The sequence below is a fragment of the Pleurodeles waltl genome, chromosome 9 (genome assembly GCF_031143425.1).
Source record: "Pleurodeles waltl isolate 20211129_DDA chromosome 9, aPleWal1.hap1.20221129, whole genome shotgun sequence".
NCBI lineage: Eukaryota > Metazoa > Chordata > Amphibia > Caudata > Salamandridae > Pleurodeles > Pleurodeles waltl.
Window position 1 is genome coordinate 1,065,652,103 of NC_090448.1, and position 144,179 is coordinate 1,065,796,281.

Below are 144,179 nucleotides of genomic sequence, written 5' to 3' on the forward strand. Positions count from 1 at the left end.
TGGGTGAAGTTATTGATTTCATTAATTTTACCATGAGATAAGGTAGAATATTTGGCCATTAAATGTGGTCAGATAGATAATGTAAAAAAGATTGGCCAATGTATTGAGCAGTTTTTGCTAATAAAAGACATATATTCTGCTGCAACAGTTTCCAATCTAGTATATGCTGTAACCATCCATAAACCCCATAATTTAGGTGTAGATGCAGCTTTAGAAACATTGTCCTGTTTCTTTTTGATTGACTTTGATGAGATGAAAGTTTGTGCTGATGCAAGCTGTGTAAGGGACTACAATCTCTTAAAAAGTCTATATGTTGCACATCTAGGCCAGGACCCTGTTTATGAGAAATGTATAATCTGTCCAAAGCGAAGATCACAAACCAGTTTACAGTTCATCAAGAAAAGAAAACACAGAAGGAGAACACAGACAGTGCTAAGAAGAGAAAATTGGAAAATGAAGATGAAACTGTAGGTTACCACTTGTAAACAGTACAAGTATCAACTGCTGTGCAAATGTTGTTCTTAATGTATTGTTCCATTTACCACTTGAGGTAAATCAAATTGAACAAAATTCAGATAAGAGAATGTGTTCTATACTATATAGTTTGTTGCAGCGTGTAATAGGTGACAGAAGTGTAATACATTCCGTTCAGGAATTCAACAACTTTTGAATACATGTACCGGATCAATAACATTTACTCTCAACACAGAACAAGATTCATAAGGATTTATTATGGTCATCCTTGTGGTCTTGAAAGAAGAAGAAATAAATATTGATGATTTATTCAGAGTCAGTTATAAATGAAACTATAACTGCAAAGATTGCTCTTTCGCGTCTAAAACTGAAATCAATTCTGAACGATTTATCTACTACTATCATTACCGGATTCCAAAATTGGTGCTTTTGACAGATTGTACAGAAACGCTAACCAAAGTATGAATTGCCCAAATTGCGGATCAGATGATTCTTCAAACAACTGGAAAGTACCTTATACTAATGCTATAATGATGCAGAGCAGATGGTTCCAAATTGGAAACCCAAATTACAAACTTCAAAGCTGAACAAATAGTACTTTCAGGAAGAACATTTACTACTATCATCTTTCATGAAGAAGGTAATACAACCTCCAGACACTACACTGTCTGTTTAAGGAGTGAAACTGGATGGACAGAATGCAATGACATCAACCTAAAATACAAATTAAAACTTCCATTCAAACTATCAAACTCATATCTTTTATTTTTTCAACTGAAGTTCTAAGGAAGAATTCTTGTTAACAAAATAGCATGCAATGTTTCTTTCATGTGGTTTGTCTCTTTTTTTAGACATTATTCAGCCTATTGAGGGTGATGTATTTTAAAAAAGGTCTAAAAAAATCAGCAGTCCTTTTATGTTCCAGGAAGGAATGAATATATCAACGAAGTACAACTCTCTCTAATTAAAGTCTGAATGTGGATGGACATACTCCAATTACAACAGCCCTTTGCTCAAAACAAAAACCCATTCCCACATGCATCCATGCATGTATACATACATTCACACACACATCTGCACTCACTTGCATACATACACGCAGACACACATTCACAGAACAGCTGATGATCAGGTAGTCACACAATAAATCAATCAATCAGTCAGACACCTATTTATACAGACACTCACAACCAATCAATTACCTATGCAGTGTTTCACAGAAGTCAGTCAGTCATAGTCATTTACATGCCTACTATTTCACTCATACAGTAAATTACATCCCCACTCATTCATTGAAACAGGCACTGACACACCCACTTACTCACTCATATCTCACTGACACACTCTCAGTTAATGATACAGCCCCTTAAACATCTACTCACTCACATATGCAGTCACTCTCATACCAATTCACTCACCCATACACCCAATGACAAACCAATTTACTCACCAATGTGCCAAGTCACACAGACACTTACTGACCAGTTCACCTACCGACACATCCACACACAAAACCATACTATCACTTACACAGTCACTAATTTACCCTTACAGACATCTACACTAGCACTCCCTCATCCGTTAGCCACTCACAGAAGCAATCACTCACCCATACACACAATAACACTCATAGTCACTGTGTCACTCACACTCATGCACTCATTAACCCATTCCCCACTCATGCACTCTCACTCACACATACAGGCGCTCATAACACTGTCAATCACCCATATACACATTCATGCACTTAGTCAATCACCCATACACCACTTATACACTCAGTCACTCATCCATACATGCACTCATGCATTTACTCACTCATACATGTATTCTAATACTCAATCACCCATACACCACTCATACACTCAGTCACTGATCCATACAACTATCAAGCACTCACGTGCCCATACATGCACTCATGCACTCACACACTCTGTCAATTACTCATATACCACTTATACACTCAGTCCTCACCCATACATGCACTCATGCATTCACTCACCCATACATGTATGCATACTCTTAATCACCCTTGCACCACTCATACACTCAGTCACTCATCCATACAACTATCAATCAATCACTTGCCGATATATGCACTCATGCACTCACACACTCAATCACCCATACACCACCCATGCACTCACTCACCCACACATGCACTCAATTACTCATACACCAATGATGGGCTCAATCACTTGCTCATGCATTTACTCATATACTCACTTAACCACCCATACATTCACTGATGCACTCAGTCAATCACCCATACACAACTCCTAGATTCACCCAAATATGCATTCATGCACTCACTCACTCACTCACTCACCCATACACACAATCATGCACTCAGTCAATCACCCATACATTCACTGATGCACTCAGTCTATCACCCATACAGCACTCCTAGGCTCGCCCATATATGCATTCATGCACTCACTCACTAACCCATACACACACTCATGAACTCAGTCAAACACCCATACATACACTGTTGCACTCAGATAATCACCCATACACCATTCATGCACTCTCACTCACCCATACCTGCACTCATACACTCAGTCAATCACCCATACACCACTCATGCATTCATTCCCTCACCCATACAGGCACTCATTGATATATGCACTAATACACTCAATCACCCATACACTCAATCACCAATACATGCACTCATAGACCCAATCAACCATACATACAGACTTATGCACTTACTCACCCATACATGCATTCATGCTCTCAGTCAGTCACCCATACACCACTCATGCACTCAGTGACCCACCCATACATGCAGTCATGGACTCAGTCAATCACCCATCACTCCTCTTTCTATAGAAACACAGACATGCAGTTTTTAATTTTGTACTTGTTTTTAATTTTGTACTTTTTTGTATTTTTCTTTAAACAAAATGGCGACAAGAGGAGAAAAAAACTGTAACAACAAACTTAAAAAAGGGTAGAAAACTGGAGTAAATTTAAACAAAAAAAATTTGCAAGTGTGTTTCCCTGCGGCTTCCAGAATTACTTCAAAAGACTGTTCTCCAGTTGTTAGAGTAGTGCTGCAGTCTAAACAATATGTCCCAACATGTTGCACTTCTTGGCGTGTCTCTGGGCGTCATCTTTCCACTTTTCTAGAAACTCTTTCTCCAGGAACAGCTAGTGGATGGATGGAGGTAGATGGTCCTTCTCCAACTTTGTTCCTCTATGCTATTTTAAAATGCCTCCTATTATACGTTTTCAAATGATACAACATGCTAGTTGTTTTGCATGAGTATTTTTTTAGGTCCCTCTTGAAAGGGTTTTATCACACAATGTGCATTTTTCATATTTTGCAATAGTTTTTGGTTCCCCAGATCAAATCACAAAAAAATCCCAGGCAAGACTCTGTTTTTTAAGTGTCAGTAATTCATCATCAAAATCTTCATGAAATACGTCTGCCTGCTGGCCTTCTCCTTGCTGTGGATGCACTTGTGCCTGTTGATCTTCTCCTTCTTGTGGCACCTAATCTTGCTGAAATCCTCCTGTTTGTGAGAAAAGATCTGTTTTGACCTGGTAGCCACCAACTTTTTGCCTGGAAAATGATGTGGTTTCAAACCATAAGTGCCCTGGGCCCCTTTTTAAGAGATTCCCAGGGCCAGATCTCCTTCCCTAAATCTTTACTATGTATTGGCACTTCAGCCACCCTTGTAAGTCTCTAATAAATGGTACCCTTGGTGCTTAGGGCATGGCTACTGAAGAGGGGCCCCCTCCAGAACAGCAGCACCATTTGTGCCACTCTGGGAGGCCCACACCAGCCTCATGCAGACTGCCATTGCACTTGCATGACAAGGTGCATTTAAAAGTTTCAACCTCGACATGGCACTTACCAAGAGTGCCCTGTCCACTAACACTGCATGCACTATAGGTAAGTCATCCTTCTGGCAGTTCTTAAAGCCCTAAAGAAGGGTGCACTATAATGCATGTGAGGCGATATGTTTGTATGAGCAAATATGTCACTACTGTGTCTTTGCAAAACCTTAGGATACAGTAAGTGTACAGGGAAGCCATAGCAAATACATGTTTCTGGACACTGGTCATTACAAGTTCCCCAGCTACATTATCCCTCTCAGAATACTGGGTTGTTAGGTATTAAGCAACTCAGAATAATAAACCTACACTGATGACAGTGGTGGGTTTCTTATAACATGTATCCAGAGGGTAGCTTAGAGGTGCCCCCCTGCAAAACCTAACAGCCCCGGCATGGTTGCTGACTGGTTTCTACCAGCCTGCCACCACCAGCACAAACCTGGGGTGAGAGCCTCTGCTCTCAGGAGCCAGAACCCAAAGCCTTACCTGTGTGGAGGTGTTGCATCTCCTCCCCCAGGCAAGCACCCAGGCCCAGCAGTCAGTTTCAAGGCCTTACCACCTTTGAAATCTGACCTCTGACCCTGCCGCTAGCAGCAGATTGTTGACCAATGGTTTTCCCCCACTTTAAGCAGGAAACCTTAGCCAGAGTAGTGACCATGTGTGGCAGGCAAAGTGACCACTTAATGTCATTTTTCTCCATCTTGGAACATAGGAAAATAGGCAATTAGGGTTAGGGATGTGGCCTCTACCCACAGGAAGTGGCCACATAGTGGATGTAGTAATTGCATTACTTAGTGGCCATCCCTAGACCTGCAGATCGGATTTGATGGACTCAAGAAGACCAGTGACAAAGAAAACCAGAGGCTCGAGAACAGAAGTCCTGCTGCATGAAGAAAAAGGCACATAACCCCGCCTGCTGCTCTGAAGACTCGAGTCATCACTGAGGGGTCGACTGGACATCAGACAGGTTCTATGAAACCCCAGAGGACCTCCAGACTTCTGAAAATTGGCAAAACCTCCCTCTGAGTGAAGGCATCACCCCCTGCACCCTGCAGGCAAGAAACCAGTGAAGTCCAGTTTACTGACTGGGCGCTGACTAACAAAACAGACACAGCACCCTGATCAAATTCCTCCGAACAGATCTGAAGGACAAACTGTGCCAGTTTGCCAAGTTTGGTGGCACTGCGAACTCCATTAGCTGAGACATGCCATATCCTGGGGTACTGGACGCCCAATATCAGACACCCAGAAGAAAAGTCCAAGGACCAGAAGCAAGCACCAGTTGAGGGACTTCAGGACATCCAAGAACCACCCCCAGAGTGGCCCTGCTGCCCTGTAATCCACCATCAAAGTGACCAGCACCTGTCTCCAAAGGCTCCTTGACACATGACCCTTGGCTTACTTTTCTGCACTCCACATTACCTCCCTGTTCCCTGCATTGGAAAACCAGCTGTGCTCTAGGGGTCCCTAATCACTTGTGACCTCAACACTCCAAGGGGACCCACTGAAGTTACCTTTATGTACACCTGTGCAGTGTGTTTCCAAGTGGTCCCCTTCTCCGTTCTGCACCAGCTACAAGACTTTCAGCTGCTGCTCCTGCTTGAACTGGGAACTGCAAGAACTTCTCTGGCTGGCCTACAGGTCATCTCAATGACCTCAACCTAAAAACAGAAGGTGACACTTGTGAGAGCATTGCCTGATTTTATATGGATTTTTAAAGACTTCTCCCATCGATTCCTAAGGTGCGTACTTACGCACAAAAAGACAATTTTTGCTAAACTTTGAAAAATCATAACTTAAAAAGTACTTACCTGGTTTTGATGATCTTGGTCTTTAAAATTTTACAACAATCGGAAGCATTTTTTGTAACTTAATCTTGAGTTATTCTTTTGAGTGTAGGTCCACATTCAGTGCTACTGTGAGAACAACAAATGCTTAGCGCATCTCCAAGATAAGCCTAATTGCTCACCCACATTACCACAAAAACAGAGCATTACAAGGTCTGCTTTTTACCTCTGGATACAAAGGTAGAGTTGCTTGGACTCTCTGCACAGTACATTTGTTTTTCCTACACTATGTAGAAAGTCAGCCTCCTACACTGTTGCCAGTCTGTTTTGGAAATATTTTTTTTTAAAAATGTTTCCTGTACAAACTCTGTACAAAAACAGTACAGCACACCTCAAAGAAACAACTGAAATGCTTTTGTACCTTCAAGAAAAATGAAACAGGTGGGAACTTCCTATTGAGGTTCATGAGAAGCTACTCCTCCAGTCATATCACTTTGTTTCTAAGTCATATGATCTTCGCGGATACTGATATTGTCACAACGATCAGCGGCGTTGTAAACACGGGAAACACAATTTAATAGTGGATCCCACTAAAAATAATTACAGAAAGACAAGTTTAAACACTACATTACTAAACAGCTATTCTCAAAATCATTTACAATGTGTATATATATATATATATATATATATATATATGTTTTTTAAACTTTTCCATAAACATCCAGTCTTTGCGACGTATTTGCGAGACCAGAATATACGTATCGCAATAATTAAGGACGATCTAAACTTTAAAAAAATAGTTATATATTCACTGAAACAAATGACAAAGAGGTGAGGAGTTTTTTTATGCTGAAGAATATGAGAACATTTCCACTGAGAAAAGAGGCATATATTAAAGAGGAAGTTTCTCCTTTCATAGCGATTTCTGTCTTCAAACTCCTGCTGTCTTCCCTATAGGAGCATTCATGTTAGCACATTTTTCTGAATAAACATGCACTAGGAACAATTGTATTGCCAAAATACACACAAGGACGCGGGTGTCCTTTCCTTGTGCTCCATTACAACGCTGTAGTGTAGAATACATACTGGACATTTACCCAAGGACACAGAAAGAACTTCACGGGTATAAATTTTGTGCAAAACTGTGGACTCTTGGATAACAGAACAGGTGAGGTTGCTTTGTGGCAAATGGCTCACACAGGTACTCACACACCCACACAGACACTCACACACCCACTCACTGGTGCACCAAGACTCTCATTCAGACACTCATGTACCCACTCACTGACCCACTTAGAGATTCATGTACTCACTTCCAGACCCACTGACACACTCACACCCTTCTCACAGACACATGTGTACACACACTCATAGACCCACTAAAGGTGGCATACCCACTCAAAACCCACTCTGACACTCCCACACCAACTCACACAAACACTCATGTACCCATTCAGAGTCTGTCAGTGAGACTCATGCACTCACTGACAGACCTACTCAGACACTCTCGCACCCATGCAAACACCCACTCAGACACCTATGGAATCACTCACACACTCACTGTCAAAGGTTAATGTTTATAGTTAGAAAATAAAATATAGAAAACCATAGAAATTCACTGAAAAAACAAAGGTTACAGGGAAGATATAGTTAGGGAACATTAATAAAAAAAGCTTTAGACTTTAACTGAAAAAAAACAAAGATTACAGGGAATTTATAGTTAGGTTCACATTTCACAGGTACAAAACCATAAAAATGCAGAAGTTATAGTGACCTCAGCTAACTATAACATGTGCCCCATAATGCACTGCTTTTGCCCCCACATATTATATCACTCATGACATGGTCAGTAACATCACAGTTGCTCTATGGGAGAGTGAGTGGATCTGTAAGTAGCTGTATGGTCTAGCTAGTGGCTGTGTGAGTTGCTGAATTGGGTGAAGGGGTGGGTGTGTGAGTGCTTGTATGGACAGTCACTACAGGTGTGTTAGTGACTGTATCAGTATATGAGTCAAAACCCTCTGTAGAACATACTGAGCAGAATTCATCAACTGTCATCTGCACAATGAGTCACTCTTCAATACAAAGATTTATAACATGATCAGTACTTCTGCACACCCATGATATATTAGAAGGACATCTGTTCTGCAAAACATATACACAGTACCTGTACACAGGCTGTACAAAATTCAGAAGAAAAGTAATATGCTAGCTAACCACCACTATGCTAACTATAAAGTTAAGATTGTCACTGACATTCACCTAACTATATATACAACAATGATTATGTATATATTCAATGAAAAAAGCAAAGGGTGATACTATGTTATAGTTAGGAAAACTTCATTTATTCTTCCTATACAAACCCAACCTAAACTATTCAAACATTTTAAACCTTCATTTATAGCTATGAGACAAATATAGATTTTACACACCACTTTCAAATCACTCAAAGTCGCGCACCCTTGTACACAGTCGTCACATCACTTGTCACACTATATTATCTATAACTCATCTCTTTTACCCTTGCACATTACATGACTTGTACCATGTGAAGTGATAGCATTCATAACAACACTTATGGCATCTCAAATGCCATGATTTGTGAGAACAGTGCATTGTAGATTGGCGAGATATAGTTAACGTAGTGTGACAAGTGAAGCAACAAGAATGTGTATTTGTATTGAGTAGAGTAGAGTGTTGTAGAAGGGAGAAGCATAGAGTGGAGTGTTGCACAGTGGCAGAGAGAGGGCTAAAATGTCATACAGTCAAGCGTAGTGGTGTAGCATAAGCTAGATTAAAATATCCCAGAGTGCACTTGCATGTCATACACTCCAGTGCCATGGAGGGGAGTGGCTTGGGGTACTGTAGCATACACTGGATTGAAGTGGCATAGGAACGAGTGGAGTGTCGTACAGTAGAGTGCTATGGCATGTTTTAGAGTGTGACAAACTATTGTAGAGGTGAGTTGAGTGAAATATGATAGAGTAGAGTACAGTGTTATAGATTAGAGTGAGTTAGAGTACAGTAAGTGTTGTGGAGTAGCATACAGTGTCATTGAGTGGAGTGGCAAAAAGTAGAGTAGATTGGGATAAAGTAGAATAGTATGTCATAGTGTGGAGTAGAGTAGATTCTGGTGAAATGTTAAAGAGAGCTACATCGAGTGTCATAGAGTGGAGTACAGTGTGGTCGAGTGACATATAGTGGACTACAATGGGATACAGTCACATGGACTGGAGTACAGTGCTGTATAATGGATTAACAGAGTGGAGTAAAGTTTGGCTGAGTAGAGGTACATAGAGTTTGTATAGGAGAGGGTGATAGAGCAGAGTAGACTGGAATGGCATAGACTGGAGTGGTGTAGAGTTCAGTGTCTTATAGTGTTGTCTCGTACTATGGTTTATCATAGCTTATCGTGTTGTAGAGTGCCATGGTGTACAGTGGAGTGGCATGCAGTATAGTAGAGTAGGGTGGAATAGCATAGAGTTGAGTAGCATTGAGTAGTGTGGTATACAGTGTATCCGCCTTAACTGAAGTGACATACAGTGTAGTGGGTTAGTATGGAATATCAAACAGAGGAATGGCATAGAGTGAAGTAGCATAGAGTGGAGTGGCATACAGTAGAATAGCATAGTTTGAAGTGGAGTAGAGTGGACTAGTTTACAGTAAAATAGCATAGAGTGGTGTACAGTGGAGTGGCATAGAGTGAAATAGCACAGACTGGAGTATCGTACAGTGGAGTGGCTTACAGTGGAGTGGTGTAGACTGGAGTGTCATACAGGGAGAGAGGTAGAGTGGAAAAGCATAGAGTGAATTGGCGTAGAGTTGAGTACAGAGGCACAACTTAGAGTGGAATGGCTTAGAGTGGAGTTATGTTAAGTGGAGTGGAATAGAGTGGAGCGGCATAGAGTGGAGTCATGTACAAAAGAATGGCATATAATATAGTGTTGTAGACTGGAGGGGAGTAACTGTCCGCATTATATTGAACTAAATTACTTCCTCATAAAGCTATATCCCAGGAGCAAAATGCCCAAAGGGATAGCTTTTTTGGTTCTATAAGCACATACACTACATTTGTTAGTAACCCAACTACAGAAAGACACCAAGCATGATTCACATTACTTTGCTATTAAATGATGCTAAATATTCTTGTAGTGCTCATGGTTTACTCTTGATTTCTAGAAGTACTCCTGTCTTTCTCCTGCCTTAGCCCTAGAAATACTGAATAAGCCAAGAGATCTGTATGAGTATATGATTCCAAAGCCTTCGAGAATTGGACCCAGACTTTGCAGGTCTCAATGGCATCTCCACATGATGTATCTATTTATGAGCAAAGCAGAGAGAAACATGCCTATATTATTTTACAATACTAGTTTCTTATTGACAATTATTGTAAATAATCTTGTATTCCTTTATGAGTCCCAGATGACTTAAAACAAATTATGTTTCTCAAATTTCACAGGCAAGCTCCATTTTTAGTAACTTTACAACTTTAAGCTATTCAGCATTTACAAGTGTAAAGTTGCACAAAAGTGTAAACTTATATGCTACTCCTTGAATTCAGAGGGTCAGCCTAATTTAAAAGTATAAAGTTACTACCTGTATCTTTATATACGTAGGTAGAGATCTTCAACACTAGGTCGGAGATCTCCCTATGGTAAAGTATGGGAAATAGATTAAAAGTTTATGACAGTTTTTAAACAAATAGAAAAATGTGTTTGTTTTAAATGTGAATTAATTGTATGTATACTTTTAAATAAATGTAGAATAAAATAAGAAAATACTAAATTGTCACCTAATTTTCAATTAAAAATATTATTTTGTATATATTACAGTCAGAATAAAATTATTTTTCGGAAGCTAAAAATCCCACCAAAAGTAAAATATATTATATTTTTATTATTTATTTACAATTATCAAAAGAGGTGTATAGAACTGATTAACAGTAACTCAATTATTTTATTAATAAATATTAGTGTTACATCAATATGTTTGTTTAAATAAGGTTGATAAAACATTTCAAAAATAATAATTATGATTCATTTTTAGAATATGCTTCAACATTTAATAAAATAAACTAGTTTTTCTGAACAGGTAAAATATTTTAATTTATTTTAACATTAGTTCTTATGGGATTTTATTTCCAGCCCATACTTACAAAATCTTCGCTTGAGAGGGTGTTGCAGTACCTATGAGCAGCCATAGGTAGTATTGGACTTACTCTAGTTCTAAGCTATGGGATAGTTATGACTGTTTTGTATCCTTTTTGAGTGTAGTCATTGTAGGAAGGCTATTAAAAATGAATAGGAAGAGGCTTACTGAAAAGAACTGAGGCATTAGTTGAAGTGGTTAATGTTAGGCCTGACATCCTTAGTGAGTATTCCCTCAAACATTTTGCCTTCACTCCTTGATTTTTTTCTGAGCTCATTTTTGTTTGTACTAGGTCTGAAGTGGCAGAAGGGTTAGATCGGATAGAACTAGAATAGGAGGACTTAGCATTTATTCCTTAGTGGGCCATGATAAAACCAACACTTGCAAAATAAGTAGACATGTTTAAATAATGGAAGAAAAAAATAAAAAGAGTTTGAGAAAATGGAGAAAGGACTCTGTTTAAAACAGGGAAAAGAGGTTTACGTTGAAACAGAAGAGAGACTACAAAAGGAGGAGGCGGGACAAGGGATTCAAAGTGACATATTTATATAGTAGACTTCATTGGAAGAGCTCCAGATGCCAAAGACAGGCCAAGAGCAGGACCATACCACTTGGCATAAGGCCAGAGTCGCCAAATTCCCACAGAGACGTCCCTGGCCCAGCCTTGCTCCTGAGAAGCACGGCTAACCCAGTACTTCGGCACAAGGGTGGCAGACTGGACTAACGAAGCTGAAACCATAAACCACTTTTACAGGGAAAGGATAGTGATCATAACTCAACTTAAATTCTCTTTATCAGGGAAATGAGTAGCGTCAAGTGGGAAGCCTAATGATAAAAATTCTGTTTAAACTGAAAATGATGACGAGACAAGTTTATGTAGTATATCAAGTTCAAACATTCCTTCCAAGTTCAGAAGTTAAGTTCAGAATTTTTGTTGTTTTTGTTTCTCCCCTAACTTTTTTACTGAGGCACAAACACTCTAGTATGTGAAAGTAAAGCCTTGAGGAATAATCCACAAAAGATGTGGATAAACTATTGAGCTATAGGGAGGGGCCGGAGAAACACAATAAGAAAAGCATACTAGTGACAAAAAATAGAAAAGAAAATGAAAAAATGAAACAACCAAATAAAACCACAGATGTAAATTAACTACCGATAGATAGGAAGAAAAGAGAAGACAGAGTTGCAGAGTAGGAAAAGTAAAAAGGCAGAGATAGTTAGGTTTCTACTCTGTACAAAGTACTTACCTGTGAGACATTTTGTCCTCTCTGAGGGAATGTCGATGGGAACTCTTGCTGCCTATAAAGGGGAAGAAGAAATACAATGAGGAGTAGACGTATGTATGCCTGCATACTACAATGCAGAAGGCCATCTTAGAGTTCAAGGAAAACTTCAATTGAGAAGGTGGTCTTATAAAACTCAATAAAAAAAAAAACTGGAATAACACTCACTCCTGATCCATGGGATTCTTCCTTCCCACCATCAGTGAACATTTAACACAGTGCCTACATTGCTGGGATCTCTCCTTAAAACAATTGTCCTAGAACTTATTGGCATGATTAATTTACTTGTAAGTAGCTAGTATATGATACTAAATGTGCCCAGGACCTGTACCTTAATTGCTACTAGTGGGCAGCACCACTCATTGTGCTAATCATTAAGTAGCACTGCAAAACATGTTTCAGGCTTGACATTGTGGGCTGTTGTCCTGTTTTATTTTGCCGTTTTGACCTGGCCCAATAAACCAGACCTAAACATTCCTTTTTAAAACTTATAAGTTACTCCTAAAGTAGGGCTTAACCACAACTAAGGCAGGGTGCATGTTATTTAAAGGGTAGGACATGTGTGTTTAGGTTTTATATTGCCTGACAGTGAAAAACTCCTAAAGTCATTTCACTATTGTAAGGCCTATTGCTCCTATAGGCTAACACTGGGTTACCATATTACACTTAATATGTGCTAACCTGAGATTGAGAGCAGATAGAAATATACTGTTTACACTCAAATTAATTGTAATTTAAAATCCTCTTTAATGATGAAATTGGGTTACGGTTTTGAAAATGCCACTTTTAGACAGCTGGCGTTTTTATTACCCCAACCAATTGTGCCTTTCTGCCAATGTCCTGGGTCACATGACTATGATGCCTCTGCTGGTGGGGTTTGTGTATTGCTTCTAAACAGAGAAGGGAAACCTGGTTTGAAGGGAAACAGACTTCATTTCAGGGTGGCTGGGGAGTAACTGCTCCCTGCCCTGATTACATTTCAGTGGGACCTCACTGCAGAGCACACAATGGTACCTCACACCAGACCTTCCCTGCCTTTTGTCACCCTAAATAGCTTAGAGGCAGAACCGGAGGAACAACTGACTAGAACCAGTTTTGGACTTAGGTCAGGGAGTTCCCCACACAAAGGCTGCACAAGGTATAAAAGTGAGACATTCTGAACCTACCATTAAAACATTCCTGGACCTGTGGAAAATTCAAAAAGATTCCAGAAGAAGTGTCTAGCTGCCTGAGGGACTGCCTTGCTGTCTGAAGAAGAAAGATTGGATTGCCCTGCCCTGATCCCAGGCTACCCAAAGTGACTTCAGTGGTCTGTTGGCTAATCTCCAGTTGCTACATAGCCACAACAAGCTTCCAGAGGCCTTCTGGCACCTGCCCAGCTTATCAGTTATTGCTGAAGATCATTACTTCTGTCTTGTCAGTGCTGAGGGTGTTACAGTTGTCTCTCATCCAATAACATCATTGGTCTTACATGTGGTTAACTTGTTTCTTCTGTTGCTGGTCTTGTCCATGAGGGAGAGCATGAGTTGTGTGTTGTGGGTGTAGGAAAGGATGCTGATGTTGTCTGTGCAGAATACTTTGGCAAGTGGGATCACATATATGTTGAAGAGAGGGGGGTTGAGTGATAAGCCTCAAGTCACTTCTCAATAGAGTTTGCTGGCTTCCAAGAACTAAGATGCTAGGCTGAGTTATTTTGTTCTATTCATTAACAAGGAGCAGATTCATTAAGAAGGAGCAGATCCAGTGTTCTTGGGTTTCATGCAGGTGCCTGACGAAGATAGGGTGTGAGTCTCTGCCAAATGCCGCCGAGAGGTCCAGGGAAATGAGCGCTGCTGTGTTTCCCTTGTCAAGAATCATGCAGATGTCATCTGTGGCAGTGATGAGTGTTTTTTTCTGTACTGTGGTTGGGCCTGAGTCAGGACTGTTTGTCATTGTAGAGCTGGTGGTTGCTGAGCATTGGTTGACTAGTTTCTATAAGACCTTTGCCAGGGATGGTAGGAGGAAGATGGGTTAGCATTTGGAAAGAGTGGCTTGGTGAGCAGATGATTCCTTGAACAGGTGCATGGCTTTTGAATGTTTCCAGACATCTGGGAATGTCAAAGGAAGCATTGAGGATGAGTATTTTTATTTAACTGATTAGTAGGATTACATTGGTGAAGGTGAGGTGGGGAACGGGTCAGTGGGAGCCCCAAATAGATGGTCTTCCTGGTATGAGTAATTTCAACAGTGATGACAGCAGGCCACATAGTCACGGTTCGTTCATAGGCTGTGATGGAAAGTTGAGTTACAATAGCAATGGGCTCCATTTGGGGCACACAATTGCTGTGTAGACAGATGATTTTGCTACAGGAAGGGGTGATGTTGCTGGAAGTGGCAGGGAGCATGCAGAAGTCTTTAATGATGGCTACACTTTCCTTGCTTTTGTTAGTGCTGGTGTGAATGTGATCTGCAAGAGGTGTGTGCTTGGTGTATGTATATATGCTGTGTCGTAGGGCTGATTTGAAGAGATCCTTATCTGCAGTATCTTGATTTGCTCTCCATTTGCCCTTCGATTACTTCCAGTGGTGTTTCATCAGCTTGAGTTCCAAGTGGCCTATCTTGCCATTAGGTTGTACTTGTGGGGAGCCAGGGTATCAGTGCATGCACTGATATACCTGTTAGATTTTTTGATGGCTTTCCACAAGATGCTGGTGTGATATGCCCAGTGCTCAGAGAGGGCACTGGACAGGCAGTTCAAGCAGCGGTGGGTCTGTTTTGGTGCAGGATGAGTATGTTAAAACTGACAAAGGTGTGGTCTGTCCAGGTCATAGTTGCTGACTTGTCCACTCTGATTATGCTAATTGAGGAAGCAATCATTTCCAATATGTGTCTGGTGTTGGTGGTTGGTTCTTGTGAGAAATTGGGTTGCTGGTTGACTGGAGTATGAACTCTAATCAAGAAACAGTGTCAATCTCTTGCAGGTATAGCAACAATAACTCACTAAATTAGCATGTGTTTAAACCTGGGCAGCTTCGCATGAAAGGCAGCCAGGCTTAACTTAGAGGCAATATGAAATTACTTATGCAACATACAAACAGTAATAAAGTGAAAACACAGGACAAGAATAATGCTGCACAAATTTAGAAACTTAGAGTGAATTTGAATAAATTATTTGACATCAAAACAAGAAAAATCCAGTCAGTAGAACTGAAGTTAAGAATTTCTAATATTTACAGTGAAAACTAGTGTCTCAAAGATGGAGGCGCCAAACCCAGACATCTAGTTGTGCATAACCTGGTCAAAACGAAAAAAATATGGCCAACTGAAATAGAGAGCAGGTGAGGTACAAGAAGTGGTTTGGGCCCAGTCATCACTTCCCATCGGACTTAAAAAAAAAAGAGAAAATGTCCTGAGAAGGTAAACTTCAGTGAGCTGCAGGTGGTGTCCGAGGAGGATGCGTCATCGATGGGAAGCCTTGGGTCTGAGCCGCTGGGAAGGAGTAGCATTTTGGTGCATTCACATATCTGCCTTTTGATAAATTTGGACATGTGTCAAAATCCATGGGTATTGCATGGGAACATTCACAGAAGAGACATGAAATGACTCCCTGGGATTTGTGCTATGTTGAATTACTCCAGCCACATGGCTTGATGAATCACATTTTGGGCTTCTGTCGCACATGCACCATATTGTGTGGTGCAAGAGCGACATAAGCCCTCTCAAAATATGCCCCTGAAGTCAATAATCTCCAGCAGGGTGAGGTAGGCAGCTGCAACAAAAGACAGTTTCAGGGGTTGGGGTTTCGCTTTGGTGAATAGCCGCTGAACAGGATTTGTTTCTGCAGAGATTAACGTAGCGGGAGCAGTCATGAAGTCAGGTCAGCTTTGAGGCACCTTAGGGGGAATAGAAGAGAGAATTGGCCCTTTTTCCTCCTAGTTCTTAGAGCAGTCTTTAGCCACAAATTTACTTTGTCGTCAGATTTTGGATTTTGCCATCTGGACACGGTTATCACCACAATCAAGGCTCCAGGCCTTGTGGGATGGTACTAGGGTGCTCAGGGATCACTTAGACTGGGTCTAGGAATGAGTTAAAGATGATAACAGCCTTTCCTGTCCATGTGGCTATGAACAGGAGCAAAAAACTAGCCTTGGGAATCACTATGGTAGTCAGGAGTTCAGGTGGAGATGTAGGACTCAAACAGCAAGATTAGTTTCTGAGGGTTCAAAGCAAGCTCCAGGCAGCAACGTGGTCCATCCAGGTACAGTAAAACAGTCTGGCAGAGTACAAAGCAGTTCACAGCAGAGGGCGGTCCTCTGAGAGTCCTTATGCAGATCCAGAAAGTGAACAGAAGAATAGGTCTGTGTACTCTTTTTTAAAACCGATTTTTGACATTGAAGTTGGGAGAAGTTTCTAGGAGTTTCTACTTTGAAGTGCATGGAAGTTTCCTGAACTGAAGAGTTGGTGTGAGGACTCTTTTTTAATACCCAGTTCTGCCTTTGAAGTTGGGAGAAGTTTCTAGAGGTTTCTACCCCTGTCTCCAAGCTGGATGCAGTAACAATGTGGAGATGATAGGTCTTATGTGTGAATGCTGATCACAGCCTATTTTGTTGCAAGTCGGGCTGTGTTCAGCTCTGCCCCCAATCCTGCCAGATTATGGCTCATTTGGACACCCCAAACTAGTATTGATATTGTGTGACTGTATGGGAGTTATTCAAAAAATTTGACTGTCAATTACACCTAGTTATGTGACCCAGGAGAGATTGCAGGTATCAAAAGGCTGAATACAGGAAAATGACAACAACCTAAAAGTGGCATTTTCAAAATTGTAATTTAAATCCAAATTTACCGTTAAAGAGGATTTTTAATTAGAATTTCATAGATACTAAACATATAGGGCCTCATTCCAACATTGGCGGGCCAAACCAAGTTTCCGCCCGCCGGCCCAGCGGGGATGTGGGCCGCAACATGGGAGCCTGCTCCAAATGGAGCCGGCGGTGTTGCGGCCGTGCGATGGGTGCAGTTGCACCCAGGGGGCCCCACTACTCCCCGTACTGCCAGCCTTTTCCTGGCGGTTCAGACCGCTAGAAAAAGGCTGGCGGTCGGGGACTCGTAATCCCCTGGGCAGCGCTGCAAGCAGCGCTGCCCTGGCGGATTACATCCGCCGGGTCCATTGTGGCGGAAAACCGCCGGCCCCGGCGGTGCGACCGCGGCGCTATCGCCGCGGTCAAAATACGCCGGGAGGCACCGCCAGCCTGTTGGCGGTGTTCCCGACATTTTGGCCCTGCGGTTGTAATACCGCCAGGGTCATAATGATCACCATAATGCTTATCTGTCCCCAATCAAAAGTTAGCACTTACTGAATGTAATAAGGGAACCCAATGTTCTCCTATGGGACAGGTAGGCCTCACAGTAGTGAAAAACAATATAGGAACCACCAGGGAATGTAAAACCTAAATTACCTGCTCAACCTTTTAATTACAATGGACCTTGCCTTAAGGGCTTCCTAGGGCCTACCTGAGGTGGTGCTTTGTATGCAAGAAAAAGGGAGTTTAAGGCTAGGCAAAAAAGTTATATTGCCAAGTCAAATTTACAGAACTGCTTTTAGGCTGCAAAGGCAGACCTGGTACATGTCTTATGGGGCCACTTAGTGGTGGCGCAATAGGAGATGTAGGCCCACTAGTAGCATTAAATATAGTCCCTGGTTATATGATATACCACACTACAAATTACTTATAAGTAAATCAAAAATGTCATTCAGGTGTATGCCAATTAAACCATGCTTAGGAGAGTGAGCACAAGTACTTTAGTACTGGTTAGCAGTGGTTAAATGCGCAAAAAGTTGAGAGAAAAAGGTAAACCCTAAGGCTGACAGATCCAACAGTTCTGTAACTGTGTGGTCTTCAAGGTGAAAGTTAAGGTCTCAGAGCAAGATGAATGTGTTGGTGTTGATGATGAAGGTGCAATGAAGTCTGTGATGTCACTGAAATTGGTGCAGGGTTCTGACTGTCTATATATTAGGATTCCACCTAGGAAGAAGATGACTGTGGTGCATGTCTTAAATCTGAGATGTTCCATACAGCTTGTGGGGGTGTTCGTATGGGTGGTGTCGCTCATAGTATCTTTGAATAAGATGGTGACTCAGCTTCTCGGCCTATACTGACAGTCTTGCTTGGTGATCTTGTAGATGGTGGGGATAGCTGTAGTGATGTCTAGTGCCAAGATGGGGTTTAGCCATGTTTCCAGGAGGAAGAGTGGGTCAGAAACATGGTTGTGCAGGAGTTCCTATATCTCTGGCATTTTTGGTGAGCGAGCAGGTTTCGAGGAGTATACATGTGAGTATGGCATGTCCTTTGGGTGATGTTTTGTCAGTGTGTGAGCATGAGGGGGTGGCTGGCTTGCATATGTGTGAGTGAATGGGCTGCTGGGTTCTGTTGGTGTGGGAGTAGTGGGTGTGGTGTGTGGGAGAGTGCATGAGAAATTGCACACAACAATGGAAAGCATGACTGCTTGAAGCAGACTTTGCAAATAGCCTTGCAATTGTTTCAAATACAGCAATGTTCTTCCCATGGCTTCCTCCCAACACAAGCTCTGTAGCCTCAATGGATATAAATAAAAGTGTGTCATGCACAGTTTGAGTCTGTAACGCACAGAAGGCGTGATTAAAGCTGATGCCACCGCTATCATAGTTTATTGCTGTGAGAGGTGCACTGGAGTACAGCAATAGAGGCTAACCAAGGGAGAAACAATAATCACATAATAGTCTTCATTCTAGCAGCACTGCTTTCATTACAGAAAAAGGGCCTACTTACCATTTTGTGTGAGGGAGTGTGACTACCAGTCTGCGCTTCTACATTCACTCTGCTCTCTTCCCTGGGCCCATTAGATGCGGTGACCCTCTGCACTAGTTCCTGCCTGACACACCAGCTGGTATGGCAAATACCGTCATAACAATGGGTGGCTGGGAAGGACAAAGTTAGTGTTCTTCTGACAGCTAGCAAATAGTAGGAGGGAGACGAGCAAAAGGGAAGGGGAGCCAATTTGCACTGAAAAGGGACTGCATGAAGGTTTACAGCAAAACAGAAGGTGCAAGCTCGCTAGCCAGTCACGCCCGAGGGGTGGAAATGACCAACAACAGTGCATTTAGCATGTGTCGGCCTAAGCATACATAAGTAATAGATGAAGTCATTATTGTAGCTAGTGGTATTATTGCAAGCAGTGTTGCCTCAGATGGGTGGTGACTGCTAGATGCCTGGCCATAACAATATGGCCTGAGCGAGATGATTTATGCTTTAGGAGGGTCTAGAAGAATTGAATGAGAAAGGGGTAGGGGGTTAGTTTGTCTATGAGCAATAGTGACCGTGAGGTAAAATGGGTGAGTAGAAGGCCCGCCTCTAACTCCACTCCACTGGTGGTAGGTGAAGTTTTTTTTCCTTGGAGCGCAGAGTAGTAAGACTCTATGAACTCCGCCGGTGAAGCGGAGATTGCTGTCCACCCTTAATTAATATATTTCAGCTCAACAAATAAACAGTACTACAAAATGAATTCTATTTTACTTTTTTTTTTTAACCCCTTCCCCGCCATGGGCGTAATGGTTACGTCCTGTGACCAGCCCTCGGTGGAAGTGCTAGCGCTCTGTCCGAGGGCCGGAAGTCAGGGTTGGAAGGTTGAATCGCTTCCCCTTTCTCATCCAAAAATGACGTCGCACGCTGACACCATCGAAGGGTGCTAGACGCGCTGGAAGCCTTTAGCTTCCAGCACATCAAAGAAGATGGAGGTGAGTTTTTCCTCTGGGCTGGGGGGCAGTGGCAAAAAAAGAGGCATTGGGGGAAAGGAAAGGGTTTTCCTTTCCCTCGATGTCTCTTTCAGCATTCCTGCTGCCCTATCATGATGCAATTGGGTAGCAGAAATGCCCACTAGACACCAGGGAATTTGTTTAGGTTTGTGTTTATATACAGTGTGTGGGATTGACCCCTTGGGCAAGGGTCGTTCCCCTTGGGGTGCCAATATATTTATCAACTGGTGTGACCCCAACAGGGGCAGAAGCCACTAAAAACCAGGGATTGCTTTTTTTCAGTTTTTTTGTGTTGGGGGGCAGCCACTTGGGCAAGGGTTGCTCCCTAAAGGGGGCAAAGCACTGTTGGGTAGTTCTGCCCCCCATGGGGGTAGATCGGCCTATTATTTTTAGGCCCAGAATCCACATAGCGCCAGGGATCATGTGTGTGTGCTTTGTGTGGGGGGTGGCCCTTTGGGCAACGGTCGCCCCCAAAGGGGCAATATATTCTATGCCATTTCGGCCCCCCTTGGGAGCAGATTGGTCTATTTGTTTTAGGCCCACAGTTGCCTGCCTTTACTGGTTTCCCAGGGTGTAGAGTACATACGGAAAACTTTTTACCTGTCAACTTCTTTGAGTTGTTTATGGCCGATTTATTTTTGGAAGAGCAGACTAATTTGTGTGCAGAGCAGTATTTGAGGGACAACACTGCCAGGCTTAGGCCACACTCTAGAGCTAGCCGGTGGATTCCCACAAATCTGGAAGAGTTGAAAAAGTTCTTGGGTTTAACTTTTTTGATGGGGCTGATAAGGAAGCCATAACTGTCTTCATATTGGTCTACTAGACCCTTGATGGCAACTGCTATATTTCATGAAATCATGAGTCAGAAACGGTATGAGCTTCTTCTTCGGATGTTGCATTTTGTAGATAATGTTTTAGCCTTGCCACAAGATCACCCTGATTCTGACCGTCTTTTTAAAATTAGACCTGTCCTTGATCATTTGGTAGATCGCTTTTCAGAGATCTATGTTCCAGGCAAAGAAATATCTGTAGATGAGTCTTTGGTCCTGTTCAAGGGTCGTTTGTTTTTTTGGCAGTACATTTCTAGCAAGAAGGCATGGTATGGAATTAAATTGTATATGGTATCTGAAAGTAGTACAGGATATGTTTATAATTTCTGGGTCTACACTGGGAGGGATTCCATTATTGACCCCCTTGGTTGTCCGCCCACTTTTGGAGTTAGTGAGAAAATAGTTTGAGACCTTGGTATACGACTGTTCAACAAAGGTCACCATTTATATGTAGATAACTGCTACACTGGAGTTCAGTTATTCAAGGAATTGTTCAGAGTGGACACTGTTGCTTGTGGCACAATCTGTTCCAATCGGAGAGGTTATCCAAGAGAGCTTGTCTGTAAAAAACTTGAGTAGGGACAGTGCAGTGTCTTGCGGGATGAGCTGCTAGCTCTGAAATATGTAGACAGGAGGGAGGTGTACATGCTAACCTGCCATCCATGATGAGAGTACTTGACCTGTGGCTGTTTGGGGTCAAGTTGCTGAAGTGTGCAAACCTGTATGCATTTTAGACTACAATAAGCACATGGGTGATGTTGATAGAGTAGATTAGAGATTGGAACCTTACACTGCTGCTCGTAAGGCTTATGTTTGGTATAAGAAATTAGCGGTTCACCTGTTCCACTTGGCAACTTTTAATGCTTTTTTTGGGTTCAAGTATAGGTCTCCAGAGTCAAGGATGACATTTGTGAAATTTCAGGAGTCTACAACAGCGAGCCTTGTTGTGCTGGAACAGCCAAGAGTTCATAGAGAAGCAGTGGTGGAGTATGTGGCTAGACTGAAAGATCGTCACTTTGCTGAGCACATTCCTCCCGCTGCCAAAAAAGCCTTTCCTGCCAAGAGATGTAGAATCTCTGTTAGAAGAGGTATCAGGAAGGAGACTAGGATGTACTGCTCTGATTGTCCTTTAACCCTGGGCTGTGTTGGGTGGCTGTTTCAGGAGCTACCACACACAGAAGAATTATTGGGAAATACAGTGAGCGTAAATTGCTGTTTTATATTTTCATATGTTCAGTTTCGCGGTTGGCATTACTGTCATGTATTCAGTTAGAGCTTTTTGTTTGTAGTTTTGTACTTATTTATAATTAGTGCTTTCTTTGTTGTTTAAAAACAAAAAAAAGTGATGGCTGTGTGCATAGACTGGCGCTTGGTCTGCAGTGTGTGTGGGGTGGCGCTTGGCTGGTGGTGTGTGTGGGGTGGCACTTGGCTGGCGGTGTGCATGGGGTGGCGCTTCGCTGACGGTGTGTGTAGGTTGGCACTTGACTGGCGGTGTGCGTGGGGTGGCTCTTGGCTGGCGGTATGTGTATGGTGGCGCTTGGCTGGCTGTATTCGTTGGGTGGCGCGTGGCTGGCAGTGTTTGCAGGGGGGTGCTTGGCTGGTGGTGTGTGTGGCATGGCACTTGGCTGGCAGTGTGTGTGGGGTGGTGCTTGGCTGGCAGTGTGCGTGGGGTGGCGCTTGGCTGGCGGTGCCAGCCAAACGCCAGTCCACACAATCCCATCTGCTGGTGTGATTGCTGTATCAGGCATGTGGGCATATGAAAGAATGGGCCTTTGAATGGCACTGTCTGTTGATGCGAGTGTTGTAATGTGCTGGGCCAGCGGCTGGCGGCGTGAATGGTCTTGTGCATGTCATGTATGAAAGGTGTGTGAATGGACTGTAAAGCGGTTGGTGCCTTGACGCTGCTTTACAGCTCACGAGCAGTGAGTCAGTGGTTCAGTTTTTGGCCTTTTAGTTATTAACAGTGCATTTCACTTTTGTGAAATCTCTTGTTATTAAAATTTGATCTACTGAAGCATCACTCACCCTTGTGCCAAATCCAACCAGTATGTGTGGTAAAAATGACAAAACCTGCTCCACTGTAATCAGGCGTCTCAGCACACTTGTGACATTCTAGGTGTCTCGTATTGGATCCCGATTATGAAGCATACCACCAACTTGGTTGGTGGGTGAGGGGTCTTTTTAACATAACCTAAGCGCATTTCTTTTCACAATTTTAGTGTTTGGAACATCACAGGAGTACGTGGGCACATCAAAATGACCTATTGCAAAACTACCTGTGTCTGGGGGGCACCTATATTTTTGGTCCCGGGTGCGGCCTTCAACTAGGGAAACCTACCAAACCCAGACATTTTTTTAAACTATACACCCCCAAGGAGTCTAGGAAGGTGTGGCTTGCCTGGATCCACCAACATTTTCTTACCCAGACTCCTCTGCAACCTAGAAATTTGCGTAAAAAAGTATATTTTTCTCACTTTTCTTTGTAGGATCACAGCTCCGGCACAAATTTCCTTCCACCCAGGGTTCCCCTCAGACTCTCAAGTAAAATGATACCTCACTTGTGTGGGTCCCCAAAACAGAGTCAGCCTAAAGATGTATAAAAGAAAAATATGCGCTTATCAACTCTCTGTGCTATCCCCTCAATCTCTACAGGTTTTTGGCCTTTTTCCTGTTGCAGGAACCTGGGCCATCCACACATTTAGGTATCATTTTTATCGGGAGACTTGGGGGAACGCTGAGTGGAAGGAAACTTGTGGCTCCTCTCAGGTTCCAGAACTTTCTGTCACCGAAGTGTGATGAAAAAGTGTTTTTTTAGCCATATTTTGAGGTTTGCAAAGAATTCTGGGTAACAGAACCTGGTGAGAGCCCCGCAAGTCACCTCATCTTGGATTCCCCTAGGTGTCTAACTTTAAACAATGCACAGGTTTGGTAGTTTCCCAAATTGCTGGCTGAGCTAGAGGCCAAAATCCACAGGTAGGCGCTTTGCAAAAAAGAGCTGTGTTTTCTTTGGGAAAATGTGATGTGTCCATGTTGTGTTTTGGGGCATTTCCTGTTGTGGGCGCTAGGCCTAACCACACAAGCGAGGTACTATTTTTATTGCGAGACTTGGGAGAATGCTGGTTACAAGGACATTTGTGGCTCCTCTCAGATTCCAGAACTTTGTGTCACCGAAATGTGAGGAAAAAGTGTTTTTTGGGCCAAATTTTGAGGTTTGCAAATGGATTTCCCTAGATGTCTAGTTTTAAAAAATGCACAGGTTTGGAAGGTTTCCTTAGGTCCTGGCTGAGCTAGAGGCCAAAATCTACAGTTAGGTACTTTCCAAAAAACAGCTCTGTTTTCTTTGGGGAAATGTGATGTATCCATGTTGTGTTTTGGGGCATTTCCTTTTGTGGGCACTAGGCTTACCCACACAAGTGATGTACCATTTTGATCAGAAGGCCTGGGGGAACGCTGGATGTAAGGAAATTAGTGGCTTCTCTCAGATTCCAGAACTTTCTATCATCAAAATGTGAGGAAAAGGTGTTTTGTTTGCCAAGTTTTGAGGTTTGCAAAGGATTTTGGGTAAGAGAACCTGGAGAACCCCACAAGTCACCCCATCCTGAGTCCCCCTAGGTGTCTAGTTTTCAATAATGCACAGGTTTGGGAGGTTTTCTTAGGTGCTGGCTGCGCTAGAGGCTAAAATCTACAGCTATGTACTTTGCAAAAACACATCAGATTTCAATGTAAAAATGTGATGTGTCCATGTTGCGTTTCCTGTCGCAAGCATTAGGCCTACCCATGCAAGTGAGGTACCATTTTTATCGGGAGACTTAGGGGAACACACAATAGCAAAACAAGTGTTATTGCCCCTTGTCCTTCCAAATGTAAGGCAATGTGTAAAAAAGACGTCTATTTGAGAAATGCCCTGTAATTCACATGCTAGTATGGGCACCCCGGAATATACAGATGTGCAACTAACCACTGCTTCTCAACACCTTAGCTTGTGCCCATTTTGGAAATACAAAGGTTTATATTTCAGCAAATGAATGGCTGTATAACTGGTACAGAATGAAAACCCATTGCAAGGTGTAGATCATTTATTGGCTCTGGGTACCTAGGGTTCTTGATGACCCTACAAGCTCTATATATCCCCCCAACCAGAGGAGTCCAGCAGACATAACAGTATATTGCTTTCCGAAATCTGACATTGCAGGGAAAATGTATAGAGTAAAATGTGGAGAAAATGGCTGTTTTTTCAGCTCAATTTCAATATGTATTTATTTCAACTGTTATTTTCTGTAGGAAAACCATGTAGGATCTACACAAATTACCCATTGCTGAATTCAACATTTTGTCTACCTTTCAAAAATGTTTAGCTTTCCGGGATCTAGCATTGGTTGCACACCCATTTCTGTCACTAACTGGAAGGAGACTGAAAGCACAAAAAATAGTAAAATGGGGTATGTCCCAGTAAAATGCCAAAATTGTGTTGAAAAATGTGGTTTTCTGATTCATGTCTGCCTGTTCCTGCAAGCTGGGAAAATGGTGATTTTAGCACTGCAAACCCTTTGTTGATGCCATTTTCTGGGAAAAAAACACAAGCCGCCATCTGCAGCCCTTCTTTCCCATTTGTTGGGAAAAAACAACATTTTCACTTTATTTTGGCTAATTTCTTGGTCTCCTTAAGGGGAACCCACAAAATCTACTAGGATGTTGGGAAAAAAGGATGCAAATTTGGCATTGGTAGCTTATGTGTACAAAAAGTTATGAGGGCTAACCACAAACTGCCCCAAATAGCCAAAAAAAGGCTTGGCACCTGAGGGGCAAAAGGCCTGGCAGCGAAGGGGTTAAATGGAAAGACACAAAGAAAAATATGCATGTATGAAACTAGTTCATATAATGTAAAAGCAAATTTTCCTGCCACAGCAAAATGACTATGAATGCAGGCTGGGTTTGGCACAGTCATGACCACAGAAGACTGGGTTTGCATGCATCTTGACATCTCCAATAGGTTTGCATTTGGCAACAAAACCCTTCCATTTGTTAATGTCCCAAAATCATCTTGGTCATAATACCATCCTGCATTTTCCTATCTTTCCCCCTATGACTTCTACATCTCACTCTGCATATCTTTCAACTCTTCAATTATTTGAACTGAAATTGAGAAAAGATTTTATTTTATTATATTTTGTTTCAGAATTTTCATTCAACTTTAACACACCAGATGGAAGAGCACAGCACTTTGCAACAACATCTGGAAAGTTGTTGTTCAATGAAACCATGACAGCACCAGGTTTGTGTGTGGCACATTTCACAACAGCAATTTTCTTCAACTGTCACAGGGCAGCAAGTAAATCTAATGATTGCAGTCTATTTTCAATGGGAGTTCCAGATGATGTTATAAAACTCCTTTGCTATCACAGCCGCCCAAAGTCGTGGACCACTTTGAAACTATGTTGGCTATCTGTGTAGATTGCAACACTCAATTCACTGGCCTTGCAACATTCTCTTGTAATTGTAATTAATTCTGCTACTTGTGCCAAAGTTACATTACATAAGTATGGTACCTCAACAATTTGTTTCACAGTACAATCAATCAATCAATCAAAGCATTTGTAAAGCACACTAGTCACACTTGAGGGTCCCAAGGCCCGGGGGGCTGCTATTGCTCGAACAGCCAAGTCTTGAGGTGTCTTCTGAAGGTTAGTAGGTCCTGTGTCTGTTGCAGGTGGATAGGAAGAGTGTTCCATGTCTTGGTGGCGAGGTGGGAGATCGATCTGCCACCGGTGTTCGTTCTGTGGATGCGTGGGACTGTGGCAAGGGCAAGTTCAGTGGAGCAAAGCTGTCAGGTTGGGGTGTAGAAGGAGACCCGTCTGTTGAGGTATTCTGGTCTGGTGTCGTGCAGTGCCTTGTGATAGTGGGTGAAGAGCTTAAACATGATTCTCTTGTTGACAGTGCAGGTCTCTCAGGTGGGCTGTGATGTGGCTGTGGCAGGGGATGCCCAGGATGAGGCATGCAGAGGTGTTCTGCATGCGCTGCAGTCTTTTCTGGAGCATGGCCGTGGTTCCTGCTTAGAGGGCAATGCTGTGGTCCAGTGTGCTGCTTACGAAGGCTTGGATGAACTTCCTTCTGGTTCTGGTGGGGATCCATTTGTAGATCTTCTGAAGCATGCAGAGGGTGTTGAAGCAGGAGGAAGGGACGGCGTTTACTTGCTGGATCATTGATAACGATGAGTCCAGTTGAATCCCAGTCTGTGTGCATGATCGGTGGGTGTTGGTGCGGTTCCCAGTGTGGCAGGCCACCAGGAGTCATCCCAGGTGGATGGGGTGGAGCTGAGGATGAGGACCCCAGTTTTGTCAGAATTCAGTTTCAGGCAGCTGTTATTTATCCATTCGGCAATGGCCTTCATTTCTTTGTGGAGGTTGGTTTTGGCGATGGCGGGGTCCTTGGTAAGGGAGAGGATCAGCTGGGTGTCATCGGTGTATGAGACAATGTTGAGGTTGTGAGATCGGATGATGTTTGCGAGTAGAACCATATAAATATTAAAGAGGGTCAAGCTGGGGGGCAATCCCTGGGGTACACCGGAGATGATGCCGCTGCAGTAGGGGGGCGAGAACCAGGAGTTCCGACGCTGGGTGCGGTCCAGGTGCGGGTGCAGACGTGCTTGCCTTAGGCGTGCCAGCGGCACAGTGGACGCCATTAATGGGGGGAGGAGAGGACAGCTGGGAGGTGGCAGAGGGGGCAGAAAATGGCATGAAAAAAGGGGGCAGGCTACGAGGGCAGCAGCAGCGGGAATGCAGCGCAAGAGAGAGGAGGGTCCGGTGCCACAGGGGCAGCAGTGGCAGGGGAGAGAGAGAGAGGGAGGAGAGCAAGAGTGAGAGAGAGAGAGAGCAAAGTGAGAGGAGAGAAACACGAGGAAAGAGTGTAACACAGAAGCGAAAGGCAAAGCAAAAAGGAGCACAAAAGGGACAGACGCTGAAAAAAAGCACACAAAGAGAAAAGCAGGAAAATGGAGGAGAGAGGCAGAGGACAGCCTAGTAGAAGAGCAGAGCTCTCTCTCTAGACACCAGGGATGTGGCACAGGCAGAAGCCTGCAGGTGGAGGAGGGCCTCGAACTCCTGACAGAGGTCGGGAGTTCAGAGGAAGGAGGGCTCTACTTACTGGTGGAGCTATGTGAAGCATAGCAGTTCACTGACCCGGTACAGACCAGTACAGACTGCCGACCAGTACAGACTGTATATGCTGCTCGAAGGGTACCAAGATCATCTCTCGATCAAGAACCATTCATAAATAAAATAAACTAGCCAAGTCAAGTGGTACATCTTGGTTGGATTGCCTTGGTTTGGTTCACAAGTCTATTCCATCAATACAATCATGGTCACCGTCACCTGCTTCGTCTCTACCAACCACCTTTGACAAAGGGAAGAGTGTGGTTGGATTTAGGGTATTACAAAGTCTGATTGAAAGTTTCCCTGCTGCCAAAAATGATCAGAGAATGTCCCAAGGATACTCCAGGAACCAAGGGAGGAATCCCAGGTATCCAAAGAGGAGATCTCTTGAAAACAAACCAGGCATACGAAAAAACATAAAAATATTTCAAATACACAATGATATATTTCTTTAATTATTATATATATTCTCAAAATAATGCCCAACAGATAAATTGCAATCTAATGAGAACCCATAATGTGAACCCTGGGAAGCAAAACAGAAGCTAAAACTCAATAAACACATTCGTACTACTTCACTCATGCCTTATTAAAAAATTTGAAAAACATGGACTCATCTAGATACATAAGACCAGCAAATATTTAGTTTGTAAGATTGAACATTATAACTATACTTAGCGGGTCAATCGGTCTAGCCAGGAGTAACACAACAATATAATTCTCCAAAAATGTCGATAAGGTGTATCTTTTGATCCCCCCTCATATTAGATGAATAATTTAATTATACTTTGAGAAAATGTCCATGTTGATTCCAACAAATGTCCTTTTCATTTGTAGTAGTGCCGACGTACGTTTCGGTGACCAGTGGCCCAACACGTGTCGCTCACCTTCTTCAGGGCACAAGACCTTAGTATATATAAAGTAGTTCCAAGTAACAGTTTATTAGATACATAATTCTCACTGAGTATCAAGAAGGACTGATACAGAAGATGGCAATGGTCTCCACCCGACCGGGTTACTCTTCTCATGGATAAATTGCCTAGAGGTACCTTAAGCTCCTAACCGTGCACGGGCCTAGAAGCCATATATTACACAACGTGATGGGCCAGAGCAGCCATATCCAACCATTTTGTGCGTGCGGGAAACAGACCGGCAGCGCAGCCGGCTGCATGTACTCTCTGGAAGGGAGCTCCCTGCGCTCCTCAATGTGGACAATTTTCTGAACGGAGAAAATCCCGTCCGTTCTGAAACCGCGGGCCAAGATTATCTACTTATACTTAATCAAACATCTATTTGTAAGATGCTGAGTATGAGTTAGCAATGCCTCTACTGTATGTGGAACACACACAATGAGTGTGCACTGTGTCATAACTGCTTCACTCTGTACAATTGTCAATGAAATCAGTGTAATATTTTTCATGCAACCAGACAAAGCAATGGGCCACTTAACCTCTTCTGTTGCTTGGTAAAAACAGAAATTGTACACCCTTCACTTTCATGACAGAATACATTTTTCTCATAATTGGCCATTCCAAGTGAAGGTGCACTACACATGCTGTTTTTTAGCACAAAGTTTTGCCTGAGTTCTTCATCCTCGAAAACTTGGCCTCCCACATCATTGTGAAACAACCTCTGCAGAGGCCTAGCAATCATGGAAAAGTTCAGAATTTACTGATGACAGTAGCCAAACATTCCATAAAAGTCCTCACTTCTCTCTGTAAAACTGGTGAGTTTTTTCTCAAAATGGTAGAAATGTGTTTTTTGGACACCATTCTCATTCCCTTTTCAATGTGGTGTCCCAAATAAATGACTTATTTTTGACAACATTGCAAGTTGGTAGAGCCAAATTATGTATTAGTGGACACTTATCAAGTCTACGCCCCTCTCTCTCTCTGGCTTCTGTCATCAGGTCATCATATTTTATACCAGCACAAATTTAAACTCTTGTGGAATCTTTTACCAAATGAGGACTATATTTTGTAATCTGAACAAAAGAAGATACTGGCTATCCTCATGAAGACAAATGAAGAATAATGCATTACACATGATAACAAACCATTCAGCTTTTGTGACAATAAGAAATAAAATTACTGCAGCGTTTGAAACCATGGGACTACATGAGATCATTATGAAATTCATGTTGTGTATGTCTTGCACTATGCGTCATTTTCCACTTTTTTTTCACTTGTTTTGTTTTTATTCCCTTGACCGGGAAGCTACATGTACTACCTATAACATCTTTTAAAATGCCTGTTTAGTCATTTTTCCAATGACAGGTAAAACAACCCTCCTTTGCTTTACATCTGAACATATATTGAGGAGAACATGGATTAACTCCATTTGGTTTTACAGTAATCTGCACTGAGTCTGCACTTTTAATCAACCCAATTTTTTTCCTTCCAAATCCAAACTTCTTTATTGACAGTTTGTCTTAAATCTGGAGGTAGTGAGATGTGGAAACATTTTAACCTGTGTGGGAATGAAATTCTGCACAATTTTGTGAAGTGGTTAATTGCATAATTTTCAGTACTTTTGAGTCACTAAAACAAAATTACCAAAACTACTCTGATTACCCCAGCCCAATACATTTTTTGCTCAGGACTATTTTTAATCTCTGTCCTTTATTTTGAACTCTAAGTCCTCATCTTGTGTTTGATTGCTGACACCATCCAGTGTGCAGTAAATCTCACAGTTAAGTCTACACAAATGATTGTGACCCAAAAAATTAAGTGGAGTGATTCACGGATTTTAAATTCATGTTTTTTTATAGTTGAACCAATTTTCACTGGGGCATTAGTTGACAAATTATTAGTCACCTGTTTATTTGAAATGCCTAAAACTTGTATTTTTTATTGTGAGAGGTAGGTTAAAAGTCTCCACTGACCGAACCATGGAGACAGTAGCCATTATTGTGCTTGACTCAGTCCTGTAGGAACTCCAAGTGGAGCTGCAAATTGTGGGAATTTGTCATTAGTCACTAAATGGAATGTGAATGAAATCCCTGTGTGTTGTCTTTACATGTGACTGTGCATGTCCTGACCTGAATGAAAATTCCAGTTGAAATGTTTTGGAATCTGCATGTTCTGCACAGAGGCCGGTAGGCTCAGATCATTGACTGTCATCCCATTCTGTGATAACTGATTCATATTCTGCTGCATTTGGGGAACCACTTGTATCTCATGTTAAATATGTTTGAACTAAATGTACATTCCTATTTCCATTGTCCATTTTATCACAGGTGTAACACTGAACATTTCCCATTTGTTCATTGTTAAAACTATTGCTTACATTAGAATTGCTATTATATCCTTCACTTCTAACACAAGGAACACCATTTCCCCTTTGCACAGATTGCCTGTTGCAGTCACACCTTGCATCCCAACACCAAAATCAGTTGCATGAAAACCACCCTGATCACCTATCTGAAGGAACTTTGTTTGAGTCACTATAAACTTGTCCTTCATCATTTTCTTTTTAGCATAAGAATAGTGACCACAGTACTTTGCATAGGCAAGGATTTTATCTAAAGATGTTGCTTGCCAATTCATCATACTTTTCTGAATATGATAACGAATCTCCAAACACAATGTTGAGACAAATCTTGAATCTTTTGCAGGTTCATCAACGCTACTACACTGTCTATACATTTGCATCAATCTTTCATAAAATGAATGTACTGACTCAACTGGATTTTGCATTTGCCACATAATTTCGACAAATCAACATGTTTATGGGGAACATTTGTTTTCAAATTTCCAATAACCCAATTATATTCCTCCATAACAATTGGTGAAGGCTTATTAAGAGGGGCTTCTCTCTATTTTTATTCTTCAGGACACACTACTATAGGCACACGTGGTGAGGCACAACAATTGAAAATGAAGTATCAAAATCTGCCAAAAGTACCTTTGAAATGGTCCAAATTTTGTAGACTTCTGTACACCACTTCAGAGGTTCCTCTTTGAGCTTTGTGGAGTTATTTGTAAATGTGTAAAGAACAATTCTTCCCTAGGGTATATGCACATATGCTCCTCCATGCACTTCTGTCAATGGAAACCCCTTTTCAAAAAATATTTCACATTCAGAATCACTCACACATTTTTGTTTGCTATACTCTTTGTTGACTTAGACTTATCAGGAGCTTCCTTACATTAATCTCCATATCTTGTCACATCTTTCCATTCTGTACCCTTGTAAAAATACTCTCTTGGACTTTCCCACAGCGGTTTTTAGGATCTTGATTTTGTAAAGAACTTTCTGTCTGTTTCAATCTAAAATGAAATCCTTTTTTTGTTCTAATATGCATTTAAATGTGTAGCCAGGTGTTCAAGCGTCTCAAATGAATTTTCTTTTTTTTTTTATTGTTTGTTGCAGTTTTATCATTATAAATTCCTGTTTCTACAATCATTTTTAAATCCCAATTAAGTTTCAAAGTATTACTGTCCACTAAGTTTGTCTCACTTTGTGCTCCACCTCATCTCTCCTCACACTTGGCTCTCTTGCTCTTATCAGTTCCAACTGCTATTGCACTTGATCCTCGGTATACAGAGCTAGTCTCACTTTACATTAAATTGCCCATAAAATCATCCTCTCCCTCAGTCATTCTCATTCTTTTCTGTCCCATACTTTGTCTCATTTTTGTTTTTAGTTTTGTCATCTTTTGTTTTCTTTTTACCTGATGTATCAATACTCATTCAACACTTCAAACTGCACAGGTCTGGGATGTGTCTTCATTTGAAACATGACAAGCCTCAAATTCTCGATCTTTTTCACTTCAGATTTACCAGTTAAAAGAATCTCATTTTTGTTTTTAGTTTTGTCATCTTTTGTTTTCTTGTGGCCTGATTTGTCAATTTATTTGTAGAAATAGTACCCTTAGCCACTAGCATCTCCAGAAAACTAAAAAACAAAATTGACATACTCTGTGACATGCACACAAAGCAAATGATTTCACTCCACATCACTTATGGCAAAAAAAACACAGTCTGAGCATGACAACTAATCACTCAAGGCCCTATTAACACTCATGTAATTCAACGTCCGACAACATCAATTGGTACACTAGCGTTAATTTATACAATTCTAGGATTCTCTAAACTGTGACAATTTATGCGGTCAAATATCTTCACAAACTAAAAGTTTGTTAATTATGTAAATTAAAAGGGATTAGTTGCAGGGTTGTGTGATGTTCTTAGGAGAATGGTCTTGGGCAAAAAAGAAACCATTACATTAAACAATTCAATATGAAGAGTTTTACAGAAGGCAAAAAACTAACAATTTCAAATAAGCCTCAATAAAGCTTCAAGTAATGCAAATGTAAGAGAAATCAACCTACTTTCAATTCAAAGCAAGTAAATTGCTTAGTGAACTCTCAGTTAAAAAGCAGAAATGGGTGGCCTGTGAAATAAGCCTGCTCTTATTCATACAGAGGCTAAGGACAAACAGAGACATGCAGAACCTTCACCATCCCAATGAAATAATAATGAACTCTGCTCCAGGGTGGAACTAATGATAAAACTTCTGAAACCTTTGCAGAACCGGCTGGATTGTATTGAGGCTAAAATGTTCAAGCTAATTGCTCAGTTTACAGTTAGTCCCACACCAAAAACTCTGGGGGCCCCTGAACATCATATTAGTGATTCAAGTGGGCAGGATAAAAGGGACAGTACCATTATTGCTCACAAATAACAAATGCACATGTACCTGTGTTAGATGGGGATGCAGCAACATCAGGGGGTATTATGTTATCACAACATTGTGTTGCCAGGGCCTCCAATTCATCTAATGCCTCAATACTACCCCACCTCCCCCAGCATAACCTGCAATTCAGCAAAGTATCACTCATCTGACCAGGGAGTTTTTGGGAAGAAGATAAATTATCCCAATAGAAAGGGCCATGGTGGTACATCTGTCCCACAGTGGAACACAGGTGGGGATTTACAAAGACTACATCTTTCCATGGCTTTGTGCCTGTATATATTGATCCTTCAAAAAGTATCACGTTTTAGGTTAGTCCAGTCTAAATCCACTGAGCAGCTGATTTCCAAGGTTTTACACTGGCTAAATACCTCTCTAGGCTTGGATTATCCGCTGTCAACATAAATTCTTATAGCCAGATGGGTAGGCTGGGTGGGGTCATGTCCTATGTCAATTTATGGAGATTGTGTAGTCGTCAATTTTAAAAATCCAGGTGTTGTGGCTAAACTCCTGAGCCTGATAGAGACTTCTCACCCGTGGCCTTCACCTATTACTGTTCTCATATTAGGTGAGTTTTATAAACCTTGCAATTTTCCTTCCCAATCTTATGGTACGAGTGTAGGGGCCCCCATTGTGACCAATACTGGAGTTTATAATGATAGCTCTTCTAGGTTCCCACATAGTAGCAGATTTGTGCCGTTAGAGGATGTGGAGAGTTGTTATTGACTGGCTAATCCCTCCGACAAAGAGTCCCCCAGAATGGGAGCGGGCACATGCACCAGGACATTTCGATAGTAAATTCTCCTGATCCCAATACAGTTAAAATCTTATCGTGGAACATTACGGGGTTAAGAAATAAGATGGGCGAACCGTAGTGGTTAGAGTGAGTGGCAAACTGCCATGTTGTATGTCTCCAAGGAACATGGGATTGAGACTCATGTCACACAAACAGGTACCACATATTCTTTTCACCAGCCTGTCCCTCAAAGGCTGCTAGGGCCAGAGGGGGTTTGGTCACGTTTATCATGAAATCCTTCCCCTGGAAAGCTATTAAGTTTTATAACAATTTGGTACACTTTCAATGTGTCCTATGTGATTTAGAAAGAGATTGGGAGCTTTTGATAATTACCTTTTATGATAATTGCTTTGACAGGACATCTCCTCATGTGGTGCCAGTGGTAGAGGCTGCTATTCAGGTGATTAATAATGATCATCAGAAATCAATGGAGCTTCGTTGTGTAAGGGATTTTAATGCCCACCATTGCTCAATATTTACAAAAACGGTGTGTGGCACAGTAGATAGTTAGAATGAACCACTGGTGCTGGGAGCAGGTAGAGGCCTTTTTGGTTAACTTTAAGGCCACATTTACTGTTTTTAGAGACCATATGAAATTGTGCTGCAGTCTGAAAGAGGAGGGAGCTAAAAAGACCCACATTAGTTGAGGGCAAAGGCTGATTCTAGAAAGGAAAAATGTGTTTAGTATTAAGATGGATAAGGAAGATAAGGTTCACCTTCTGTCCACTTTCGTTCATGACAAACAGTCAGCAATCTCCATATGTTTAGACCTGGCAGCCAAACCTTATGTGATTTTGGAGGCTTTCAAGGAGATTCTGTTAGACAAGCTCTGACAGGAGTATCTGATCCACCAAAGTCATATTCTGAGGGTTGGTTTAACATGGATTGTGCCAAAGCCCTTGCTAAGCTTCTTGCCGCCCTTCGTGCCGAGCAGAGAGATAGAGCTTTAATTAAAAGGGCAACAGGGAAGGTCAGGATCAGGGAGATTAAGGAGAAAGCATGGAATAAACTTGGGATAGCTAGCCAAACAAAAGACAGCACCACCTTTTGGAGGGTGCTGAACTGCTCTTACTTTAGGGATCAGTCAGACCCCTCTACAGATGTCCATGTCCAGGACTCACAATGGATTGAGCACTTCTCTAATATCTATTCAAGCAATCTGGGGTTTCTGAGGGAGTGGGTCAAATGGAAAGATGTGTTGATACCACTCCTCTGGTGTTTGAGCTAGAGGAGGTGATGATGGCCCTAAGGGGAAGCTGCAGCGGTAAGGCTCCGGGCCAGATGGGGTTCCTGGCGATTTGTACTTGGAATATCAGAATTTGTGGGAGCCACTAATCACAAATGGTTTTAATGCTATTGCAAGAGTTGGGCCCCAGATGTCATGGAAAATATCAGTTATAGAAAAGCTGATAGGACCCGACCAAAGAACCCTAGACAGATATCTGCTTTTGGATGCTACAGTTAAGGCGATGGGATATATCTTGCTTCATAGACTAGAGGAGTTGGCAAACAGCAAAAATATATTTGTAGATACCCAATATGGTTTTAAGAAGGGGATGGGCACTATAGACCAGTGCATGAAGTTGAGCCTGGTAATAGCTAAGTATGATGTTGTAAAAAAGGTTCTTTGTCTATGGCTTTTATGGACTTAGCAGTATTCAACTGTGTCTCTCATTCTAAACTCTGGGTAGTCATGGGCAAGATGGGTATCGGGGAAGATATTATAACCTTTATAAGACAATTATATTTGAAGTCCAAAGCGAGTGGAAGGCATGGCAAGTGTCCGGACCTCTTTGTTAGGAAGTGAGGAGTGAGGCAGGGCAGCGGTCTTGCCTACTTCCTCTTCTCTCTCTATAAAAATAGAATTGAGGTAGTTCTCACCGTTATATCCGGAGATACTTCTTATGTGAGAACCTGTCCCCTCTTGATTGTTCTCTAGCGGATGGGCAGTTTTAGGTACAAGAACTGGGGGAGCTCTGCAACGGTTAATTGATGACTACATTAGTTTCATGAGTTACCTGGATCTACAGGTCAATGAAAGCAAAACATTTATCATGACATGTGGGAATAGACATACGAAAAGACTGGCATTCCACATGAATAACATCAGAGTTGTGGGGACAGCTTCCTGTTATTACCTAGGCATCCTCTTTGATAGTAAATACAAGTGGGAACCGAGGGTATCTAATACAATTGCTTTGTCCAAAAAGAAAATAGTAGGGATACAGAGCTTTTGTAAAAACAAAAACTGGGTATTAAACCTGGAAATGACCTGTTGACTACTTATACAGCTAAAACAGTGCTGACTGCTTCCCCTGGGGTGAGTAAATGGGACATGATGGATACCTATGTGATTCAGCGGGTCACAAACTCTTCTCTCCAAACACTTTTAGCAGTCCACTTTTGCCTGGTGGTCCATTTGGGCTATGGAGTCCAACCTGTTAAATCATCTTGTCTTTGAGGATTGTTTTAAATTGTCTGCAGCCTGTGAGATACCTTTGCTGGAGTATGTTAAAGTGCATCTTGAGGAGATTGGGTTATATGAGGTATTTACCTGTTCTATCTCCTGTAGAAGCTGCCCAAAGGTAAGGCTGATAAAGAGGTTTCTTGGAAAGGGTTTGACAAACAGACTAGTTACTGATTGGAACAAGCCCACAGTACCTATTTACAAATAGTTACTCCCACTGGAAGGTATCCAACTGTATTTATCTACAATTCAGAACCAACAACATCAATTTATTTTAACAAGATTTCGTTGTAACTGCCTTCCTCTGGAGGTAGGATATCCAGCAAATTGTTATTCTCTATTGGAGCTTGCTCCCTGCCCTTTTGATTGAGAATCTATCCTATCAAATATGCACATTTTATTTTTTGCACCTTTTATAATATACACAGTAAAAATATGCCTTTGCCACTTTTTAAATTATTCAATTTGTTTCAGTGTAGACCAGCACTTCAGTTATTTCATCAACTGCAGTGTCCTTTTGTATGTCACTCTGTGGAAAACTTTATATAGCAAATACTGAAACTAAGGACTGCTGCAATATGCAGTTAGGCAATTTATTAGGGCTGTAGAATTTGATTGTTTTTTTAAAGTGTATTTTTATCAAGGCTTGTGCCGTTTTACTATTTAACTGACACATTATTAATATTAAGAATTGTTAGATGTATGGGGTGAAGGTGGGGGGTAATGTAAATTGCATATGTGTTGTTTGTCCCTATATCTTATGAAGGAATTCCCATTGCTATTTTTTCATAATTTTTTTGACGATTGCTGATTGTATTTCTATGTATTCTTATTATTTATCCTGTGCTTTTATGCTGCTGAAATGCAGCAAAGAAAGATAATGCAATGAACTGAATATGTAGAACCAAGTTATTGCTCAGCAAAAGCATTAGCATAAATCTGCTCAGTTCAATAGTCAAGAAAAGCCTAAGCAAAAATCAAAAGACAGACTAACAGGGAGCTTGAACAGTTCGAAAAGCAGGGAAGGTCTGGAACTATCCCAAAAAGGGCACATTTCATAGGTTTCAGGCATTGAAAACTGCACTTGACATGGTAAAATCTAATATAACAGGGATATACTAAAAGTGGTATTTACACATAATCCCATAGTTTTTTCAAGAAAATACAGCAGGTCACATAAGAAACATTTTGGACCGCCTACTTTCCGGCATAGAAGAAAATGGGGTATTAGTTAAGGGGGTTGAGTATCTACCTCAAATAATAACCACAACCCTTTTCTGGGTGAACCATTATAGTCAAGAAACAAATCTGAGTTCAATGCCCTGGTAGCTACAGCACATATCAGACATGCTTAGTTTAGAGGCAATATGTAAAGTATTTATGCAGGACCAAAATAGTAAATAATTCATAACACAATACAAGCAAAATCTCAAACTGAGTTAGAAACAATGATTTTAATTAATAGAATAACACCAAAATATAAAATAATGCAACAAGAGACATATTTACCTGTGATGGGGTACACTTCTTTGAAGTTGATAAAGACTCTGGGCACAGACCACAGGCCATACTGTCAAGGGAACAGCATCATCTCCTTACACTGCTCTGAGATAACATTCACACCTTATCAAGGAGGCTATTTAGCTGCCACCTAACAGTTAGAGATCATGCAAATGAGTTTCCAGGGCTTATAGGCAGGGAAAATGTAACTTTCTAGAAGTAGCTTTTCAAAAATATTTCTTATAAATCCAACTTTATCAGTTAATTGGGTTTGTAATAAATATTTTATAAAGTACAAGGGGCATTCTTATAGGCCCCTAGCACCACCTTGCACCACATTAACGTCATTTATTTTGACTTTAATGTGGCCCAAAGAGGCCAAAATCCCTGCGTCCTATTTACAGAGTGTCGCAATATATGCATTGTGCCACTCTGTAACCCTTTTTGTTACATTATGCCTGTGCCAGGCATAATGTAAGCAAAGGGGGTGTTCCCCCATTAGGCAAGCCGGAGAAATGACACAAAGAAATCTATGAGATTTGCTTGCGCCATTTATTACGGCACATATAACACCTACTCAAGAGCTGGCTTTAAAAGGATGCCTCCATTCTTTAGAATGGGCCCCTATGTTCTCTGCAGTAGTACCAATAATTTGGTGCTACTCCTGCAGAGTACATCAGTAGCGTCATAAAAAATGACACCATTGCCCCCTACCCTGCGCCATGGTGTGCAGTATTTTAAATACAGCGCACACATGGAGGCAGTAGGGGGTGCTAAGTGGCACAGGGAAAGTGGCGCTGCACTCGGTGCAGTGCCACTTTCCATAAATCTGCCCCCAAGAATGAAATGTATAGGTGTTTTTTTAGTTGGAGACAGCATCATTAAATGTAATAACACACCCCAATATCCTGCTACAGTGAAAATATGTGTTGGGGTCTTTTGATTGTAAGGTCATGTTTAACATTAAACGCTTGCATTTGCTACTTTTAAATACCATGCACCACGCCTTATGGGCAGCTAAGGCCTAATCATGGGTGACTTATTAATGTTTAAAATTCTGATTTAGGCCTCTCAAAAGAGGTTATTTCGATGAGTCACATTTGCAGTTTTAAAACTGTACTACCAAGCTACAATGATAGGCCTGCAGTCTTGTTTGCACTATTACTGCAGCAGGGTGGCAAAATGAGATGTGCGTCCCACATTTGACTTACAGGCCCTGGTACTCCTGTACCACATTCAATTGACTAATAAATTAGTTAAATATGCCAATTAGAGGTAGCCAATTTCATCATGTTGAACGGGGAAGCACAGGCACATTACCTCTGGTTAGGAGGAACAAGACATTCAAGCCAAATGTATGGGGTCACAGAATGCAAAGGATGGTAATTTCCAACAATGCATAGTTATTGTTAGATCTGGCAGGTCTTGGTGTGGTTTCCCTGTACTTTTTGCTTCTGACCTCCTGTTTTTGGATCTGATGTTGTAATTAATTTTTGCTAGTTTTGATACTCTAGACACTTTACCACTGCTAACCAGTGCTAAAGTGCAAGTGTTCTTTGTCAAAATTATATTGGTAATTGGTTTATTCATGATTGGCATATTTGATTTAACAGTAAGTCCTAGTAAAATGGGCTAGAGATACCCATGGCCTGTAAATCAAATGCTACTAGTGTGCGTGCAGCTCTGATTGTGCCCGCCCACATGAGTAGCCCTGTAAACATGTCTCAGACCTGCCATTGCAGTGTCTGTGTGTGCAGTTTTTACCTGCCAGTTTGACCTGGCAAGAGTACACACTTGCCAGGCCGAAACCTTCCCTTTTAATACATGTAAGTCACCCCTAAGGTAGTCCCACGGTAGCCCCATGAGCAGGGTGCAGTGCATTTAAAGGGTCGGATATGTAGTGGTGTGTTTTACATGTCCTAATAGTGAAATATTGCTAAATTAGTTTTTTCACTGTTGTAAGGCCTATCTTTCTTACAGGTTGACATGGAGATTGCCTAGAAATACCTTCTAAGTGTAATTTCCCCTCGGAGGCAGCTAGAGATATAGGGGGTCATTCTGACTTTGGCGGGTGGCGGAGGCCGCCCGCCAAAGTATCGCCGTCAGAATACCGCTGCGCGGTCAAAAGACCGCCGCGGTAATTCTGAGTTTCCTGCTGGGCTGGCGGGTGACCGCCAGAAGGCCGCCCGCCAGCCCAGCGGGAAACCCCCTTCCATGAGGATGCCGGCTCCGAATGGAGCCGGCGGAGTGGAAGGGGTGCAACGGGTGCAGTTGCACCCGTCGCGATTTTCAGTGTCTGCTTGGCAGACACTGAAAATCTTGGTGGGGCCCTGTTAGGGGGCCCCTGCAGTGCCCATGCCATTGGCATCGGCACTGCAGGGGCCCCCAGGGCCCCCACGACACCCGTTACCGCCAGCCAGGTTCTGGCGGTCAAAACCGCCAGAACCAGGCTGGCGGTAAGGGGGTCGGAATCCCCATGGCGGCATTTCCTAGGGCAGCGGGAAACCGGCGGGACACCGCAGGTTTCCCGTTTCTGACCGCGGCTGTACCGCCGTGGTCAGAATGCCCATGGATGCACCGCCAGCCTGTTGGCGTTGCATCCGCGGTCCCCGGTCCTGGCGGTAGTCAACCGCCAGGGTCGGAATGACCCCCATAGTGTTTCGGGTCTCTGATCTCACAATTTAAAAAAACATCTTTCAGTGAAGTGAAGTTGGTTTTTTGATTGTAAGCTTGAAAATCCCACTTTTCGAAAGTGCAAAAACAACAGATGATGTACAGAATGCAGAATGAATCATACATTCACCCCAGTCACTGATCTGGGTTTAATCCATCCGTTTTTTTTGTTTGCCATGCCATTCCAGTTTGGACCCAGCCATATGCAAACCAGTCTTAATTCTGTTCCCCATGGGAGCAGTCCAGCCTAAAACTGCCAGGGCAGGTCCTCCCTGGACCAGAAACAAGCATCCCGAGACCGGTTTAAGTGTATCACCCTTCATCTGCAAGGCTAGCTTGAATCTGGTGGCATAGCTAGCACGGGACCCACATCTGGCATTCCCTTCCCACTTGGGGCAATAAATGTAAAAACAACAGATGATGGACAGAATGCAGAACAAACCAAACATTCACCCCAGTCACAGATCTGGGTTTAATCCATCAGTTTTTTTGCTTGCTGTGCCATTCCAGTTTGGACCCAGCCATATGCAAATCAGTTTTGACCCTGCTCCCCATGGGAGCAGTCCAGCCCAAACTGCCAGGCCAGGTTTCAGAAGGTGGGCATTTCATTGCTTAACCATTGTGAGCTTCTGCCTGGCTAGTGAATGCATGTCTGGGTCATACTGACAGTTCCCTCTACACAGTGACACTAAGGGAGCCGAGGTGTGTCCTGCATTTCCTGATGAGCCTTCCTGGGCTAGAGTTGGAGGTAACAGCTGACACCGGCACTTGAAAGGGTGGTTCCTGTCCTCTCACAATACAGTCTCCAACACCCTAGTATGTGTCTGGGACAGGGCAAGGAAGAGGCAGGGTCTTGAGCAATACAAAAACCTTCCTTTGAAGATTGCCTACTTCAAAGGCAGAAAGAGGTATACGTATTGGACCCAAAACCCCAGACTTTTAGATTTGTACTGGATCAAGAGGAACCTCTGCAAAGGAGAAGAGCTCAATGCTTGAGGAGGACCTGCCACTCTGCCTGTTGCCTTGCTGTGCTGGCCTGCTGCTGCTGCTTCTGCATTGGAAGTAAAAGGACTAGACTTTGCTTTCTGAAATCCTGCTTGTGAAGTTTCTCCAAGGGCTTGGACTGAGCTTGGCCCCTGTTCTGAGTCTCAGGGCAATCAAAGACTTCATCTGCCAGCACATGAGCTCTCTTGCTGAGACCCCTGACCTACCAAGTGATGCCACATCCAGTCCCTGGGCCCTTGATAGGAGGAGTTGATAAACCTAAGTTGGAAATCAACTCACCGAAGCTGAGCGGCAGAAAACTGACACAGCATCCGCCCTGCAGCTATAAAATCGACATAGCACCTGCATGGCTCAAATGCAGTACTTAATTTCACTGCTGCATAAAATGATGTCAAAATAGAGGCGGTAGTCTCCACATGTTCACTTCTCGTCAGTCAGAAAATATCAACGCCACTATGAATGGCCTAAAAAAATACATTTCTAATAAACCTCTCGTCATTCTAGTTCATTCCACAAACTTTGAAACATTTTGTGTAAATATATCAATGAAGACTCTTTCAACGAGGGTTGCTCAAAATTTTTTTAGTACTGTTTCACTTTCTAGCTCAAATAGTACTGAGATGCTCATGTATAAGGAACTGGGGAGAACATGAATTAGCTAAGTCAATTAAATCATGATTAATTTATTTTAGATCTTGTTCTCTCGAGTCTATGAAAACAAATCTTTAGCTGGCTGACAGCATTTAGCTAAAGAGAAATAATGTCTTTGGAGAATCAATAAGCAGCATGACTTTTGTTTACTTTATGTCAGAGGAAGTTAGAATATATTTAAGGCATTTTCTCAGAAGTGAGTGTTAGCTTCACTTGAAAACTCCTATCTCCAGCTCATGAACAGGTTGATACTTTTTATAGTTTATACCTTATGTGGAATAAGAAGGAAATGAACTGTTGCTGTCTTATGTATTGTTCCTATGTTTAAACTATCTAATAATGTTTTCAGAAATTTAGATTTAGTTATGGAAGAAGTTGAAATGGCTATGTGATGCTCTTGATTTTGAAAGGCAAGGAATTCAAATAGGGATTTGGACTTCAAAATGAAAATGAATATGTAGCTCTGTTTTCACTCTCCTTGCTAGATTTTGTGTCCGTGTTGCATCACTTTTGTGGTGCAGCTTCAAAGCATAATCCTTTTTGGGATTTTTATTAAGCCAAGCAAAGTTGATTTGTGTGCCTTTGCGTGGGTAGGGGTTACAAGATGGAAAATGGACATTCTCATGCATCTACCCATGTATTTTTACACAATTCCAGATTTACAAAGACTTGGTGAGCCTGCCCAACAGAGGCATAATGAGGAGAAATATCTCCTAGTCACTTCCTCTTCCCATGTGTGCTGCAATATTCAACCCACATAGAAAAAGGAATATGCTTCTAAGGATTGTTTTTGTACAGGAAGGTATCCTTTCCTGCAAAAAAACAATCCTGTCCCTAACGCCGCAACCATGGTGCAAGGGTGCCAACGTTAGAACTAGGAAGGCTGAAGTGCACTAGCACAGAGAGCTGAAGAGCCTCATATCTTAGTAGATATGGTGATTTTCAGATCTCTCCTGTACATTCAACACAGAGCAGCAACTTTGTTTGCCACCCTGTGTTGCATGAACATTTTGTAAATAGGCACCAAAGTGGGAAGAGCGTTCCCATTTTACATAATGGTGCTATAAAGTGACAACAGGAGATGGAATCTCACTTGTTAATCTGAACTCCTTTAAACCATGTGCTAACCAATGTACAATGCTTTCTCTGAAACACTGCAGGATCACAGAAACCCCTAAAAAAACTAATTTCTTTAAATTTGGTACCAGGGTGACCCCTCTGATATGCTCCAAGGGTTGGGGGTCCCTATCTTGCCCCTTTAGACTTTTTTGTTCATTGTCAGGACACGGGAACTCGATCTAGCCCCCCCCCGTCCTGAAATAGTGGCTGAAGCATTTCTCTTCATGTTGTAGCCTACTGATTATAGGGCGAGCTCCTGTTGGACTCCTGACTAGCAAAAAGCCCTTTTGACCAATCGGATGACCTCATTTTTTAGCTTGCATGACTGTTGAACTTTCCTAAGAGTTTTGCAAACCTAACTGAATCGATTTATACGAAATCACAAAAAGCACGCTCTGTGGACCAAGAGCTAGCTTCCTGCCAAATTTGGTGTATTTACCCCCGCTCTCACAGGCATTCCTGTTGCTGTAAGAAAAATTTATTCCAGATTGGCTCTCCCCATTATGTTTCAGCCATAGCCTTTCTCATGTGTCAAGGATTGACGCTTCCACCTAAAGTGATACAGTATACAATGTAAACAGTGAAGAAGGACCAATCCACACATCACCGCTGATAAACACATAAACTGAACCTCGTATTGAAATGCACAAATCTTACTAGCAGATTAATTATATAATGCAAATAATCCAAGTAATATGAACACAAGATGCGCATTCTATTACCCCTAATCACAACTAACTAAAAAAGTATTATTTTAAGCATGGTCAATATGCATGGATCTAGTCTGATTCCCCTTCTAATCTGAATGACAGTGTATTAAAAAAATATGCAAACCATTTCAATATATAATCCATGGTTCTTTTAAAAAAGCACATGGTATCTGACCTACTCACACCCATAGTTGGTAAGTGAGAAGTATAACGATTATGCCCTCCCAAAAGCAGCCCAATATACAATGCTTAACATAAGCAGCAGCCATATTGGGTGTGAATTGGAGAAGAACACCACATAATACCTCCCATGTGCAAATGGCCCAGATTCTGGGTTAGGGGTGGACGTATGTCAGATACCATGCACCTTATAAAGTGATCCTAGTCCTGCGGACAACCCTTGCCACAGATGGCTGAATACCGAACACGGGGGGGTTAGATTAACATAGGTAATTAAAAAATACCTAATGTTAAAAAAACTCTCGAAATTCATTGAAAAAAACAAAGTTTAGGGGGAAGTTATAGTTAGGTTTTGATTTTACACACACAGAACCATAGAAATTGAGCAGCTATGCTTTCACTTATCTCAAGAAACTATATCTTGTGTCCTAAGGTAACTATAACCTGCTTCCTCACCATGCAGCTTGCTCCCTTACCATGCACTGCTACTTACCCCACATATTGCATCAGTAATTACATCTTCTATGACATAATTTATAATATAACTGCATTACTTGCAATAAAGTCATTGATGAGAAAACTGTGCATGGGGGGTGCAAAAATTAGTTATAGTTACCTTAGGGCATGAGTTATACTTTTGTGAGATAAGTATAACATAAACTGTTAAATTTATATGGTTTGTGCATGTAAAATCTGAACTATAACTTCCCTCTCACCTTTGGTTTTTTAGTGTAAGGTTTATTTCAATTCCATTTTCTAACTATAATGTCCCTGTAACTTTTTCTTCTCAGTGAAATATATATCTTTCCTGCTCGATAAAGTCAGTGAAATTAATAAGGAAAGCGGGAGCAACAGGAACCGTGAGTACTTACGAGATGTAATTGACATTTAGTGAAAGTGGCAGTGAGTCGGCAGCGCTTTTTTCCTAAGTACACAAACAAACATAATATTGGCTGAACAACGAAAGGAAGTAAATGTACTTTGGTTTTCCAATTAGTGTTTTGTGGGTATCACTCCCTGAAGAAAGAACGGTACAGTCAACATCTCTTGAATGATTTTGATGGGAAAAAGAATAATAAGACAATAAGTGGATAGAAATATTTTTGCCACACTATTGGGGGTGTCCCGCTGTGTAGACGGTAACGGCTTTGTGAAGTAATTTTGGATAAGTGGAGAATTTGTGGAGGGGAGTGGATCAGACGTAGAAGGTGGCCACATATGTGATCATAATATAAAATAGAGAGTTTCAATATTGTGGAACACAATCTGAGCGATGGCATTTGCATCAGAGGTTCGACGCAAGGAAAAATCAAGTAAATTATTTTTTGTGCAATCTGTGGATACCAGTGGGGAAAACCCAGGTACATCTAATATGAATATCACACTCAAGTTACAGTTACTCTATGATAAAACAGAGAGACTCTCCAGGAAGGAACTTTTGAAATGGTGGGAGATAGAATCATTGCAACAATATATTGATGTGGATAGGGTGACGAGGGGTCTGCGGATCTACACCATTCCTACTTATGAAGACCCGGACCCAGACATGTTGGAAGAATGGGCTGAAAATTCGAAGCAAAGCTCAATAAATATGATGAAAATTTTAATCAAATATGCATCCAAAGATAGAAAAAAGATAGTGGAGGAAATAGAGAAGTTATCCACTGAGGTACTGTCATTGGTATCGGTTGAGGTCTTAGAAGAATTTAAAATCAATCTAGAAAAAAGATTGGTAAAACTCGAAGAAGACATTACAGCGAAAAAACAACGTAAATTCATTTGGGACTTCAAAGATTACCAGTCAGGAAGGATTCTAACTTTTCATCGAAAGTATGACCACATGTATGGGGAGAATCAAAAGGGTATATCAGAGAACCAGAGTGATGTTAATACCAGTGATCATGTAGGAGAATTGGAAGAGAGTGATGTTTCAGATAGCAATCAATCAGTTATATCTGACTCCGTCTCTGGAAAACGTTTGGGGGCAGAAAAAAGTGCCAATAAATCAAATTTTTTGAAATAATTCCGCCTCCTAAACCAAGGAAGGACAGACACAAGGAAATAGCCTCTTCCTCAGAGGAACAGAGGTCGAGGAATGAGAGGCAAAGGAAGAGGAACCATGCAGCGAAAACACGAGGAAGGAAAGGAACATCTCAGGCCAGGAGGGGTATTGACAAGAGCTCGGAAGTGAATGTAATGACTGTAGTGAATCTATCTAGGAGAATACTAACTGAGGAAGAAAAGTGTCTTCTAACATTGGGGCTTTCATTCTGCCCAATGAATAATCTAGACTATGTACAAACTAGGATTCACCTCTTCTATTTTTTGAGAAAATTGAAGATAAAGAAGTGGTATCAGACTACGGTGACAGAAGATTCAAAATTTACTGAGAGAGAATCAGTTAATAAACTCTGTATTTCGGATATAGAATTGCTACACACAGTATCAAGTTTAGATGAGGATGTAGAATCACATGAATATCCGACACTTAATTTGGATGGTTTCGGATTTGAGTTAGATGCATCATGCCCTACCCCTTTCAAACCAAAATCTATGTTTGTAGCGCAAATTCAATGTGAAGCTATTGAAGTATTTGAGAGGGATATTATTAAGGAGTTGAAAAGAATTAGATACCAGCCTAAAAATCAGAAATATGACAACCTTTCTGTGTCACAAAAAGTGTCTTTATGAAGCTTGAAAGAAGATCCAGATATTGTGATAAGGCAATCAGATAAAGGAGGGAACATAGTGGTTTGGGACAAAGATGCATATATAACAGAGGGTGTAAGACAATTGAAAGATCACAACTGCTATACACGGGTGCAGCTAACTGATGTGAAGGCAGCAAATATAATGTATTATGAAAGATTATGTGATTGGAGAGACAGAGATTTGTTGAGGTGGGAAGAATTTTGTTTTTTGAAATGTGACAATCCTATCATTCCCATTATGTATCTTTTACCAAAGTTACACAAACACAAGAAATCTCCCCCTGGCAGACCTATAGTATCTGCTATGGGTTCTCTATTAGAAAATACCTCAAGGTATATAGACTATTTTCAAAGGCCTTTTGTGGAAAGCCTTCCGTCATATGTGAAGGACACAACACACTTCTTGAAATTGATAGATGATATCCAATGGGAGGATGGTTATTTACTCCTGAACATAGATGTGACAAGTCTTTATCCAAGCATTTAACTTGATGCAGGCATAAGGGCTGTCACACATTATATGAGGGCTAGATCGATATCATATTTGTTACATACTGAAATGATTTGTGATATGATTAATTATTGCCTTAAAAATAGCTTCTTCCTGGTAATCAAATGTACCGACAACTTCAAGGGACAGCAATGGGTACGTGCTTTGCACCGAGTTATGCAAATTTGATGATGGGTTGGTGGGAGGAGCAGGCATCAATGGGTATACCAGATTTTGAAGACAAAGTAATATTATGGTATTGTTTTATCAATGACATCTTTGTAATTTGGAAGGGTGAAGAAGAGTCGGCACGAAGATTTGTGGCGGCTCTGAATTTAAATGAATTGAATTTACAGCTATGTGAAAAGATGAATAAGAAACAGATCCAATTTTTAGATGTAGATGTTATAGTGCAAGATCACCATTTGACTACAAGGATACACAGAAAAGTAACAGCTGGGAACAGTTTGTTAAGTGCTAAGAGTGCACATCCATCAAAGCTGATACAGAGTATCCCATATGGAGAACTTGTGAGAGCTCGAAGAGTGTATAGTATATGGGATGAATATCAAAAAGAAAGTCAGCGCATGTGCACCAGATTTCGAGAGAGGGGATATAGCACTAAAATTATACAACAAGCGAAAAATAAGGTAGATGCTATTAAGAGAGAAGAGCTACTATACAGCAGAGAGGAGGAGCGAAAGTCAAAAGATTGCCTGAGATTCATTACTACCTTTTCAAATCAGGCGTGTGCAGTGAGGCAGATCCTGTCTAAAAGTTGGCATATTTTGCAAACAGATCCTATTTTAAACAAACATATTTCTGAGAGACCTTTAGTGACATTTCGAAGGGGTCGGTCTCTGAGAGATGATTTGAGTCGAAATATGGTTATAAGTAACCAGACAGAAAGAGCATCATCTGGTAGCCCTTCTGGTTTTTTACTGCTGTAAAAGATGCAAAATCTTGCAAATATAGCAGCAACTGTGAGGAAGTGAAGGGTGATAATGGCAATTGGACTTATCAAATTAAAGGTTATGACAGTTGTAACACAGATTGTTGTGTATATGGTCTCAAATGCCCATGTATGAAATGGTATGTGGGTAGCACTATACATAAGGCCAAAAAAAGAGTATTAGAACATTTAAGGGCTATCCGAAATCATGACCGCAGTTATCCCGTGGCAAGACATTTTTATGCATTACACAAAGGGGATGAGAAGCTGCTTAGTTTTGTGGTGATAGATCAGGTTAAACCTAACATATGGGGTGGCAACAGAGAGAAGCAACTGCGGATTCTGGAATCCAAATTAATCATCAGACTTAATACATTGAACCTGGTTGGGTTAAACTCCAGTGAAGAAATGAATGTACATTTGGGTTGAAGATTGCTTAATGATATAGGGAATTGCATTTTGAAACCTCTAGGAAGTATGTATAATAGATAAGTTCTCTTATATTTGTGCTGATTTGAATTCTGTGGGTATGGTTTGTTTTGATTGGATGTAAGTATTTGTTGGGCTATTTTTAGGTAAATTATGTGTATTATTTGGGGGAGTAGCATAGGTGATGGGCAGGGTGACATTACGAATTGATAGTTAAATAGCATGTTCACTGGAATGGTTGGTAGATATTATAGGGCTGGTATTACCCAAAGTTGTATATATTTGCACTAGCATTTAACACATGAGTGGATTGGAAAAATTGGGTAAAATGTCCTACAACCTTGATATTCTAGGATATATTGTCTGGTCAGTTTTTTTAATTTTGAATTGGGCACTGGCTCAATATGTAAACGGTATAATGTGAAATTTAGTTTAGAGCAATGAAAGATAGGAACAAGATTAATGAAAATGAATGAACTGACACAGATGAGATTGTTAAAAATATAAAGTAGTGGATGAGATTAGGATGTAAGGAGATCTAAATGCCCTAAAAACTCCTACACTCCAAAATGGCGCCTGGGCGCCATAGGGATTATAATAGGTTTTGTATTGTATTGTGGTGTTAGTCCTTTATCTATTTTTGTGACTATGTTTGTATGTAAAGGTGAATTGAACAAGCCGTCTCACAAGGCTACGACTGAAACACGTTGTGAAGTGGCATTCGCTTAGTAAAGATATTTTTTTTTCACATATTGGTGTCCGACGTTGTTCGTGATATTCGGAGGAAGTGTGGGATTATATATATATATATATATATATATATACTCACTGAAGAAACCAAAAGGTTAGAGGGACGTTATGGTTTTAAAATAGAGTTTAAAAAAACATAGAAATTCACTGAAATAACCCAAGATTACAGGGATATTATGGTTAAGAAATAGAACTTAAAAAAACCCATAGAAATTCACTGAAAAAACTAAGGTTACAGAGACATTATAGTTAGGAAATAGAATTAAAGAAACCTTAGAAATTCACTGAAAAAAAATAAAGATTACAGGAATGTTATAGTTCAGGCTCATATTTCACATGTACAAAACCATAGAAATTACCTGAGCTAACTATAACTTGTGCCCCCATAATACACTTCTTATGACCTCACATATTACATCACTGATGACATGGGCAGTGACATCACTGATGACATCACTCATGACATTGCAAATGACATTGCTGATGACCTCACTGATTACATCAACCAGTGAGTGTAAGTGATTGCATTAATGTGTGAGTGGGAGTGTGAGTAGCTGTATGGGTGAGTCAGTGTTTGAGTAAATTCTTTATGGGAGAGTGACTGCATGTGTAAGTAGTTGTAGGGGTAAATGAGTGGGTTTGTGAGTGGCTGAATTGGTTGAGTGAGTGGGTGTGTGAATGGCTGTACAGGTGAGTGGGTGTGTGAGTGCCTTTATGAGTGAGTGATGGGCTTTGCTAGTGACTGTATCAGTGAGTGAGTTTATGAGTGTATGGGTGAATGACTGGGTGTATGAGTGGCTGCATGCATACGTTTGTGGCTGTGTCAGTGACTGTATGAGAGAGTGAGTGGATGCATGACTAGCTGTATCAGTGAGGGAGTCAGTGTATGAGTTGCTGCATGGGTGAAAGAGTGGGTGTGTGAGTGGCTGTGCAGGTCAGTCAATGGGTCTGTGAGTGCTTGTGTGGTCGAGTGACTGAGTGTGTCAATGAGTGTATCAGTGAGTGAGTGGCTGAGTTGGTGACTGTATCAGTGAGTGAGTAGGTGCATGAGTGACTATGCATCAGTGAGTGGCTGTATCAGTGACTATATGGAAGAGTAGGCAGACGTGTGAGTAGCTGTATCGTATGTGAGTGGGGGTGTGACTGGCTGCATGGGTGAGTGAGTGGGTGTATGAGTGATTGTACAGCTGAGTGACTGGGTGCATCAGTGGTTGAATGGGTGACTGAGTTTGTGTGTAAGGGTCTGTATGGGTGAGTGAGTGGCTGTGTCAGTGACTACATGACTGAGTGTGCAACTGGTTTTATGTGTGAGTCAGTGGGCATATTGGTGGCTGTGTGGGTCTGTTAATGGTTTATGTGAGTAGTTGTACAGGTGTATGAGTGGATGTGTGAGTATCTGTATGGGTGTGAGAGTGGGTGTGTAAATAGCTTTATAACTGTGGGAATAGCTGAGTTATGACTGTATGGGTGAGTGAGTGTTTGTGTTAGTGGGTGCGTGAAAGATTGAGTGTGTGTTAGTAGTGTTATGGGTCTGTCATTTTTTACCGTACTGTGCCAACTAACTGATTTATTTTCTGGTTCTTTCTATGGTTTTTCCATCTAGATAATACAACAAATACCATTACACGTAGAAGAAGTCATTTCTGTTGGCTTTGCAATGATTGTCAGTTGGGTAAAATAAATAAGTAACACTAGTTTTGTTCTAATTAATTTTGAAAATACTTCAGTGGTGAAATAATGAGACTGAAGTAAATATAATGAGCATCTTTGAAATTATGTTTTAAGCAGCAGCGGGTGGTATTACTGCCAAGATAAGAATTTGTTCTCTGAGTTAGGGTGAGGGCAAAAATGGAGAGCCAGAGAGGCAGCTATTTGTGTATCCCCATTTTAGATTTGTTACTGCTAAGCATTGGCAGGACCCAACCTTCTTACAGCCCTAATTGTGAGCAGTATAAACTGCTATTATTATGTTTTATTTTTAAATATTAGGGATCGCGCACCTATCGCATACTTTCGTGCAGAGTACACGACTACAACATAGTTTCATTTGTACAAAAATACATACATAGAGAGTTTAAAAAATGCCTTTTTGGCAAGAGGTTTAGTACAGAAAATGGTGTAAAACAAATTAAAAGTATTTTTATGATAGTTTTATTATATTTTGTAGAGTCACCGGGCTGTCACACAACTTGCTAGAAAGTATTTTCTGGAATCGAGACGCCAGCAGGGTTTTTTTCCATTTCAAAATACATTGATAGACACTTTTAATGTTCAGTTTATGGAAAGATGTTTACTGATACTAAAAATAAAATACTATAGGTAGAGAGAAAATTTATTTTAAAGCTGTTTTAATATATTTAACAGAGTTGCGACATATGCTCGACGGAGCTGTGCAGGGGTCGCACATCCCATGTGACACAGAAACAAATGGATCTGATAGGTGTAACACATTTATATCATTAATAAACGAAGGTCCCACCCCTCTTCCCCATAATTTTGGGTGTGGCTGTATATGTTCCAATCTTGTTTCAGGGAGTTGCACTTGAATTTCTTTTGGTGTTTTTTTTTTAGACTTCATTGTGTGAAACATGGCTTCTTTACCAGAACATGTACAAGATGAAGAGGAGAACATTCTGGAGGAAGAGTCCCCAAAGATGAAAAAAGAGACTATTGTCTGGGAGATCTTCAGCATTCCTGAATGGCAAAAGAAGGTTAATGTGCGGAAGGTTGCATGCACTTTGTGGCAAAAAGTGTTTACTCGTGGCAGTGAGAAAAATACTTGTGTGGTCCATCTAGTATGTACAAGCACCTGCGCACCATCCGTTTCACATGTTTGGCACAAACTGAAATTAAGAGACTGGAGCAAGTGCAACACAGAATGTCATCTTCCAAAAATGAAGCAGAACTTATTTTGCTACAGCTCACGTTTCCCAATTAAATTACCTACTGGGATTCCAGAGTTTTGATACGTTTTTTTTTTTTGTACTGAGTGCATTGCCAAGCATTGTAGGAGTGCAGTGTGTCAACACTTGTGCATGTTATTTGTGCATGCACTTTTTATTTATTTTTTCAACTGAAACACAATTGCTGCTTTTTTCAGCTTCTTGTTTATAAGGACGTTGCATTTTTTTTGAAGAAACAAAAAACCTCAAAATAGTTAGAAAAAACAAAAATTATATATATTTTTAAAAAGGTTCTTTTGAGAACCACTTACTCTTGTTTAAGAAAGAATTGTTAAATGTTTAATCTATGTTTGTAATAGTGTCAATGTAGTAAATATGTGTTTTGGTGAGTGTAAGAGTGGTATATAGGTGAGGGAGTAAGTACATCAGCAGTGTGTGAGTGACTGAGTGTATCACCATTATAAATATCTGACTGAATGGGTGCATGAGTGGGTGTATGGGTGAGTGTGAGGCTGCATGAGTGGTTTTATGGGTGAGTGAGTAGGTGCATGAGTGAGTGTATGTGCAACTCACTACATGACTTTCTGTCTGCCTGAGCGATAGGGTATGTGAGTAGCTGCATTGGTGAGCGAGTGGGTGCATGAGTGGCTGTATGGGTGAATTAGAGAGTGCATAAGTAGCGCAATGAGTGACTGAGTGGGTGCATGACTGGCAGTATGGGTCAGTAAGAGGGTATGTGACTGATTGCATGGGTGAGTGAGTGAGTGGTTTATGAGTGGGTGTATGGGTGAATGAGTGCATGGGTGACTGTATGGGTGGGTGGGTGCATGAGTGACTGTATGGGCGAGTGAATGAGTGCATGAGTGACTGTATGGGTCAGTGAGCACATGCATGAGTTACTGTATGGGTGAGTGACTGGGAGCATGATTGGCTGTATTAGTGAGTTAGAAGATGTGTGCATGGTTTTATGGATGAGTGAGTTTGTGCATCATTGGCTGAGTGGGTCACTGACAAGGTGAATGAGTGGCTGTATTTGTGAGTGAGAGGGTACACAAGTGGCTGCATGTTTGAGTAAAAGGGTGCATGAGTGGTTCTATTTGTGAGAGATTGGGTACATGAGTGGCTGTATTAGTGACTGAGACGGTGAGTGGGTGGTTTTATGTGTGAGTAAGTGGATGTATCAGTGACTGTATGGGTGACTGACAAGGTGCATGAGTGGGTGTAGGTGTGAGTGAGAGGGTGCATAAGTGGTTGTATGCATGATTGAGTAAGTGAGGGCATGTGTGGGTGTATGGGTGAGTAAGAGGGCACATGAGTGGTTTGGTGGGTGAATGAGTCAGTGTGTAAGTGGGTGTATGAGTAACCAAGTGCATGAGTGGCTATATGGGTGACTGACTGGGTGCATGATTGGCTGTATGGGTGAATGACAGGGTGCATGAGTGGCTGTTTGGGTGAGTGAGTGGGTATATGAGTGATTGTATGGGTGAGTAAGAGGGTATATGAGTAGGTGCAAATGCGGATCTATGTGTGAGTGAGTGAGTGAGTGCAGGGGTGTAAGGATTAGTGAGTGTACCAGTAATGTATAGATGACTTAATTACTTTAGTTTTGTATATGTCAGTGGGTGAGAGAATATCTGTGTGAATGATTTAGTAAATGAGTGAATGCACAAATGGTGTATGTACCGCTGTGTGAATGCTTACATGGGAGAGAGATTGGTTGTGTGTGTCAGTTACTCTATAGGTTAGTGACAAGAAAACCAACTGGTAGTAACACATATGAAATACTGTCTATGGAAGAATAATTTTCTCTATAATTTTCTGAAAGAAATATTCTCTGGCACTACTGATATCTTCACAGAATTTATGACATATGTCTCCAAACACTGTTGAAAAAAAAGAAAAACATTAATTATGCTGTAGCAGTACATGACATTTTAGTAAAACATGTTATTTTCCCTCTCTCCTATTCTCTGCCTTCATACTAGTTCAAATAAACAGAGTATTGTATAATCATCTTCGAACAGTGGGAAAAAACAATCATGTAGATTGTAGAAATAATCCATAACTCCACAGGTTTTACTACAAATAAGCGGCACTGTGAATTGCACTGACTACAATTTGTAATTATTTAATTAAGCCGTACGTACTACAATAACTAAAAGACTGTATGTTAAAAAACATGTTCCTTACTTTTATACCTTGTACAAAACTATGAACAGATATAATCCACACTTGAATTTTCCACATGGGTTTGTAGACACCACCCCCGATAGACAGAACTATACCATAACAATGATAATCCTCATAGTGAGAAGACAATATACAGTATTCATTTTCTTCCAGACATTCTATGAAGATATTTCATCCACACTTCATTTTTGGAAATGCTTTTGTTGACATCACTGCTGATAAGCCGAATGATGCCCTAAACAGTGATGATCCACGTAGAAAAAAGACTGTGTAGTAATTTTCTTCAAGAAATCCTATAAAGATATTTCATGTGCAGTACACTTTTGTACTGTACATTAAAGATCCTTTAATTGAGATCACCCCAGATAGGCAGAATGCTGTCTTAAACAGTGATGATCCATGTGGAGAGACATCTGTATATTTGTTTTTTTACCAGAAATCCTTTGAACACATTTCATCCACACTTCATTTGTTTACATGTTTTTCAAAACATGACCCTTGATAGGCTGAGTGATATATTAAGCAGTAATGATACACATAGGCATAAGATTGTACCTCATATTTTTTCCACAAATCTTTCTTAGAACTTTGGCTGAAGAAATAATAGGCAAGAATTAGGAAGTTTGAAAGGTAGTTTTTGTTTGGCTTACAGACTGCTGTCATTACACTCCATCCATCCAGTTTGTCTTTAAATATACAATATAATGTCCAGATGTAAAACAAGGCCTTTATGGAAGATGATAGCTGAAGTACAGTATGTTCTCCCAGAATTTGATATTTGTCCAGGTTTAAAGTTTGTAATCTTGGTATTTAATTTTGATTCATCTGATTTGCATAATTGAAACATTGCTCTAATGTATTACCTCACTCTGCATACGTAATATAGACAATACATTTATTTACAACTTGGACAGGTCATATTTTATTCAATGTTTTTGTTAGTTTATCAAAGGGCACACTTTTGGAATCTGACAAAGTTAAGTAGAGAAACCACTCAGATTGGATTTCAGTGGAAGATTAGAAAGAGCAATCTTAACACTAATGGTTCCATGTATAACTCAGTCCAAATATGTCATCAATATTTACGTGTTCTTCTTTAAAAACTCCAAAAATCACCATAATAAACTCCTGTGCATCCTGTTGAGCGTTTAGAGTAAATGCTACAGATTCACTATATTTGTCTAGTAGTTCTCAAATGCCTGAAGCCTGAAGATAAGCATTGAGGGCTATGAAACAGTGCTGTGCACAATCACAATGTGTTCTGTGTTTTTTCTTGAATTGCTTTTACAACATGTAATAGATGGAAGAGAAAATTGAGAACAACATCAGTATAGCAGTGTACACCATTAGTGTTATCCAACTGGTAACCTACAACATCTCTATAATTTCCAATTTTCTTTTCTTGACACCTTTTTCTTTAGCCTTGCTTTCTGTCTTTTATGTAATTTTTGTAATTCTGTTCTCAGTTTCCGCTTAGGACATAATACTAATTTTTCATAAATAGGATACTGTCCTAAAGGCTAAATGAGGAGCATATTTACTTCTTGATCTGTTGTAGTCTCTCAAACAATTAACATCTGCACTAAGCTTCTTCTCATCAAAATTAACCAGAAACAAACCAGACAATGTTCGAACACAGGAAAATGCTACACACGGCATTCCTTCTGTAAATACAGTACTTCCAATAGTAATAAACGCAGCATCAACACTTAAGCCTTGAGACTTGTAGGTAGTTAAAGCATCCGCAAGACAGAGTGGGAACTGCTATCGCCAGACATCTGAGCCTTTTACAAGCAAAAAGTGTACAACACATCATCCAATTTGCTTCACTCCTTCAGCCTGATCATACTATATAGCTAAGAATTTAACCTTATCATGGTCAGGGAAATTAATGAAGTCAGTACCTTAACCCGTTGCACCATTTACTAAACCTTCTTCAGCACTTAAAGTACATCTTACAATTTCTCAATGACTTTTGTAGACATCTAAACACTTCTCTATTTCAGCAGTCCTAGATACAAATTTCTCCAAAGAGTTCAATTTGTTTTGTCATTTTCTACTGAGCAGCACAGTTACTCCTTGGTGTTCCATTTTGTCAATAGCAGTAATCTTCAAAGTGTCTTCTTTCTCTAGTTTTAGTACTTGCTCATTAAATTCAACAAACTCTTAAAGTGTAGACACTAAAGAAACTATGGGTTTCCCTTCTTTACAAAAATTATACAGTAGCTCTACTGCTATGTTCTTACAGGAGAACAGTTTCTTAATAAGTCGACTATTCAGCATATGTTTCCCTCCTCTGTCAGAGCTACTTTAGAATGTTTCCTTATTCTATATGAAAGGCTTGATGCATATTTTTTTCAAGTTTCTTGTATTTGAGATATTGTCAAATGTTTACATTGCCAATACTTCCCAATGAGTTCCCAGTTTCCTCATGTGAAAGAATTTGGAAAACAGGCTGTCCTTTACAGGAGTAAGTTATAGTAGATGAGCCAAAAAAATGCTTTCCTCCAAACAACACATTGCATTCAGTTTTTAAAATACTTTGCATTCTTAGGCAAATAAAGGCAAGCATTAGTTTTGAAACCATGCATATCCCATCAATAAATACAACTTCAATTTATTCAAGACTCTTGTACCTCACGACAAGCTTAACCAGATAACTTCTGGTATTCAGTTTATTATCATGCTCTACTGGTAGCATACGCAATCTATGTAAAGTTATTCCTTTGATTTTGTGTTCAGATAATCCAGTTGGTAATGTTACTACACATGATAAATCTGAATCTGCAGTCTTGTGTAGGCAAGAGGAGAGCACTTTAAATAGAAGCTTTTGCCAGTATCAGCTTGGCCACTGATTTGTAAAATTATTGGCTTGAATGATGAGCAATAGCATTATTTCTTCCTGTGAAGAAATCCATGATATATCTTGTATTTTACCTGTGTAAATGTCCTTCTGTTCATTGTTAAGTTGTGCAAATAACTCTTCTGAATCTACAGATTCCTATCTCAGTTGTTCCATTGCAGGTTCCGCTTAATTCATAGCTATTGCAGCTTTGTTTTTAATAATCGGTTATCCAAGAGGATCCTGACTTAGTGGTGATGATCTTTGGCTGTTTTGGGAACAATCTTTAGGTACCTCAGCCACAATAATTTCTTCTTCTTGTATCTCATCATGTGACATTTGTACATAGTTTGTGAAAATGTAACACTGAATGCTATCTTTAAGAGCATTAAAAGATCTTTCATAGCAGCCATCATCTCCAAGTGATTCCAATTCACTACATCAAGGCTAGAACAGTTGAAAAAGAGCTAAATAGAAAAACTCTCTTTTGTCAGGATTTTGGCAACTGCATTTTTGATAGTTAATTAGGTATTCTTTTGCATGTTTGACTAAATAACCACCACATCCATGTACTGCATATTTTTCTTCTTTTCATTTACATTGCTTCTATATCTGTAGTTTTGAAGAATTTCATAAAGGCACTTCTCTTTTAGATGTGGACTTCTTCTTGATGGTATGTATCCAACATATTTGATTCACAATGTGTGGACTTTGTGGTTCAAACTCTGCTAGGTTCTGAATTTGTGGAAAATACTTTAACACTCTGTTTCATGTACTAGCTAGACCAAGACTTACTCAGACAATTCCTTTTGACTTTGAGAACAAACTTGCTGAACTCAACCTGTCACAGTCTTCATAGGATCCCATTTCTCTATAGGAAAGCATTTTCAAGCTGAAGGAATACAATGTCTTGCTAAGTGTCTTCTCTGCATAAATTTCATCCCATATCTCCTTCATCTCTGTCTTTTCAGATTTTGTAATGTATGATGTGACAAACTGAGCCACAGCAATGGAGTTGTCTGCAACAAATTGTACATCCATAGTAACATTCAACATTTTTAAAATCACAAGCTTATTGTCATTAATATATTTGGAATCCTCTGTTCTTTTTAGGTTATATGTGTTCTTTCTGTGTCAGTCTATGTCTGACTGAAGACAAGAAGCTGTTCACTCTCACTTTTGAAAAGACAGGTCATGGAAATCCAAATCTACATAGTGTGTAAAAATGTCCTTCGGATCTGTATTTACAACAGAAGTAATTCCCACACCTATGTGTTTGGGAATGCAAATCGTGTTCTCTGAGACCTCTTTTACCACTGTGTTTTGGTATGGTACATGTCACATACTGTTCTATGAAAGACAGTATAGAATCCTCATTGCATGCTCCAACTTTGGGTGCATCTTTTGTTCGTAGCAGCATGTGAATATGAGGAACACCTCTTGCCTGGTGCTCTTTCAGCCAAACAAAATCAGTGACTTCTCCAAGAGGAGCCAGCATAGCTAGGACCCTATGGTTGGTTGAAATACCCACAAACATTAGCAGAATCCAATGAGCAATGTTCTTCAACTGTCTTTGTATTGATGTCTTGTCGGATTGAATTGAACTCTCTCAAGAATTGAAGCAGGTCATCCCATGAATACACAGCGCAACGGAGTGTCAGAAACTAGATTGGTGCACCAAGGTTTCTCAGAATACATTTCAGTTCTCCATGGTGATGGAACCAATATTTCTTGGTGCCATGTTGGCACACTATTAAATTAACAAAATCTGTGGCAGAGAGATTTTGAAGATTAACTTTAGTTTTTTAGAATGTGATTTACTGCATATGAAAGTTCAGACAAGTCACTCTCAAATAGAAGGTGAAATATGTATGGGATACAATGTCTGAATCTTGGATCCTCTGATTACAATTGTGTTGATCAGTATTCAGCTGCTGGTATGTGTATGGGGCGGTCATCATAGTGACCACCTACTCCAGTGGAAAACCACCTGGGGAAAACAGCAAGCCTCTAAACCTTTTTCCAACATACTCATGGGAGCCCCCTGTGCATGTTTAATTTGAAACAGCTCAATTTATTCATCAATTACTTCTTTGGAATGTAACAGATGGATAATATAATGCTCATAAATTTGTTCAGAATGGGATGGATCCACTTTTTCTATTTGTACACTTGCTATCAAACTGTCATCTTCAACATTTGGTACATCAAGTTTAACATCAACAATTTTATAATTAACATTATTTTGTACCAGGTATACGGTTGCTTGTTTTACTTTATTAACATCAACTAACTCTTGTCAAACTATTTTATTCTTAGTTGCCACATCATTTACTAGAAAAAAAAGTGTTTATCAGTGCATTTGTCTACCCCTACAGTTTCAATATTCTTTTTACAGTTTAATGGCAAATAAATACTCTTCATTTAAGGCCTTTCTGTAAATCTGTTGAATGTAATTTACCTGTTTTTGGTTTCAAATTGCTTGAAATGGATATACAGATTGTATAAGGATTGAATCATATACATTTAGATTTCACAGTTGTTCTGGAATAGGCCCAAGTTCCAACCTGTTATGTACCACTCTAGCTGGTGTTTTATGATCCTTTAACTGATCATAGCAGTACTTACATGTAACTTGCTGCGTTGACAAGTCAAAACGCTCCTCTACAAATAAATAAACTGCAAAATCATGCCACTTTTCTCTGCTTTCCCCTTCTGTTTTGGAAACAACATCTCCATTTTGTGTTTGACTTTTGTAGTGAGTATGTCAACAACAATTACAAACATTGTTGTTTTCAGAGCAAATTGTGCTAAACTTTATAATCTCTTTTTCAAAATTCTCAGTACTAATATCTGTGCTTTGATACTCAATACCTGTACCTACAAAGTCCTCATTCTCCAAAGAATCCTCTTCAGAACCAAAGAAATGAAATTGCACATCATCACAAAGCTTTTCTACTTCTCCTACTGTACCATGCAAAACTACTCTATTCATTTTTCCTAAAAAAAATAAGGCTGGAGTCTTCACATAGTAAAGTCTCCTAACTAAATTTTGCATTTTTTGAGTGGTGAACTGTCAACATTCTAAAGTAATGAAAGCTGCACACTTTCTTTGATAGATATGCTAATGAATGTCCTTGTATATTATTATACTTTCTTACTTTGCATGGATCTAATCACTGTAAAACAGATTTTTTTTTGCATCAGACATCTGCTCACCTACAAATGTTTGTAATAAATCATAGATTGTTGTTGAATACTACAAGTACTGCTATAGTTCTATTGGTAAACAGTGCCCTGTCTATGCCTTCCCTGAACCCCTTCAGCTATCAACTATCACCTCTTCTTTTCAAAAGGACTGTCATCTTTCATTTCATAACATCGACCAGTTGAATCAACTGCATGTATCAATGTGTTCTCTTGCAAATAACCTTCTTCATTAAAGAAAGGTTCTGTACTGGAAGTATGCTTCCATTCACCCCTAAAGATTGTTTTTAAATTACTTTTATTAACATGTCCTTTCCTTTGGCTGCATCTCCTCACACCCAGCACTGTTTTATGTATAGTTCTCATTCTAGTGAGAATCAAAAGTAAAGCTTCCTCTTTAGGGCAAATGTCTTGCCAACTATTGCCTCAATGTCAGGAATCCCCAAGGTGTCTCCTGCATTATCTGTCAGCATCCCCAGGGATTAGGGTTAAATCATATCTCTGTTCTTTGTTAAACCTTCATGTTTCTATGTAAACATAATGTGCTGTGTTACACAATTGGTTTTATCAATGCTTGTTTTACCAATGCTTGTTTGCTCATGTGAGCAGGTGTAGACATGTGCTTCTAATTGGGTGTGGTGTAGACATGTGCTTCTAATTGGGTGGGGTGACTCAGCCACATGTGGAAACTCAACTGCCTTCCTGATTGGCTATAAATAGCAGAGTGAAGCATGCCTCCCTGCTCAGCTTTGTTTTGCTTTCTGATCTCAGCATCTGATTTGGCAGTCCAGCCCCTGCTGTCATCCTTGTATTCAGGACTTTTGAGGCAAATCTTTTCTTTGTTCCTGTACCAGCTGACACCAGGCATTCCTCCAGCACTCCAGAAAAGACTGCAGCTCAGTGATTAGTATTCTCCATGGAGTTTGTTCTTTGAGCGCCACGCTTTCCTAGAACAGCTGGTGTATTTCAGACCTCGTATTTTGGCAGAGTGCTTATCTTGGAGAAACAAATGCATTTCTGAACATTTTACATTATTATTGTAATTACTTACCTAAATGTGCTTCAGGAAGTCTGCTTGAGCTCAAATACTACAAAAAGTGAAAGTGCAATTTTAAAAGAGCATTGACATGACTTTTCCTTCTCTAATAGCATAACTTTTGGATTTAAATTGTGTCATTCATGCCTGTGTTTCAGGTTTGAGAAATTAGCTTTTGAAGAGTTTTTCACACACACAGTGGAACCAAACCAAACTGTGCCACCCTAAGGCCCATATTTATACAATTGTATTTTGAAAGTTTGCGCTGCTTTTGCGTCAAAAAATTACACAAATGCGGCACTAAAAAAGTATAAATATGGGCCTAACTGTTTAAACCCAAAGTGGACATTTGTATTTCTTGGTATGTTTTTGTTCCTTTAGTTTAGCCCTATGCATGCAGGAAAGTTATACATTAAATAATTAATGACCTTATTTGTCTTTCTTGTGCATGATAAGTGCAACCACAGTTCTAATTGTACTGTGCAACAGTGAATTTCTGTGAAGCCAGCCCTAGTATTGCAGTACTTATTGTTATAGTACTCAGTTTGGGTTTTTTGTAATGCAGTGTTAGTAATTGTGCCAACAATTATTATTATCCAAGAAACGTTCTGGAGCATCCCGGTGTTCTTCTACTGCTCCTGTGCCCATATCAGAGAGATTCAGTTACAAGGAAGTTGAGTGCTCTAACTCTACTATCAGTCTGTCAACAAGGACCCGTCCCCCCGAAGATACAGGGTGCCTGGCTGGACCAGCAAGACGTGGCAGTATTTTGTCTCTTTCTCTTCCACTCCCCCTTTCCTTTTGGGACATCTACTGGGGTTTCTGTGTCCACCAGGAAGTGCCGAGAGGTGGTCGAGGAGGTCGGGGGCATACCATTGCCCCTGCAGACATCCTGCTTTTCAGGTGAGTGGCCCCGTCTCGACATAAAGCCAAGCCACAACATACAGGGCTGCCTGGGCGATGGATTCCTTAATGGGTACTTTCAAAGGCTTAGCACAGGCTTTACCAGCTGATCAGGATGCTTCATCTTTATTAGATTTAACTAGGGCCCAAGCGGGATTACAGAAGGAAGTTCTTTCCGTAAAGCAAGAGAACCTGGAGTTGCATACTGATCTACAGCGGTATAAACCACAAGACACCCCCTGGGAAGAAGTAAAACTAAAACAAAGATCTCAGTACTACAGACCCCTCAGTAGGTAATGGTCACAACACCAACCCCTGTGCCCTTAGCTCCTCCAGAAAGGTTTTTTGGAGATAGTGCCAAGTTCAACATTTTTCTTAACCAGTGCCAGCTACAGTTTTTGTGTCAGGCTGCTCCATTCCCCAATGATGCTGCAACGGTAGCTTTTATTATCTCTTATTTGGGAGGAAACTGTGCTAATTGGTCTATTCCGATGGTGGAGTGCAATAACCCTATACTGTTCGCAGTTGAATCGGACATAGGCTCTATTGCAGGTGGGAAATGCCAAGCGGGTCATCCACGTTAAAGTTATTTTCTTCTAACTTTGTGCCTTATTTAGAGTTTGACTGTTGGGATACTCTTTTCAAATGTGTAGGATATCCAGTCTACTGTATTACAAGTGACATAGACAATAATGCACTTGTAATACGGCAGACGGAACTTCCACCATGTTTGTTTTGGAGTATCCCATCCATTAAGCTTTAAATAAGGCCCTTTATAGAAATTCAATGGGGCAATGTTCACACTGTATCCAGCAAACTCTCCTTGAAGTCTAATAGCTGTTGGGCAAGATTCTTGTGAAGCCATTGGCGAGAAAAACTCAGAGTGGTAAAATTGAATTTCCCTGCCCACCAAAGCCCTGTTGTTAAGTCGAATACTTTTTGCTTCTTTACCTGGCAAGATTTCTACATTCAGGCTTATGGCCTGAATTAGAGTTTGACTAACGGGTAACTCTATCACAAACATAACAGATATCACATCCACTTTATTGTTGGAAATGTGACCTTCCTAGAGGGTCACACAGATTGTTTGCCATCTTATTTAAACCTTTTTCTGTTGGTTGTAAAACTCTGTGAACTTTACACATGTTAACCAGGAGTACAGTGATTTTGCTTTCCCTTTAAAACATGGTAAAATTGGCATGCGCCTAATAGCCACATATACATTACTTATAAGTCCCTGGTATATGGTACTACCGGTACCCAGGGCTTGAAAGAGTAAATGCTATTAGTGGGCTGCAGCATTCATTATGCCGCTCACTAAAGGAGTGTTTGGTCTGCAATTTTAAACAGTTCTTTTGAACTGGCAAAATCAAATTTTTTCCAAGTCTAAACTTTCATTTTTAATACTTATAAGTCACCCCTAAGATAGGCCTTAAAAGCATAAAATGAATTGTGCATAGTATTTAAAAGTAGGACATGTATATTTAAAGGTTTGACATGTCCTGCAATGAAACATTTCTAAAGTAGTTTTTTTACTGTGGTAAGGCTGGCTCTCTCATAGATTAAAAGTGTTTTACACTAATACAGTTAACAAGTGCTAAGTTCAGTGAGGGAATATTTAGAAATATTTCAAGTATAAGTTTTAATAGTAATTTAAAATCCAACCTAAAGGTCAAGTTGGATTTTAACTTACTATTTTGGAAATTAAACTTGTAGAAAGTTGTCTTTGTGCCACCTAAAATCAAAAGGCTTTTCTTCCAGTGTCTAGCTGTCACCTATCCCCTGATAGGTTCCCTCTGGTGCGATGTGTATTGCTCCCAGGCAGTGGATGAAGGGCTTTGGATGTGTGAAATAATTCCTTTATAGGATGGTCTGGGGTTGTGCTCAAACCCTGCTTGAGCTTCAAAAGAAGTCTACCATGTCTCTGACAGATGAAGCTCATACCTTGACCTGCCTCCCTTTATTCTTTTTAGTCAGGCTGGCTCCAAACCTAGTGGAAGGGGTCAAACTGACCAGAGCTGTTTTAGTAGTGGACAAAGGACTGCCTTCCACCTGAAGGCTGACAATGGACATTATTGTGAACCACACAGACCTTTCCTTACAACACTTCTGGACCTGAGGGAGATGACTGAGTATACAGTTTGAAACCTGTGGCGACTGGACCTGCTTACTCTCTTTTGTGGTCAGGACAAAGAATTGGATTCAGATGTCCAGAAGGCTGACCTCCTGTTCAAGATATAAAGATAGAAAAAGCTCCTAGAGCCCTTTCCTGCAGCTGCCTAGCTTTAATTAGTTAGTAGTAACTGGCATTGGACTGGCCTCTGCCTGTCACCCTGTGAGTCTCTAAGAGGCTTTCCTGATGTCATGGAAAGCTTAGGAAGTATACTCTTGTGGTGGAATGTGACTTAAAGGACTAAAGTCAGACGGTAAAGTCTGATCTTACTCACTGGGTTAGTATGTCCAACCCACGATCCATCGCGATAAGGGTCAAATTGCACCTAGGTCTCGTTCTACTACAACATTGACTATCATTGGTTCATTGTGCTTCTTGGACTTATTTCTACTTAAGACTTTAAAAATGCATATCTTCACTGCTAATGATTGTTTTTTTGTTATTTTGGTGCTATTTTATTCAATGCATTTCATTCCATTTTCCTGCTTTTCATATGTTTATTGCTTTGCATTTCAATTTTGTTTTTGTTTTTGTTTTGCAGTAATAACTTACACAGTGCCTCTAAGATAGGCCTGTCTTCTCTGTGCCATAGCTATCAGTGAGATCATTAAGTGTCTTTACTGGTTCACACTGACAAGGATTGTGATTATTACTTTAGAAGGGTACTTCCCCCCTCAACTAATAGCCCAATGTCTTCAATCCTATTATAAGCACATTATATCCTATGGCGCTTGTAATATGGTCAGTGGGAGAGCCATCACATTTTTGACTGAGCATCCCATCTACCAAACTCTAAATCAAGCCCTAAGTTTCTTGTTTGGGGTTTGAAAACCTCAAACAGAATATACCTAAAAGCTGTCTCTAGGAAGGTTGCACGAAGGCTGGATACCTTAGCTGTGAGATTTGACTTAAGTCTTCTTTCTATAGGCAGAAACCTCTGACTGGGACCAACCAGATTTTCTTGCCTGCTGAGGTCACTTTTGAAAGGATGGCCCAGTCCTTCTTAGGTCAAAAAATTGTCTACGTCCCCACTTTTTGAAGTTTTTGAAGTGGCTCCTCTTGGTCACTCCTAGTCTCCCACAACCTCAGGTGTAGCATAGACACACTCCAGCAGAGGACACCAGTACAGTGCAGTCGAGGTCCACTTGCCACTGGTCAACTAGTCACACCAGAAAAATACTCCTTACTGCTTTTCAAGTTCCTGTAGCCCACATAAGATCAGCCAAATGACCCTTGTAGACAAGCTCCTGGGTACAAGGGGGAGTGAGCCTAGCTCTTCAGGGCTCAACACAGATCACAGACAGCAGGTCACGTTCCCTTCTGTTCTTCTGCTGGTCCAGATGTGTTTCTTCTGTCGAAACCACTAGCCTTTGTTCGGGGATAATTCCTGGGCACTCTCTGGCCAGGGGTAAAGGGATCCCAAAAGCAAACCTTACCCCTTTTCAGCACATCCTGTATGCCTCATTGCAAAGTATTCCATAGTTCACTATTCTTAGTGATGTCCAACATGCAAGAACCCTCCTACCCATGAAAAAGGGTGATTGGCCAGCCGGGGGATTGTCTTTGGAAACATATAGGCCCTCATCACGACTTCGGCAGTCTTTTCCAAAGATTGCTGAAGCCGATGGCACCGAAATACCACCAGTACTGGCTGTCTTAAGACCGCCCTAATACGACTGATCTCTGAATTCCACCTGAAATCGAATGGAATTCTGAGACCTATTGTGCTGCCGGTCAGTGGCGCAGAGGTGGTACTGCCATGCCAAAAAGAGACCGCACGCCGTATTACCACCCGTAATATGGTGTAGTGGTGTCCAGATGGTGAGGTGCTGCTGGAGGTGAAAGCGCCAGGACCCGTCCCCTCCCAGATGACCTCCTCGACGGATGAGGTAAGTGGATCATCCAAAAGGGGAGGGGATGTGTGTGTAGGATTTATGTGTGTGTGCGTGTGTGAATGTCGTGAATGTGGGGGTAGAGGAGGCGTGTCCGTGGGTGCCTGCATGCAAGTGCGTGTGTGAATGTCATGAATGCAGGGGAAGGGGGATTGTTTGTGGGTGCGTGTCTGCGTGTGTGAGAGCATGTGGGAATGTCGTGAATGCGAGGGGTAGGGGGTGTTTGTGGGTGCGTGTCTGTGCGTGTGAGTGCATGTGTGAATGTGGGAGGAGCAAGGGGTAATTGTGGGTTTGTGCCTGCATGTGTGAGAGATTGTTTGTGGATGGGGTGGGGGTGAGTAAGTGTTTGTGGATGGGGTGGGGGTGAGTGAGTGTTTGTGGATGGGGTAGGGGGTGAGTGAGTGCCTGTGGACAGGGTGGGGGGTGAGTGAGTGTTTGTGGATGGGGGAGGGGGTTAATGAGTATTTGTGGACAGGGGAGGGGGGTGAGTGAGTGTTTGTGGATGGGGTGATTGCGGAGTGCGTATGTGCAGGTGTAATTAATTGAGTGTGTAAGTGCATGTATGCAGGTGTGAGCGATTGAGTGTGTGAGTGCGATTGAGCTGATGGAATGGGTGAGTGGGTGTATGCATATGCATGTGTATGTAAGTGGATGGGAAGGGGGTGAGTGTTTATGTAAGTGGACAGGGAGGGGACTGAGTGTTTGTGGAAGTGGACGGGGATGGGGGGAATGTGTGATTGGATGGGGAGAGGGTGCGCATTTGTGTGAGTGAATGGGGAGAGCGGGTGAGTGCGTGTATGCAGTGCAGGGGTGTGTGAATGTATGTATGCAGTACAGGGGGCGGGGGTGTAAATGTATTCATGCAGTGCAGAGAGAGGGGCATGTGAATGTATGTATGAGGTGCAGCAGAAGGGGTGTGAATGTATGTATTTGGTGCAGGGGGAGAGTGAATGTATGTATGCGGTGCAGGAAGGAGGGGTGTGGGAATGTATTTATGCACTGGGGAGGGGTGTGTGAATGTATGTATGCGCTGGGAGGAGGGGTGTGTGAATGCATGCATGCACTGAGGAAGGAGGAGTGAATTCATGCATGTGTGCAGTGTTTATGTATGTATGTTAGTGTGAATGGGAGTGTATGAGATGAGTGCGTGGGTGAGTGGGGTGTGTTTGTTTGTGTATGCAGGTTTGTGTGCAGGTATGTGGATGTGTGTGCGAGTATATACTGCCGACAGGAATGCTTATTCCTGTCGCCAGAGTGCAAGACCACCAGATTTTTCTGGCGGTGCGACTGGTAGAAAAGTGCTGGGGGTCTCCTGCCTCATGAGACCACTAGCGGTATCACACCTTCCACCATGCTGGAGGTGCTCCCCTTCATCCGAGTGGAATACGGTAATGTTGTGGGACGGGTGGATGCTCAGCGATTTGACTTCAGCCAAGCCACCAAACTCCTAATTTGGCAGTGTTCACCACCAGCCCGTCCGCGGTGACACCGCCTCAGCGGACCTTGTGGTCTTCGGACCGTCAGGGTCGTGATGAGTGCCAATGTCCTCTCCTCCTCCATTACACAAAACTGGTTCTAGAACCAGCTTCCACTTGCACTGTGATGGAGCCAAGATGGTTACAGTTGGCCCCAGGATCAAAGGGCACCTCTTCTCCATTTCTCACTTTACTTTTACCTATGAAATGGCAGGCTTCACCCTGGTCTCTTTCAAGCTTGTGCTTTTCCCGAGCCTTCCACAGCTGCCTTTTCTGATGACTATATTCTAAAAAGAACGTGGCTTCTTCAAGCTCAAAGCTAAAAATAACCAAGAGTTAAAATAATTGACGATATGGCAGTTAAACTTGACTCCTTTGTGTATCGCTGATTGTTAATTTCATCTCGAAAAATACTTTTAATGACAGTTAAATAATATTCTTCTTCTATGTCTTGCACAAAGCAAAATAACATCTCTTGGGCTTCTTTTTAATCAATATTTAGTATGTTTTCCCTTCAAAATTTAGCATTAAAGAGCACTGTAACTTATTCTAACTCCTTTGGTGATAATGCATTTTAAAATATGTGTTAACCATTGAAAAGTAGCTAGCAAATTTCCTTACATCTGTAGCTGAATGTATGTTGTCAAACTGAAGATGTCAACAGAAATGTTTAAATCACAGCAAAATGTTCTAATTTTGCAGACAGGCAATTGTAAGCTAGGCCTGAATGATAATATAATTAATAGTAGTTTGCTACAAACAGCTGCTCTCTGGTTTAAATACATTTCACCTTTGACTTTCGTTAATTATGGGAAACATACTCTGTGAAAATACATCTCCTGGACCTTTAGCGCAGCCCAAATTCATTGCGGGAATTCTGGGAGTGCTGCAGCACCTGCCGCAGGCCTACGTCCAGTGCCACTGAGTACATCTCAGGACTACCCGCATATGATGTCTGTGAACCACAAGCCTCTTCTTATGTTGCCTTGCTAGCTTTAAGATTTACATTATTAAATGATATAAGGACAACTCCCATTCTTCATAAATACAAAAACGATTATACTATGCAAAACACAAAAATCATCCATATTCAATAACTAAGTGGTAGGCTCACCCCATCTACCTAAAGTTCCACACACTCATTTGAAAGAGGTTCATATGGGTTGAAAATTACTTTTCATTATTAATGATGAAGGTTATGATGGAAGACATATTTTATTTGGTATTTATTTTATTCTTCGGTAAAGTATTACTTACCACTCGACCAGGGCCCCAGAGCGCATTGTGGTTTAGGTACACAAGAGGGAGTAGCAAGTGCAGGATAGTCTTTTGAAAGACCCAGGTCAGAGAGGTAAAGTTGATCACGTGCCAGTGTCAGGTAATGCTGTGGATACCCACCACTGGGCATCTCCCAAATGCCAACAAGGACTTGAAGAAGAAGAAGAGTCCCTAAAGAAAAGTGTTAAGCAGGCCATGGTTGATTGCCTTATGTGTCTGACAGGGCAGGACTTTGAGATCCACCTGAAAATAAACTGCTGCGAGGGACCATGAAATACCCAATTGCCAGGGAGAAGAAGTTCGTCTTGAAGGATCTTCTGAATTTGAAGTACTCAGTTCTAGGGTGTTCCACACAGTGGAACCCTCAACATGAAAAGATCAATGATTAAAACTCTTGTACGTACTCCTCGGGTTAGTCAAGCAACGCTAGTTGGCAGACCTGACACTTCTGGTAGTGTGTTTTAAAGGCTACTCTTTTGTTCATAGCTCACTTTTTTTCATACCATAAAATAAGTTTCTGAAACGCACATTGAGGGTCTGATTTAAGAAAAGCGGTGCTGCACCCAGTGCAGCACTACTTTCTTTGCACCCCTTAGCATCCCCATACCGCCACCATGTGTGAGCCCTATTTAATATAGGGCGCACCAGAGCGCAGGGTAGGGGGCAATAGCATAAGAATTCCTGATGCTATTGATGTACTCTGCAGAAGTAGTGCCAAAATGTTGGTATTACTCCTGCAGAGTACATAGGGGCTCATTATATTCACTGGCATGCTCTGAGCAGGTGTTGAAAAAGATTTCCTTGCGCCACTTTTTTGCCCCCCCTAACGGGGAAACGCCCCCTTACATGCAATATGCCTGGTGCAGGCATAATGTGGTGCAAGGATTTACAAAGTGGCACAATGCATGCATTGCACCACTTTGTAAATATGGTGCATCTAAAAAGCCACTTTAGTGTCTCCTTTGCACCAAATAAATGATGCTATGGCAGCGCTAAGGTTACACTACGGTCTCTTAAATCAGGCCTTTAATGTTTCATTTTTATGTGAAATTATGAAATTATGACCACACCAATAAAACGGGTTCCGGTTAGGTATTGTCTTAGCATATTAAATGTGATATAAATGTTCCTTTTTTGAAGAATTAAATAATATGATCCAAAATAGACTTGCCTTCATTGCCAGTCCACCAGATTGTGCTGTTTTAAACTTCCAAGCTGTCATTTTTAAAGCTGCGCATTCTATGATGTCCGTCAACCGGAACTAGAATTTTAGTATGGGGGCTGTTGTACACCTTGTGATTTATTTTAAACATAGATAACATATTTGTCTGGCATTGCAGGAGTGCTGGTAGCTTCATATTATCAGTATACATACATTTGTAACCTAATTGATACTGTGCTGTGGTTAAAATAAATGTCAGTGTTCATTGTGTTTGGCTGTGTGCTCCAATTTTGTAAAGTACGATCAGAACACCTTTCTGTGCTAACTAAAAAGTCATATGGCCTCATTTGCAAGGAGCATGCACTGCTGTTGAGTCATGTCTTTTGACTCAGCAGCGGCTAAATCAGTGCTCCACACTGCTCTGTATCTATAGACTAACACATTGGGCCCAATGCATCAGTTTGTAGAGACCAGGGGACGGGGATGCACCGGACCTTGCTTGCGGCGGCTGGGGGCGGGTCCAAGCCCCGATAAACTGAACCTTGCACTCCCGCTTGGCGGGACGTGCCGGATCTTGCTTGTGGCGGCTGGGGGCAGGTCCAACCCGATAAACTGAACCTCGCGCTCCCGCTCATCGGGACGTGCCGGATCTTGCTTGTGGCGACTGGGGGTGGGTCCAAACCCCGATAAACTGAACTGCACACTCTCGCTCCGCGGGACGCGCTTGGGTGGCGCCCGGGCAAAGCCCGGGCCAAGGGCGGGCCCGTCCTTTGGCCGTCATTGACAGGAAGAGGCAGGGCAGGGCCCATTCTCTTGGTTTTCTTTTCCTGCTATATTTATCCTTGAGAAATCTTATTAACTTAACCAGGATGGGGAAAAGGAAAGCTAGCGGTAATTCCACTGGGCAGGGAGGGGCGAAGAAACTACCTCGACATGCTGCTAAAAACTGCACACTGACTCAAGTTGCCGATCTAATAGAGGAAGTAGAGAGCTTGCTAGCCACCAAACCTTGCAAGTCCTCTAAGAGAGGGATTGACGTTGCAACTAAAGATATAAAGTCTTTCTTTACCCCTGCGAACAGAGAGGTGCTGCCAGAACTACCAAGGGGGACTCAGTTGGAGTCTATTATACCAGAAATCCCTGCTAACTTTATAGAGAGCCCCAAACCAAGCGTGTCGAATCAGCAGGACAGCGTGTCTCCTCTCATAAATTGTTCTAATCGTTTTTTACCCCTTTTCTCCCTGGCAACCTCCAGTATAGGGAAGAGCGTACCAAGGGAAGCTGAGGAGACATTAACACACTTAGGGGGTTATTCTAACTTTGGAGGAGTGTTAATCCGTCCCAAAAGTGACGGTAAAGTGACGGATATACCACCAGCCGTATTACGAGTTCCATAGGATATAATGGACTCGTAATACGGCTGGTGGTAAATCCGTCACTTTTCCGTCACTTTTGGGACAGATTAACACCTCCTCCAAAGTTAGAATAACCCCCTTAGTCACGCAGGGGGAACGGCCTGTTGACGCACAGCTAGTACAAATAAGAGCAGAGATAGTGAGCTTAAGAGAGTATCTCACATCCTTCAGTCACATGATATACGAGAAGCTGGACGGCATAACTGCCGTAATTGGGGATATAAGGAAATCCTCTCTTAAACCTGAGTTTAACTGTCTATCTATGCAAACCCAGCAAATTGAAATATCTACAGCAGGAAAACATAGGGAAAAGAGGGCTGGAGTTGCATCACAGAACTGCCAACGGGAAGATTGTGCAGCCCCTGAGGTTGCTAATTTAAATATATGTGATACTAATTTGATAAGAGGGGCAAACCATGAGGTGCACAGAAATAAGCTTTCAGATAATAGCAATAAAGACCCCCTAAGGTGTACTTTGTCAAGTCAGATTAAGCACAGTCAGTATGATGTACATATGACAAACATTCCAAAGTTAAACTATGGATCAAAAGAACAAGGGGATTCACTTAAAAATAAAGTAATTCACTGGATAAGGGGTGTATAGAAATGTAGGTCCGTTATACGGGATGATAGAGTTACTGCCCAGAGATACTCAAGTGGTAGCTCAGGAACGGACCTCATAGGGTTGAGATTGAACAGCCAGAGCCTAGTAAAGGGTCTTCTAGCGCTCAAGAAAAGATTGAGACCTGGTACCTTATCGCAAGTGACTCTTACCCAAACGATCCCGCCATTAATGGCCAACTTGTTCTTTAGAAGCAGCCCTAACAATCTATTTCTTTCCAGTACATGTACCTCAAGGTGGGGCCGTAGGAGTAGCCCAACTTCAACTGTGTATTGACGTAAAGCCCCCATAATGAAGGCAGGCAGGGAGGATGTACTCACTAAAGGGTTCTGGAACCCTGTGCTCTAAGCAATCTGTCACTGGGCATTGTGGGAGCAGAGGTAGGAATATATTGTAATGACCAAGTAGAAGAGAGGGACTGCGGAGTAGCATCCTTTATAAATAGGACCAAAGAGAGATTGCAAAATACTGGGGACGGTAATGATCCCCTAATTAAATTTGTATCCTGGAATGTGGCAGGTGTGCTATCAAAAATAACCAATCCAGAGTGGTGCAGCTTCATAGATCAACATCATATTATTCTATTGCAGGAGACATGGGCCCCTTCTATGATTTATAGAGCAGGTTACTGGAGCTTTCAAAAGGCTGCGCTTCCATCGCCATCTGGTAGGGTATCAGGGGGCTTCACAGAACAAGCTTTATTCGGTCTATTGGCCTTCAAAGCAATACACAACAATACATAATCCTTGATTAAATACAACATCAATATATTAATAATAGAAAATAAATATGATAGAAGCATGAATACATAAAAGCCTAAACAGCATTAAATTACAATTAAAATTCAACTATTTATGGTTAAAAAACTACATTGTATATGCCAGGCTGCAACAAAAAATTAGCTAACTGCTAAAACTAAATCATTAGATTTATAGGTTTTTAAAATCCTTAATGAGTGACTGCAGTTAGTTAAGCCAAGTTCTAGGCAGGTTTTGCGGATCCACTTTGACCGCGGGATAGAATAGGCAGGGCAAAAGAACATAAAGTGCTCAATAGACTCTGTCACGCAGTGGCACGCAGGACACATGTCCGTTTTAGTGGACTGTCCCCATTTACTCGTCAGGGATAATAAGGGCAATGCTCCAAATCGAAATCTTGCATATAGACTTTTACCCAATAAGTTTGGTGTAATATCTAGATATGGCGCATACTGCGGGAACCACTTAAAATTAAGAAAACAATCCGTCAGCCAAACATAGGAATTACAAGTTATATAATTGGCCCTAATATAGGACCAATAAGTTGTCTTTAGGACATTTTTATGGCGTCTTTCTAAATTGTGAGGGTTTTCTCAGTAATCAGCCAACCCCAGTAACCCAAACCAATAGGAAACATGTTTAATCCAAGGAATTGATTTTACATTCTGTCTTTTTAACAGATCGACTAATGATGCTTTGTCAGAGATCAGTTCAGGGGTGGTCCTGATCACCTGATCCAAAAAATTAGGGGTCTCAAAATAATTACATTTGTTACACGTTTCAACCCTAAATCTAAAAAGATAGGGATCAAAGGTGTGCTGCGCGGGCACGCTACCAGGGCCCTAGCAAATGCATTCTCTCCCACTGTTATTGTAGTGCAAATACTAGATCCCCATACTTCAGCAACATATAGAGCTGCCCCCTGAGCCTTGGCTGTATAAATTTTGATTGCTGGAAGGACTGCTTTAATACTAGAACTTTGATAGAAGCGAAGAATGGAGGCAGCTCTATGTTGCAGGAGCCCCAAACTCTTCGAAATTTGATCCTCCCAGGATAATTTGCTAGATAGTCTTACACCCAGATAATCTATAGAATTCACCTTATTTAATGGAACTCCATCAATAGTGATGGAGCAGCTTTTACTGGGCCCAGAGTGAAACACCATTAGTTTAGTCTTGTTAACATTGACCTCCAGTCCATTTTCTCTGCAGAAAAGATTAAATCTATCTACCAAAATTTGTAACCCCATGGGGGATTTTGAAATGAGCAACAAATCATCTGCAATTAAAAGGATGGGGATTTTTTGGGCATCAATAGAGGGATCATCATTTTGGCAATGGGTCATGTACTTCACTACCTCATTAATAAATAGAGTAAAAAGTAAAGGAGCTAGCACACAACCTTGGCAAATTCTCCTCTCAGTAGGAATCTGCTCTGTCAGTTCACCATGGTGCCCCCATCTTACTTGTGCATAAGTATTTTCATGGAGTCTTATTAACAGTTGCAATAGTTCATCTGGGACTCCCAATTTTCCCAACACTTCCCACAACTTGGCTCTAGGGACTAAGTCAAATGCAGATCTCATATCAATAAATACTACATACAAACGCTGCTTAGCAAGGGCCACATATTTCCAATACAGTACTGCCAACCTGAAGACCTGGTCCACTGTACTGTTTTTTTGTCAGAAACCTGCCTGGAGTAGGGAAAGGATCTGATGATCCTCAACCCATTTGAATAACCTCTGCAGAAGTTGTTTTGCAAAAATCTTTTGCAAATTGTCTATGAGGCTAATAGGCCTATAATTAGTTGGGAGGTTTACATTGCCCTTTTTTTGTAGATAGGTATGATTTCTGCTCCCTTCCAGGTCTCAGGAATTGGTGCCCCTGCAGCTATACTATGTGAAATTGAGTTTATGTACCATGACCATAGATTTGGTTCTGATCTATAGAGATCTCCTGGAAGATTATCGGGACCTGGTGCTTTGCCTGGTTTTAAAGAATTCACAGTTTCCAGGGTCTCTTCCAGAGAAAGAAAAATGCAGTAGTTTGAATCACAATCACCCCCCCTAAATGGGGGCAGGCTTGGACTAGAATCTAAACTTGTCGAGCGGGGAGATATCCCAGAGGCTCCCATAGAGTATTCTGGGAGAGCATAAAGACTAATAAAATGCTCCACCCATCTTTCCAGTGTGTAACTTTGTTGATCAAGGAATCCTGATTCTCAGTTGAGCCCAATGCTAATTTGGGAACACCTACCAAGTGGATAACATTGTCACCTTTCCCCATATCCTGAACCTGGGGCGTGTTTACTACTTCATTTTTTCCTATACGCAAGGAAGAGTTATAATTATGAGGGAGTTTAAGAGGTCTGGTACATAAGAAGGTAGCTGGAGCCTCTGTTCTAGCTAAGATCAGTGGGTCATAAACCCTGTCCCCTCCTCTTTCAGCATCACCATCAATGTGAGCTTTATTACTTATCCTGGAGTTTGAACTTTTGGTATAACTAATTGTTTTAACAGGCATTTCTTTATAACTTGGTTCTCCAGAGATGTATGAAGAATAGCTTCCATTCCTATCTGGAAAAAGCAAGGGATCACAAACTGTGGGCACAAGCATCCCTTCCGACATATCCCCCATAACTGGATTAGTCGCTATAGGCAGCCCATTCCCTTGGATCTTCCTACTGTCTCCTGAGCATATACAACTACAGTGGCAAGTTAATTTCCCTTTTATTAAACTAGTTAAGGCCAGAACCAGATCCTTAACTTCATTAACTCTCTGAAAAATTGAGGCCAGATCGGTTCTGTTATTATGAGGATCTCGAATTTCTGAGTCAGAATGGGGGATGTGTGACCTCACAGCTGAAGTAGCAGATCCAGGCAAGCACAGCGTTCCATTGATCCCCTGCAATGGTTCAAAGCGATTAGAACACAGTATATTAGGAACCACCTTAATCACAGGACTCAGAGGAGGAGGAATATGCTTGCCAGTCTCAAGGAGAGACTCCTTCTGTGGCTCCATAGAACTAAATACATTGTCAATGGAAGTCCGCAGAGGGGCCACTGGGGGAGATCTGTAAATATCGGTACTTTTGCCGCCATCAATCTCGGCGATAAAGTCTGAAGAATGACTTTTGCCCTTTGGTTTAAATATTTCTGGGATTTTCCTTGCCCTAGTTTGCCCCTCTTTATGGTGCTTTTGACTTTTCAAATCAGTGCCTAATATGGACTCGACATCCTCAAAGAGGAGGTCGATAGCATCTAGCGCATTTTGGCCGCTCAGGGGAGCTTGATTAACATGTTTGCCAGGACGTTTCTTCACTTTCTTGGTTCCCTTCGATGGAGCTGGCAAATCTACAGCCTTCCTCTTTCCCATAAGGCCTAAATGATGGTGGGGCTAGAGTATAAGTAAAAGGCCTTACTTGAGTATCAACTCAGCCAAGATGACGAGCCCTACCTGGCTCCCTCCGGACATTAACGGTGTAAGCCCCTGGGCTTGTTGTATCATATTCAAGGGCCTCTTAGTTACAGAATACAACAATAAGGAGGTAGGGCCCGGTCCGGCCTAAGTCGGTTGAAGGCAGGTGTAGACGGGCCCGTCTTGGCCCGGTCTTCGCCCAGGCGCACACCTGGGTGCGTCCCGCGAGGGATGCGCCTCTTTTGTACTGGCTGCGGCAGGTGGGTGGGCTGGGGAGAACATCCTGTTCCCCCAGCAACTTGACTCAAGTGTTCCACATCCCGCGAGGGGCGCACCTCTTTTGTACTGGCTGCGGCAGGTGGGCGGGCTGGGGAGAGCGTCCTGTTCCCCTGGCAACTTGACTCAAGTGTTCCGCGTCCCGCGAGGGGCTCGCCTCTTTTGTACTGGCTGGGGCAGGCGGCCGGGCTGGGGAGAGCGTCCTGTTCCCCCGGCAACTTGACTCAAGTGTTCCAATCAGGGGGTTTGATAACTTGGCTAAAGCACGATCTGTTCCCCAAGGTAAAGGAGCTATTTACCCCCACTAGGGATATATTAGCTGTGGAGGTTGAATTTTGCAGTTCAAGGGGGCCCATTCGCATAATATTTGTAAATATATAGATTAGACCCGGCCCACAAAGCACCCAGGTTGCTCTGCTAAATTTGCTCACAGATCTTTTGAACCATTTACCAGGGGGGCAGGGCTTAATCGTTGCAGGAGACTATTATATGCAACTGAGTTGTAAGGATGATCACCAGCAAGAAGGAATCCAGTTTGCAGACCCCTGGGATAGATCAGGCCCGGTCCAGGTCACAACAAAGAAAACAGGGGGAGCATTAGATCTACTTGAGAACCTAATAAAAACAATGAGGCTAAGAATAGTAAATGGGAATACGAAGTCGGATACTCCGGCGTTGCCTACATACAGAAAAGGATCATGTTCGAGCCACCTAGACTACATTTTAGTAGACGATATACTCTGGAACTCTCTTATTGATATGGCTGTCTCTCCACCAAGCTCTCTGTACATTCTTCTTAATTTCCACATTTAATTGTAACACACTAACTAAATGGGTGAAGGGGAACGATTTAATCGCGACAAACGATCATAAAAACGTGACATGGGAAATGGTGGCAGAAGATGTAAACTTTCAGATATCAATATATAAAGTAGTTATATCGACGCTTCTTCCCCTGAAGTACATTGACTCTGTACTGGTTGACCTGATTAATTTGCATGGTACCTTGGTCAGCCGGTTAAGACCATAATTCCAAGTAGTAAGGAGGCGGGTGGAAACTAGGGATAGACCATTGAGATGGTTTTCTAGCTCCGGTCGACAGTCCAAAACACAGCTATTGGGAGCACTGAAGGTAAGGAGTCACCGAGAGATAAGAGCAACCAGGACTGTATATAAAACAACATTGAAAAATGCCAAAAAAAGAGTGGAAAACCAAATATTGGAATGCTCTGGTAGATGCTCTCCATGAGAAGGATACAAAACTATTTTGGAAATTAGTGGCAGAAAAAGGACGTTCCCAAGACGTGGAGAGCTATCCAGAGATCCAGCCAGAAATGTTGGAGTTACATTTTGGAAATCTGTACAGAGTACACAGACTAGCTGCATTACTGTTCCTCCACCAACACCAGAGGGGTCTTCTATTTCTTATACACCAACTTCTGTGGCAGCTATTTCACCCAATTTTGATCTGGACTCCTTTTCCCTAAAAGAAACAACTTTGGCTCTTCAAACATTACGCAAAGGAAACGCTCCTGAGCTAGATGGTATCCCAGGAGACTTGTACTTGTCTCGACCCAGAACTTGGTCTTTATATCTAAATGCACTTAGTAACGAGATTCTGAGGGGTGGTGGGCTTCCCCCGACATGGCAAGGAGCAATTATAGTTCCTGTTTTTAAAAAGGGGTCAAGGGAATTACCAACTAATTACAGACCAATAAGTTTAATTGATGTGAGCCAAAAAGTATTCTGTAAGCAGGTCCTGACTAGACTGCAGACATGGATGGAGGACATTCAGATCTGCTCCAAATTTCAGACAGGATTCAGGAAAGGTAGTGAGTACAGTAGACCAGGCGTTCAGGTTTAATCTCCTTTGTTGGAAATACCTGACACTCAATAAGAGCCACTTGTATATGGCCTTTATTGATTTAAAAGCCGCCTTTGATGTGGTCCCAGGGGACTTATTGTGGAATGTTTTGGAGACCTACCAACTTGATAAAGAATTGCTGAGATTGATAAAGTATTTCCACGAGGGTACTTATGCGCAGGTACGCTAGTCTCAAGGTGGAGATCTCACAGAAGCCATACCCGTTGATAGGGGGGTCAGACAGGGGTGTGTTTTGGTTCCCACACTGTTTAACCTCTATATCAATGGTGTGGTAGACCAGCTGATGCATTGTAACCATGATGCCCCGAAGCTAGCAGGAGTCCCTGTCCCCATTTTAGTGTTTGCAGACAATACTCTATTGATTTCAAGAACTCCAATGGGCCTCCAAAATGAACCTGATGCTTTTTCTAATTTCTGTGCCAAGAGGGGCCTTGAAATAAATCCAACTAAGACCAAGTTTATGGCCTTTAACCCGCACAAGTCATTCAGGGGGAAAATGACCATAGCTGGACAACTGGTAGAGAGAGTTAGCCAATTTGACTATTTGGGGATTAGACTAGCGGATGACCAACAGTGGTCGGCACAGATTGGGAAGAGTTTGTCTGTCCTCCGGCAGAGGTCAGCAGTGATAGGGAGGAAAATTGCCAACATCTCGGAAGGGGAAATCTCACCTGCCATTACGGTGTACAAAGCAGCGGCAGTGGCTGCTTCAAATTATGGTGCTGAGTTATGGGGGTACTGTAATTCCAGAAGTTTGACAACGGTAGAAAATCGCTTAATGTTCAACTTTTTGCGGTTGCCGATGAGTACTCCTCTCACACCCCTCAGATTTGATTTATGTATTGGGTTTGTCTTTGGACATCTGAATATTTGTCCACCTATCAAGCAGCAGCAGCCAAGCTTTTAGCGGATGGTGGCGCATAAAAAATTCCTTGGTTCAAATACATCAGAGATATTAGTCAATTCATCAAAATGGAGGTGGTGTGGAGAGATCCTTGTAATCTAACCAAGAAAGCAAAAGTATACATAAGGGGGTGCTACTGGGAGAATATTTTGGTGCAAACCTGGACCAAAAAGGCCGAAGGCAGTAGGACACTACAGTTGTTAGATCATAAGTGTAGTCCCAAGTTTGAGGCTTATATGGACAATATAAATCCTCCCTACACTAAAAGCCTTTTTATAAAATTTAGGCTAGGGATTTTGCCACTCAAGACATTCACTGCAAGGTGGAGTAAGGAAGATTATAACTTGAGTTTTTGCCATTTTTGTCACGACGAACCGGAGACACTTGCACACTTTATCTTCTTCTGTCCTAGATATCTGGTTTCTAGGAAGAAGTGGATTATTCCTCTAGGCAGATCAATGGGGATAAGGAAATACAATACATCCTTACGAATTTTGGCAAGCGACACAAGCGACAAGGTAGTTTTTGCAGTCGCAAGATATCTCCAAAGCGCATGGGCTATAGGAACTAGAGAACATCTTGCTGACTGATTGGCAAACCAAAATTACTCCAGGCAGAAGTAGATTATCAAGAGAAATTAAGATAGAAAGGTTTTTAGTTTTCTAAAACTTGACGTCTGTCCCGTATTGCTCTTATAATTGTGTGTTTTAATAATCTATTTTAGACCAAAATTACTCCAGACAGAAGTAGATTATCAAGTGGAATTAAGATAGAAAGGTTCTTATGTTTCTAAAATTTGATATCTGTCCCGTATTGCTCTCATATATGTGTGTTTTAATCTATTTTAGAAGAAATTGTCAGGGCTTTTCAATGTATTATGTGGCACCCTTCTTTTCTACTATTTAACAATTTTTATTGTATGGCTATGGTATGCTGTTTTATTGGATACTTTTATGGCTTTTAGCCGAAATAAAGTTATTTCTTATTATAGAGACCAGGTATAATGTATACAGGGTAGGCGTTTCCACGTAAAAGCCATGCAGAACTGACTCAGTGAACCTTTCACTGCATCACTCTGCAAGGTGACTGTGTCAAAATCCTTACGACTGGTCAGACTGGGTGTAAGGATTAACACATGGCTTTTAACATAGGACTCCCCTCTGTGTTCTGATGCATTGCTGGTGTTGCATCAGTTTTACAATTCAACTCCAGCAAAGCCTCATATTAACGGCAATAGATGCATCAGTATTTCTGACGCATCCATTAAAAGTTGCACCATGAAGCTCTGTATCCGAAGTACAGCGTAACCATGGCATCATTAGGGCATTTGAGGCAGGCACGAGAAATCTGAGGCATTGATACCTATGTTTTATTTCTTGTAACTGGGGCCCCTAGTCCTGTATCAAATCTTAACATTATGTCTGGAGCAGATTAGACCACCGTAGCAGCAGGTGATGGAGTACTGGAGCTACTGAAACTAGAAAATAAGAAAATGTAGCCTAAAATGGCCCGTGAGGGCTCGCTGTGTAATCAACTATTTTATTATGTGAGATAAGTCAAAAGATATGAATAACCGGTCTCGCAGCAGTTGTAACAATCAATAGTTGAACTCAGGTAGGGTATTTATTTTTAAATAACAGTTTATTATTATTTTTTTGCTACTAAGACTGGTAATTAGCTGTGCTTTGCACCAACTTTAGTGGTAGCTAGCAGCACATATATTTCCTACTAAAGATGATGAGAGACAGATTGGCGTTTGATATTGAACAAGGATAGACAGCAGCCCTCATCATAATCAACCTCTCAGCCGTCTTCAATACAGTATCCCACCGCACCGCCAGACTCCATGCATCAGGCATTTGAGGCAAGGCAAGGCCCTTCAATGGATTCACTCCTTCCTGACGATCACAACACAGAATGTTAGTCTTTCGCCCCACCAGTCAGAACCCACTGACAACAGCTGTGGAGTACCCCAAGGATCATCGCTGAGCCCCACCCTGTTCAATATCTACATGATCCCACTCGCCCCCATCATTAGAAACTACAGGATGAATATTGTCTCCTACGGTGCTGACACCCAACTGATCCTCTCCCTGACCGAGAACCCATCACTAGCCAGGAAGAATTTCAGAGACTAGATGGAAGCAGTAGCCACCTGGATGAGCGAAAGCTGCCTCAAGCTGAACTCAGACAAAACCTGGGACCCTCACCATTGGCCTGGGATGACTCCTGGTGGCCCTCAACACTCGGTAAACCCCCCAACCCTACGGACCACGCACTCAACCTCAGCATCATCCTCAACTCAATGCTCACCATGATCAGACAGGTCAACTTCGTTGCCTCCACCTGCTTCCACACCCTCCGACACCTACAAAAGATCACCAGATGGATACCAATGGGCCTGCCAGAAAACCATGACACATGCACTTATCACAAACAGACTTGACTACGGCAACACCCTCTATGCTGGAACCTCCTAGAAAAACCTGAAAAAGCTACAACAGATCCAGAAGCCTGCTGCCAGACTCGTCCTAGACCACCCCCACAGAGACCATCTCACAGAACACCTGAAGAACCTCCACTGGCTCACAGTTGAGAAGAGGATCAATTTCAAACTCCTCATACATGCCTAAAAAGCCCTCCATGACAATGAACCCAACTGCCTCAACTGCCACATCAACTGGTATTCCCCTCCCTAACCCCTCTGCTCCTCTCAACAGTCACAATCCAACATGCCCCAAACAAAGAAGTCCTCGGCCGGAGGAAGATAATTTTCATACCCTAGCAGCAAAAAACTGGAACACCTCACCACCCCACCTCAGACAGTAGCCGGCTTAGTTCAGGAAGGACCTCAAGGCATGGCTCTTCAAATGATCTGTGAGGTCATGCCTCAGCGCCTTGAGACCCTATGGGTGAGTAGTGCGCTATACAAAACCGTGATTGATTGATTAATTGACTGAGCACTGATGTCTTTAATGACCAGGTTAAGATTTTTTTTCAAAATTATATATTCATACATTTTGTTTTTGTATTTGGCCACAGAGAAAGCAACTTAAATATTGTTAAGTTCCTTCGTGTTGATAGGGCTTGAAGTTTGTTTATTTAATTATTTATTTAAAGTATTTGTAAAGCGCAGCCATCACCAATACTGGTATGTTGGAGCCAAGATAGAAGAACTCCCTACACTACAGCGTATTTGCACAAAAAGCAATGAGAACCTACATAGGAAAAGCACCAGGTCTTCAAGGCTTTCCTAAACTGTAGCAAGTTTGAGGACGATCAGAGGGTCAGAGGTAGTTTATTCCACTGTTGAGCTGCTCTGGTGGAAAAGGCCCATCCACCTAAGCAGGCTTTCTGGAGCTTATTTATACAGACCAGGTGTGCAGAACTTGAGAGAAGGGACTTGCCGGGGATATAACTTCTCAATCTTTCCTGCATCTGTATGGGACCCTCGCCCTGAAGCGCTTTAAACACAATAAACATTGTTTTACGGATGATTCTGTGTTTAATTGGAAGGCAGTGCAAATCCTTGAAGGCTTTAGAAACAGATGATCTCTGAGGTCTGTTAAGCACCAGTTTGGTTGCAGGTCCCTGGACTGTAAGCAGTCTGTTCATTAGATAATCCGGTGTCAGATCTCTCCTTAGTTTCTGCAGGAGTGATAGGAAGTTCACAACGTAAGTTCCAAACTTCACTCACCACAGAGTCAGCCCAACACAAGTCAAAGCCAATCTATGTTAAATGGGGGAAGAGGAGATGGAAGAGAGAGAAAACACAGGTCCCAAGGAATCGGTGCAGAAATGTGCATGTACCCATTTAAGCCATGTACGCCTTCCTGAGTGAAGTAGAAAAGACAGAGGGAATTAGTGAATCTGCCTAGAAGATAGAAACAGTACAGCATGTGTAGTTTAATAGAAAACAACAACTGCTAGAATACCTCAGTGAAACCCTTCTTCCATTTATGTAGACAAACGGTTGCATAAGGTAGAACGTGTAATCTATAGGAATATAACTGAGCATAAGTGTTATATGATAATAGACTTAAGGAACCCAACCTCCATGAGAGAGTAAAGCATACCTTACAACTTTCTGTTCAGGGTGGTACTAACATAACTCAACAAATACACAAAAACTATATAATCTTTCTTAGAGTACTTAGGCCCTCATTATGACATTGGCGGTAACTTCCACTTACCGGCATGCTGACTGCCGCCAACATATCGCCTGCGCAGAGGTTTACCAATACCCATATTATGACACACACATAGCAATCCGTCACTATACGGCCACACACACAAGTCCGCCAGCCCAAAGGTCAGTTATTAACTGGCGGTATCCAAACCCACACCGTTACGCCAACAGAACTACGCCCACAGCATTATGACCCACGAATCACCAAAGCTAGCATTCAACCGCGGAAAATCATTGGCGGTACATACCGCCGTGCTCAAAATACCTAACAAAACAACACTACATTGGACAATTCCAACTACCCACACCTGACACACATACACACACCACACACCACTATAAAACACACATCCACATTACCCACAACCCTTTACGACTAGAAAGAATTGCCACCAGAGAGCGAGAGACACCAGGAGCACCCACAGAACCAGAGCCACAGAACACCATCACCCATACATCATCCATGCACCTTACAGCAGACACCCCAACACATCACCCCACACACCCTCACACACACCACACCCATGGCACCCTAAAGATACCCCAGATTCTCTGAGGAAGAGCTAAGGGTCATGGTGGAGGAAATGATCCGGGTAGAGACACAGCCATTTGGATCACTGGTGCAGCAGACAGGAAGATGGAACTATGGCGGAGGATTATGGACAGGGTCAACACCGTGGGACAGCACCCCAGAACAAGGGATGACATCAGGAAGAGGTGCATTCCACAGCAGCAGGACACCAGATAGCAGTACAGAGGACTGGTGGTGGACCCCCTTCCCCACAACTTACAACATGGGAGGAGCAAGTCTTGGCAATCATGCATTCTGAGGGCCTGGCAGGAGTAGCAGGAGGACTGTTCTCTGGTAAGTCAACTCTTTAATACTTTCACCCCCACTACCTGCATACCATCACATACCCCCACCACTACCCTCACCCCCATCACTCGACCACCTCACAAACATCCCACTGCACTGCATGCACCATCAATACATGGACATCACTCACAGCCCTGCATGGACACTCATCACTAAAGCATGCACATTAGAGAGAATCACCTAGCCGACAAAATCACTACTCATACAAGGCAAAGCTGACAGGGCAATCACAACCATAGAGGGCAACAAACCCATGTACAAGATGTCACACACAGAAACAATCACACTGCATTTACATCCCCATAGGTCACACATACAACGTCACCGGAGAGGAGGTGCCAGCAACATCCAGTCCCCTCACAGAAGAGGCCCACAGTAATGACAGCAGCTTTGGACGCCTGGATAATGATGAACAACCTGGCCCATCAGGGATCTCGGGACAGTCGGTTACCCAGGCACAGTCTCATACCACCACAGAGCCTCCTCCTTCAGGAAACACCAACACAGCACCCACCCAGCGGGCCCATACGTTTGTCCTCAGGACACATCAATCAGCAGTGTGTCCACCACTAAAGGGGCCCCAGGCAGCCCCACAAACACAGGACGATCATGGACCTGGGGTCAGTGGCAATGGGCACATGGTTCAGGGGACAGAGGAACAGGACAACAGGGAAGCTGGGAGGACTGCTGTGCGACAGGGGGAGGACATGCCTAGGGAACTGTCTGTCCAGGAGGCACTCACCAACATCCTGGGAGCATACCACCATTCCCAGGAGATGAGGGGCCAGATACTGGACAAGATGCAGGGGACCCAGCGGCTGCAGGAGGGACAGTACCTGGGGATCAGGGAGGACCTGAAGGACATCCACACTACCCTGGTCACCATTGCAGGGGTGCTGGCAGACATGGCTAACACCAAGAGGGAGCCAGTGGCACACCACCGGGCCCCTGTCAGTAGCCAATCCAATGAACAGCCCTCCACCTCCGCTGCCGCTAGTGGACAGGAGGCCCGCAAGAGGAACAACAGGCCGCCAGCACCCCTCCCCCTGCAGAAGGAGAACCTCCCCACAATCGGTCCATTCGATCCAGGAAGAAACCAGAGACTATTGCCAAGAACCCCACCAGGAACTAAGACTCTCCTGATTGTCACCCTTGTGTTCCACTCTGTCACCCTGTCCACCTTGAACTGCCATTGCTCCCCTTCATATGCCCCATTGGACAATGCACCTGTAATTCAAATAGACTGGACTCTATCCTAGATGCTCCTCCACCATCAACCCAGCCCATTCCACTACCCCCTCTACTGCTTAGCACTTAAATAAACACCATTTCAAAAATACAAGTATGGAGTCTGTCAAATTATTTAACTATGTATTCATTTAACAATCTTTATATACTGCAATATAGCTGTACAGGAATAAATACATAGGAATGACCTGCAGTAGGCTGCAGTCAACACACCAGGTGCCAGAGTGGGGCACAGATATCTGAAAATAGAGATGCCAAAGGGTATAGTAAGTGGCCATAGAATTGGGAGAATCTGCCTGCCATGTACAATGTCAAACACAAAACTCTCAGTGTAAAGTGAAGTTACAGTGTCTTACCTGTGTGTAACTGGAAGTACTGTTGTATAATTGCTGTTCTATTTACCTCATCTTCATGCCTCCTCATCTTCACTGTGCACAGGGCCCACTGCTGCCACACGGCCATCTCCAGCCTCATGCTCCTGCAGAAAAGGCATCTGGCGTCTAAAGGCAAGGTTATGCTACTAGCAGCATGCCACAATTATCTGGCAGACCTTCTTGGGTAAGTAGTACAGGGATCCACCAGTTAGATCGAGGCAATGAAACCTGGCCTTCAGGAGCCCTAATATCCTTTTTATAATTCTTCTTGTTCGCCCAAGTGCCTCATTGTAACGTTCCTCTGCCCTTGTCTTGGGATTCCTCACAGGGGTCAGTAGTCATGAGAGGTTGGGATAACCAGAGTCATCTGCAAATATCGAGGGACAACTGTTAGACACACACTAACCCTTAGGGCCCACACCATACCAATACACCAACATTCACTGGGTGAGAACCAGGGCTCACCTATGAGCCACACCCGGTGCCTCTGGAGTTCAGCCATCACATAGTGAATGCTGTTATTTCTCAGGATAAAGGCATCATGCACAGATCCAGGATACTTTGCACTGACATGGGAGATGTACTGGTCAGCCAGGCACACTACCTGCACATTCATGGAGTGAAAGCTATTTCAATTTCTGAACACCTGTTCATTTTTCTGGGGCGGGGACAAATGTAATATGTGTACCATTGATTGCCCCAATGATATTGGGGATATGTCCCATTGCATTGAAGTCAGCTTTAACTGTGGCCAAATTCTCCACCTGGGGGAAAACAATGTAGCTGCGCATGTGTTTAATCAGGGCAGACAACAGTCTGGTCAGCACTATTGAGAGCATTGGCTGTGATATTCCTGCTGCCAAGCCCAATGTCACTAGGAAGGAGCCACTTGCCAAGAAATGGAGCACATATAGGACTTGCACAAGAGGGGGGATCCCAGTGGGGTGAGGGATAGCAGATTTGAGGTCAGGCTTCAATTGGGCACACAGCTCAGTGATTGTGGCCCTGTCCAGTCTACAGGTGAGGATAATGTGCCTGTCCTCCATTGTTGCCAAGTCCACCAGGGGTCTGTACAAGGGGGATGTCTCCATCTCCTATTCATCCACAGCGGTTGTAATCTGGGAGGCAAAACGGGGAGCAGTTGGTCAGTATTCCACATTTCCAAACACTACACTGCATTGCATGTTGTGACTGGAACAGTACTTTGTTGGCGAGGCCCACACGGTGCCTATGTGTACTGTGACACAGTTAGGTGCCATGGCCTGTCCCCACCCGAAATGGCGTCTGCCTGTCCTGTGTGGATGGGCATGTGGAAATGAGGTAATGCCGCTGATGTTGGGTGTCGTTGCAGGAGACGGTCGAGTACCACAGTGCAACTCCTTATTGGTTGTCTTTGGGCTCTATGGGTTACAGTGGTCAATGGTGATGTACGCCGGTGGTGACGGTACACACCGCCGCGGACATGACTGCCATTTTTTATCTGTTCACTACACTGCAAGTGCTGATGTGACCTGTGTTTGGAACCAACCATGGCTCGTGTCACTGAGGAAAGGGCCCCTGCCTTCACCTCTGCGGAGTTGTAGAGACTGGTGGATGGGGTCCTACCCCAGTACCGAATGCTGTAAGGGCCTCCAGACAAACAGGTGAGTACACTATGAGCAAAATGCAAGGGGCATGAATGCATGGATTGCTGTGTGTGAGGGCCTCATGTAGGGGGGTTGGTAGAATGGTTCTGGGCAACGTGATGCAAGTATGTGGGCAATGTCTGTGCATAAGGGGATGTGAGGGCTATGGTGGGCCATGAGTGTAACAGGCCGGACGGTCTGACTGATACCTTCTTCTATCTTTATTTTTCTGCAGGTCAGCGTGCATCACAAAATGGGTATATGGCATGCCACCGCCAAGGACGTGCGGACCCTGGGTGTCTACGGCAGGCAGAGCACCCACTGTCGCAAATGGTGGGAGGATCTGAGACGCTCCGCAAGGAAGACGGCGGAGGCCCAGCTGGGGATGACCTCCCAATGAGGAAGCGGAGCCCGTCATACCCTGACCCCCTAATGGCCTGCATACTGGTGGTGGCCTATCCGGAGCTGGATCAGCGTTTCAGGGCATCACAGCAGTCACAAGGGGGTGAGTACAGTTTCCCTATATACTACTGGCATGTGGTGGGATGGTCTCCAGGTGGGTGATGTGGGCCAGTGGGTACCCCTAGGCCAGGCCGGACATTGAAGGGTAGGTCCCATGTTGAGCAGGGGCTGATGAGCACCACCTTCTACCAAGCTAGTAGGCATCTACTACTGGACAGGGGTCTGTGGGTGCCAGGTATGCTGCTATTGACAGTACATATTCCTGTCCATGGCCTGGTGACTAGCATTGTGAATGATAGTGCATTGCTTGGTGTGTAGGGCTGTTCCCTGTGTGTGTGTGTCGTGTGCGCCACAGTGGTGTTGGATCAGTCTCTTCACCCCCTTCTTTTGTCACCCTGTCCTTATGTGCATTAGCATCATCTGGCAGAGGAGCAGAGGCACCAGTGACAGAGGCAGCTGCATCCCACAGGGCCCATGAGGCCGAAAACACCAATGGTGAGGGCACCAGTGGGACGGAGGGCGAGGGGAGCACCACGGCGACAGGAGGAGACAGTTCTGAGAGTGATACCTTCTCTGATGGAAGCTCCCTGGTGGTGGCAGACACCTTTGTGCCCACCCCAACTACAGGTGCAGCTGCCGCCCTCCCAGCAGTCCTTCAGCCAGTTTCCGTGCGTGCTCATATATAATCACTAAAGGTGTGGGGTAGTAGGAACTGAGGGTAGGACTAGGTCAGTCTTCATTCAGTGCCCGGTATTAGTTAGGTCGCTTTAAATCCTAAGGCGGGGAAATCATGGTTGGAAAATGTCCAAGCAGGGGGGTGCTGTGTTGTCCTACAGGGGGAGGGGGGATTTCCCTTACGGACTAGGTGGTCTCACACACATAATAGTGTCTTGCTTCATCATTTGACCACCTAGCCCCACCCAAGTAAGATGATACTACTTGGGCGGACTCAACCTCTTGGTTAAAAGAACCAGAGGGAGTGCTGAAATTAAACTGACTGGATAGTTACAGAGATCCAGAAGGGGTGAATAATTAAATTACCAAACATGTCACCAATGGCTACTGCTAGTTTTAATGATGGTGCATGCTGGTAAGACTAAGAACAAGGGGGAGAGGCTCGTTAGAGAATAATGTCTCTTGGAGTCTAAAAAGAAATACGTATGACCACCATGTTTCTGCCCTCACTAGGTGCTGGTAGGTCAGGGGCATTCGTCAGGGTCGGAGCATACGCAGTAAGTGGGGTGCTCAAAGTGAATAATGTATGGCCTAACTGAACAAGTAGTTCACGGTGGGGTAGGTCTGTGATAGATGATAAATAAACCACAATTTATTCAGAGTGAAAAAAATATATTCAGAGTGAAAAAAAGGTGGCAAACTGAGGTACTGGGTTTTTCAGAACCGGTACTGATCCGGTAACCCAGCGGTGCCAGGGTACACCCAAAGACCTCGGGTACTTTCCTGATTCAGACTACAGAAACTCAGAGTCTTCTAGGTGAAGTCAAAGATCGAATTTATTGGCTGCAACCAATTGACAAGTGTCCTAGAAGTACAACAGCACGATTTGTATGTTCTCAGGAGACTGTGTTTCAATGCAAAGTCAGGTTTCCTTATATACAGTTTTTTAAGCTTCAGGCAAACATTCTTGACATTTTGGTTGGTCATTCACATGTTTTTCACTACAAAGGAAAAAACAGTGTCATGATGAAACCTCATATTTCATGTCATCCAACCCATAATAAATTACCCGGCAAGGCCTAGTATTTTACATCAGATAAGTGTGGACCCCTAATAAAAACGGGCACCTCCCCCTCGTAAAGTAAGAAGAAGAAAAGAGCAGGTGCAGGTGTGAGCAAGTTAGGCAGGGTGTGTGAGCGATAATAAGGGTTTTATGGCCTGGTGTGCCTTGATGCTATCTGATTCGGCCACTGGGAGAGGGACTGACCAAACAGGTTTGGCCTGAGGCAATGGTTCCAGCTTGCCCAGGTCAGAGAAAAGTCAATCAAGGTGTACGTGTCCTTGGAATCAAATCTGACTGTATTATAAGCCTATGTGAGGGCAACTTTTAAAATGGCTGCCGTGTATAAAATGGGAGCCACGAGTGCAGGACGAAAATGGCGATTTCGAGGTGAAAACGCTGCTGGAATTGAGCGAAAATGCTCATGCTTAGTGTACTAGTCATTATCGGTCTTTTGATATTAAAATCGTACTGCTGTGGCAAAGTAAATTACATGGGTCCAGAATTTTTAGAACCACAAACCCTCCTTTTGTCCTTACATAGGCAATAAACCTATTCTCATGCTAATCTGAGTCCAGGTCTATGTTTATAAGGCCATGGAGATGTTGCTGGAGCAAAATTCTAGTACTTGGTAACTCTCTCTGGACAGGTCTCCTCGAACATGAAGTAGCACAAAAGGCCACATATGGCAGGACAAAATAAGGAATACCTCTATCTGCAGTAGGTGGCATAAGATCACACACCCAACAATTAGTGATGTTCACTACTAACTAGTGTTGATGCAGAAGCTGTACAAAAGAATTGCTTACAAATTCTGATCTTCTAACCTGCTCATGTTCAGGAAAAGGGTGAAAAGAGTGCAAAGAAACAATAGTAGGAAAAGACATAGGTTGGGAAGTGGGTGCAGAAGTCAATTGAGTAGAGAAAAACAATCCCACCCATAAATGACAACGTCATGTTTAAAAGACACTAGAAAACACGTTATTAAGAACATATAGACAACGGGAGAAAGTAGTGACCACTATTTACAAATGAAATAATAATTTTTCACAACCCTAACCAAAAAGCAAATCCTAAAATTATCTAGTAACATTTTTAGGGCTCCTCTGCATTTCAGTAATTTTTGTATGTTCAAGTGGAACAGTGGTGACTCTCATCAATGCTCTAAGGTGAAAAGGGGGTACTCTTTCCACAGAAAATGGACTTTATTCTGCTTTTACTAAACAGAATAGTACTTTAAAACAATGCCAGCAAAACAATCAGTCTCCTAACACCTAGTCTATACAATCACACGGAAACCTCTTGTGAAACCAACTATGCCCAGAGTCCGTTCAAAAAGCCTCTCTGGCAGGCTTCTATTGTCCATCAAATTCTCTTTTGTTGTTTTCTTTCGCATGGGCCTCTCAATTCAGGCCTCTTCGTGAGAAAAGTACTGCTTAGTTGGAGTGCCCTCCTGGCAAACACCCACAGCTCACTCGAAAGTCTCAATGTCTTAAAGCAATGCACCAGTGTCTCTCCTCTGTGGCAGATACCACAAACAATGTGCTCTTCATTGATCAAGGGCACAAATCATCTCGTGCAGACCCAAGCACCATTAATTGGGAAATAGCTCAAGCTCAGCAGCACTTTCAGACTCCAACACTCATTATTTAGTGTCAGAGGACGCTCAAGCTGCTCTTTCATGGGCACCAAAATATAGTGCCTTTTTCCAAACTTGAAATCTCCGGTGCACTGCCCTTCTTCCGTTGGAGCAAAGAAAAGGGGGTGTGTGGCCAAAACTCAGGCCAAGGGGCTCAAGGGATTGCACACTGTCAGAGGTTACCAGCACATGACAGGTAGAGAAATGAAACCTCAAAACAGCTCTGCCATCAACAACAGGAATCCTTCTCTTTAGCTCTTTTACACTGAAACTTTGGTTTTGTGATGTCCAACGCCGTCTGATGGAGCAAGTACGATACCATGCGCTGGCGATCGCTGTCCAGCTTTGCTACTTCCTGGGTGCTGAGACTGTAGGGCCAAGACGTCCGTCTTTCATCTGTAGCTGTCACTGATGGGAATTAGGCTTAAATCAATGTCCTGCAGGTTATTATGACTTGATACCTGCAGAATCTAGTGACGTAGGAAGTGTGCCACAGCTGTTAATTTCCTTCAATTTAGTACAAAAACAGTTCATGGTTTTTAACAAGGGGACTGCAAGCAGGTGGTCTGCAATCTTCAAAGGAGTAGCCATACACCATGGGCATAAAATACAAAGACAAAGGCAGAAGGGCAAAACAGGGTCTGTAGCATCTTTAATTCAGTTCTCTCCATTATTCTCTGCCATCTATAGCTACATGAAAATTCTATCTGAATGGATTTCCTCACACAGTGGCATTGTCTAATGGGGTAAACACATATTTGCCTCAATGATTAAGTCTAGGTGTTTCTCCTCACCTTAGAACATCTCAATAGAGAAATCACATGATACCGATTATCAGGGACATGTGGAAACCTTCCTTTAAAAACTGTGCATCAGGTGCACTATGCAATACACAGGCTAATAGTCAAATGTGCAAACAAAAAGACAAGAACTAGAGGGTCCTGATATTTGCATGATTAGGACACATCTGATCCCACAAAAAATTAAAGTAGCAGGAACAGAAGGGAACCGAAAACCAAATTAAAATAGACATTGAAAATTCGTCATGTTCAAAAAGGTAAACATAAGATATCTCCTATTGAGATGGAAAACTTGTCTTACTATAATATTGAGTCAGTTAACCAGTCTATCGCTACCCTGACAGTCAGGCTGGAAAACATTGAAGCAGACCTAAGGCAAATTCTTGAAAACCAGTCTGGTCATACCAAAGGGAATTATACATAACATGGGGGTCCCTGGTATATCACTGCAGTCTGAAAATGTGAACCTGAACAATACATCAATAATAATAAAAGGGCTGACTGGTGAAAGGAATTCGAAAAAGAGAAATGGGACTAGGACATAGCTAAAATCTCAATAACTAAGCATGATGCGACATTGGTCAGGGGAAGTAACAAAAGAAAAAATCTATAGGAAGAACAAAAAAAAATTATTTGGGTGATAGTCAGGCATGTGACACAATACCGAGAGTACGGGTGATACACAAAGGCCAAAGTTACACAAATTTTAACTCTACCGTTGGCGACTACAACATATACGGTACTCCTAGCTAATGTTTCAGTTCCTTCTTCAGGAAAAAATGAAAACCTGGTTTTCTTTTAAGGAACGAAAGCCATATGCTACTTAGGAAACACAACATCATTAACTAATGTAATATAGAAATTAGGCCACCTTGAGTCATAGATCTATAATTTCATCCTTAGGTCCAATCAAGGATACATAAATGTAGGGCTGCCTGTTCCTTTAAGGGAAGGAGCAGTAACGTGACTAACTGCAGGTGACACACTTTGATCCTGTATATCTCTTTTTATTTTCCTTCAATACCATTATAGCCAAATAGACATTCACTGGTGAAGTGTTGTCTTTTATGTTCACAGCATGAAATATCATTATCTGTGGAATTTAGTAACCAGAACAAGTTCAACCAACTGTTGCGTAGCGATGGGCATCGTCATGACCATCCCCTCACAACACAGGGGAGCTTGTAATAGTATCAAAAGCAGCAACAAACATGCAAAAAACAAATAAAAAATAATAAAAACGCACAAAACGTCAAGCCATCAGATATACTTGCTGTGTATCAAGCACAAAAAGCATAGACAAAACAATAGCATGTGTGAATAAGCGGTGACACACAACACCATGTCATGTACTTTATGCACTGTAAACCTGCAGCCCAAAACCCAATATTTGGGCCTGTTTAATTTGTCAGGTTTAAAATCCTTACCCTCCTTTTGACAGTAGATCACCAGGCAATGGAAATCTGCTGTCAAATATAACTTTACTGTTTCTCTTCTAACATACAGGACCAGCAAGAACAATTCATGATAGGACCAAATACATGAAAATAAATTTCCATTACTTAACTGTTACCCTCTTGTCAGTTACTTCGCAACATCAAGCCACCTTAGTTTTACCTTTCTAAAAGTAAAAATTGTTACACTGACACTCCATATTAATTTGGCACCTACAATTTCCACTGTGAAAAATAAGTCTTAATTAGCAAATCGTTCTCATTAAGGCATGTAGCCTTCAAAATTTGAGAAAAGGGCTGCATCTTATTTTCTGTCTAAGACTTAATGCAACACTTCTTTTTCTGTCAAATAAAAGCAACTAGCAGGCATCGTTTTATTTTTTTAGAGCGGAGACACAAATGTATCAGTTCTGCAGAGCATTTAACATGATGTTGGGACTTTCGAAGAAACCCCTTTTTTTTATATTTTCCCTTTGGAATTAAGTTATTTAATTGTATTGATGTTCTTCTGGAGAAACCAGAAATCCCACTTTTAGAGGCCCGTAGGGTCATTCTGCATTTTACAGAGACAAGGCCCTAATTTAAAAGGTCACAAGTGTCAACACGACAGCCTCCTCCATTGTCTATGGGAAAACTAAAGATAGCATCTCAGCAGCATGACTTGAGCCAGCCTCTGTAGCTCTCCTAGCTTCTGCCACTCTGAATCTGTCAAAGACAGTAGGCCTTTCTATTTTCCTTCTAACCTGCAATAATTCACTCTATTTAAAAAATATATTTTTTCCTTTTTAGGCGCTAAAAAAAAACTATCTCTATTTCCAGATTATTAAACTACATTTACTGTGAATAATTCACAATCCTTAATAACACACATACCAGTTGTTAGAATAAATGCTTGTTGCAATCCCATGCAATGGTACATATTTCATCAACCTCGAATGAATGAACGTCTCAGTAGGCCCAGCTGAAGTTAGAACCTTCAACCTTGATATTAAAACAAGCCTTTGTACTGGCACATTGACTCATTGAATCATAAGAAGGCACAACCTGCAAATATATATCAAACCTAAATGTATGCATTTACTGAAGCCTGAGACACTTTAAAAAGTACTCTGAATGAAAGAAAATGCAGTTTAAACAGTGCTTTTGCCCAAAATCGACTTTGATATTTTAGGCATTAAAAAATCAATATCCTACAATTTTCTTGCATAATATGCATTACCAGAATGTCTATTACACAATCCATGAGTCAGCCATTGAAAATATTAACTTATACTTTATAGAAATGAGCTTGTTTGCTCCTGCGCCAAGGGAAAATTGCACATACAAATGTCATTTTAGTGGTGCAACATAACTTGAATTAAATTTTAATGTTAGGAGGTCATAGTATAGGTATTAAGCTTTATAAATATTAAAAAACGATTTTGAAAGGCACTTATTTTTTAAAATAATTTTTCCATAATTAATAATTTTCTTTTAAAAAAAATAAAAACCCAATTATTCTTTTTTTTGTGATAATTCCACATATAAAAGCAAGCTGCATCCCTTGCCTATTATTTGGGATACATTAACTCACAAGCCTAAGCGCATAAGCCTAACTTGAAATGCGTCACATTTTTGCGCCACTTTCATTTAAAAGGAAGGTTATGCAAAATTCCACCCATGTTTAACTGGGAAAGTGCTGGCTGAATTGAAAATAGATAATTTCGTTTTTTTTTGGGGGGGGGCCCTATTTATATCTATTGAATGTGTTTTCTAATTTATTAAGCATTTAACGGCAGTTTTGTATATGTGCACAATTGCTCATTCTATAAATTAAAGAGCAACATATAGCTATGTTAGCACATCACATGGTTCATTTCTGTATTTTTTCTAAGTTTCTACTTAATATCAATTAACCAACATTTTACTTAACAAACTGTAAACATCAAGAAGACCCACAAACACACATTGAGCTCATTTCAGATATAAACAGAAAACACTCAGTACACATAATACAGCGCGCTTTAGCCATTTTTCATAAATAGCGCCGTCGCAATTTACTTACAGAACCGTTTGCAGATCCTAGTTGTAAGTCATATTTACAAGAAAAAAAAGAAAACTTTTCTCAATTATTTCCAAGAATAGCGGACCCATACTTTATTGAACGTGATGGGGCCCACTCCGTGCTTCACATATAGTTCATAGGTTGGAGTTCCAATCGGAGGAACCGGACATGAGTCCTCCAACCGGGAGTCCCTTTTACAACCAAGACAAAACAAATTTCCAAGTCTGCTAAGACCAGGCATCTTCGCTCACTAGTCTAGCTTCAAACTTCAAAGGATTATCGTTTACAATAGTCTCGTGAATACACGAGTCCTTCGGCTTTGGTACTTGCAAGTTCAAAATCAAAGTGATCCCAAAGGGATACCAAACCAAATGTCCAACTAAGGACCAAACCAAGTGTCCAACTAAGGACCAAACCAAGTGTCCAACTAAGGACCAAACCAAGTGTCCAACTAAGGACTGGGAGACGCTCCACTTATACTTAACTGAAAATATCAATGACGTCACCAGAAGACTCGTCTTATCGTTTCGCTCTACCAAAAATCAAGGGTCCAAATCAGGGCGATAGCCAGGGCAGCAGTCCTTCATAGCCGTCGGGAAGCGGGGAACCTCGCAACAAAGACTTTCGGACCACGTCGACATGCAGGGGTTGATGAAGTGGCGGCCTTCCTCCAGAATTTTCACACGAAGCTCCCCACGGACCTCAGGCTTGGACCGGTACCGCTGGTATCGCCCCACGTTTGGGCCCAACTGAGGTACTGGGTTTTTCAGAACCGGTACTGATCCGGTAACCCAGCGGTGCCAGGGTACACCCAAAGACCTCGGGTACTTTCCTGATTCAGACTACAGAAACTCAGAGTCTTCTAGGTGAAGTCAAAGATCGAATTTATTGGCTGCAACCAATTGACAAGTGTCCTAGAAGTACAACAGCACGATTTGTATGTTCTCAGGAGACTGTGTTTCAATGCAAAGTCAGGTTTCCTTATATACAGTTTTTTAAGCTTCAGGCAAACATTCTTGACATTTTGGTTGGTCATTCACATGTTTTTCACTACAAAGGAAAAAACAGTGTCATGATGAAACCTCATATTTCGTCATCCAACCCATAATAAATTACCCGGCAAGGCCTAGTATTTTACATCAGATAAGTGTGGACCCCTAATAAAAACGGGCACCTCCCCCTCGTAAAGTAAGAAGAAGAAAAGAGCAGGTGCAGGTGTGAGCAAGTTAGGCAGGGTGTGTGAGCGATAATAAGGGTTTTATGGCCTGGTGTGCCTTGATGCTATCTGATTCAGCCACTGGGAGAGGGACTGACCAAACAGGTTTGGCCTGAGGCAATGGTTCCAGCTTGCCCAGGTCAGAGAAAAGTCAATCAAGGTGTACGTGTCCTTGGAATCAAATCTGACTGTATTATAAGCCTATGTGAGGGCAACTTTTAAAATGGCTGCCGTGTATAAAATGGGAGCCACGAGTGCAGGACGAAAATGGCGATTTCGAGGTGAAAACGCTGCTGGAATTGAGCGAAAATGCTCATGCTTAGTGTACTAGTCATTATCGGTCTTTTGATATTAAAATCGTACTGCTGTGGCAAAGTAAATTACATGGGTCCAGAATTTTTAGAACCACAAAACCACTGCACACAACACAGCAATAGGTGAAAAATGTAAAAGGCACTCACACAGGCATGCAAATGTGACTTACCCCGGGGTAGGGGGCGATTTGCCTCTGGTCTGGCTAGTGCCGGGGTGGGATTTTCCCTTGTAGTCACACTCTGAGGAGATTAAGGGTTTAGCAAGGGAGAAAGAAAGAGACAGAAATAGAATGAGGGCGCACAGAGCGCTAAGGAAAGTAGGAGACCAAGGGAGGGAAGTAAAGAAAGACAAAGGGACCAAGCTTGAGACCAAAGGAGGACAAAAAGATGAAAAATGGAAAAAAGGGTGGAAGCCAGGCCAAGGGGGAGCTAAAAGCTACCAGAGGAAGGGATAACAGAGAAAAAGTAGAATCCAAGGGGCCAGGGAGGCCCACACTTACCACTCCAAAGGGAATACCATGGGGGGTACCTACATGCCGGAGCCAGGCCACTCTGGTACTGACTGGAGGGCTGGTCTGATATGTATGTAGACCAACAACCAATCGGTATGTGGCTGGGGAGGCTGGGGGCGGAATCCAATTAAAAAGAATATCAGGTGTGCCGGGCGTATTGGTATGGAAGCGTCCCGACTCGTGGGGGGTATTACTACCACGCCCAAAAGACCGGCCTCGCCCACTCGGGGGCTGCGCCTGCACGGGAGCCTGGAGGGGCCCTGCAAGGCCCTGGTGAAGCGCGATAGCCCGTGGTATTCCCGCGGGACCTCTTGGGGACAGAGTCCCGCGGGGTGGATCGTGCCTGGAGATGATGCGGTACAGTAGGGCACTTCCACCGCGGCGCGGCTGGCGATCGCGGGGAGCATCCTGCAATGACGCGTCGCGGTTAGTGCGGCGCGTCACTCAAGCCCACGGGACTCTGGGAGATCGAGTCCCGTGGGAAGTGCCTGGTCGTCCGGGTGGGACGACCAGGTGGAGGTGAAGAGGGGTGGGGGGGGGGGAGGGGAGACCAGGAAAACACAGAAGGGAGAGCGAAAACAAGGGCAAGCAAGAAAGGAAGGAAAAAGAAAAAGACGAAAACAGACCAACGGAGGGAGAAGGGAAAGGGCAGAAAAGACACTAGGAATAAGCAAAGAGGGGGGGGGAGGGAAGGAAAGGGAAAAAACAAAAGAGAGCTAAAAAGGAGGGGCAAGAGGGGGGGAAGAGCACAGGAAAAGGGAAAAGCAAGAAGGGAAAAAGAGAAAAAGGGGGGGAGGAGGCAGGACAAAAGCAAGAAAAAAGAAACGGCAGAACGGAGATAAGGACAAACCAAAAGAGGGAGAAAGGGGAGGGGCAGAGAAACATAAGAAATGAGCAAAAGGGGGGGGGGCAAAGGGGGGAGGAAACTGAAGTGATGTGTGCGGATGAGGGAAAAGGGGAACAGAAAAGGTGTAAGAAGGGGAGAGCAACAATAGCTTTGCTAGCAGGGGTCAGGGAAACTACTCTGGTGGGTAGGATTACTACACAGGTCAAAAACAACAAGGATGGTAGGTAGTGAATCCCACAGTGGGGCATATCAGGGCCCATGGAATGCGGGATCATCAGCGAAGTTATTTGCTACAATTTATGAACTTAGAGGGGATTATACAGGGTCTCCCATAGAAGGAAGTAACCGTGTTGGTATCTGGTCATCAGCCTAAAGCTGACCACTGGATGTTGTCATTCAATCCTATAGTGTCCGTTCGCAGCCTCCATATCCACCTCTGTTCATATAGTAAGAGTTTGTGTTTGGCATTGGTTGTTGTGGATTTTAATTGATACAATACCACCCATTGCATGTGATCGGGATGGTGATTACTGGAGATATAGTGCTCTGTGAGTCTTGTGGCATCTCTTTTGCAACAGATGGTGCTCCTATGCTCGCAGATGCGTGTGCCCACTCTTCTTGTCGTCATCCCAATGTATCTCTTGTCACAGGGGCATGTGATCATATACACCACATTTTTGCTGTTGCAGTTCGTTAGTTGTCTAAGTTCCCAGGGTGTTTGTAGTCCCAAGTCAAGTGTGAGGGTTTTCTTGGTAAATGCGCAAACACTGCAGCTGCCGCATGGAAAGTGTCCTTTGGGGGGAGGGAGGTCCCAGAGGGTCTTTTGTCTACTTGTGGTGGGGTATACCCGTGGGCGGGTATGTATGATCATATCCCGGATGCTTTTTGCCTTTCTGTAGGCATTCATTGGGACCTGGAAGGGAAGACCCCCAGAAGTGAGGATTTTCCAGTCTTCATTTATTATCTTTTTGATCATATTGGACGCTGGGTTGAACGTGGTCACACAGATCAGTGGGTCTCCCTTACTGGTTCTGCTGCTAGGATGCAGTAGAGTCTCCCTAGGGCTCACACGGGCACATTTGTCGGCTCTCCTCAGTAGGTGATCCGGGTATCCTCTTGCTCGAAGTTTGTTAGTGAGATGTTGGGCATGCTTTTTGTAGTCCGTTAGTTCGGTACAATTCCGCCGCAGGCGGAGATACTGACCCACTGGGAGGTTTTCCCTGAGGGAGCGTGGAAGGAAGCTCTGAAACTGAAGGAGAGTGTTTTGATCAGTAGGTTTGTAATATACTTCTGTTGCAAGGGAGCCATTTCTTTCAGTTATTAGTAGGTCAAGGAAGGAGACCGCCGGGTCACCCAGCGTGGCTGTAAATCTTAGAAAGGGATTCAAGGTGTTTAGCCAAGTGATGAAGATGGTTGCTTCTTCCCTTGTGCCTCTCCAGATAATCAGGATATCATCAATGTATCTTTTCCATAGCCTGATATGGTTGACATATGGGTTCTCTTCAGTGAGGACCATTTCTTTCTCGAAGTGATCCACATATAGGCATGCCAGGCTCGGTGCGAAAGTACTCCCCATCGAGGTACCCTGGATCTGTAAAAAGAAGTTCTAATTGAACTCAAAGAAATTTCTGGTAAGAGCCAGATGGGCTAGGTCCAGGATAAATTCTGGGGGGGTGATGTAGTTCCAGACACCCCTATTTAGTAGGTCACTGACCACTTCTAGAGTTGCCTCCTGTGGAATATTGGTATATAATGAATGACTCCACATCCAGTGTCATGAGATGTTCTTTGTCTTTGTCAAATTCTAGGGTGTTTATAAGGGAGAGCACATCTGTTGTGTCTTTGAGGTAGGTGAGAATTTGTTTCACGAATGGTTGGAGGAACCAGTCGCAGAATTGGGACAATGGTTCCAGCATAGAACCGATCCCGGAGACTATTGGTCTTCCCGGGGGTGGATGCTTATTCTTGTGGATTTTGGGCAGAATATAAAAGTACGGAGTTTTTGGGTCGGGTTGGGTGAGGAAGGCGGCCTCATATTTAGTGATCCAACCATTATTCATACCCTTCTCAATCAGGAAAGTAATCTCTTCCCTGACCTCTTCTGTTGGGTCCCTTGATAGCCTCTTATAGTGATGGTCATTGTTTAGTAGACGTAGGCATTCAGTATTGTACATCGCTGTGGGCATTATCACTATGGCCCACCTTTATCGGCTGGTTTGATAGTGATGGAAGAGTCATTACTAAGATTGTGGAGGGCTGTGAGTTCTTCGGTGCTGATGTTGTGGAAGATCTCCCTCTGTGTGTTCTGTAGATCGTCGATCCTCCTGCTCACTGATTTTTCAAATGCCAAGACTTCGGGTGGCATAAGGTGAGAGGTGGGAGTGAACTTGGATTTGGGACGAACCCCAGTGTTCTTTTCTCGTTCCGTGTTGGGTTCGGGGTTCTGGAGAAAGAAGGTTCTTAGCCTGATTTTACGAAAGAACTCTGCTAGTTCTATCCTTAGTTTAAAGACGTCAAGTTTTGGGGTGGGGACAAAACCCAGACCTTTCTCTAGGGCTTGGAGCTCGTTGTTATTTAATACTCTTGGGCTTAAATTAACAACGGTGGTGGACCCCTTATTTATGTTCTGTTTGTGCTGGTGCTGCGTGCTCATGGGTGCTTGTGCTGCGTGCTCACCCAGGAGGGTGGGCATCTCCTTCGCCCCAGGCACCTCAGGCCCTGCCCCAGTTAGCCCTGCTGCCCTGAGTGAGGAGGCTATTGACCTTCTGCGATCCATCTCTGTTGGGCAGTCAACCATAGTGAATGCCATCCAATGGCTGGCAGCCCATTTGCAACAAACAAATGCATTCCTGGAGGGCATTCACTCTGGCATGGCGGCCCAACAGAGATCAATCTGGGCTCTGGCTTCCCTCCTGGTGGCAGCCATTGTCCCTGTTTCTAGCCTCCCCCCTCCATCTTCCTCTACCCTGTCCATTCACCCTCAACCCCAACCTATCCCAAGCACACAATCAGACCAGCATGAACACAAGACAACACACAGGAGTGGCGCAGGTAAACTTAACCACCACATCATCCCACAGGCACTCAGACAAACACCATCCAGATGCAGACAAACCAGCATCCACTTCCTCCACTGTGTCCCCCTCCTCCTCCTCATCCACCTCCCTCCCAGTAGTGTCTACTCTCACACCTGCTTGCACTACATCCTCATCCACTACCTCCATTGCCATCACGCCTATCACTACACACCCTTCACTGCAGTCACCACCCCCACATCTATGCACACGTCCCCTGTGTCCTCTCCCACTGTGTCTGTGCCCCCTCCTCCCAAAGTACAGAAATGCATGCACTCAGACACCTAACAGCCATCCACCTCACAATAGCATCCAGCCCATGCACCTGTACCCAAAATCAGCAGACAGGCACCTCCTACAACCACTCCCTCTTCCTCCACTCCCAAACCTTCACCCTCTTCCCACCCCAATGTCCCTAAGATGCTTTTCCTCTCTACCGTTGACCTCTTCCCTACCCGCCCCCCGTCCTTCACATCGGGCCAGGGTGGTCAGAACCTAGGCGAGCACCTCATCCACTCAGTCCACGGCCACAGTAGTGTTGAGAGCTACTGCAGGTGGGAGAGGTTACAGGGAACCAGTCATCACCACTGAAAGTGTGCCTACACCAGCTGCCAAAAGGGAGGGCAAGGAAGCACCACCACCTGCAAAAGGGAAGGGCAAGAAGGCACCACCACCAGCCAAAAGAAAGGGCACGGAGGCTCCACCAGCTGCCAAAGGGAAGGGCAAGGAGGCACCACCAGCTGCCAAGGGGAAGGGCAAGGAGGAACTACCAGCTACCAAAGGGAAGGGCAAGGAGGCACCACCAGCTGCCAAGGGGAAGGTCAAGGAGGCACCACAGTTGCCAAGGGGAAGGGCAAGGGGATTGCACCAGCAGGCAGGAAGGACAGGAGGCCTGGGGCTGGTAATGATTCTGAGCCCCCACCACCAACCATGGCAGTTCAGCCATCCAAGGCTGCAGGTGAAGGGCTGGAGCCTTCCCCCACCACTGCCTGCACCGCCATCAGTACCGCCACTAGCAGCAGCAGCTCCAGTGGGTAGCCGTCGAAGGCTGCAGGGGAAGGGCTGGAGCCTCCACCCACCACTGCCAGCTCTGACACCAGCCCTGCCATTGCCACCACTGAGCAGCCGTCACCGCCGGCGGGCAGTGTGTAGTCCTGCCTCCATGGGCTGTAGTGCGTCCTGGCCCCTGCAAATTCTGTGGGTGTGACCACCAAGGTGAGAGACTGTGACCATGAACTTCTCAAGTGCTGCATCAAAGGGCACAAGGCCCCTTCCAGAACCAGTGGAAGAAGCCATCCTCTCACCACCGCATCCTTGCCAGGATGAAGCACACTGGGCACAAGGCCCCCTCCAGAGCCAGTGGAAGAAGCCATCCACTCATCCCATCCTTGCCAGGATGAAGCACACTGGGCACAAGGTCCCCTCCAGAACCAGTGGAAGAAACCATCCACTCACTGCATCCTTGCCAGGATGAAGCACACTGGGCAAAAGGCCCCCTCCAGACCCAGTGAAGAAGCCATCCACTCACCACATCTTTGCCAGGATGAAGCACACTGGGCACAAGGCCCCCTCCAGAACCAGTGGAAGAAGCCATCCACTCACTCCATCCTTGCCAGGATGAAGCATACTGGGCACAAGGCCCCCTCCAGAACCAGTGGAGAAGCCACCCACTTGAGAGACTGTGGCCTTGCACTCCCGAGGACCAAGCAGTGGGCACACCACCCACTTGAGAGACTATGGCCCTGCGCTCCCCAGGACCAAGCAGTGGGCAAACCCCCCACTTGAGTGACTGTGACCTTGTACTCCCCAGGGCCAAGCAGTGGGCAAACCACCCACTTGAGAGACTGTGGCTTTGCACTCCCCAGGACTAAGCAGTGGCCAATCCACCCACTTGAGAGACTGTGGCCTTGCACTCCCCAGGACCAGGCAGTGACCAATCCACCCACTTGAGAGACTGTGGCCTTGCACTCCCCAGGACATCGCACAGGGCATGTAACCCCCTCCAGGACCAGTGGTGTTGTACCATCTTCCGGCTGAGGTGCCCCCCATTCCCCATGCCCCTGAGGTGCTTCTGTATTTGCAACCATGAGGCCCCTGCAGTGTCCTCTCTGTGTTGTTCCAGGAGTGAGGTGGGGCCTTGGCCTATGTGTAGTGGTCCTGTGTCCCACCGACATTGAGGACTGGGCTGTGTCCCTCCATTTGTATATATGTATATACTGTTTTGATTTAGAAGCATGTATTTATAGTATTTTATCTTATTACACTCACTTTAATCAATTCCTTTTGTCCTTGCATTATTCCAGAGGGGTACGGGGTGGATATAAAGGGGGTCATTCCGACCCTGGCGGTAAAACCCGCCAGGGCCGTGAACGACGGAAAGCACCGCCAACAGGCTGGCTGCCGCGGTCAGAAAAGGGGATCCGGCGGTTTCCCGCCGGATTTCCCCTGGCTGGGCTGAACCTCCATGGTGGCGCTGCAAGCAGCGCCGCCATGGGGATTTCCGACCCCCTTCCCGCCAGCCTGTTTCTGGCGGTTTTTACAGCCAGGAACAGGATGGCGGGAACGGGTGTCATGGGGCCCCCTAACAGGGCCCCAGCATGATTTTCACTGTCTGCATAGCAGACAGTGAAAATCGCGACGGGTGCAACTGCACCCGTCGCACCCCTGCAACACCGCCGGCTCCATTCGGAGCCGGCTTCTGTGTTGCAGGGCCTTTCCCGCTGGGCCGGCGGGCGCTCCCTTGGCGGGCGCCCGCCGGCCCAGCGGGAAAGTCAGAATGGCCTCCGCGGTCTTTTGACCGCGGAGCGGCCAAGTGGCGGTTCCCGCCAGGCGGGCGGTGCCCGCCGCCCGCCGGGGTCGGAATGACCCCCATAATGTTATTGCATCTTTTTGTGTGTATTGTGTTGGGGTTGGGGGTGTTGCATGTGTGTGTCACTCTCTTTTTACTCCCCCCTCCCTTGTGTGCTAGGCGGCAGTACTCACTGTGGTTGTCTTTGCCGGCGTTGATGTTCGTAATGCATGAATAGGTAAAGCAGCATGGGGAAGATGTGCAACTCGGACTCCATGGTGTTGTGGTTGTTCCCTGTGTCTCCAGAGGTGAGGTCTGTGAATTCTGTGTTCTGTTTCTGCCATGCTTTTGATGTAATTGGTACTGGTCCGGAAAAGGTGGCGGATAGGCCTGTCTTAATACAGTGGACAGAACATTGTCATACACCTGGCTTTTGGCGGTTACCGCCGTGGTGCTTGTTGCTACCGCCGTGAGGCAGTCGGTGTGTTAAAGTGGCTGTCTGTCTGGGCGGTTTCTGCCGTGGTCATAATTCCATTTTTGTTACCGTCGGCCTGTTGGCGGTATTACCGCCTCTTTATCACCGACCGCCAGGGTTGTAAGGAGGGTCTTAGTACTTATGTCCTCATAAAGGTCCTGAACAAATACTAATGTGTCCTCTTTTGTTATCACAGGATTATTATCTCCAAACATCAAATTAGAAGGTCTCAGAGACAAGATGCAGAAATCAGATATGTATTTGCAGTCACTTGTTATCATAGAAGTGCAGATAGTGTTACCACTATGTTGGTTAAAAGGTATGATACTTTAAAGTCATGATTTGTCCTTTTGTTTCTTTGCACAAATACATTCAGGAGTTTAGCAGGAGCAGCCTTACCGCTAATCCCAGGATCCAAGAAGCAGGAGGAAAACCGACAAAGGACCGGCGAAAATGTTAAACGCGGTGTGCTAAGAACTAAAACCATAAAGGTAAGTAAGCCAGAAAGCAGCAAACTGCAGTCGAGTACACTAGAATGCCAAACAGTTTCCTATCGGGCAAGAGCAGCTTTATTCCTGCTATGCCCCACCGCATCCAGTATACGAATTCCGGCAGGGACGGCACCTGGAAATCCAAGCAGAATGGCATTGCAATAGTCCAGTCTGTTTTTTATCACTCTCCGAACCACAAGTGACTTGGCTTGGGTGGGAATTAGGGGCAACAGCTTCCTCCGACACCACAATAGTGCAAAGCAAATGCAAGCAACTTTCATAGCATGCTTTTCCAGGGGTAGCTTGTGATCAAATAATGCCCCAAGATTCCTGACAGTGTCCACCAGTTAACTTTCTTCACCTGAGGAGAGATGACAAAAATTAGGAGAAAGGGTCATAGAGATCCTGTTTGCTTAACAGCATATAAATTCCATTTTGTCCCAATTGAGCTTAAAGGAATTGAGCCTCATCCACCTGGCACCATCTGATATACAGTCCTGAAAGTTGGCCACTACATTTGACTTACTGTCGTTAAGGGACAGGATCAACAGTGTATCATAAGCATAGTACACTGCCATGATGTTATGATCCTTAATGAGGGTAATGAGTGACCTCATATAAATATTAAACAAGATAGGAGTGATTGCCGAGCCGTGGGGGACCCCCTGCTGCAGATGTTTGAATCCCAAATGATAGATAGGCAGAGTCTAACAGCAGCCTGAGAGGTTGGATTTGAGCCACCTCAGTGCTATGCCATCAATCTCACTCAAGGTTAATCTGTTCAAAAGGGTCATGTGGTTGACAGTGTCAAAGGTGGCCGACAAGTCGAGCATAACTAAGACTGTCAACTGACCACAATATGCCCTCATCCTGAGCTCATCAAGGGACACCAGGAGTGCAGACTCAGTTACCATGTCCAGGTCTGAAGCCAAATTGTTCAGCCTCCAGCAAGAAGGCTTCCAGAAACTGGGATAGACAATAGCTCACATAACGCTCCACTATTTTCACTGGAAAAGGCAAGAGTGAAATAGACCTATAGTTGCTCAAAATTGATGGATCTGCTGAGGGTTTTTTCAGAAGAGGAGTGACTGTTGCCTTTTTCCAAATAAGTTGAACCTCCCCCTTCAGCAAAGACTGATGCCACAGTTTCCATACCAGAAGAAAGAGCTCATCCCCAAACTCATTTCACAATTTGGGTGAGAGGGGTTCCAGAGGTGAGCCAAAAGATGTAGATAGGGTAATACACTGAAAATATTTCTTCAAGAAATGCCCAAAACACTCTAGTCTACTTTCTTTGCTCAAATGGCGGTTGGCTATGAACTGTGTTATACTTTCTTTAGACAGAGAAACTTCTAAACTATTATGTCTGACCTTGACTCTATCTGAATTCCCCAGAGAATTAATTATGTGAAGCTAATTGTGAGGAGGGTTCAATCTCTCCCATAATCGTCTATTCATAATTTTCTCTTCAAAAAAGTTTGCTAAGTCATCACAAAGTTTTTGGGATGGTCTAATATCCTGTTTCGTACAGTCTGAATTAGATAACTCCTGAAGGATATCAAACACTTTACTGGCATCATTAGTGGCAGCCATGAAGATTTTGGCAAAATATTCAACCTTCTTTTTATTGATCTCTCTTAGACATTTCTGTAACAGGGCTTTGAAATGTTGTTTATCAGCTTCGCAGTATCTACTGAACATTTTCTCTCTGACTGCCTGCATGCATTCTCAAGATTTTTTAAGAGAAAAAAAATACATATTCCCTGATATATCCATTTGGTAGCTCCCCATATTTTCCCTTTGATGATTTCTTATTTTCTCATTTGCTAAAAAATGTGAAAGTATGTTCCTAATTTGACACTAGGGCATGGTTGTATGGGAAGAAATTAAAACTAGCATAAGATATATTTTTCACTATGGGGGCTGGGAAACTACATAAAACACAAGACGTTCGACTCAAGAGGCTCCAGTAATTGGAGGATAGCCCAGAGAATCCCCATTTTATATGCATGATCAGTGGTAGAGTCTGCCCTCACTGCTGGGTTGTGCCTACACCATAAATCCAGTTGCAAAAGAATTAATGGATTATTTTGGAGCATGGAAAGGAGAACCTATGTATAAAAATGTGAGTTCCTATCCCATTCAGGACCTTACATTTGAGACATATAGGTGGAAATGTCATTAAATATCAATGAGAATGGGCCATCAAGACTCCTTTGCCCAAAAAGGAGAAATGAGGATGAGAAATGCAAGGGGGAGAGATATTGATGCAACCACATGCATCACCAAGCACAACAAGCCAAACATGCATCAGATTATTTCTAGTTCTAGAATCAAGGTTTCAATTAAGGAAACACGATTTGACAACAGCAGCAGGTCAGGCTTTAATGTGCTCTGCATGAAAAAGCAGGCCAACACAAATTGATAGCCTCCTATATGCTACATCCAGATAGGGGAAAAAGGATACAGACTGAGGTTGCACAGTGAGGGCCAGGTTGTGGAGGCACATATCTCTGTACTTCTTTATGCATGCTTGTGTTTACAAAAACTAGTACATTTCAGAATATTTTATCATGTAAGTGAATGGCTAACTGCTTGTGCATGCAAGAAAAAAATGATTATTAACATATAGCGTCATATGTTTTGAAAGAAGGGCGGCATCTAAAATGATTCTGTTGCAAATGGGTTCAACCAATACCACACACCCGAATTTAAAACTTTTTTGAATCACCTGCTTTTAACTATTTATTGTAGGTGAGTCTCAGTACATGTGCCCCACCCACAGTAATCACATGGGCAATTGACTGAGTGTTTACTGACACTGTCCGTCTTTTAAGATAAGGGGCACTTGGTTTGTTATCCATGAACACATGTGCACACACACGCTGTTTTTGCATGAGTCTACTGTCATGCACAACTTAGATATAGACCTCAGGTAGGCCTTATAATGACAGTGTATGCTCAATGGGAATGTCACTGTGGTTTACTGTGTTGTTTGTAGTAACACTTTATTATACACTTGGGGGGAAAACTAGCTTAGAGGGCAGTTTTGCTTCCCTTTGGCCTACAAATTCCAGTCAAAATGGGGTGTAACCTGTGCAGGAAAATCAAATCTGCGAGTTTCAAGAAGATATCTGTACAACTTCTGGGTCAACCAGCATTGACATATTTTACTGGCTCAGCTCAAGATCAGAGCCCATGCCCTTTGTCACCCTGCTGTGCCAAGTTAATTCAATTTATTTTCCAGAAGCAGGAACAAAGGCCACCCACACAAAAGGACCAATTAACAGTACTTCCCTCAGCTCCTGAGGATTGAAGGGTTGGAAAAAAAATGGCATCTGTTAATTACCTGTCACATTGCACCAGGCCTACGGGTAGCCCAGACCCACTGAACAAAGGAGAAAGCCCAGGCGATCAATCAATCAATTAGTATGTGTAAAGCGTGGCTACTCACCCGTGAGGGTCTCAAGGCGCTGAGGGGGAGGGGAGGGTGGAGCCTTATCTTAAGAGCCATGTCTTGAGGTTCTTCCTGAAGCTGGGGAGCGATGAGCTTTGTATGAGTTATAGGGGCAGGTTGTTCCAGCTCTTAGCTGCCAGATAGGCAAACGATCTTCCTCCAGCTGTGGTTTTCCAGATGTATGGGATGTTGGCTAGCGCCTGCTGGGCGGAGCAAGGGGTCTGGTGGGGTTATGGAATGTGGTGCGATGGTTCAGGTCCGATGTTGTGAAGGGCCTTGTAGGTGTGGGTAATTAGTTTGAAGTTGATTTGCTTCTCCACTGGGAGCCAATAGAGGATCCTCAGGTTTTGAGAGATGTGTTCTTGGTGAGGGAGGTTCAGGACGGGTCTGGCGGTGGCATTTTGAATGAGTTGTAGTTTCCTGAAGTTCTTTGTTTTGGTGCTAGAGTAGAATGTGTTGCCGTAGTCAAGCTTGCTAATGACTCGGGCATGGGCGATTATCTTGCAGCACTCGAATGGGATCCATATGAAGATTTTGTGGAGTTGGTGGAGGGTGTGCCAGCAGAAAGAGGTGACTGCGTTTGCCTGTTTGGTCATTCATAGGAAAGAGTTGAGGATAATTTCTAGGTTGCGGGTGTGGTCAGTTGGAGTAGGCGGGGCGCTGAGCAAAGTGGGCCACCAGGAGTCATCCCAGACTGAAGTGGAGTTTATGAAGATGATGAGCTCAGTCTTGTCTGAGTTGAGCTTGGGATATCTCTCCTTCATCCAGGCAGCAACGGCTTTAATTCCGGGGTGAAAGTTCCTTTTAGCTTTGTCCGGGTCTTCAGTGACGGATATGATGAGTTGTGTGTCTTTGGCATAAAAGACAATGTTCATTCCATGGCCTCTGATGATGGCTGCAAGTGGGGCCATCTTGATGTTTTAAGAGCGTTGGGCTCAGGGAGGATTCCTGTGGGACTCCGCAGCTGACTTCTGTTGGTTTGGATATGAAGGGTGGGAACCTGACTCTTTGTGTTCTTCCGGTGGTGAAGGAGTATTGAGTGTCATTATTGTGTGCCAGAAAATGGTGATTACTAGCCCATACCATCTCCCCTCAGGTAGGCCTTGCACTGCTCTGCTTCTCTATGATGAAAGAGTCAAGCGATGCAATGGTGTGCTTGGATCCCGCTAAGGGGAAATTGTGGACCTATTTCATGCACAGGCCACCCAACTAATATCCCCATTTCCTACAGATTTGCTTTCAGTCATCCAAATGTGACCTATAAAGTCGAACGTCTGTGCACCAATATCAAATAATATTACTGGATGAATGTTTAAAGGTTAAAAGTGAATCCTGCTATCCGTGTGTTTCCTTCCAGTAAAACTAAAGAGGAAATTCTTTAAAAAAATAACTCACAATATAATGCTGCAATTCCACTAGTACTCTAATTTATGCATAAAATAATTTCCTTTAGTTACACTACTTCCCTGGTAAATATTTAATCATTGTGAAGCAAACCATTGACTTACTAAACAAGTAATACGTGCCATTATTGTTGCCCATGGAGTATGACAAATAACAGTTTAGCAAATTACAAAAAATTACAAAAAAGTATAAAATGCATGTTCCCTATTTGCGGTTTATCCGGTTAAGAGGTCTGGAGGTCTGTCCCTGAAAATAATTAGTGATCATCGCCTGTTGCCTCTAGGAATGGGCTGGTGCAAAATGAAAATACATGGGTTTATATTTTTTCTTATACCTGTGCAAATTTAAAAGCCGTGTTTAATAAATGTAAGGCATTTGTCAGTTTTTGTGTACAGTTCTGTGTATCTTAGCTGGATATATGTAGAGAAAATTATTTACAATGTACATACTTTGATAATCTGCTTTCATTGCGTTTGCTTTTAATCACAAATGCACTGGCACTGTCATATTTTAAACACATAATATGATTCTCAGAAATGCATTGGTCCCTTCCTATGCTCCTATAGAGGGTTTAGAGAGGGTTTGTTCGAAAGCTTTAGAATCGTTGGAATGTACTGTAAAAGACTCGGGCCCAGATTTATACACTGTTTGCGCTGAATTAGCGTCCTTTTTTAACGCTATTTCAGAGCAAACTTAACTCCATATTTATATTTTGACGCTAGACTAGTCTAATGTCAAAATATTGGAGTTAAAGTCATTTTTTGGATGCGTGAAACCACCTTGCGTCAATGAGATGCAAGATGGGCGTTCCCATAAAAAAAAGACACCAAGGCCCTAGCGCCTTATTTATCCGCCTGTGCAAAAATGGTGCACGGGAGGGAGGCGGGCCCAAATAATGGCACTAAGCCTGCTTAGCACCACTATTTACCTGTGGACCCATTTCAATGGTCAAACACCATGGAAAGAGCCCATAGGTGCCCCCCTCAAGCCCCAGGAACACCCCCACCCACACCAGAGGGACACCACAGGATGGGGCACCCCATCGCAGGTAAGTAGTTAAAGTCATCTTTTTTTACTCTAACCAGCCTAACATCATTTTTTTGGTGTAAAACACCATTCTCCCATTCTGCCACTGCCACCCGGCTAATGTAATTTTTCATGATGTTAGCCCACCCTCTGCGCTGGATTGCGCCATTCCATTAATTGGGGACCTGGCTGGCGTCTAGAATGGCGCAAGTCTGAGCTATGCTTTTTGACGCAAAACTGTGCAAATGCAGTTTTGTGGCAAAAAGTATAAATTTGGGCCTAGCCTTCTAGAAAATCATCAAACAAGTTAGTGTATGACCCTCTTTTTACGAAAATTAAACCATTCATGTAGACCAAAGTGGATCGCAATTAAAAAGGGGGATAAAAGAAAGTTCATTTTCTACTAACATTGGCACTATGTGATCAATCTGCACATTTCTTGAAATAAGCTTGAAAGGTTTTTTTTTTTTAATGATATGCCAGGTTTTGTTCAATCCATCAAAAGGGGTAAGGGGCAAAGCCAAAGCTTACATTTTCAATTATTTATAGCTGTAGCACTGTTTCAAGAATCGGTTTCAAATGTGGCAGGCATTTAGACAGTTAAATACAGGTATCATGGGTTGTGAAGATTCAAAGGGGGAAGTGAGTTAAACAGGGGGCCAAGGGGGTCAAGCACTTTTGATTTAGTAATAACTCTGGCACCATTTGGTGGATCTCTGAAAAAGGCAGGCCCTTAGCATGCTTAGCTAACTTTTGGTTTTCCCAGATTCATGCAGGCCCATCAATGGGGGCAAGTACATTTTTAAAAGAAGGTGAAAGAAGTGTTCATCTGCTAATACATTTGGCACTTTTTCATGAATCCAGACAACATTTCACAGACATTTAGCAGTTTTAGCTTACCATTGGTCATGTTAAATTTTGAGCAGATCTGCTGGAGGGGCAAAGACAAATGGAAGGGTAATTAGAGTTTCATTCACTTCTAATGTTGGTGCTGTCAATTAAACTGCATGACTTTTCACAGCTAGTAAATTAAGCCCAACTCAAGGCCCATCAAACCTTGCAGCCAATCCTCGCTGCACACAGCTGGGGGTGGTTGGGCACAGGGCCAGATTAAAAGCTGTGAACAGCGCAGAAAGGGTGCATGACAGGCTATGTGCAGTGTGGTTGGGGAGCCAAATAGGTTAAAAACTGGGACTGGCCCAGCAGCCAACCCTATTAGTGCAGGCAAAGGCCATATGCAGCATGGTTTGGTTAGCCACACAATTGAAATTCTGACACACCAAAGTTATTAGCAAAGTAATTGAGGTTTTCTATTTTAACTTCAGCCCACAATGGATCTGCATGCAACATACCATCAGAAGAGTATGGAATTGACTGAATTAGATTTTGCACAATTACCCAAAATAACATTATGCTAATTTATATGTAATTGTGCAAAATGCAAATCAATAATTTCTCACTGTATTATAGAGAGAAACGCCTCCTTGTCCCAATTTGTGGCATGGTGACATATTTAAAAAAAAGCACGGTGTATATTTTAACAGCAATTTGAAAATTTGTAGTATATTTTGACCTTAAATCCCATTAAATTATACCATTACGAAGTGGCATATTGTTGTAGTTTCAGGAATGTCATGTAACAAATGTAACATGAAATTACCAAATTTTCATAATATACATTGGCATATTTTAAATTTCATCTAGGCCTACTACCCTTATGCACAGAATACTAAACATTCTAAATGTCTGCCAAAATTCATGTGGATTTATCAAACAATGCCATAGTTATTAGCTATTGCAAATGAACAACTTTTAGATCCATGCTTTGACATGTGTCCCCCCTCCTATAAGAACCTTAAGCAGTATGCTTTAACTGACATTGTCACCTAACTATAATGCCCCTCTAACCTCTGTTTTGTTCAGTGAATTTTAGTGAAGTAATATTTTATTACAATACGTAAAGCCAATCTCACACCAGGGCCTGACCTCCCATAGGCCCCCAAACCCACGTTGTGCTCAGCCATTATCCAGGCCCTGCATCAACTCCCCTGCAGACAGCCAAACCCCCGCCATACATATGTCAACATTTAAAAAGCTCCTCTATTTTCTTTGTCAAAAATCACCAAAATATATTCAAATATATGTTTCATTTATTCACACTGTGTAATATTTGATAAAAGTAATTGTCATAAAAATGTAATAAAGGTTTATGAAAAAAAATCAACATGTCTTTGAGTCAGATTTCAAACAACATTAAAGCTACAAAATTCTGTTAAAGAACCAACCTCAAGGGGGCTCTGACTTCAGCTGAAGAGCACGGAGCTGGACCAAGGAGTGCTTTATAAAAATATTGTAAACTTTCCACAAGTCATAAATTTAATGATGTCAGAGGCGTATTGCATATTTGTTACTGTGGCTAGGGAGCAGCTGCTCTTCCTGCAGACCCTACAGCATTAGAAAATGATTGGTGGTGCCAAAACTTGTTGCCACCCCTCCATTCACAATGGTAAAGTGATTGTGCTCACTCCCCTTAAAAATAGTTACATTGGCGTCTACCCAATTGGCATAATTAATTTACTTCCCTTGTAGAGTGGTATAACAAACCCAGGGCCTGTAGATAAACCAGTACTAGTGGGCCTGCAGAACTTATTGTGCCATCCACTTCAGTAGCACCTTAAATCATGTCCCAGGGCTGCAACTGCAGTCTGAATGCAGTGACTGCTATTTTGACTTGCATTTAAACCTCCTTACCATACCTTAAATTCCCTTTTATTACACATAGTGCAGGGTGCAGTATAATTAGGTTTTACGTGTCTTGGTAGTGAAAACCTTCTAAATCCATTTTAACTACTGTGAGGCATACCTCTCCCCTGGGATAACATTGGGGATACCTTATTACATTTAACAAGATGTAATGTCCAATTGGGAGCTGGTAACTATTTCATGTTTGGTGTCCTTCGAATTGTGGAGCAGACTCTTATCTTTGGTAAAGTTGGTTTTTTTATAACAATTATAAAAATGCCACTTTCAGAAAGTTGGCAATTTTCAGACACCTCGCCCTTTTTTACCTATAGCATGGCCTGGGCCACATGACTGGTTGTAACTGACAGTTAAACTTTGTGAAATCCTCCCAGACAGATACAAAGTCAAGGGTTTAAGTGTGTTTAATGAGTCATCTGCTGAAAGAATGGTGGTGCAAAACTGAGCACATCCCCACTTACACCTGAATAACCTTTGCTCTGCCTTCACACAAAGGGCCTAATGACCTGCCTATCACTTTGCAGCCAAAATGGTGGCAAGGAAGGGGCGGCAGGATATTTCATGCACTTCAAAGCCACTGTCTAGAAGTTTGTCTCACCTTCCAGAACCAGGGCAGCAGGGTTTAAAAGAGGGACCTCATACACCAACTCTTCAGTTCACTTATGGACCAAAAAGGACTGCTATGCTGCTGGAATTACTCACACTCTGCCTGCTGCTCTACAAGACTGTTGACCTGCTGGATTAGTGCCCTGTTTGTCCTGCTGCTCTGCTACATTCTGCCTGGGGGCAAGGAACCTGTCTTCAGTTGTCCTAGAACCTCCAGAGAGACTCACAAGGGCTGGTTTGCTGGCCTCCTGTTCAGAACCACAGGTAAATTGAAGGCTTCCCCCATACTGAACCCATACCTAGACCCAGCCTAAGTGAGTCCTGACCCTCCATGTGGTACCCCTTCAGTCTTTGACCCTTGAAAACGGTGCTGAAAGAGCCTACATATCCAAAAGAGGGGGTGTTAATGTGCTCAATAATAAGATATCTTTGTATCTGAACGATACATTTTCACATTCAAATAAAATTCCATCACCAGTATTAGATTCCCCCATTGTGAACTCTCCATCAACCCCGCATGAAAATATGTGGTCAGGCAGTCCCTGTGACCCAGGCCTGAAAGTTAAGGACTAACAGTTACAGATCACAGGTGTGATAACATTTAGCCGAAAACAAATATGCACATAGGACATCTCATATTAAGATCTCACAGATAGGCAGCTACCCCGCAATAGTCCCAGAAGACTGGCCCCAATAAAACACATATTACCAGAGGGACACAGCCATTCCAACACACCATAAAGTTAGATGCCACATGTAGTTAGGTACACCCGGCTAATCAGGGCACGACCAGTATTAAAATTGGCTGAGAGCGCCCAACACACACAGCACACAAGGTGGCCATAACCCCCTCAGGTCACACATCTGGATAAGAACTCACAGGCCCACATTTGTGTCCATGCCAGGTTGGGCCCACCTACATTGGCTCTCTACATTTTATGTTCATGACACCAGGGCAGGTGTTCTCATTTTATGGTCCCTAAGAATTGTATATAATGTGTTACAAACTATTGTACTTTGAGAGACAGTCCACCGATTCTATAACTGCACTCGTGGCAGTAATGTTTGATTAAACAAACTGTTTCCTGCTATGCCAAACACCTTTTGTCTTTGTTGGTTATAAGGTAAAATCTCATTCAAGCAACATTTTGGTGAGCCAGATAGGAGAGTTGGCATCTCAGACCTGACGAAGGAAGAGGATTCCTTCCCAGACAGATTCATATTTGTGCAACTAGGAAGGTGAGCAGACACTGCAATTGATTGAAAGTTCTGCTGAATCCATCGGGCAGAGGTCCATCCTGAAGAAGCCATCAAAAGGGTAAGAGACCACACTTGATCCTTAATCCTAGCATTTGGCATGTGGCAAATTGGAAAACTATAACCTGCAAGGAATCACCTTTTAAATAGTCAGTATGAGGGAGAGTGAATCTTGTGTTATATTGTGTTGGTTGCTCACTTCTTGGACTGCTGGGCATGATGCAGCGGTATGCATAGGCTCTGGGTGTGAGATAGAGCTGACATGTATGTTTTAAGAGGTGTCTATGACACTTAGGCTCTTGGTGTATTATAGGGCCCACATCTCAGTCTTAGGTGGATATCTCAGCATTATTGGTTTCTCAACACAGTTAGGGCCTGATTCTAACTTTGGAGGACGGTGTTAAACCGTCCCAAAAGTGGCGGATATACCACCGACCGTATTACGAGTCCATTATATCCTATGGAACTCGTAATACGGTAGGTGGTATATCCGCCACTTTTGGGACGGTTTAACACCGTCCTCCAAAGTTAGAATCAGGCCCTTAGTGTCTGCAAGAAGTGAGAGTTATGTTCAGTACCCACAAGCTCTGGGTAATAAAGGGGCCCACATCTCAATCTTATTAAGCTAAATAGGTTATCTCAGCGCTGTCAGTTTCTTTGCACAGCTGATGTCTGTAAGAAGTGAGAGGTGTGTTCGCCTGGACCACTGGGCGATACGCAAATGGTACGCAGGACCCCTGGGTGTGACATAGGGGAAACTTGGATGTTAGGAAACTAGACTGATTGGAATACCAGAGAGTAGGCGTAGCTTATGTTTTTGCCAAGAAAGTTACATAATCATAAAAGGTAGTCCCTTCTTTCTCCAAGAATATTGTTAAAATCCTCACCCGAGATGGTATTAACTAGATTGTCGGACTCCCCTGATTCCAACACAGTGCAGCGCTTCCTTTAGTCATGGGGTAATGTGTTTTTGGAGTGGGCAGGGCAACAGCTTAGTAGATGGACTGTTCCCCTGATTACGTTTTTCTGGGTCTTGTCCGCTAAACACCTCTGATAAGTAGAATAGTGTTGTTTTGATATGCTGATGCTAGTAGGCCATTGTGTCCATGTTTGTCATAAACATTGAATATTGTATTTTTGTCAATGTTTTTTGTGTATGAAGAAAATTGGTTGTTCACACAAAATTGTTGTTTGATGCTACAGTAATGCTCGCTATTTTGTCGACAAATTTCAAATCTTTCTGTGAATTAATGGTTGCACTTTTTCTAGGTTGTGAATCTTCATGCAATATTTGATAAATGTTTTTTCAGATGCATCTGTGAATAACATTGATAGTAATAAGCTCATTGAATACATGTGTGTATCTATCCTCCCCCACCAGATTAGAGTCAATGAAACACCTTCTAAATATTTCCCACTACTGGAGTAGATCTAGTAACGCCTGTACATTTTCCCCGCCGCAGGAGAGAACATTTCCTTTCTCAAAGGAGAAGAAAAGCCTATAAAAGTAGAAAAGCTAACCGTTTTGTGAAAGAAATCTTATAAACATCGGAAGATAGACTATGTATAACTAGATCCCCTAAAACATGTAACAGTGAATGAGTAACAGGATTCCTAAAGAAAAAGAGACTACCCAACTCCCACCATAGAGACCATCTAGAGCACATGAAAAGTAAGTTCCTCGCTCAGGCAAAGAAACTTAGCAAGTTCCCTCAGGATTCAAACACACAGACCAAGGCATACACATACCCTTGGCCTAAAGAGGGAACTTTCGACACCGAATGTAATTGAGCACACTAAAACCTACATACAGACAAAGTATACAAGACAGAAGATAGACAAAACTAAAGAATTATTGGCGCTGTGGGCCGTCTTTGAGGATAACCTTGATGCACCTTCAGCAGACAAGGCATCCACATCTCCCCCGCCATGTGTAAGCATGGAAGTGCTTTCCCCGATGGCTTCCATCCCTGCATTGGGATACACTAATTCGCCCATTGAGGGAGCCGAAGGGGCCCCCATTGGACAACAGGTGACCAGATCTAGACATAGCAGATGAATGGGCCAACAAACACCAGCACCCAGTACAGAACTAGAGCACCCCAAAGCTCAACCCTCCCTCCCTCTCAGTCAGTCATGGTCAGCAACAGCGAGGTTGAAGACCCTGACTCTCCGGGATTCACATACGAGAGTGGGTGCCATCAGGCCCACATGTGTGACAATTGCAGTCTGACTCCTCCAGAGATAGTAACGATTAAAGACGGGGAGACTTATTAGCAGACTCAACTAGGGAGAGGACCCGATTCAAACACTCCTAGCCTAGGGGAGGATTGCTTGAGTCAGAGAGCATTGCCATGGTCGAGGACTGCATCAGGTATGGGAAGGGGAATCTCAATTGGAATCTCCACTACACGCAGCAGTGCCTCATAAGATGGGAGAAAAGGCAAGTTAAGACAAGAAGGGAAAAGGACAAGGACAAGGAGTGGTTAGAATGGAACCAGATCCTAACTGCAAAATCCACAAGCTTGCAGGAGACTGTCCTGATCTGAGCGGCTGTGGCTGCAATAGTGGTACCACCGCAGAGGTCTAGGAAAGCTAAAACATGTAGTAGTAGGATTTGAGGAAGCCATGTAAGGGACTTCCAGGGCCAGGGCATGACCTCCCTTCCACTCCCAGGCCCGCACAAGCCATGGGACCAACACGGATCAGCTCTGCATCTGATGAATGACACACACCCACTCGCACTCACATGTCCGATACTGTCAGCAACTCGACAATCTGAGGAGGAACCCACCATGACAGCTCTAGTGAACAACATATCCTATCACTTCCTGGTAGATACATGTGCAAAAAAAATTGTGTCTAAAGGAAGGGATCGTGCCCATGTCCAGAGATTCCGAGGACGTACAGGGGCTTTCAGGGGCGGTCATGAGGGTCCCCTTCACAAAGCCCTGGAACTTCACAAACCCCTGGAACCATGTGCCACAATGGATGCTGTATCACCCCTCACCCCCAACAAATCTCTTGGTGAGAGATTCAATTGGCAAACTAAATATGACCATTCATCTTTCAGACAATAGGATGATGACCTTCTCAACCCCTGGGATTACCGCCACAAGGGATACTTCTCTTATCCGCCTACCCTGCACAGACCAGTGGATAATAGGGGCACCTGTCGACCTGACAGCTTTTACCAATGCAGTTCTCACAATAGTTGCTAACGCACCAGGAATGCTAGGCCATAAGGTGCAGCTACCCTATGAATTGGTGTTCTGCCTGGAGGGTCACCTTGACACAGCACCCTGAAGAGGAAGCTTTGCTTTGCTTGGATGCATTCAAAGTGCAGCCTGAGTATGGGGTCCTGCTGGCCACGGGCCTAACAGATGCCATGTGGGCCTACATCATCTTCATACCCAGAGTCAACAAACGGGAGCTAACTGAGGAACAAGTGTTCTGCAAATGTCCAAGAGCCTCAGAGATCATCTTCACCAATTCAGTTAAGATCAGGTTTGAGCTGCAGAGTGGAGCCCTGGAACCCATGGCCATATTGGCAACAGGGCAAGTGCAAGAGTTGTTGGTGGTGCTTCTGTGGCAGTGGACAAGGGTCCCTAAGCTGTACGGCTCATCGATACTGCTGAGGCAGTAAAGATCACCCTACAAGAAGGAGCCACCCTACTGCAGGTGTTTCAGTAGCCTCTCCCCAAAGATGACAGTGAGGGTGTAGCACCCACAATAAAGACACTGATTGACCAGGGGGTCCTCCATGTGGAGGTCTCCCTCTGTAATACTCCAATCTTCCTGTTGGGACTTGAAAAGCAAAATAAGCAAAATTAGTGCCAGCTTCCACAAGAAGTGGCTCCACTGCCTGCTTCAAGCTGTATTGGTGCTGAGGAACACACCCAGCAGTGATCATCACCTCTCCTTAGCCCACGGGACCCCATCTCTAGGGCAAAACACAGTAATTAGGTTTATGAGCTCCAGGGGACCCCATCCTTGTGGCCAAATATAATAGAAAGGGGACATGGCCATGCTGCCCCCCTCCCCGAGCCTCATTGGGCCCTAGGGTTCCCACCCCACAGAACCAGAAGTGGATGTCCCGGTGCCCACCCCAGAAACCCACATAAAATGTATTGGGGACTACAGGATGAGCCCCAGGGTCCCTATGCCTTCAACTAGCTCTCCACATGGTGTGAGAGCAGGCATTGCTCCAGCCAAGAGGGAGCAGCTATTCATGCTTGCTCCCTCCGGGCTGGAGCAATATGTGTTCTGTTTCTCTGCCTGCATCCTTGGGGGCAGGGAAACAGAACACAAGCCTGTTCCCAGGTGTCAGGTTCATTTTTAAATCTCCCTCTCATTGAGAGCAGACTTACATGTTTGCTCCCATTTGGGAGTAAACATAGCACGGACTGGGAAACTACTGTGTCGTGGAGGTGGGATCACTGGGACACAATAAGTGAGTATAGTAAGTGAGCCGACGCCAGAGGATGGGGCCCCAGGGCTTTTTTAAGGCTAAGGTTAAGGGAGCCACACCGCCCGCTTCAAAATGTTTTGGGGCCAAAGGTGATAGGGTCCCTGTGGTCTCCTAAGGCTTGGGAAGGGTTCTGTGAGGCAGCCTCCCCTTTATTTTTTAATAACATCCCTGGGGATGGGGTCTCCAGGGCCTCCTTTGGCCCAGGGTGGTGGACCCTCTCCCCTTTCATTTTGATTTCAACCTTGTGTAAGGGATCCCCAGGGCTCAACCAGACTTGAGTGGGGAGGATGTTCACCCCTTCCCTTTTTTACAAAATGACCCCCAGGCATGGGATCCCCAGGGTCACATTACCTCAGGTTGGTGAGTCCTCCTCCCCTTAAAGTATATACCTGTACCCTGGAATAGGGTCCAATTGGGCCTAAAATGGGCCAGGAGGGGCCCAACTCACACCCCTCTTCATTTATGAAATAATTGATGATGCAATCCTGTTGTTTTGTTTTTTTCTTTTTTAATTTCGTCCTTGGGGGCTCCGAGTCCCTCCACAGGCTTAGGGGCGGCAGGGTATCTCCATTCTGCCCCTTATATTTTATTTTATTTCACTCCAGGACAGGGACTAAGGCCCTGATTATAAGTCCGGTAGTCCTTGGGTCGCCATTCTCCCAGTGGGGGTCTTGCCACCGCCTCGTCGGCAGTAAAGACTGCCGTATTATTACTTTGGCAGTTTGGTCGAAAGCCAAACCGCCGAAATGCCGTCTGTGCTGCCAGCCATAATACTTCCATCGACATTACGACCCAGCAGCCTGCCAGCATTTTCACCCCTCTATGAAATTGCTGGCAAGCATACACCTGGTGACAGGAATCTCCATTCATGCCACCACCAGACAGCCCCCCACATGACCATACACCTACATTCACCCCACCACTCACCCACGCATTTCCTTACATACATCCCCACACACTTGCACTCACACACGCACTCAGAAACACACATTCACTCGCACACACGCACCCAAACAGACACATACACTCACATGCATGCACTCAGACACATACACTTGCATACTTGCATGCACGCACTCAAACTGACACCCGCTTCCTCCCTCCACATTCACACAAACATACACACACTCACACACACACCCCCTTCAGCATACATGTACTCACAAACTCACACACAGACACCGCACACAGTCACACACACATGCAAACACCACACACATTCACACAATACCCACCCCCCTTTCAGACGATCAACTTACCTGCTTCGGTGAGGTGAAGGCCTAGGATGGGATGGGTCCTGGTACTTTCCACTGCCGGCATCGCACCGCTGTGCAGGAAACCACTGTGCCGTATTACGGATTGTAATACGGCGGGTGGTGTCCTGTTGGTGTGGCGGTCCCTGTTGTGGAAAACGCCTGTATCACAACATCGGCCCGACCGACGGTGTCGGATTTCCACCCAAAATCGGGCCGAAATCAGCATGACGTCATAATAGGTCTTCTCACTGCCAGCACTGGCCGTCTTTTGGCACCCGCAGCATTTTTTCGAAAAGACCTCCAAAGTCATATTGAGCACCTAAGTCTCCAAGACTTGTAATGGTTGCAGCAACATTTTATGCATGTTGCTTGCATGGAATCAGAGCACTGGCTCACGTAGGAGTCTGACTCCGACTGGAGAGAATCGGCCCAAGGGTAAAAAGGTCTCCGCGCAACCAGAACAATCTATTTTTAAACTGGCTCACCTGCAAGACATTCTCATGAGTCCCTCGGACACAATGGTCCAGATATAGAAATATTTTAATACTTTTATATTTTTTTTAAAAACTACCAAAAAAATTTACACAAGATTACAAAAAGCAAAATCTGTGGGCTAAGGTCTAGCTGCCATCCCAATTTGGTGTATTTCACGTCAGCAATTTTTGCAGCAGCACTGCCTATGGAAGTATATGGAAAATGCACTTTGGGACACCTGTTTCTTTCTCGGCCCCACTGTGTATATATATATGGCTTTTGTCATTTTACAGCTCGGCGAGGATGACACTGTGTCAATCCTATGCTTAAAGATTTTGCTTACAAATGGCAAAAGACTTTGTCACTATCTAGCTCGGCAAGGATAGCACTGTGCTGATCCTATGCTTAAAAACTTTGCTAGATAAGCAAACATGTGAGGTGAGCAAATCTACAGTGTCTCTGGGGTTGTAGGGTGCTCCTTACTAGAGCAGCTCTCCACCTAAAATTGGGAACTTCACACAGTTCTCCTTTGTTTTTTGCATAATTTATGCGTCACTCTATCCCTGAAAGGGCCTTGGTTTATACTGGGTGCTCTCTTGTATCTGGACAAAGCTATACCCCTCTGAAGAGCTCTAATGAGAGCGAAACACGTGTCAGGGGTTGCTTTACTCATTCCAGGTTGGCTTGGACGGTATTTGACCAGTCCAAAGCTGTACTACTGTGCCTGGAGTGGTAAATGGCTTTTGTAATTTTACAGCTCAGCGAGGATGGCACTGTGTCAATCCTATGCTTAAAGATTTTGCTGTACAAATGGCAAAATACTTTGTCATTATCTAGCTCGGCAAGGATAGCGCTGTACTGATCCTATGCTTAAAAACTTTGCTAGATAAGCGGACATTTGAGGTGAGCAAATCTAGAGTGTCGCTGGTGTTGTAGGATGCTCCTTACTAGAGCGGCTCTCCACCTAAAATTGGAAACTTCCCAGAGTTCTCCTTTGTTTTTTGCATAATTTATGCGTCACTCTAACCCTGAAAGGGCCTTGGTTTATACTGGGTGCTCTCTTGTATCTGGACAAAGCTATACCCCTCTGAAGAGCTCTAATGAGAGCGAAACACGTGTCAGGGGTTGCTTTACTCATTCCAGGTTGGCTTGGACGGTATTTGATCAGTCCAAAGCTGTAATACTGTGCCTGGAGTGGTAAATGGCTTTTGTCATTTTACAGCTCGGCGAGGAAGACACTGTGTCAATCCTATGCTTAAGATTTTGCTGTACAAATGGCAAAAGACTTTGTCACTATCTAGTTCAGCAAGGATAGCACTGTGCTGATCCTATGCTTAAAAACTTTGCTAGATAAGCAGACATTTGAGGTGAGCAAATGTAGAGTGTCGCTGGGTGTTGTAGGGTGCTCCTTACTAGAGCGGCTTTCCACCTAAACTTGGGAACTTCCCAGAGTTCTCCTTTGTTTTTTGTATATATATATATATATATATATTCAGCCATGCAAGGAGGGGTTATGGTGTGTGAGTGGGTGAGTTTTCGTTTTTCCTATTGGACTTTGGATCCGCTGATGCCTGCAAATCCATGAAAGATCCATGCCCCCAGATCTTGGAGTGAGGACTTGTTTCTTAGAGTTTTTCGGCATTTATGTGCAGAACAAGTGTGTTTTTTACATTGTGAGCGGACCCAAAACCCGCTGGTCCACCACCGACCGATTTGGCGGTTGTAATCAGTCACAGCAGGATGTTTCTGTGTATATATATATATATATATATATATATATATATATATATATATATATATATATATATATATATATATCATTGTTACCTCCTGCTCCGTAAGGGGCCACAGACCCTGCAGGGCGGCCTGGGTGACTGGGGCGAAGCATCCCACAGAAAATCACTCCCAAACACGAAAAGCCCAGGCACCAGTCCATGTTAAAATCCAAGCATTTAATAGCATTTCTGAGCAGCAAGACAAAAAATCCTGACGCGTTTCGGCAACAGCATGCCTTGTTCACAGGTAAGTAAGAGCAGGTGTGAGTGAGCCAGTGCTTTTTAAATACACAGTTATGTGACTTCAATAACCAAATCCCATAATGCACAGTTCCATATAAATAACTTCCTGAGCAGGAGCGCTTAATTTTCATATAGCTGCAATAGCGTCACAGGCACTTCAGTTCACCATACAAATGTTCTTACGTGCATTAGGTATCCATTACTTGATAATCCACTTGCTTTTACAGTTGCTGCCCAGCATGATAACAGCAATACAAGGAATACATGAAAAGCAGGAAGAGAGGCACACTGTCTCCCTCCTATCCCTTGCTCACCTCCATCACAATATATTTCTCAGATAAATGCCTTGTTTGCATGAAGGTGAGCGGGTCGGGCACCTTCCATAAAACTATCATTGTCACCTCCTGCTCCGTAAGGGGCCACAGACCCTGCAGGGTGGCCTGGTTAGTGGGGCGAAGCATCCCACAAAAATAACTCCCAAACACGATATTGATATATAAATATGTACATATTGATAGATATAGATATATGTATCTTTATATTCACTTTAAAGACCAAAAGTTACAAGGATTTTATGTTAGGCTCCCATTTCAAATTTTCAAATGTGGAAAACTACAGCTGTTGTAGTTAAAGTTATTTCAAGTAACCATAACTCGCAACCCTGCCATGCACAGTTTTCTCATAAATAATTGTTACTGCAAATATTACAGTGATATTATCAATGATGTTTTAAAATATGTCATGGAAGCTGTAATATCTGGGGTAATTAGCAGTGCATGATTAGGGTATGTATTTTGTTCTTTTGAAGCTCTGATCTCATTCAGGAGACCACTGAAAAAAATACATTTTGCCTTGCAAAGTCTTAGTGGGGTGCTTATTGTAGCAAAGTCACAAATGTATCTTGAGCAGTAACTGGTCATGCCAAGAAAGACTGCAGCATGGTGACATTTTGTGGGGGCACATAGCTGACAGTGCTAGCACTTTATCTGCATCAGGAGTCATTCCCCCATCAGAGAATATGTGCTGATAGAATTTAAATCTAGTTTTGTGAAAATCACAGTTTGCCGTCTTTAGAGTGAGCCCTGCATCAGCTAGTAACAAGCACACTTGAGTAATAGCCTTGTAATCCTTCTCTTACGTTGCTGCAAATACCAGTATGTCATAACAGTAATTAAAAGCATGCATGAAGATTGAATTATTGGATGTAGATCGTCCTGAAATATTTAATCAGCTGATGACACTCCAAAACTCAGCAACACTCAACCTTATGTATCTGAACAAACCAACATGAGTTAAAAAATTGTGATGTTCCTGCAGTTTTTTTCCAACTCGAATTGATGGTATCACTTGTTTAGGTCAAGATGGGAAATTACTCTGGCAATTTTCAGTTGTGTGATCATGTCCGCAATGTGTGTACAGGATTTTGTTCTCTCCTGGCTTCCATGGGGAGCATGTAAAGCCATTTTGAGTAAGGACTTCTGGGAAGGAGAAAGAATAATCATGAAGTGCTAAAATGAGGATTGCGTTTTGCTGGTGAATCCTTCAAGAATGAGCCTATAGGTTATTCCAATCACTTGCTAGTGCACAGCATAATAATGCCAACTCACCACAAACTTCTCAATCCTGGATTAGAGAGAATATCTTAAGAGTTATTTTGGTGGGGGGGTAGAAGCCTGATTTACTCCTGATCTCCACTTACACCCAAGGATTGGAAATGCTCTATTAAGGAAATTTGGCTATCCACCAATACAATCCCTCAAAATGCAGGAGAAGAGCTCCATCTTCTGGGACAACTGCTGCATATGTGAGTGACAGCACCGGAACCTGTGAGATACCCATCTGGAGAGAGGTCTGGTGCCAGTAACCCTGTCCAGATGCCCTTATGCACCTCAGGGTTTCAGAAATCAGGGATACCTCTCCTAGAATCAAGTAAGCTGGAAATGTACTCATTTATCTGCCTTCTGGAAGACTGGGACAAAGTACCAAAGCTAAAAAAAACATGATCAAGCTATAGAACGCTAGTTTGTCCTAAACCTGGAACACCCTGAGCCCTTCTTCATTGAACTCCATATTTATTTATATTTTATTTATATTGTGGTGCTAGACATGTCTTGTGCCAAAATATTGGAGTTAGAGTCATTTTTGCCTGTGGAAAACTACCTTGCATCAATGAGATGCAAGGTAGGCGTTCCTGGGCAAAAAATGACGATATAGCCTTAGCACCATTTTTATTCACCATGCTAAAATCAAGCACAGGGGAATGGGGGTCTTAAATAATGGTGCTAAGCTTGCTTAGTGCCGTTATTTATCCCCTGGATCAGGGCAGGTGTTAGGTGCCCTGGGGGGCTTTTTCCCATGGTAAGAGACCATGGAAAGAGTCCATAGGTGCCCTTCCCTAGCCCCAGGGACACCCCCACCCACACCAGAGGAACAGTGGAGGATGTGGGACCCCATCAGTAAGCATAGCTGAGTAGAGGTAATTATATTATTAAATTTTTTGTTGTGCCATGCAGTGGCCTAACTTGGGCTCCCCTACATGGCACTGGGCTCAATGGCCATGCCCAGGGGACCTATGTCCCCCGGGCTTGGCCGTTGGGGTGGTGGGCATGATTCCTGTCTTAACTTAGACAGGAGTGATGTCCATGGGGTATTAACGTCAGAAAATGATGCTAGTCTGGTTAAAGGCATTATTTATGCCTCTGCCCATGCTAGCGTCATCCTTTAAAACCAGGTTAATGTGAATAATCAATCTCAGTGACTACAGAACCTGATATTGTCTCATTCAGAGCTTTTGACATCAAAACTGAAGGCATTAGAGAGAGTTCAACAATATTGTCTATTACTTTACAAGCCCTTGTGGATTGCAGCATCCTGCATTGCACCACTGAAAACATTCTGAGAACCAGAAATTTAACAAGGTAAAACTTTAGACCAGTGTGATAAACAATGCAATGGGAGGCCCGTTGGGTAGCTATCCACTTTTGAAATGCCAAGAATAGAATAGCATAGCTCCTTTATTGTCAACATAAACTTATGGGTGGGTGGCAAACTCTGCTCTGTCAGTGGAGTTTGCGGAGTATTGTCCAGTCTGCGCTCCGATTGGAGCATGGAGTTCAGTAAAAACTCCGCCCGCCAATGCGTGGCAAAATTTACTGTCCAGCACCCACCTATAGCCGGTTATTTGAGAAAGAAATCCGTGGTCCACTACTTACTCCCTTAACGGAAATCTTCTTTCTTTGAAGGGCCTGCGTGTTAGTGCCCCAGGAGCTCACAACCAGTCAGACAGTTCAAAATGTATTCACTGGAGCAGTAGTAAAGTGTAGTGATCTTGTATTCATCAGAGGAACATTTAACAAGATTGTCTAATGGGGTTATTTTCTACTTGCTTTAGGTTGTAGAACCTCAGAGACTGTGGTGCGACTTCCGATTGGCTGAGGCAACAATTACTGGTTGTTCATAGATTGTGGAGGTTTTCTGCAAAGTGTGTACCTGCTGCTGCACCTACAAGATTCTGTGTGCATGAGTTAGCCTTAAGCTATACAGCTTTGCAACCTGTCTTTGTCATTGAAAAGTGAAGTTTGTTGTGGGTTTACTTTTTACATGCAGCTGAATGTCAGCAGAGCCCGGGAGTGGGAGTGGGAGTGTGCAGCAGAGACTGAGGCCACAGACCACAGGGACTGAACCTCCCTGGCCTAACTCCTTACACTTCAGCGTCAGCCTGGTCCTGGATCCCTGGGTCTGAGTTTAGTGTGTGGCAGGGGTTGCATCTGGGACCAGGCAGGAGCCGAGCTCAGAAGTGCCAAAACCACAGTCCACAGGTAGTCTATGGATTTAGGGTTTGGAGCACTAACTAACCATCAGAAATAGGATTAGTACAGCAGGTCATCTGAAGAACACCGCAGTGCATGGCCAGACCGTCAGGGACCACTCGTCCCGGAGGTGAGTGTATTACCGATCATATCTCAGTGATGGGGCCAAATAGACATGCTGTTTATGTTAGATGTGTATTTTTAGTGTTGCTTTTGGGAATATGTAGCACTGTCCAAAGCTGCATCTCAGCACTATCACAAGTTCACAGTCCACAGGTCCACCCGGTCATGGAGCTCTGCGGAATATGGTGGAGTTATTTGGTAACTCCGTGGAATTCTGTGGAGCGCAACTCCACAGAATTCTGCAGAGGGCAACTCCGGGAGCTCCGCTGAGGCCTACCTGAAATGACAAATATGTCTACTGTGAACAGGCACATCCATTATTTATTTTGCCATTTCTTGAAATCGTATCTTCAGTTCCCTTTATCCAACATTTTATCATTTTTATAGATTTTCCATAAACTTTAAGTATTAGAAGTGTCTTTGCATCAGACAGCATGCTCTGTTCCTTTAAATAATGGCTTTTCGGTGGCCTCAGAAAGCATACTTTCAGTCTTCCAGTAGGAAGTGTTGAATATGTTATAGTTCTAGAAATGGCATTAAACTCCAAGCAGGGCTGGTCATTAGTGCTTCCTGGTGCTTCAAAAGCCAAGTCTCTTCGAGGAACCAGAGCCTCCACCCTAAAGCGGTCTGTCCAGGGGACCCACACCACTTGAACATTCTGAAATACCCCCTTCTTATGTATATATCAAGTTCTCCATCTATGTGAAAAGACGGGTCACTGGTTGGAAGTGAAACCTTACACAAGCAGCAACCACTATCCTTATCAGGGCGAGGCACAAGCAAACCCCAGATTAACCCGAATCAAACCCGTTTGTAGCTTAGCACAAAGCATTCAGGCTTAACTTGGAGGCAATGTATAAGATATTTTTGCAACACTTCAAACAGTAATAGAGTGAAAACACAACATGATAAAAAAAACCCACATGAACCTGGAGAAATAGAGTAATTTTAAATAAATAGAACATGACACAAACAACAAAAATCCAATCAGTAGGACTGGAAATATGCAGCTCCAGGACCCCAGGTAGGCTTGCTGAACAAGAGTACTTTAAGTCCTGTTTGCAGAGTATTGCGTCATGTAGCCAAGGTGTTGTGTTGTGTTGATTCTGAAGAACTCCACAGCAGCAATGCAAGGTCCTGTGTTGTCATTGATGATCCCATTGACAAGGGCTTGTGATGGAAGTCCGCTATTGATGATGTGTTGTGCAGTTGGGGTGATTCATTAGTTTTAAGGTTTCAAGTTGAGAACCTGTGTGGTCATCGAGGCTTCCATTAACAAGAGATCTGAGATGCGAGAACTTGCCTCAGAGAAGCTACACATAGTGGCGGTTCTGATGCGGGCTGCAAGTTTGATACAGAATCCTTGCGCTGGGAGAACCCTTGCGCTGGAAGACTGTGCGTTGGTTCTGCTCTGGTTTGCACCGCTTAGCAGAGGAGTTGTTTTGTTTATACTGGATCCACAGATGGGCTGGGAAGGCACCTTTTACGCTCACGTACAAAGATCCAGGACTGGGGTAGCGCCATTTGGCAGGATAAGACTCGCAGATGGCAGAGACAAGGTGCTGGCGTCAAGGTTGTTGGATCCTTCTGTTCCTGAGCCTCTAGTCAGGAGGCCAATCAACAAGCCCTTGGAGTCACTCTGTGATCCCGGTTTCAATAGATGCAAGTCCAGTCCTTTACACCCAGGGATAAGGGCAGCAGGTCAGCATAGCAAAATGACAGTCCTTTAAACAGCACAGCAGTCCTTTTTCCTGGCAGAGTATCCACTGGTCCATACATGTGCTGAAGATTTGGGGCCAGGGCCTTCCTTTGAAGTGGAAGAAGCATCTAGAGGTTTTGTTTTGAAGTCCCCAGGAATCCTGTTTTCCCTGTCCTGGCTCCAAAATAACTACAGGTGGTATGCCTCCCTTTGAGGTGAAGTAGGAGACAGCCAAGTGTAAGTAGGGTTGTGCCTAGCTCCACCGTCCCATCCCACCATTAATAGCCCATCCAGGCACACCTAAGCTCTCTTCTGTGTGCGGCTGACTAAGAGGAACACACAAAGCCTAACTGTCAGCTACACCAATCATGTGATCCAGAGACAGGCTGCAGGCAATAAATGTCTTATGTCTATGCCAATTTTCTAAAAGTGTTTTTTTCAATATTGTAATTTAAAATTCAACCTCACAATAAGTTAGGATTTTTCTTTAAATTACAAAGACACGAAAACATGAACTAGTTACCTGCTCCCATTTGGAAAGTATTATTTTTAATACCAATGTAATACCAATGTAATATGGTAACTCCAATGTTATCCTATGGGAGAGGTAGCTCTTGCTGTAGTAAAAAACAAATTTAAGAGGTTTTCACTACAAGGACATGTAAAACTAAAAAGTACATGTCCCTCTTTTTAGATACACTGTACTATCCCCTCTGTGCTGTCTGGGCCTACCCTAGGGATGGCTTACAATTGTTAAAAACCTGCACATACTTGCCACAATGGCAGACCCTAGTCCTCTTTAAAGTGCTACTTAAGTGCGTGGCACAGTCAGTCAGTGCTGCAGGCCCATTAATAGCATTTAATTCACAGGCCCTGGGCACAGGTCGTGCTACTTTTCTGAGGACGTACAAGTAAACTAAATATGCCAATTGGTAAAAAGCCAATTCTATAATATTTGAAGGAGAGAGCGCAATTCCTTTAGCACTGGTTAGAAGTCCTAAAGCCAGCAAAAACAAAGTCTGCAAAACAGGGTGGTGAAAGGCAAAACATGAGGTGAGACCACACCAAGGATGCCAGGTCTAACAGTCTCCATACATTTATTATTTTCAGACAGCCTTGTTGCCCTTCAGGGTGTGGTCTGATTTACCCATACTTCCACAATGTAGCATTCTGATACCATGAGTCTCAGTACATATAGGTAGTTTGCATCTAGTTAAGTATAGAAAACTGACATTGCTGTCCCTGACTGCCCTGGCACTTCTTCCCTCATCTTTGTTCACTAAACCTATGTCACTCTGTGGGACCAAGTGGTGCACAGGAAAGTATTCTATTCTATTTTGCATTTGAGGTATTTTCTACTAGTGGATTGCCTCACTTTGTGTGGTGTGTTCATTTCATAGAATCCCTCTGTAAAATAGTTTGAGTAAGAGTCAGAGGTTAGCTCACACTGTTTCATCCCTCTAGTGCCTCATCCCAATCTGAGTCCTCAAGTATCCCAAGTTTAAGCTACCATCTGCCTCTAACCTTCCGCAGCAATCTCAGTGCCAGATGTGAATAGAAGTTTAGTGTTTGCTGCATTTTGAATCAGTGAATAATAAGGTTTGGATATGGCTAAACCTTTTTTTGCGATCACTGACACAATATTGTGGTAAACATGATTGTTGACAAAAATTTTGTTTCAAAAAAATGTTTTATCATAATATTGTGCTCCCCATTTATAACAGATAATTCAAAGATATAGGAAAGAATATTGCTGACACAAATATCATCCATAAATAGAAGAAAATATCAACTAGGTCTGCTTTCTATAGGGAAAGAGTTTTTTTCTGTTTCTGATAACTGTGGTACCATTTGACGAATGTCCACAAAACTTTTTTTTAAAGTGCTACTTTTTGATTAGTTTGTACATTGCAAATTTCTGGGTGATCTGTTAAGTGAGGGCCGAGAAAAAAGGGAGAATCCCCATGCATTTTCCGTACACTTCTTTAAAACAGGCTATAGCAAAAACTGAACAGAATTACACCACATTTGGCAGGAAGCTAGATCTTGCTCCACAAATTGTGCTTTTTTTGTGATATGGAGTAAATCCGTTGAGTAGTTTAAAAAAAAGTAATGGTGAAATATAATTAAATGTTTTGGCTGTTGGGCTGGCGAGAGCCTCAGAGACGTTTGCAGAAGCGCCAGTTTAAAAAATGAGCATTCTGATTAGCAAAGGGAGCTTTATTTCCCTTGGGTCATTTTGCACCCGCAGAGTGAGCGTTCTGATTGGCTGCCAGCAACATGATTTTTTTTTGCTGGCACCCATTACAGGACTTGTGGACTTAGTCCCTGTCCTGAAGTTAAACAAAAAAGATATATGGGGGCGGAGTAGGGATACACTGACCAACTAGGCCCCAAGAGTATTAAAAAAAGACCCCAAATGGCTGCCAGGCCAAATTGAGTTATTATAAGCCCCATGAAGCCAACCCTCAGGCTGTGTTTATGAAATGGAGGTGGGCTGGGTTGCCCCCCTCCTTGAGCCTCCAGAGACCACAGGGGGGGTCATCTGTCCCTCTTCCCCTCGACCATGCTGCTGTGCCCTGAGGGATGGGGCCCTGGGACTGAAATGGGCCCAGGGAGGTGGGCTGTCTGCCCCCCTCGAAAATGTTGCTGGGCCCCAGAAGATGGGGTTCCTGGGGCCAAAATCTGCCCGGGGAGGGGAGCTATGTGTCTGCCTCCCCATAAAAATTGGACAGGACTCCCAATCATGGGAGGCTTTTTCCTCTTTGTATGTGTGCTGTAGAATGCCACGCAGCCTACCTCCCTCTCAAAAAAGTAGATGGTGAGGCCAAGCTCTGGGGGATGGGGTCCCTGGTGATGAAATAAGTTGGGGTGTCCACACAGCTCACCTTCTCCCAAAAAAAAACAATATTAATAAGAGGCCGGGCCCCAGGCACTGAGATCCCTGGGGCCGAAATCAGCTGGGAGAGGAGGGCCACATGGCTCACCCCCCTAAAAAAAGAGATAGATGGTGCGGCCGGGCCCAACAAAAATATTAAAAGCCTAGGACATTCTATCCTAGATACTCATTTCATAAAAATGTAACCTCAACAGGAAGCACTTACAAATATATATATATATATATATATATATAGTAGGTGCCCCAGTTGAAGCTCCACTTCTGGAAAGGAAAAAGACATTGCACAGCATGGGTTTGGGTGGGTAGGGGGGCGGCCACAGGGACTGGCCCGGGCCAGTCCCTGTGACCAAACTCCCGCCACACACAGTTGTTGTCCTTTTCCAGAAGTGGAGGTTGTGCAGGGGACGGAGTTGGATGGTTATAGGACATTGGATTAACATACAGGGCCTCATTACGAGGCTGTCAGTCTTGAGAACACCAGCTTTGCGGTGGGAGTCAGGACCATCCCTGCTGTGGTGGGCCGACTGCCACATTAAGACCCTGGCGATCCATGGTCCCGACGGCCTGGCGGTGGCGGAGGTTGGAATAAGCCAGGGCGGCACTGAATGCAGCACTACCCTGTTGATTATGACCTTGTTCTCCACCAGCCTTTTCATGGCGGCTTTACCGCCATGAAAAGGCTGGCTGAGAATAGGTGCAGGAGGCCACAGGAGAGCACCAGCACTGCCCATGCACTTGGTATGGGCAGTGCAGGGGTCCCCCTGCCCAGTACCCTCACAATGTTAACAGTTTGCTGTGCAGACAGTGAACATTGCGAAGGTGCTGAGACATCCTGCGGCAGCAGCATTTTACTGGCTTGATTACGAGCCTGTGTCAATGCTGCCACCAGTATCCCACTTGGCTGGCAGGAAGAAACCTCAGTTTCCGCACAGCAGCCCAACGTGAAACTCATAATGGGTCCGACAAGGAGGTAGCCACTGTGGACGCAAACTCCCCATCCAAATTTTGGCGGATGGTTCAAACCATCCTCCAAACTCCTAATCAGACCCATAGTAATGAAAATTATTTTACATTAAAAAAAAGACATAGAAATTTACTGAAAAAAACTAATGTTAAAGGAACATTATAGTCAGATTCTGAATGTACTCATAGAAACCCTTAGAAATTCAAAGTTATAGCTAGAGGTATTTAAAGTAAGTATAACTTGTGGGCCCTAAGGCAACTATAACTTGCATCCTCACGATGCATTGCCAATAAGCCCAGATATTACAGCACTCATGACATCTTTTATAACATCATTGATGATATCACTATGACATTTGTTAATGTAATTATTAATAAAGAAACTGTGAATGGTGGGGGCGCAAGTTATAGTTACTTTAGAGCGCAAGTCATATTCACTTGAAATAACTCTATAACTGGTGAATTTCTAAGATTGTGTACGTGTAAATTCAGAAACAAACGATAATGTTACCGTAAACTTTAGTATTAAGTGAATATTTATATATATCTATATATCTAAATACTGTATATATATAGATATAAATATAAATATTATATATATATATATATATATACACAGACACACACATATATTTATACACCACTAGTTAATTATAGTTAGGATTTAGTTTCTATCTAAAAAGTGTTTTTTTATTTGCCTATATCTTTGGCGCCGCTTGACAAATCTTTACAAAACTTTCCAAAACAATTTGCCAGTCACATCAGCTTCTGTATGGAAAGTTTTGGTGTGATCCATCTGGGAGGCAAGAAAAGGGGGGGTCTCAAAACACATTTTCCCCATTAATTTTTCCATAGGAAAAATTGAACACCGATAGCGCTGAAACTACTGCAAATAATTACACCAAATTTGGCAGAAAGGTAACTCCTGGTCCAGAAAGCAACCTTTTTTTTCGGTGTACCTCCATTCAGTAGTTTATAGTAAATGCAAATTTGTATTTCTAGAGACGCAAAGGATTTGCAATGCCTTCCGATCTCGTGCTAAGATCTGATTGTCTGATACCCCTTCCACAAGGAGCGCCCCTGAAACCTTTGGTTTTCTAAGCAAATATATATAAAATATATATAAAATATATTAAGAACCAAAGGTTACAAGGACATTATTGTCAGACTCACATTTTGGTTCAATAGGGTTTTTAAAAAGATGTGTATTTACTGTAAAATCCTTGCATTTCATTGTGAAGGCATTTGGGGTAAAAGCATGCTCATAGTACAAATATGTGTGGTAGAAACCTTTGTTGTAAAGCACTATTGTGCTTCCAGAGTTGCTGTGAAGGCATTCATTGTAAATGCCATCATTCTTTCATACATCAGAAAAGGGGTATTCATAGTCTGATATTAAACCATTCCATGAGTTTAGCATTAATGCACATGATGAGAGATGGAATAGGGTTCCCTTTCAGTCTTTTGTAACAGCATCCCACCTGTAATTGTCTTTGCCTGCCTTCCTTTGAGAACTCATTGTCCCAAAAGGATTTCACACTACCAGCACATCTTTATTTTTGAGCTGATTAGCCCAGTGAACCTCATCCTTGAGAGCCAGACCAAGTGTGTGTTTCGCACTGTGGGCTGATTGGAGCCTTACATTGGCATCAATCATATTTCCAGTTCAGGTCATTCAGGTCATTCCCATCCACCCTGTTCATGAGGTTTGTCACCATGGACCCCCTCCTTTAGCAACTACATTACCCTTCATAATCCCTCTCTCTGGCTCATTGTGTCCCCCTGGGTCTGATGGTGATCCCACCATTTTCTTTCTAATCGACATGCCATTGGCTTTAAAAACATGGGCCCCCAATACTTTTTGAGAATTTCTGTAAGAAGCTGTGCTGTTCATGCATTTGTTAATACTCTTGTTGATCACGATTTATTACTTGAGTATATCACCTCTAAAGAGAGCACTGAGTACATTTATTTTGCACCAATATTCACTGTGCCAGTACTTGTCTTGTTTTTTGTGAAGTCTGTTGAATACATTTTATTCACCATCTGGTTCTTTTCAACTAAAGTATTGTTACTAGGGACTAGTGTGTTTGTGTTATAGTTATTACCCTATGTCCCCAGTGATCTTTGAGTCTTCTTTGTTTAAAGTTTATTAACTTTCTAAAAGTGGCATTTTCACAATTGTGACTTAAAATCTGACTTACCATTTAAAGATTACTTTAAATTTCAATTCTTTAGACCCCAAACTTGACATTCTTAATAGTCTTACCTGCTTGTAATTAAAAGTGTGACATTAAATATAATAAGTTAGCAAAATGTTATGCTATGGGAAAGGTTGGCTTTGCAACAGTGAAAAGAAAACGTAAAACTTTTTTCACTACCTGGACATGTAAAAGTTAAGGGCCGTATTTATACTCCGTTTGCGCCGAATTTGCGTCGTTTTTTTCGACGCAAATTCGACGCTAAACTAACGCCAACTAACGCCATATTTATACTATGGCGTTAGAGGCGAATAGCGCCAAAGTTCCCGGAATGTGCGTAATTTTTTAGCGTGAACCCCTTCCTTGCGTTAATGATATGCAAGGGAGGCGTTCCCGTCTAAAAAATGACTCCCAGGCCTTTACGTGGTATTTATACTCCCGGGCAAAAGAGACGCCCGGGAGTGGGCGTGGCTAAAAACGGCGCATTTGCGCCGCTTTTTAACGCCTGGGTCAGGCATGGCGTTAAGGGACAAGTGGGCTCAAAATGAGCCCAGAGTGCCCTCCCCTGCCCCCAGGGACCCCCCCTGCCACCCTTGCCCACCCCAGGAGGACACCCAAGGCTGGAGGGACCCACCCCAGGGACATTCAGGTAAGTATTTTTTTATTTTTTTTTAATAATTTTTTTTGGCATAGGGGGGCCTGATTTGTGCCCCCCTACATGCCACTATGCCCAATGACCATGCCCAGGGGACAGAAGTCCCCTGGGCATGGCCATTGGGCAAGGGGGCATGACTCCTATCTTTACAATGATAGGAGTCATGTTGATGGGGGATGGGCGTCGAAAATAAATGGCGCAAGTCGGGTTACGACGATTTTTTCGACGTAACCTGACTTGCCCCATTTTAAGACGCCCATGCGCCATTTTCCCCCTACGCCGGCGCTGCCTGGTGTACGTGGTTTTTCTCGCGCACACCAGGCAGCGCCGGTCTGCTTGCGCCGGCTAACGCCATTCAATAAATACGGCGCCCGCATGGCGCTTCAGAATGGCGTTAGCCGGCGCAAAACTTTTTGACGCTAAACTGCGTTAGCGCAGTTTAGCATCAAAAAGTATAAATATGGGCCTAAATGTCCATATCCAATGTTTTAAAAACACTACATGCTGTTTGGACCTACAGTAGGGGTGACTTATTTGATTTAAAAAGGAAGGTTTAGGCCTTGAAAAAAGTAAATTTTAGATTACAACTACAGACACAGGCTGCAAAGAAAGGCCTGGATATGTTTAAAGGTTCTCTGACACCCTCAAAGAATCAAAGAAAACCTGTCGCGCCCTCGAGAAGGCCTGGCGCAAGGACCACACTGCTGACAACATGACCGCCCTCAAGAACGCTACCCGCGAACACCACCATCTGATCCGCGCAGCTAAAAGGAACTTTTTCACCGACAGACTGGACAAAAACAGCCACAACAGCAGAGAACTCTTCAGCATCGTCAAGGAGTTCTCCAACCCCAACGCCGTCACGCCCTCACAGGATTTGTGCGAATCCCTCGCCACCTTCTTCCATCGCAAGATCAGCGACCTCCACTACAGCTTCGGACACCAGACCCAACCTAACACCACCGAACCCGCACCCCCGGCCATCACCCTCAACAACTGGACCCACATCAACACTGAAGAAACCAAATCCACCATGAACTCTATCCACTCCGGTGCCCCTTCGGACCCCTGCCCTCACTTCATCTTTAACAAAGCCGACGACATCATCGCCCGCACCTCCAGGCCGTCATCAACTCTTCTTTTTCTTCTGCTACCTTCCCCGAATGCTGGAAACACGCCGAAGTCAACGCCCTACTAAAGAAACCTACGGCTGACCCGAGCGACCTGAAAAACTTCCGCCCCATCTCTCTCCTATCTTTCCCAGCCAAGGTAATAGAGAAGACCGTCAACAAACAGCTGACCACCTTCCTGGAAAACAACAACCTGCTCGACCCTTCACAAACCGGATTCCAAACCAACCACAGCACGGAAACCGCCCTCATCTCAGTCACAGATGACATCAGATCCCTGATGGACAACGGTGAAACAGTCGCCCTCATTCTCCTCGACCTCTCGGCTGCCTTCGACACCGTCTGTCACCGCACCCTAATCACCCACCTCCGCTCCATCGGGATCCAAGGCCAGGCCCTGGACTGGATCGCCTCCTTCCTCTCAAACCGTTCCCAAAGAGTTTACCTCCCTCCGTTTCGCTCAGAACCCACCGAGATCATCTGCGGCGTACCTCAAGGCTCATCACTCAGCCCGACACTCTTCAATGTCTACATGAGCCCCCTCGCCAACATCGTACGCAAGCACGACATCATCATCACCTCCTACGCCGACGACACCCAACTTATACTCTCCCTCACCAAGGACCCCGCCAGCGCCAAGACCAACCTACAAGAGGGTATGAAGGACGTCGCAGATTGGATGAGGCTCAGCCGCCTAAAGCTGAACTCTGAAAAAACGGAAGTCCTCATCCTCGGCAACACCCCGTCCGCCTGGGACGACTCCTGGTGGCCCACGGCCCTCGGCACCGCACCGACCCCCACAGACCACGCCCGCAACCTCGGCTTCATCTTCGACCCTCTTCTCACCATGACCAAGCAAGTCAACGCCGTGTCCTCCGCCTGCTTCCTCACCCTCCGCATGCTCCGCAAGATCTTCCGCTGGATCCCCGCCGACACTAGAAAAACCGTGACCCACGCCCTCGTCACAAGCCACCTGGACTACGGCAACACCCTCTACGCTGGGACCACAGCCAAACTCCAAAATCGCCTGCAACGCATTCAAAACCCCTCGGCCCGCCTCATCCTTGACGTACCCCGCAACAGCCACATCTCCGCACACCTGAGACACCTGCATTGGCTCGCAGTCAGCAAAAGGATCACCTTTCGACTTCTCACCCACGCACACAAAGCCCTCCACAACAAGGGACCGGAATACCTCAACCGATTCCTCAGCTTCTACGTCCCCACCCGCCTCCTCCGTTCCTCTGGCCTCGCTCTCGCTGCTGTCCCTCGCATTCGCCGCTCCATGGCAGGTGGGAGATCTTTCTCCTTCCTGGCGGCCAAGACCTGGAACTCCCTCCCCACCAGCCTCAGGACCACCCAGGACCACTCCGCTTTCCGGAGACTCCTAAAAACCTGGCTTTTCGAGCAGCAGTAACCCCCTCTTTCCCCTAGCGCCTTGAGACCCGCACGGGTGAGTAGCGCGCTTTATAAATGTTAATGATTTGATTTGAAAGGTCTGCTTAGGTGGGCGGCACAATCCGTGCTGCAGGACCACTCATAGTATTTAATTTACAAGTCCTTGGTACATCAGTACCACTTCACTGGGGACTTGTAATTAAACTGAATGTGCCAATTGGGTGTGAGCCAGTTTCACCATGTTTAAAGGAGAGAGCACAAACACTTTGGCACAGATAAGGAGTGGTGAAATGTGCAGTGTCCTAAAAGCCATATGGGGAATACACTGCAGAAAGACCAAAGTCCAACACCAAGTCATTCCCTCTACATTTCATGTATCCCGCTCGCCCTTGTTGGTCTGTGACTTTTTACTTCCTCAAGAAAATGAAAAGGGAGAAAGAAAGAGGAAGACAAAGATAGGAAAACATGCAAGAGTGAGATAAAGAGGTTGGAAGTGGATGGTGGTGGAAGAAGCCTTAAGTTAGAATAAATCTAGAAACCTTGGCATTTGACAACCCCACCATTCTGCATTTCTGGTAGTAGGCCCCTACAAATCGTGCTCCTCCACTTACTTTTCACAACTGAAACACTGCTTGGCACCACTTTCCTTCTCCGCAATCATAGATCACTAGAGATTATGGATCACCATTGCTTGTGAATTGAGTGTTGCTATAAAATGGCACATGGCAGCTTTTACCTTCAATTTCGCTCGTACCTGACCAGAGTCATATTCGAAGTTTTGTTTATTTTACTATACGCTGAGATTGTAATAAATAAATATTTTGCAACAACAATATACAGCTTAATTAATTGTAGTTGGAACAGTATTTATTTACCGCTTACCACTCCGGACGAGGCGTCTAAGGGCTTTTCGGCAAGTAGTTTGCTAGAGTTTGAAGAGGTATGTAATAAAATACATAGTACCTTAGTCTTAATTACGATTTCCATTTTTATATTGCTGCTGGCAGTCTTACATTTAGAGGGGGAATAGGTCTAATATAAATTTGACATGATCCTATAAAAGTACAAAGTTTATTTTGGATGCCATTACATTACGTGAATATATTTGTATAAGAATTTTGAACAAGGGTAGACTAATAGCCAATTAAACTACATTGTTAGGCTAATACTCTGACATAGCATTAGCTGTGATATTGATGTAGTGGCTATTAAACATGGGTGCCATTCTCAACAGTAATTTACTTTATTAGTGTCTGTCTTTGGTTTCCAATGTAAGACAACTCAATACATCTTTGGCACTTGGGTGGAACACTGCCATCTATACTAGATGCACTGCTTGATGTTAAACGTTTGGCACTCTGTGTACGGTAGCGACAGCTGTTCCCTGCAAACAGCCACGTTTATCTTAATACAGTCAGCAAGATGGTAATTGTTAAGTGTAACAAAATGATGTAAAGTGTAAGCAACAGAACCTATCAGAGGAGGTGATCCAGACAAAAGCCAAAGTACCGATGTATTTTCTTTATCTTTTTCGTGAAGGAGAGAGAGGGAAGAGAGAGAGAGAGAGAGTGTAGAGGTAAAAAGCATCAGCTATTTGAAGATTTTATAGAGTTCAGCTGCTTCTACTGGGAATACTAATGGAATATAAGAAGCACGTTCTCTGTCCATTATCAGCTTAAAATTGTGGAAAATGTGCCAAAGGAAGCTACATACGATTCTGCAATATCTACAATTGTGCTTTCATCAGCTACAGCAATTTCACAGAAACACAGTTACATAAGTAGGGGCATAAGTTATAAGTTCTAGGGAACCATAGAAACGAAGTACTGCAAAGATGTGGAAGTGATACATTGTGTAAGACCTCTGGGTAATGTCATATGGATTAGATGCTGTGTGATACCAAATGTCACTGGAGGCCTAATCTATAGTCTAATGCATGGCACCTCCAAAATACTTGCAGAAAAACGAAGTACACCATCACTCCATCTGCCACAAATATTGACTCTCCTTCGCGAACATACTCAATTTCGACAAGAAATTAAGCAGAATCAATATTCCCTTGCACACAGCGAAAAATAGAACACAAGGCACTAGTTAAATATATGTTTGTGTTTGGAGCTCTGCTGAGCAAATAAAAGTACATATCTTCTCTTCTTATTCAAATGTGATACATTACCTATTGCAATGTATAATACAAATCACTCATACCAAGTCACAGCAAGAGCGACGGAGTCCTGGAAAAGTGTGTACAAGATCTGTGGTGAATATACCGAAAAGAATTGGAGAGCAGGTCCCTGTTTTTTGCATTCTGGAGTCATGCGAGTACAATAAGCGGACCTCTGACCCCCAAAGATGCTTGCCTGGTTATGAAGAACACAGTCAGTTTGGTCAAACTATTGTATTCCCTAAAAAGCAATTGAGGGGAGATTAGGATAGTTATAATGCGGCCATACACGATCAAGGACTTTCACATGGAGAGCCAATCACAGGGATTGAATAATTGGACCTTATGAATGCTGTGAGAAAGTGGTTTGTGTATACTGAAAATAACTAGGGCCCGATTCATTGTATTAAAACCGTACTCTGAACTAAGCAGACTTAATAACCTCAGCAATGTGACTTTCAGTTGAGTATTTTTCAATGATTTTAACATGTAAGCAAAGGTGCAATTGTATATCTAGAGCAAAGCTTAGGAATTTAGCAATTTCTATAATTCTCAGTGTAATTCCAAGGTCAAAGGGACTTGATAGTAGGCCTGGGCGGCAATATAAATTATAGAATTCCACTTGCGGAGTTGATGGAATTCGGATAACTCTGCATTATGGTCCTCATTACAACCCTGGCGGCAAATCCCGCTGACCACCGTGCCGACAGCCACCAACATACAGTGTCCGCGGCGGAAATCCGCTATGGGTATTATTACCCACACTGAGAAATCCTCCACAATACAGACACCCACACAAGTCTGGCACACCAAAGGTCAGTGATAAACTGGCGGTACCAAAAACCACACCGTCACGCCAACAGGAATACGCCCACACTATCACGACCAACAAATCAACGTGGCGGTCTTTCAACTGCGGTAAACCATTGGCGAGGCACACCGCATCGCTCAAAATACACACACACTTACAAAACACAACCACATTGGACAATTCTAAATACACACAGCTGACACACATACACACACCACACCTACACACTCACAACACTATAAAACACACACCCACATTACCCACAACCCCTTACAACGAACAATCTTGAAGAAGCAGAGAGAGAGAAAAGCAAAGACCACACTAGCATCCAGAGGCACACAACACCATCACTCATACACCATCCATGCACAAAACACCACACACCCCAACACATCACCCCACATATCACATCTAACATCACCTCAGACATCACTCACAACACATCATGGCACATCAAAGACACCCCAGGTTTTCTGAGGAGGAGCTCAGGGTCATGGTGGAGGAAATCATCCGGGTAGAGCCACAGCTATTCAGATCACAGGTACAGCAGACATCCATTGCTAGGAAGATGGATCTAAGGTGGAGAATTGTCGACAGGGTCAGCGCAGTGGGACAGCATCCAAGAACACGGAATGACATCAGGAAGAGGTTGAATGACCTACGGGGGAAGG